The 144,179-nt window shown below is 35.8% G+C and overlaps 1 protein-coding gene across 1 annotated transcript; it reads left to right on the forward strand.

Moving 5' to 3' along the window:
- The first annotated feature begins 20,304 nt into the window (after positions 1–20,304).
- On the forward strand, positions 20,305–91,435 carry LOC131044665 (uncharacterized). The gene is made up of 5 exons (XM_057978035.2): positions 20,305–20,791; positions 68,594–68,746; positions 68,959–69,100; positions 69,191–69,432; positions 90,333–91,435. The coding sequence occupies exons 1-5, from the start codon at positions 20,408–20,410 to the stop codon at positions 90,537–90,539; spliced, it is 1,128 nt and encodes a 375-aa protein (XP_057834018.2). The 5' UTR covers positions 20,305–20,407; the 3' UTR covers positions 90,540–91,435.
- The last annotated feature ends 52,744 nt before the right edge of the window (positions 91,436–144,179 follow it).

Genomic DNA, 144,179 nt, shown 5'->3' on the forward strand with positions numbered 1-144,179 from the left:
ATGAACTTTCATTAATCTAATTAACAATTAATGGGTATGTGCACAAAGATGGTGGTCAGAAAAGTGGACACCACCCAAAAAAAACATGAAAAAACAAGCAGCGCGTACGCGGTTCTAAAATTTGAATTCACCACGTACGCACTTAGGTTTGTTGTTCCCGAACCTAGAGAAGGTAGCGTGTACGCGCTGCTTTTAGGGAAAGTAGTGCGTATGCGCTACCTCTAGGAAAATGAGCGTGTACACGGTACTTATAGGAAAATGAGCGTGTATGCACTAATAATCCCAAGAGAACCACGTATGTGGTGCCTATCAAAAAAAGTTTTTTTAAAAAAACTGGGTCTTATTTTCCCTTGAATAGCGTACTTTTACTTTGTTTTTTTCTTCATTTTCTCTCCTAAACCACAAACGGGGTGCTAGATTTCTCCTCCAGACTATGGATCAAGGTTAATTTTTGTTTATTTTGTCTTTCTTTTCTGTTTGTTCAATTTGTTTTACATTTTAAATTTAATTTCATTAATTTTGATTAGGTTTTTTCATTTTTTGTTTCAAAAACCAGATTCTTCTAATCCACAACAAGAACAACCAAATGCACCTCCTGAAAACCCACAAGATACACCTCCAATTCCTCCTTTTGACTGCACACTCGAAACACAAGAGCAATTAATTAATCAGTTAGGAAAAAATACGTCTAAAATCAATAGACTGATTGTTAAATTGAAAACATCTGAACTTGAGCATCATCAATCCCTTGCCACTAGCCTAGAAACATTAGCTAGTGGTGCCATAGTTGTTTCCACACAAATTACCAAATGGGGAAGCTTTAGGGATAGGTGTTGTCAATTCTATGTCAATGGGCTATCATACGAGGGAGTAAAAAATAAAAATATCAGTAAACAACAAATATGTGCCCTTTTCGTTGATCCCAAAATTGGTCAGTCATTACCTCTTAATGCAAAGAGGTTTCCCATACATTGGTGTACCAATGTGTAGATGAAGAATCTTTTTTGGTAGAGGTGGTGGATGGTCTTTGATGATCCACCTTGTAATAATTATGAGGTGCCATTATATTTTTTGAGAAAAGTATATTGTGAGTTTGTGCTCAATGTGCACCCAAACTATTTTGACATAAGAGAGTTCCATGGTAGAGGTGGTGGCTCTGCCCAAGATAGACCTGGAGCCCATAGGTGATTACCCGTGGAGAGTCGCTGCCCCCTAGCACCCAAACCCAAGGTGCATCAGGTTGTCCTAATAGAGTTGAAAGAGTCAATGGAGCTACAGACTCTTCAGGCGGCCACAACGTTGACTGTTGCCATCATCCAGCATGGGACGTCATTAGCACACCCTATTGTATTAGATGATGAGCCATTAGGTGGCAACAAAGAGTCCATCCAACATATGTGTGTCAGTTGCTCGGGGATATGCTCGGGGATAGATGATGCAGCCGGTGCAGATGGATCCTCATCTCATTTGTGCACGATTTGTGGGAGTAGCTGTCAGGTCCGCACGATTGAGGATTTCGGGCTGATAGATGAGTTTATGGACATGGTGTTTGCCCATGAGCGACAGACACATGTGTGTTGATTTGAATTCATAGCATTTTATTTATCAGTCACTTTAAATTTATAATTACATAAATGAATTTTAATTTATACATCGATTTAAATTGAGACAAATAATATGCATTTGAGGATGCAGCAACGGTATCCCATACTCCTCCCCCAGTTACTATAGCTGCAACTTCGATGCCTGAAGTATAAATTTTGTAACATGTTAAAATAGAATAGTACACTTTGAATTCAAAAAAATACAAGATATACTAACTATCTTTAATGCTTGGTCCAATTTTTGGTTTGTAGGTGTTGACAGGGGACCAAATATCCCAAATTGATGACATCGCACTCTCAGCGATCGATTTTGGCCTACAAGGCTATACGACATCATATTTTGTACAACCCTTTTTATGTATTGTTTTGATGGAATATGCAAGTCATTTCATTTTAGATTTTTAAAATTATTTTTAATTTATTATTTGTACTAATATCTCATGTTAATTTTATTTTTTTAGGGTACCCCCTCTGCCTCTAGGGCTCATCCTAAGAAAAAGAATTCCTCAAAGACACCAAAACGTGGGAAGAAGGTAATTGAACACATTTTTAGTTGTACAATTGTTTGAAAATGTTGAAATCAAGTATTAGTTGGGGTTTGTAGATTGATTAGTGTTTTTTGTCTATTTTACATGTACAACAGCCATTGAGCTATGTGGATTTGTTGAATGCACCTGATTCGCCCGTGGATCAAGAGAGGGCGGAGGTATGTATCTCTACTTTATTTTCTTGATTTCATGATTATATGCACGTGCACATGTGAACTTGTGATATATTACAATCTTATATTTTTTTCATACAGGAAATATCCATACCTATTTCATCAATGGCAAACCCTCCTCCATGCATTGGAGAAGCATCTCAGGATCTGGTACACTTTTGTTTGATATGTAAAATTATTATTTTTAACCTACAATACTTATCATTATATTAATTGTATTTAATCTTTGAATAGGTAATAGCGACAGTTTCTCCATCGATGGTGAGCCATCCTCAGTCCATTGGAGAATCATCTCAGGCATAGGTACGTCATTGTTCTCTATATTATAGCTTTTAAGTGTTTTTGATATATTTTATATTAGTACATTGTATTAATTGTACATTTAATCTACAATAGACCCCTTCGCGGTACGGCCATAACGTGGATCCATTTAAGTATGTCTTCAAGAAAACTCCTAAGAGTGACAAGGAGAGGAGAGCGAAGACATTAGCTCCTAGATCAATCGATGAGGTAATCTACATTTCAATTGCAAAGGAATTATAGTTAAATACATAGTTATGTTGTTAACTGTGAACTATTTTCTACAAAAGAATTCTAACTTGGATTTTGAATTGTGGTTTTGCAGCCATCTACAGAGCTGTGTACTGCATCGAAGAGGCTTGATTTTGATGATCCACCACAAGTTTAGGATCATATAGTGTTAGTTTTGGTCATAGAATGACCAATACATGTAGATATATTCTATATTTTTATTGTATATCGATTTGGACATGGCATATGCCATATTTTTGTAATACTTGTATTGACTTGGCAGACATTCCTTTTTTAATATATATAAATGTCGATATTCGATCCAATAAATGTGTATTGAGTTCATTATTTTGTATTCATTGTATTTTGTGGTTGTCCTTTTATAAATTTAATTGATCATTTGCCTATGTAATCAACAATATGAATATAAACAACAAAAATATATGATATAAAACATTGCAATCGTGGAATATGATTTGATAAAATTTATAAAATGTTGAATTAACCCTACAAAAATCCTTGTATTCAGCTCATTATTGTGTATTCATTGTATTTGGTGGCTTCCCTTTTATAAATTTAAATGAATATTTGCATATGTAATCAACAATATGAATATAAACAACAAAAATCGACAATATGAATATAAACAACAATATGTGTTTGGTGCGAGAGCACCCTCACATTCGCAATGGTCAAATTTTGTTCATCATGTGCACAAACTGACATTGTGAGCACGTCTGAGTGGGCAGGTTTGCGCTAGGCATGCCTCTCTCGTGCATCCCAAAGTGTCGAAACGTCAAGAGTCATACCATACCGATGCAATCTCTCAAGTCCCCTCAGTCCAAAAAATTGTCAAACTTTGATGGGAAGTTTCTTCAAGTCCAAGACACATATAGTCGATCCGTTTGAACCTGTGGGGTTGTTTGAGGCTCTTCTACAATGGTCTATCTCAGTTTTTGATGACTTAGAGCCATTTTCAATTGGTAGCATTTTTTCGCCTGCTACAAAAACCGTCAGTTGCATGCAATGCAAAGTTGCAAGATTGGATAGAATTGATTTGTTTCATCGTGTGCACAAACCAACACCACAAGAACATCTGAGTGGGTAGGTTTATGCTAGGAATGCCCCTCTTGTGCATCCCAAAGCATCGAAAAATCGAGAGTCATACCATACCGGTGCGATCTCTCAAGTGTCGTAAGTCCAAAAAATTATCAAAATTTGACGAGCTGTTTCTTCAAATATAGGACACATATGGTTGATCTATTTGAACCTATGGAGTTGCATGAGGCTCCTCTACAATGGCCTATCTTAGGTTTTGATGACTCTGAGTCATTTTCAATTGGTAGTATTTTTTCACCTGCTGCAAAAACCGTCAGTTGCATACAATGCAAAGTTGCAAGATTGGCTAGAATTGATTTGGTTCATTGTGTGCACAAACCAATGTCACAAGTGCATCTGGGTGGGCATTTTTATGCTAGGCATGCCCCTTTTGTGCATCCCAAAGCATCAGAACGTCGAGAGTCATACCGTACCAGGGCGATCTCTCAAGTGCCATGAGTCCAAAAAATTGTCAAAATTTGATGGACTATTTCTTCAAATCCAAGACACATATGGTCAATCTGTTTAAACATGTGGGGTTGTGTGAGGCTCCTCTAAAATGGGCTATCTCAGTTTTTTACGACTTGGAGCCATTTTCAATTAGTAGCATTTTTTCACCTGCTGCAAAAACCGTTAGTTGCATGCAATGCAAAGTTGCAGGATTGGCTACAATTGATTTGGTTCGTCGTGTGCACAAACCAATGTCATGAGAACATCTAGGTGGGCATTTTTACGCTAGGCATGCCCTTGTCATGCATCCCAAAGCGTAGAAACGTCAAGAGTCATACCATACCGAGGCAATCTCTCTAGTGCCATGAGTCGAAAAAATTATCAAAATTTGACAGACTATTTCAACCAATCCAGGACACATATGGTCGATCTGTTTGAACTCATGGGGTTGCATGAGGCTCCTCTACAATGGCCTATCTCAGTTTTTGACGACTTGGAGCCATTTTCAATTGGTAGCATTTTTTTGCCTGCTACAAAAACCGTCAATTGCATGTAGTGCAAAGTTGCAAGATTGACTAGAATTGATTCGGTTTGTCGTGTACACAAACTGATGTCATGAGCATGTTTGGGTGGGCAGGTTTATGCTAGGAATGTCCCTATCATGCATCCCAAAGTGTCAGAATGTTGAGAGTCATACCATACCAGGGCGATCTCTCAAGTGCCATGAGTCCAAAAAATTGTCAAAATTTGATGGATTGTTTCTTCCAATCCAGGACACATATGGTTGATCCATTTGAACTTGTGGGGTCACGTGAGGCTCCTTTACAATGGCCTATCTCAGTTTTTGACGACTCAGAGCGATTTCAATTGGTAGCATTTTTTTGCCTGCTATAAAAATTGTCAGTTGCATGCAATGCAAAGTTGCAAGATTGGCTAGAATTGATTCGGTTCATCATGTGCACAAACCGACATCAAGAGTGCATCTGGGTGGGAAGGTTTACGTTAGGCATGCCCCTATCGTGCATCCTGAAGTGTCAGAACATCGAGAGTCATACCATACCGGTGCGATCTCTCAAGTGCCCTAAGTCCAAAAAATTGTCAAAATTTGACGGATTGTTTCTTCAAATCCATGACACATATGGTCAATCCGTTTGAACCTGTGCAATCACGTGAGGCTCCTCTAAAATTTCCTATCTCAGCTTTTGATGAATCAAAGCCATTTTCAATTGGTAGCATTTTTTCGCCTACTACAAAAGTCGTCAGTTGCATGCAATGCAAAGTTGCAGGATTGGCTAGAATTGATTTAGTTCATCATGTGCACAAACCAATGTCACAAGCACATCCGAGTGGGCAGTTTTCTAGGCATGCCCCTGTCGTGCATCCCAAAGTGCTGAAACATCGAGTCATGCCCTACCGACGCAATGTAGAATTTTATTTTTTTTGGGCAAGGTGGCAATACCACTTGATATATTTCATTAATAATATATAATTTTTACAATATATTTAAAAACTAATTCAAACTGAGCCCCCAGAGAAAAGAAGCAACAAGAAAAACTTCGGTCATTGCTCGTCAACATGACTATAAAAGAGAAGTCGTGAACAATCCTCTAGCTGGAGCTAGTTTGAAAATGGAGATCAACAAAGGAGCACGCAGACTCATTTACAAATAGGAGCATGCAAGCTCATTTTACAGAATAGGAGCATACAAGCTTATTAAAAAAAAAAGGACATGAAAAAGAAATAACATAGGCTGCCCAGTGAATGAAGAAGAGAGCTCCAAAAAGCAAGAGGACTAAACCAGTATCGAATGATAGATCCATCTTTATGGGATATCTTGAAGGCCTTGCAACAAAGAACTCCTGCAACCAAAATTGACATGCCCCTGCACCAAATACACTTGCAACCAATATATACTACATAACGCAAATAATTTACACGAAACACAAAGGTCCAAAACATGACTGACACCAACAACATGAGATCTGCAGTCCGCCATTAACGACGCAATGTAGAAGTTGCTTCACAACTTTTTTGATAATTTTTTTGACAACAATGACATTTTTTGCTCAAATTGTATCTAGTCTCAATCTATGACCCCTATGACCCGATAATGACTCAAATAATTCTCCATGATTGACCAGGGACACATCACATATACTCAAAACATAGTCACAAAACATTGACACACAAAATAGTCACAAAATATTGTCACATATTATTCAAAATTTTGCCTCTAAATATGATCAAATCAACTCTTGGCTATTTGATTATACAAAAACATGTCTTATAAATCATCTCATGGGCTTTTATACAAAATTTGGCATTACAATATGTGTGATTCAACTCATCACCATTTTAATAAACAAATCATCTGATGGGCTTTTATACAAAATTTGGCATTACAATATGTGCGATTTAGATCGTCGCCATTTTAATATTCAAAATTCGGCATGTACATGTGTACAAATCAGCTCATTGTCATTTAAATATACAAAATGATGCCCCTAAACATGTAAAAAATCAGCTCATGGGCATTTATATATACAAAAAATGAATATAGAACAATTCGCGATGATTTATACAAAATTCTCAAAATCATTCTACTCTGAACCGTAGAATCAATCAAGTGAGCCTTCGAGATCGACTCTAACCCATATTGTGTCAAGTATTGCCTTGTGGTTAGATTCACAAAATTTCCATAAAATCTTGTTATGAGGTCTACCACGATACTTCATCAAATGATATTTGTTGCAACAACAAGGTTAGAGAAATGAAGAATATGTATGTGTGTTTCAAAGTCCTCGAACAACCAAACATCAAAATTCTCGATAGGGTATCTCCGAAGCCATGTTCCTGTCATGACAACAGACCCTATTGGGTACTCAATACCCTCTTTGTCAATGAATGTGGTTGTCAATTTTCTTTTTGGATCAACACAATGACACAAACAGTAATATGTTCCTTCTTCATTGTTCTCTTCTGCAACAACTGCATACACATGACCTGCATTTTATAAAGTGTTAATTAATACCAAAAATAAAGTATGATGTACAACAAAATGAACCAAAAAGAATACTTGCAAAAAAATTAACTCAAAAAATCACCTGAATCCACTAGGTCGGATACATGATCAAAATCCACTGATGTCTCCATCTGGCTCAATTGTAGTGCTTTGGGAATTTGATATGAATCAATGGGAACCAACAGTCTACAAGACCATTTGTCAACCCACTCTTGTGATTCACATTCTTCCCACAAACAATACATGCATGAAGAGAAAAAACATACTATCTGTCTCGTATAAATTACCAGTGAACTTGAATTTGAACTCATAAATGAGTGCATGTCACTCGATCCTGCAACTATACAACAATCTAGATAGTTTTCAATGTTAGATTCAGTGGTCAACCAAAAATATCTATGAACCATTGATGTACCTCGATTACTTGGACCCATCATAGACTTACACCATCGCACAATTGTTTCTACATCTATCAACTCAACACCACCTTCGTACTTCAATTCTTCTCTAGCTAGGGCTCTTTTCACACATGCTCCCGCACCATCGTGCTCTCCCTTACCATGTCCAGCCTCAATGAAATTCAAAAAATGTTGTACACCGCTTGTCATATGAATCCTTGTCAACCAATAAAACATCCTTGCATTCTTGAATTGTGCGGTGCAATTATCTCACCATATTAAGTGTCAGTTGTATCGTATGTTCCTTTCCCTTAAACTATCATAGAAAACTTTAAAGCATCCCTGTACAAACTCCGATGAATGAGTAAGATCATCACTTATGTAGAAGTGATACTCTCTTACAACCTTTCTATCCTCCTCTGTGCTATCATCTGCATGCATGAATGCTATGCATACAAAAATAGAAAATGTGTCCTTACATAACTTGAATGGCTTATCTAACCATCGAGCTCTATGTGTATGTATTATGTACTCATAAACTAGTTTCTCTTGAAACATTTTCATAAATTCAGCTACACATATATCATTTTTCACTAGCTCACATCTCTTCAAATCTTTTCCATCTTTAACTCCATATGTGACTGTCTTGTATTTTTCGAAAGAAACTAGTTTCGTACCAATTTCATGTGTGCTCTCCAAATGTATGCATCTTGGTAAACGTTGCAAACCACCACATATAGCACAAGAACCTTCCAAACAAGGTATCTTATAATAAATGCAACCATCATGTCTATTACATAGCACGCTTGAAATAAATTCTCTTAGCGACTTAGGAGGTGCTTGTATATTACATTCTTGCAAAACATCGTTAGTGTGCAAAGTAGAACAAATATGACAAAAAATATCATAGTGCATGGAAAATTCAATATGCATCCTACAACAACATGTAGTGTGTACATGATTAATCTTAATATAAAAAGGTTTTGTCATTTCAAAAAATCTTTGAGGAAACTTTTGAAGGAATCTTTCAAAAAATTTAGTTTGAGTCATATCCAAATAGTGTTTGGCATGTGGCTCATGATTTTTAGACCCAATTCACCTTCTAACAACATCTCTTTGGTTGGGTGAAACTCTTGTGTTGTCATGCCAAAAAATTTCAATTAATGTTCTCAATGCATCAACAACAACCTTGTCTTTGCGTGGTAGTCTACCAGAGAATGCCCAAAGAGAATTATTGTTAGGTTCCTCTATTTTTTCCCGTATTTTTTCCCGCCTCTTTAATGCTTTACTTAATGTTGTTCTACTAGTGTTTAATGACTTACTTGTTTTTCTTATCAAACGATTTTTTTTATTTTCTTGGTCATTATGGTTGATGTTATGACACACCGAGTAGCATTAGAATATTTAGTACGTGATTTTGAACCAATAGCTTGATATGCATCAAATAGATTTCTCACAATAGTTCTTTCAGTGTTACTTTCAGATGATCTTAGGCCTAGAATTTTCATTGTCTCTCTAAAATTCAATTTTTTAATCATTTGAACAATTAATTGACATCTTGCGATTTGATTTAAGTTTTCAAAATAGTTTTGCCATATTATTTTAACCATCCTCCTACAAGTTCGTTCATTCATTTTATTGGGCATTGGCTTCAATATATTCTCATCAATGTCAATTAGATACTTTGGTTTCCTACAAATGATTCTAGGAGGTGTTAACATCGATGCATTATGTACATTCAATTCATCAAATAGAGAAGGTGTATGTTCATCATTTAATTGATTATTCAATGCGGTATCTTCTTCAATTGCATTAGGTTCATACGGTAAATCAAATGCCTCTTCTTCAATTGCATTAGGTGCATTATGTTCGTTAGGTAAATCGAATTGAGATGTTGAGGATGACATAACTTCTTCTCCCATTGTTCTTATGTCACATAATTTCTTCATACGTTGCCTTTGTTTTTCTTTTTCAACCTCTCGTTGTTCCATCGTTCCTTGCTTGTTCTTTCCCATGGTTGATATCGGTTGTCCTAAATAGAATCATATTACATATATATGTAAACAAAAGTTCATAAACAAACAAATAACCATAAATATGCATCTTATCGCTATTTTTTGGAATCAAACTATTAAACAATCACAATACTATTGACAAAACTAATAAGAACAACAATTTAATTATTTGAAATCATGCAAAAACAAAAAATTCACTTACTTCTATGTATAAAACAGTGATAGAAATGCAAACACAGTTCTAGTGGGGCCTTCAACGACCTCAAAAACTTCTTTTGAGGTCGTTGAGGCTCTTGGGCAACTAAAACTATGTCTATGTACCGCGTACGCGCTACATTAATAACTGCATACACGTTGTTAGTCCATAAAATGTTGGCAAGCCAAACGGTATTTTTTCCCCATTTTGTACTAATAAGTAGCGCGTACGTGCTCCTAATCCTAAAAATGTTATTGCAGGGTAGCGAATAATGGGCTCAGTACCCCGTACGTGCTTACAAGTAATAAATATCGCGTACGTGCTCCTATGCCTTAAAAAAATTATGGTAGGGTAGTGAACTAATAGGTTCAGTACCTCGTACGCGCTATTTGTAGTAGAAAAAATGTGAATGAAAAGGGAGAGAGAGAGAGAGAGAGAGAGAGAGAGAGAGAGAGAGAGAGAGAGAGAGAGAGAGGGGGGGGTAGGGGGAGGGAGAGAGGAGGGGGGGTAGAAGGGAAGGAGGGAGAGAGGGAGAGAAGAAGGAGGGGGGAGGGAGAGGAGAGGGGAGAGGGAGGGAGAGGAAGAGAGAGGGAGAGGGGGGGAGTAGGGGGAGGGAGAGAGGAGGGGGGGTAGAAGGGAAGGAGGGAGAGAGGGAGAGAAGAAGGAGGGGGGAGGGAGAGGAGAGGGGAGAGGGAGGGAGAGGAAGAGAGAGGGAGAGGGAAGGAGGGAGAGGGAGAGGAGAGGAGGGGAGGGAGAGAGAGAGAGAGAGAGAGAGAGAGAGAGAGAGAGAGAGAGAGAGAGAGAGAGAGAGAGAGAGAGAGAGAGAGAGAGAGCTGGACCTATACCAACACCAAATAGCACACCATAAGACCTATAACGATACCAAATAGTGTCATAGAATACCATGTGACCCTTTAGAACATCATATGGTGTTGTTATGGGTCATTGGTGTCCTGAGGGGTCATATGGTGTCCTAAGGGGTCACAGGACACCATATGACCTCTTAGGAAACAATATGACCTCTAATGACACCTAAGGGGTCATATGATGGGCTAATAAAATGATATGTTAAATTTAAAGTTATGAATAGAACATCATACAATAGAACATCAATAGTTTAGTTTTGATATAGCTAAGTTAGACCATTGTCAGCTTAAGAGAGACTCCAAGCGAACAAACAATGAGGCTTCGCTAAAAAGCAAGTGTAAGAGATTGAACTAACCCTAAGAGTATCACCTAAGTTGTAAAACATATGATGCTATTAAATTTGCAAGGTTATAGAACTGATCTCAATTGTGACAATAGGAATTACATAAGAAGAGAAAGAGGGAGGGAGAGAAGAAGAGAAAGAGGGATAGGGTATGGAGGAAGGGAGAAGGGGAGAGAGTGAGAGAGAGAGGGATGGGGTATGGAGGAAGGGAGAAGGGGAGAGAGGGAGAGGGAGGGGGAGAGGGAGAGGGAGAGGGGAGGGAGAGGAAGAGAGATCGAATCCATGACATAATATGACCCTTAGAACATAATATGACCCCTAACAATATCTAAGGGGTCATAGGGTGTCCTAAGAGGTCATATGACACTATATTATCCCTTAGCACACCATAGGACCTATAACAACACCAAATAGTGTCCTAAGGGGTCATAGAACACCATATGGTGTTGTTATGGGTCATTGGTGTCTCGAGGGGTCATATGGCATCCTATGACCCCTTAGGATACCATATAGTATTTTTATGTGTCATATGGTGTCTTAAGGGGTCATATGGTGTCCTAAGGGGTCACAGGACACCATATGACCTCTTAGGAAACAATACGACCTCTAATGACACCTAAGGGGTCATATGGTGGGCTAATAAAATGATATATTAAATTTAAAGTTATGAATATAACATCATACAATAGAACATTAGTAGTTTAGTTTTGATATAGCTAAGTTAGACCATTGTCAGCATAAGAGAGACTCCAAGTGAACAAACAACGAGGCTTCGCTAAAAAGCAAGTGTAAGAGCTTGACCTAACCCAACGAGTACTGCCTAAGTTCTAAAATATATGATGCTATTAAATTTGCAAGGTTATAGGACTGATCTCTATTGTGACTATAGGAATTATAGAAGAAGAGAAAGAGGGATGGGTATGGAGGAAGGGAGAAGGGGAGTGAGAGAGAGAGAGGGATGAGAGAGAAAGAGGAGGGGGGAGGGAGAGGAAGAGAGATCGAATCTCGGACACAATATGACCCCTAACAACATCTTAGGGGTCATAGGGTGTCCTAAGGGGTCATATGACACTATATTATCCCTTAGCACACCATAGGACCTATAACGACACCAAATAGTGTCCTAAGGGGTCATAGAACACCATATGGTGTTGTTATGGGTCATTGGTGTCTCGAGGGGTCATATGGCATCCTATGACCCCTTAGGACACCATATGGTGTCTTAAGGGGTCATATGGTGTCCCAAGGGGTCACAGGACACCATATGACCTCTTAGGAAACAATACAACCTCTAATGACACCTAAGGGGTCATATGGTGGGCTAATGAAATGATATATTAAATTTAAAGTTATGAATAGAACATCATACAATAAAACATTAGTAGTTTAGTTTTGATATAGCTAAGTTAGACCATTGTCAGCATAGGAGAGACTCCAAGAGAACAAACAACGAGGCTTTGCTAAAAAGCAACTGTAAGAGCTTGACCTAACCCTAACATAACTGCCTAAGTTCTAAAACATATGATGCTATTAAATTTACAAGGTTATAGGATTGATCTCGATTGTGACTATAGGAGTTATAGAGGAAGAGAAAGAGGGAGGGAGAGAAGAAGAGAAAGAGGGATGTGGTATGGAGAGAGAGAGAGAGAGAGAGAGAGAGAGAGAGAGAGAGAGAGTGAGAGAGGGTGGGAGAGAATAAGGAGGGGGGAGGGAGAGGAAGAGAGATTGAATGCAGAACACAATATGACCCTTGGAACACAATATGACCCTTAGAACACAATATGACCCATAACAACATCTAAGGGGTCATATGACACTATATTATCCCTTATCACATCATAGGACCTATAACGACACCAAATAGTGTCCTAAGGGGTCATAAAACACCATATGGTGTTGTTATGGGTCATTGGTGTCCCGAGGGGTCATATGGCATCCTATGACCCCTTAGGACATCATATGGTGTTGTTATGGGTCATATGGTGTCTTAAGGGGTCACAAGACACCATATGACCTCTTAGGAAATAATATGACCTCTAATGACACCTAAGGGGTCATATGGTGGGCTAATAAAATGATATATTAAATTTAAAGTTATGAATAGAACATCATACAATAGAACATCAGTAGTTTAGTTTTGATATAGCTAAGTTAGACCATTGTCAGCATAAGAGAGACTCCAAGTGAACAAACAATGAGGCTTTGCTAAAAGGCAAGTGTAAGAGCTTGACCTAACCCTAAGAGTACTGCCTAAGTTCTAAAACATATGATGCTATGGTGCAGGAGCACCTGAATGCTCAAATCCTAGCAGGTATAGCATTTTTGTTGCAATTTAAGCATGTGTGTTTATTTTATGTTTCTAGTAGGTTTAATAGGTTTGTTTTTGTGGTGTAATAAGGTTTGGAACTCATTTGTGTTTAAGAGTTTCCAAGATTTTTGTTTTTTTCTCAGTGGGCCAAAAACTGTCAATTTTGGGTCCAAATGAGCATTTTTGAATTTTTGATGTTGTAAAGCCTTGAAAATCATTGGAGCATGTTTATTTAGTGTTTCTAATGATTTTGAGTCATTGGTTTGAGTGCCAACTCACCGGGAGTCAAAATGCAACTTTTTGAGCAATAAAAGTTGTCAAAAAGTTGTCAAAAAGTGCAAAAAAAAGTGACTTTGGTGGTTTTGGTTAGTTCCAGCCCGTACCTGTCCATACAAGGGCTTTAATAAGTTGGCACATGTTTAAAAACCATGTTCCCATGATTGTATGCATAGTTCATGTTGGAAAAATAAGAGAAATACTTGTTTGTGCTTGTATTTTGTGAGTTTTTAACTAGTTTTCTGCACTTTTGAGAGTACAGTCTGTACCATGGCTCCATGAGTCCATACTACTCCTATTTTTGATTGATGTGATCTCCTTTGATGTTTTAGTAGTGATTGGAACAAGTTTTATTTGAAGTGTTCTTGAGAAAGGCATTGTTTTGTGGTTCCAATGGAAGATCATTCATGGTCCAACTGATTTCTTCAAAGTCTCTTCATCCATGGCTTTGAGGAAATTTGTTGGATCCTCTGTACATATTGTACCATACATCTATTTCCATTTCATAGCAATGCACAAGTGTTTGTAAGCCCATGGCAAGTGTGTGAAGTGAGCAACTTGGCTTGGGTATTCTTAATGTTGTGTGAATGGTACTTTGCTGTTCATAGCACTGTACTTTGATATGTTGAAGAAGAATTAAGTTGGCAAGAGTCTTAATTGCATTTTACCATCCTTGTCTCTCTCATGACTTGGTTGGTTGCAAGAAGCAAAGGTGTAATCAGATTGTAAAAACAGTGTGTCACTGTTTCATGGATAAAACCTCATTGCCAACCTCCCTAATGGATAGTGTGGAATGATGGATTCCTCTTTTATGCATCATGGAAATGTATTTGCAAGTGGTTTCAATGTTAAGATGAAAAGTTACACAATTTGGTTGTAAAGGACCTAAATAAGGATCCTAGAACAGTGTATTCTTTGTCACAGTCATATAATGTTGTCATACTTTGTGGCATCCTTTTGAGTGTTCAAACTTACAAAGCTCTTTGGAGAAGTTATATGCAGTTTTCTATCATGCCATTAACACCCCTTTGCAGGCCAGAGATAGAGTGAAGAAGTAATAAAAACCAAGAAAGACAGTTGTATCAGTTTAATGCAGTCAAAGTGCAGTGTAGGCAGATGAATGAACAACAGTCATAATAAAAATCTTTTCCTATTTGTTTTGTAGGTTGTTCCAACTCATGAAAAGACAATAGTTACATCTATATTTGTTAAACTTTCATTGTATTTGCTTTACCAATGTTGGAAATGTATGCAAAACCTTGAAAAGTTGCTGTGTCAGTCATCTAGACTGATTTTTCTGTGTAAATGCAACAGTATGGTATTTGTTTGACAAAATAACAGTGTGCTCAGATAAGTTTTGAATCTTTGGAGGTGTTTGGCATATGTTAAAGCAAGGTTTGAACATTTAACTTGGGTCTAGCATCATGGAGGAGACCTTCAATTTGCAAACCCTCACCAAAACTCTTAAAAACCCTTGAAAAGTGCCTATTTTGTGGGATAGTCCTCAAACAGTCCATACAGTACTTGCCATAGCAAAAATCCTTGAGTCTTCATCATCAATAGACCACATCTCCAAGGGTTTGTCATGAAGTTTAATAGATTGAGCAGGGTGAACAATTTTCATTAAAAACTAGGGCTAATTCTAGTAGCCTTTTTGGAGCAAATTTGACCATTTCATGAAATCGGTAAGGAAGGAGAAGCAATTGATTGTTTCAAACAATCAAAACTGTTAAGTTAAGACTTGAGACACCCTACTACATGCCCCACAACATTGCATTACGTCATTTGATCAAGATGACCCTTTGAACCTAGAAGTTGCCTTGAGTATTTCAACGCTCCTTGCATCCAACTTGGAAATTTTCATTCTTGAAAGGTGAAGGACAGTCATCACACGTTGCAGACCTGTCTAGATGCTCAATCAATAGATTAATATGATTGAAATCCTTAAAGGTGCAAATAAGATTAGGTAAACCATGGTTCTCCAACAGTTGCCCATTCTTGGAAGAGAGGAGATTCAGCCAGTTGGACAACCAAACTTGTTCATTTTTTGTGACACTCAAGAGGACCTCATTTCAGACTTGAATGCCTTAGCATGGAAGGTAAGGAGGAGTGATGTCCAATACAATAGGGTGCAAGTAGTGTTGAATAGAGAGGAGGAGGTAGGATAAAGGTTTAGAAGAATCCCACTCGTGCCTAGGGATTGATTTGGGAAACACATTGAGAACAAAGCCCACCAACCTCAAAAGGAGATCAACTTCTATTCTACCTCCTCATCATGCTATTAACTTTGCAAGGTTATAGGATTGATCTTGATTGTGACTATAGGAATTACACACTTGATTTCTTTCATGGGTATGTACCATTCCAAGTCGTTTGACAAGTGATGATCATCATATACTACCATTGCCATGCATACAACAAACTTTAATTTCTTTAGGTGACAGGCATAGTGTAACAACATGGGAACTCTTGCATACCCACCACTATCATTCTCCAGGAGATCATCTATGTTACTCTCCCTCTTTGTCTTCCTACTGGTTGTTTCCTTCTGAAAAACATATTGCAGGTACTCTGACTCATCATGTTTCTTTGTTGACACTATTTTCCACATCTGCTCTGCTCATTAAAAACACATTCGAGAAGAATATTACTCCAGGTTTCCTTGTTTGTCACGGTAATGCACTTGCGGTTCAATTTCAAACCCTATTCCTCCTATTCAGTATACACACACAAATCCACCATTCAATTTTCTCAGGAGAGCATACATGATAAAAATCAAAGAGGAAGTTGTAGACAAGAAATGAATTCACTTACTTCTATAGAAGTGCAGACACAGTTGCAATGGGGTATGGAGGGAGGGAGGGGGAGAAGAAGAGAAAGAGGGATGGGGTATGGAGGAAGGGAGAAGGGGAGAGAGCGAGAGAGAGAGGGATGGGGTATGGAGGAAGGGATAAGGGGAGAGAGGGAGGGATGGGGTATGGAGGAAGGAGAGAAGGGGAGAGAGGGAGGGATGGGGTATGGAGGAAGGGAGAGAGAGAGAGAGAGAGAGAGAGAGAGAGAGAGAGAGAGAGAGAGAGAGAGTTGCACCTTGTATGCGTTTGAGAGGGGGAGACAATACACTTATATGTGTATATATATACTTAATATACATACATACATACATACATACATACATACATATATATATATATATATATACACACACACACACACACAATAGCACGTACGTGCTGTTTATAGTAATAAGAGCGCGTACGTGTTGTTTATAGTAAAATGAGTGCGTATGCGCTTCTTACACCATAAGTACCTCGTACGCGCTTTTTAAACCATAAGTACCCCGTACACGCTTTTGACTGTTTAGGCTTGGAAATAGGTCTGGATGACAAAGCTACGGTTTAGAAGTTTGATTTCCCTCCATTTCTCTCATTTTTGATGTGTTTTATTTTATCAACTTGGTTTATCGACTTTGTCATCACCAGGTTTACACTTCATCAAGTGGGTATTTCTAAAATTACCACCATATTTTCATCCATATTTTGAGCTTTCTAACCATATAATTTTTTTTCAATTTGAACAACAATAACATATTATTATTGAATTTCTTTTACTAGTGAGTTCTCACAAACATAGGTGCACCATTTTTTTAATAACTTTTGATATACTTATCCAAATTTAAAAAACTTTATATATTATTGTAGTGCGATTAATTCTTTACAATTAAAAAAAATAAAATTGTATTTTCGATTTGTTTAGTGCAACTTATACTTCGCACACGAACATATACATAATTTTCAGGATGTGCTTGATTGGAAAAATCATAAAAAAAAAATACTCAACACAAACTTACAAAAAAAACCACATCTTCTAGTGCTCACTCTTAACTATCTTCTAGTGCTCACTCTTAACTATCTTTTTGCCAAAGGATTTGTCAAAACACTAAATCTAACTATGACTTTTTTTGATGCGCACATCAGACACTATGTTATGTTTTTTAGAAAAAATCAAGGTCTGTTATTCGTGCGCGAAGGATTTGACCCCCTTAATCTTATCCAATTTTGAAAAAGTTTAGTAGTTTGGAAACTAGATTCAGAGTACTACAATATTTGTTCTTTGATTATCTTCATATCTTGAGTGGATGACTTTCAAATTTTGCCTCCAAGTTCAGGTTCACCTGATTTAAAAAAAAAAAGTGTCCACTTATATCCCCCCTTTTGACCATCATCTTTGTGCACTTACCCTAATGATAGATGATATGATGTAAAACACCTATAATAGAAATGCAAAAACTAGGAATGCAAGGGATCCTTATTGCTCCAAAACGAGGGGTATTTATAAGAATTCCAAAGCCAAAGTTGAGGTGGCAAGAATCAACGATCCAGATTTGATCTGAAGATATCAAGGGTCAAGATTGAGGAAGTTGGGGAAGAGGTTGGAGGAAGGGACACTTGTCATCTCTGTGGTGACAAGTGTCAAGGAGCCTCGCTCATGAGAGGGCAAGTGTCCAAGGCAAGAGACGTGGAAAAAGTCCCATGTGTCTTAAGGGGAGAATATCCAACCCATAAGAGGTTAGGATTAGTTAGACCCTAGGATTAGATAGAATGGGTTAGGTCAGGGGATTGTTAGGTTAGGTGGTTAAAAGTTAGGAGCCATGTGCTCAATTTGAATTTAGAATTTCAAATATTTGAAAAAGATAATTAATCTCAACAAATCATGATTTGATTTGTTTTAACTAGTTATGAGATCAGAAGAATGAATTTAAATGAACGAGAGGAATAATTAATTTAGATTAATTAATCAAAAGGGGATAAGAAATGAACTATATAAATAAATCATGTAGATTTATTTACTAGTAGATGAATAAGGAAATTAATCAAATTTGCTTGTGAATTCGATTAATTGGGAAGGGGGATTAATTAAATAACGACGTTTTTAATTAATTATCTTCAGACCATTTTTAGGTGTATGCAGTGACATATGTCTCACTCGGCCTGTAGCTTGTTTTTCTCCCTTATTGTATAAAGAAATTTGGGAGGAGGCAGGGCTTCCATGTACAGTAAAAGGTCAGGAGTAAGCTAGAGTCCTGTTTTTAGTCTGTAGTCATTTTGCCATTTCAAATAGTGTATAACCAGAATGCATGCAATTCTTAATGTTTTGATTATATTTGTCTCCAACATGTAATTTCATTGTTTTATGAAATAGATGATTAAGGATCCTCTGTTTTGTCCCTACAAGCTCAGGTGTTTATCTTGTTTTTTTGTTTCTCTACAAAGAGATTAAAACGTTTTTAATAAGATAATGAAATGGTGTTGTGCATGTAGGATATGTAAGAATGACTGCAATAGAACTATAATAGGGGGTATTGATGTAATGAATCAATATTGAGAATTCACTGGTTATAGCTTAGTCTATTTGGGTTTAATGTCTATTTGCTGCAACTTGACTTTGCTATCCTGATGAAGGCACTAGTAATGGAGTCCACACCTAGTTGTCATAATCAATTTATTCCATTAGAGTCTCTTTTATTTCCTATTTTTATTTCTTGTTTGTAGGAGTAGGTTTAGTATAAAAAAGCATCCCAAGTGTTGAGTGATAGTTGAAAAGCCATGATTGTAGCCAAAATTGAGTTTCAAACACTTTCCTTAGCACATTCACATTGAGACATCTGCTGTATTTTGTAATATCATGAGTGTTGAAGGTCATAGATAGTTTAGGCATTACTGAGGTATACCCACCTTGGTCTCACAGAGCTAGAAGTGCAGGAGATTTCAGTCTTGTGGTTGAGTCTCGTTCATTGGCCAAATCTAGCTTTGAACCCATTGATGAGAAACTGGCTAAATCTTTAGGGTTTGTGGACTTGTTGATTTGGGAACTAATAGGTACCCAAAGGACTTGAACAATTCAGAACAAGCAGGAAAGGAAGAAGTGGGAGATGGCCCAAATGGTGAGGACTTGGGTGCATTGAATGCACATTTGCTTGGAAAATGGGAGAAAACAAGTGGAAGTAACATGAAGAGACACAACATTTATGGCAGTGTAAGGAAGACTGTGGGGTGGCAATTGAGAGTAAATGCATATAAGTAGGAGATGTGGGTGGCAAAGTTGGAAAGTGCAATGCAGACATGTTCACTGGTTTAGATGGAATGCCAGGGTGGTAGCTGGGGTGGGCTTGATTAGGTCGGTGGACTAGATTGGATAAAATTGGACATTGTGGACCCTGCGCACGAAATGACGTTGCAAATAGACATGTTGACAGGAAAGACTGATATGTCCGAATTATCGACATGGTGGGCCAGCTTGATGATCAAAGAAATAATCTTGACAGTCCACGTGAACGTGCAAAGTTAGGGGTCGCATGTATTGCCTCCCCTCCCCTACCCTTCATTTAAAAAAAAATAAAAAATAAAAAAAAAAGCAAAGAAAAGAAAAGAAAAAGAAAGAAAGACAATAAAAAAGAGGCATGCGTATGCAAAATTCACAATTACACACATATAAAGGAATCAATACCCGTACATCATAAAGTTGTTTGTCGTTGACGAGGGAATCGTATCCAGACTGCGTATCCTGCCATTCAATTCAAAATGTGGAGGAAGTCGGCGTCTTTCGTGATGGAGAATGTCTTAGAACAACGGAAAGACATTCGGAAAGCAGCAGGTATGGAGGGAGAGATGAACAAGTATTATGAGACCCGGGCAGGGCACCACTCCGCCGTCACTTCGGATTGGCTGGCGCAGGCACAGGCGGCGCTTCCACGCGGCAATTCAGAGGAACTCGACAAGGCACCTATCGACGAAACTGCCAAATCCTTTGACGTCATTGCTGAATTCAATCACTGGAGAAAGAAGCCTCATTTGGCGGAGGCGGTGGCTGCCATCATGGCCTTGGCTGCTGTCATCAAGCGCAGCCAGGCCTCAACCATGATGGAGCTCGAAATCGAGCTCAAGAACGCCTCCGACACTCTTAAAGTAAGTTGCCCCATTTCTATTTCTCGCAATTTAATGTGATATTTTAAAAGAGTTTCCTTCAATTCTGCTAAAATAGAGGTGTCGGAAAAATCACCACATTTATGGAGTTAATCTGGATGAATTTTGACGGTAAACTGTGATCTGTTAAGACGATTTATTGTATTTGGTTTGCTTTCTTTCCTTCATCTTGTATTCGGAACGATTTTATTAATCCTTTCATATTCTTTGGAATTCATCTAAAACCCTAAAGTTAAGCATGCGCTAAAAGTGATCCATCCACTCCCCACGAGTCTCTCGCCGTATTTTGATAGGCTATGTTTTCATCCAATCGGTTTACTTTTGACAAAATTTCAAAGCAGTATTCACTATATAGGAAATATGCTATTTTTTAAGCCTAAGTGGTTTACTTTTGACAAAATTTCAAAAGCACTATTCACCAAAAAGGAAAATAATTAACAGGTTAGGTGCTAGTAAGTAAGTTGCTTCTTCCTTTTTGCTCATGTTTAACTCTATCGATCCGTAAAACCTAGCAATTACCAACTATTGATTTCTATCTGTCAACTTCATAAAACACCTTCAGCACTTTGATTTACTATGTAGAGTGGCTAAAATATCAGTATAGCATTTTTAAATCTTCTGTATCAACATAAGGAGAAAATAAACACAATTTGACAGTGCAAACAAACCATCAAAGGGACTGAGACACATGGATTAACCCGGATAAATCATCAAAAGGGAAGAGAACTCCTGAAGATTGAGCTCGTGATCTTCATGTGACTTCTTCCAATCTAATGCATCATAAAAGCGATCTTGTGGTTAGATCTATTCTTGTAATATATGCTTGATGATTTCTAATTAAAGAGATCTATTGTATGAATTATGATTGTAAATGATTCCTAACTTGTTTGCAGGGTCTCAACCCTACTTTGTTTCAATTAAAAATTGTAATCTAGGGCAAAATTTAGGTATTCATAATTTGGGGACATTACATGGATCCCATTAAAGAGATTGTACAAACTTGAGCCCCCCAAACTTATTGACAAGTACCAAAAGTTGTTAGAAGATTTCAAAGCTAGTGTTCCCCTTGATGAGTACTTGGAGGCACTTGGGAACAATTATTTCGACAAAAGGGTTGTATATGAATACATAAAAAAATGGCCAAGAAGGAGATCAAGGAGCAAGATCCAAGAGAATCAAATCACAAGAAGCTGCTAAAACCAAAGAAGAAGAAGAGCCAATATTGTGTGTTGAAGACGTGTCAATAATTGCAAATGATGTCCAAGAAACATCCATCCAATTTTTAGGTATGTAAGTAATTGGTCCATTGTAAAAATGATTTGCAAGGTATGGAAATGATTGGACCACGTGAGGATGTTGTGCAAGATATTAATTATGCTGTTGTGAGGAATGATTTGTCCAAGATTGACCCCGATTAGAAGGAATTGCAAATTTATGAAGAAAACTCCATGATGATACATATCAATTATATGGAAGTTGAATAGGGGACATTTGAACTTTTTCGTTCCAAGATCAATGGGCTTGCTGATAGGTTAGTGTGCAGCCATGTGAAGGAGACTTTTGATTTGCCTCTTGGAGAGATCAACAAGGACATTGCATAACAATGGATGTGCTCAACATGTTGTTATTCCATAACGCTTGAAGTTAAAATGGATATAGTCACCCTGGGGAGCATGATGCTAATTGAAGTGAAAGATATAACCTACAGTTAAGGACACCCAAATCCCTTTACTCAAATACAAAATTGGCATTGCACAAAGGAGTGAGATCTTGGTATTCACAACACTCCCATAATTCATCATGACAGAAGATGCAACATTTTTCTATCATTTTGGATGTCAACAATGGTAATCAAAATTTTGTACTCATTACCAAGGATCTGTCATGTCTTGCCCAAAGTTAGGCTTTATAAATACAAATCGCAACACTTAAAACATGAGCAACTAAAAATAATGAAAGCCAACCAAGATTAAAACATTGATTAGGGTTGACTAGGGGAATAAATAAATAATAGTACTGGCAATAATAAATTAAATGATCGACTCAAGGCATTGATGATAGAGGCTGACTCCCTTGACATGGTCATCCACCTTTGCAAGATTTAATATAAGATAAAATCTAGCTTACCCTAAGTAGTTTGGTGCCCAAGTTAATCGCATATATAAAGGGCAGCATTTGCAACGAAAAAGGGGATTAGTTTTAGGAGCAGTAATTAATTTGAAGGCAGCGATGGTATCTAAATCTGCATCATAAGTATACACAGCAATCGATTTGAAAGTTAACACGTGGCAAAGAGATTAAGGACATATGTTTACATTAGTATTTGTTATTAACAACTATTGAGGAGGTGTGATCACAGCAACAGTTATTAAAAGACAAAGGATAAACCGTCAAGGATCGCCACCTTTGCAAAGAGATATCCATGGGAGGAGATACGCCCTTCCATCCAAGAAGGAGATATATATGTACAACATATTAACCTCCAAATCGGGTTGGGGGGGGGCGCATGGAATGAATAGCAAAAACCCTCATTAGCAGCAATCAGACCTGGTCTGAGCAGAGACATATTAATCTCTTTTGGTGTGCAGAAATAGTTTTTTAACATATTTTTATATCCCTGTCATGTGTATGCAGATATGAATGTATATATTTCTATCAGTTGTATGCAGATATGAATGTCTGAATTTAACATAAATATCTATGCATTTAATAAATGTGATTTTCCGTTTGCAATAATTGATCATGTCATGGAAAGGAAGGGAATGCAAGGAGGGGGAATGGCAAGGGATACCTCATAAGGCACGCCACCTCATGAGAATGGTTAAGGATCACATGAGGCCAAGGGGGATAAGGTCCACCCTTGGGCCTTGGGTCGAGGGTCAATTGAGGGGCACCCTATTGCAAGTCTTCTCTACGAACCCCATATTGATCAATTGTTGACATCAGCTAGAAGGGATGCTCTCTCATATTAGGAGAGAAGGACGACATGATAGAGGGAAATGACATACAAACCCCATTAGGTACACCAACTCATGAGAATGGTTAAGGACCGCATGAGGCCAAGGAGGACAAGGTCTGCCCTTGGGTCTAGGGTAGGGGATATATGGGTCACCTTATCATGCGATGAGGTAAGGGTGAATAAGATGAGGTAAGGTCTGCCCTTGGGTCTAGGGTAGGGGATATATGGGTTACCTTATCATGTCACCCAATTCTACCCTCGCTATGGTTGAACATATAATCATTTAGAATTGTTATGTGCTATAAATATGTATTTCCTTTAGCCCTAGAAATGGAAGTATTCTATGAATTATATCTACGTCATTATCTAACTTGGTTGTAGGTTTCCAAGGCAGACTTACCTCATCTTATTCACAAGTAAAGGTTATACCCTTAACTGTATTATGTTTCTTGTTTGTGAATTTAGGGCAAATTACAAGGTAATCCAGAAAAGGGACATTACAAGTGGTATCAGAGCATGATCCTACCAGCTTGTAGGGTAAAGATAAATCAATGGATGCATTCTAATCAATGAGGAGTCTAACAATACATGTAATTGCGTGTATGCTCTGTGTTTGCATATATCCATGAGTGTATGCTTTGTGTTTGGCATGTCTACTATGTGAATATCTATGATTACTGTAAACATATTCCTATTGTCATGAGATTTCTATTTTTTGGGTGATATAATAACTAGGGCGAACCAGAGGATATGAATTTATTCAGAAAATAACATTGCATTTGAGGTCATAGATGTGTGCCATGCTTCTTATCCTCATATATATGTTCTTGCTTTAATGATAAAAGATATCTATGATATTATGCAAACATTGGGACAACCGAATTGACGCTAATTATATCACAAGAGGGATCTAAAAGATTACAAATCTTCAAGGGTAAGTTAAGGATCCCCGTGTGGAGAAAACTCTGGATAAAATTTACATTGCTTGAGGACAAGCAATTTTCGGAAGGGCTGACTGTCATGTCCCGCCAAAAGGTAGGGCTTCATAAATACAAATCACAGCACTTAAAACATGAGCAAGTAAAAAAAAATGAAAGCTGACCTAGGTTAAAATATTGATCAGGGCCAGCTAGGGGAATAAATAAATAATAATACTAGCAATAATTGATTAAATGAAGGCCAACCCAAGGTAATAATGATAGAGACCGACTCCCTTGGCATGGTCATCCACCTCTGCAAGGTTTAATACAAGATAAAATCTAGCCAACCTTAAGTATTTTGTTACCCAAGTTAATCACATATATAAAGGGCAGCATTTGTAAAGAAAAAGGGGATCAGTTTTAGCAGTAATTAATTTAATGGCAGCAATGGTATTTGAATCTGCATCATAAGTATACTCAGCAATCCATTTGCAAGTTAACATGCAGCAAATAGATCAAAGATATATGTTTACATTAATATTTGTTATTAACAACTATTGAGGACGTGTGATCACAGCAGCAATTATTAAAAGACAGAGAATAAACCATCAAGGGTCGCCGCCTTTACAAAGAGATACCCGTGGGAAGAGACATGCTCTTCCATCCAAGAAGGATATATATATATTGACCTATAAATGAGGGGGGGACATGGAATGAAGAGCAAAATCCCTCATTAACACCGATCAGACCTGATCTGATTAGAGACATATTACTTGTGGTCTGCAGAAATAGTTATTTAACATATTTATATATCCTATCATGTGTATGCAGATATGAATGTATATATTTCTATCAGTTGTATGCATATATGAATTTTTGAATTTAACATAATTATCTGTGCATTTAATAATGTGAATTTTTGTTTGCAATAATTGATCATGTTGTGGGAAAGGCATGGAATGCAAGAAGGGGCAACGGCAAGGTAAACCTCACTAGGTACACCACCTCATGAGAACTGTTAAGGACTGCATGAGGCCAAGGGGGATAAGGTCCGCCCTTGGTCCTAGGGTTGAGGATCAGCTTAGTGGCACCCTATTGCATGCCTTCTCTATGAATCCCATATTAATTAATTGTTGACATGAGCTAGAAGAGATCCTCAATCATAACAATAGAGAAGAATGACATGATAGAGGGAAATGGCATACAACCCCCACTAGGTACACCATTTCATGAGAATGGTTAAGGACCAAATAAGGCCAAGAAGGATAAGGTCTGCACTTGGGCCTAGGGTAGGGGATCTATAAGGCACCTTATCATCTCACTTGATTCTACTCTCATTATGGTTGAACCCCAATATAATCATTTAGAATTATTATGTGCTCTAAATATGTAATTTCCTTTAGCCCTAAAATGGAAGTATTCTATGAATTATATCTACATCATTATCTAACCTGGTTGCAGGTTTCCAAGGCATGCTTATCTCATCTTATTCATGAGTAAAGGTTATACCCCTAACTATATTATGTTCCTTGTCATTGTGAATTTAGGGCAAATTAAAAAGGCAATCCCGAAAAGGGACATTACAGGATATATGTTGAAAACAAAATAAGAGGACTCAGTGATATTTCTGGAAACTCTATTTGGATTAGTTAGAGCATGTGTGAACATCAAAAGTGGACTGAAAAAATACAAAATAATTTAAAAAAGGACATTGCATTTTGTCATGCCCCGATCATGAGTTGGTCGTCCCAACATCTCTAATGGTGTTTTTTTTTGGTCAATAATAATGATAATTTTATTAATAACTCGGGTTTTTGAAATGGCCCAAACCAGGTGGGGCTCTCCAATGATTTCAAATTTTGAGCCCCCACATCATCCAAACCCTTAATAACCCGACAATGCTGCTCAGTCTGAAACCCATCAATCAACCCTATGACATCACACCCCTGAGAGCTAGAACCACCCTCCACCTTTTGTGCAACCCCACTAACAACCTGATTGGAGCTACAATCCAAATGAGCACCACCTTTTGCTGCACCATCCGAGCCACAAGCCATACTTTGCTCAGCATTTGTTGATTATGGAACCTTTTCAATGGTATCTTTAATCAGACCCTCTAATTCCTAGGGGGTTTTCAGAATCATCTCCTCCTTATCCACCATGTAAAGCTGGGGGGTTACCTCTTTCCACCATGATGCTGGTCGCTTCACCCTATGATTAGCACATGAATCAGCATTATCTCCAGTCTTAAAGCATTGTCTACACCTAAAAGGAATCCCTTCATAATTCACATATTGAAGTCAACTACCTTTTGAAGTAGAAATAAAAATCTTCGAAGAGAGATCCTTGGAAGTATCCACCTCAACCAAAACACGAGCAAAAGTAGTATGCGACAAATTGAGAGAGCCTTCATCAGTCATTAAAAACTTACCTAAGGAGTTTTGAACAACTTCACTACAAGAGTCAAACCAAAACTGCAATGGAAGGTTTGGAAGCCTAATCCACAGAGGGGTGCGATCAAAGGATTCCGACTCAAGGTTAAAAGCCAGATGCCAAGCTATCAACATCAACGGATGACTGTCCTCCCAACACCATTGACAACCACCAAAGATTTTGTTCCTATCCTCCACATTTTGAAAAACCACAACGAAGAACCCTCGAGCATGTGGGTAAATCTGCACACAATCATCCACAATGGGTTCCCAGTGATTTGAAATCCATTTATGGAGGTCACCAAGACTTGGCCAAAGTCATCTAAAGCGCCCAATAAGCCCTATCCAGCAAAAACCTTTTCATTATGCTCAATCTCCTTCTCAATCTCCTCTGTCAAATTGACAATAGCCGGCTTGGCTGTAGAAACCATATCTGTAGCAGAGGGGTCCCTATTTGCCATTCCACGAGACAATGACTCACAATGTGGCATCAAATGCAAATCCCTCTGATCCGAACCACCCCTTTTCCTCCCACTTGTTGACTGTCATTCTCTGCAAGGGGTCGAAGCCCCAATCCACGTTGGATGGACACACCACCATCATTTGCACCAAAACCCTTTCAGTTTCAAAAAGACCCAAATCCACCATCCCAATACCGTTTCGGTGCATCAACATTCCAAAATCTGTCATTACCCCCCTTCACTGCGGAAGCTCAGTTGGTAGCACCTCGTCCTGGGAGATTTTCAGCATAAAAATGTCCTCCTGTAGAAACCCTAGTTTACGAAGCCAAATAGAGCAACATCGTAGCAAAAGAATTATCTCTAATGGTGTTTTTTAAACACCAATCCATAAAAAACATTAAATAAATAATAATAAATAAAATATTTAATAATTACATTTCGATTTTTAAGTTTTTGTTGGCGCCTGGGCCAACTTCTATTTTTTTCCTCAATGCCGACTTGTGATTCCTACTAGCATAGATAGGTTTTAATATAGTGTCTGGTTGCTTGAGGAGACATGCTTTGTTTTGATTACGATTTGCAGTTTCAAGCTCAAGTGCTTCTAAGATGAAACCCTAGAGGGCTTGAGTTGGGTAAAAGGTGAATGGTGGAAATCAAGGATTCCAAGAACACATCAGTACTTCTTCCTATTCATGGGCATAATTACATTTTCTTTGTTGTGTCTAGGGGCACTAGCAAAGCAGGGTTGATTTTAGGAGATGTGCCATAAGGAATGAATTAAAGATTTGCATGCCACTAATTGTTAAACTTTGCCTTGAAGGGATCACGTTTTATTTGGTGCAGGAAGACAAGTATTTGAACAACATGTGACATGTTTGAATCGAAGATCTGAGCAAATTTCAAAAACATTACTGTGAACATAGTATCATTGAGATTTTGTACGTTTATCAATAAAAATTATAAATAGTCCGAATTTCAATATTGTTCTTGCAAAATTGTATTAAACATTATTCTACTAAAGAATGCTTTGTACATTCGATAACTATAGCGAGCAGGTGCAAAAATCATTATATTTGTAATTGGATTGAATTGGGTGAATATCTTGTTGCTATTAGTTTTTCTTTGTAATTTGTGTGTGAAATTTTGGAAAGTATTTGGTGGGATTTCAGTGGTATTAAAACTTGGCATCATGTCAACATGTGTATTTGATTCATGAGTTATCATCAAACAAAAGAAGAAAGAAGTTGCCATGGGTGACAGAGAGGAAGACAACTCTCAAGAATTCATTAAAGAAGGCAAAGAGTTTCATACCAACATGAGGGATACCATAGTTGAAATGGTTTAGTAAGTAGAATAGCAATTAGAGTAGATTAAGAGAAGGAAGAATTGTTGGTATGACTTGTAAATGAGATACTCTTTTCATTGAAGTTATGGTGAAATTTGTTATTTCAATAAGCCTCATGGTTCTATTTCTCAATTTATTTTCATGTTGATTAGATCGAATGGAAGAAGTTGTTGAATGTATTTATGTGGAATCCCCCTAATCCATACCACTAGCCTCTTGCTGCTTGTAAGTGTGCCTTGTGTGGTCAATTGGAGTAACATGAGCCTAACCTCAAATCGTCCTACACATTGTTTATGCATTAACTTGAATGGTAATCAATGTTTGGCAGTATTGGTTCGAACATCTTTGAAACGTCCTTAGAAGATTGCATTGAGCTCGTGTCGAATTGTTCAAGTTGATGGTGAGACCTAGCTTGGTAGGATTCCACTTAGTCATTCATCTATCTTCTTGTATTCTAGGACCTAGTATAGGCTCTTTCAAACCCTACATCTTTTGCCCTTTTTTATCTTCCAATTAAGTATATAGGACCTAAGTTCCAACAAATCAAGCATTCAGGCATTCGAATGTAAGTCCCCTTGTGATTCCAGCATAATCACATCAACCAACAAAACTTATCCAGACGTAGTGACCCTACATTCATGAACCTTGGAGTCGCCTCGAATGATCCTTAAGCAAATCTTCAGCATCCGAGAGATTTTGTTCAAGAGAGGATAAGATACTTATGGTATTTTATTTTGTGTTCGCATGTGCGTAAAAAACACATCAACACTACCCAATAGGGAGATTAGATGACAAGACTTAATGATGAATACAATGCCTTCAATGCTGCCATACAAAGAGATATGTCCTTTATAGAATACTATGAGATGAAGATAAGGAACGGGCATAGGAGGAGAAGGTATGAAGAGCAAAAGGACATTCAACATCTTCTGGGAAAAATCACTATTCCTACTTTCGATGTATCTGATAGCTCTTTTGCAAGAGCAATGGTTTTAGAATTAGACACATACTTCTCCTTGAAACCAATATTTGAAGAAGAGGCCATCAAGTTTGCCATCTTACATCTTGAAGGAGTAGCTCACGAATGGTTGTATTATGGCATGATAACCTAAGGGCATGACTCAATCACCACCTTAGAAGACTTCAATCAAAGATTGATAGAAAGGTTTGTTAGATGGGATCCAAAAATTCATTTCAGAGAGTTAGCATAGCTGAAGCAAGAGGGTAAAGTGGAAGACTATGTACCAGAATTTTAGAGGCTTGCGATGATGGTTCAAAATGTGACGGAAAGGAGACTCATAGTCCTTTTTGTAGGAGGCCTAGCTGAACTCAAAGATTTATTAAGGGCGTTTGATTCAAGTTAATTGCAAGAAGCATCAAGAGAGCCTTAAATTTAGAGGATTTTGTGACTAAGGACAGATTCTATTCCAAGAAAGCACCTATTTTGCCAAAGAGACCTTTTCAAAAGAGCATGTCACATCCCAAGGGATTATCCCCTAAGCAAAACCAAGTAGAGATGTCTAAGAATGAACTTTAAATGAAAAAGCTATGTTTCACATGCAGGGATCCATGGCAACCAAGACACAAGTGTTTGGGGAAGGGACAAATACACTATATAGAGGTAGTTTCCAATTAGCATACAGAGGATGGCGAGCATGATTCAGAGATAGTTGTAGACGTGATTGAGCTTGAGGAGGGAGCAAAACCCATTATCACGACTCCATATTGCCATCCTAGGAGATACAAGGAGGAGATTGAAAAAACAATTAAGGAGCTACTAGATGCGGGTCACGAAAAGCCTAGTTTCAGTCCATTTGCTTCATTCGTTGTTTTGGTCAAGAAGAAAGATAGGACGATGAGGATGTGCATTGATTATAGAGCCCTCAACAAAAGGACAATTAAAAATTGCAACCCTATACCCAAGATTGATGAATTACTTGATGAGCTTCACGGTGTAGTGTATTTTTCCAAGACCAATGTGCGGTAGGGGTACCACTAGATAAAGGTTAGAGATAAGGATGCACAAAACAACTTTTAGATGTCACTATGGGCATTAGGTCATGCCTTTTGGATTGATCAATGCACTTGCCACCTTCTAGTCATGCATGAATTAGGCATTCATTCTTCAATTGAGGAAATTTGCATTGGTTTTCTTTGATGGCATTTTGGTTTATAGTAAGATTTGGGAGGTCCATTTGAAGCATCTAGATGAGGTGCTTGACATACTTGAGCAACATTCTTTTTAATCCAATGTCTCCAAAAGTGAGTATGGGCTGACTGAAATTTATATTTGGGGTTCAAGATTAGTGCCCAAGGGGTTAGCGTGGATGTATTGGCCTAGTCCAAGGAATTTGACACACAAGAGATTTTTAAAAGGGTTCTCACAACTTGCAATGCCTTTGACAAATTTGACAATGAAGGGGGCATTCTCTTGGAATCAAAAAATGTAGCAAGCTTTTGATAAACTCAAGGAGGTAATGAGTTCATGTCCTGTTTTGGCCATTCTAAATTTCTCACTTCTTTTTGTTTTAGAATGTGATGCTTTAGGTGAGGGCATTGGGGCAATTTTGATGCAAAATAGACACCCCATAGCATTCGAAAGTAGAAAATTCAAGAAGATGGAGAGGGGTTTTTCCATTTAGGACAAAGAGATGTTGGTTATCATCAGAGTTCCCAGACTCGCCGCGAGTCAGGCGAGTTCGCCGAGTTGGCGAGTCGAGCCAAGCTCGGCGAGTTTTTCTGACTCTGGACTCGGACTCGACGAGTTTTGACCATAACTCGCCGAGTCCGAGCTCCAGGATTCGGCCATGACAAATCAATGTTTTGGCTTGCAAAAAACAAAAAAAACATGAAGTTGTTTGACAACTTAGTCTCTTTGTCAGGATTCATATATGGAATATAACATTTAAGTATAAGTGGCATTTCCTTATGTCTTTTCTCTTTCTTATACTTTAAGTTATATTCCATATATATTGTTAGGATGTTTGAGAGTGGTTTCGGACCTCCATGAGTTATAATGCAAAATCTAGTTTTTGGAGGATCCTTCAAATTTCCAGACTTAGTCAAATTTTAGGCCATTTCAGGATCAGGATGACATTCCAGACTTTTAAGGTGAGTTCACTTTGATCTTGATGTAAGGGACGAGACCTAGGAGGACAGTATGCATTCAACCAAGGTTTGATTTAGCAACTTGAAGCGCGACCGTATAGTACACAAAAACCCTAGGAATGATCTAAATTACCCCTCATCACTCAACTGACCTAACCTCCTTCACTCCACCTTGAGGAGATCCACCTGACTTGATGACCTTTGAGAAACTCAATCCCTTCAATGCAAAGGCTAAGACACTAAAACGACTAACAACAAAACTAAAAGAGCTAACCCTATAGAAAGCAAAAAGTGGGGGTCTTCATTTGCAATGGGGTGATGTGTGAGTACCTCACAACATGGATCTTTCTTAAAATTTTGAAAAAAGGGGGTGAGCTGGGGACATTTTCTACCTGTCCCCACATACCAAAAAATCCCCCCATGGGGCACAAGGTTATTTTTGGCAAGGGACATGTCTCTGAGGAGCATATTTCCAAACCCTTCTGGCCTCTTAATTCCCCCTTCCATCCAACATATATATAGCCTAAAAACTAAGAGGTCCAAGAAAGACCAAGGTCAACTATAGTCCCAAGGTAAAACCTAAGTTCAACAAGTACACTATTTAATGCTACCATACACAAGCACTCCTTACAGTTTCCAAGTGAAGATGTTCATGATGTCTCATGTTGGTGCTCCCAGAATTTCAATTTGGCCAAAGAAAATACCAAACAGAAGCCCCAAACAAGTAGATACTCTACCAGCATGCCTTTCATGGCATAACAAGCTAGCACACATTATAATTGTGCTTTATTCAATAATGGGTGCATGAAAGAAGTTTTAAATCGTTAAAAATCTCTTAATTTCAAGGATTTTTTTATTTTGCCGAGTCATTGCCGAGTCGTTACCGAGTCATAGCCGAGTCACGAGTCGAGTTGGCCTTGTCAAGTCCGAGCCGAGTCCAAGTCTAGGAACTTTGGTTATCATGCATGCACTTGTCAAATTCAGACGATACTTGGTGTGTGGTAAGTATATGGTGAAGACAAACCATAATAGCTTACTTCCTTAATCAAAAAGATTTGAATGATAGACAACAAAAATGGGTAAGCAAATTACAAGCCTATGATTTTGACATTGGGTATGTAAAGGAGGAAAATAATTTAGTGGCTGATGCACTCTCTAGGAAACCTTATTTGTGCACTATAATTGATATATCTGCTGATTGGAAGACTTTCATTATGGTTGAGTACACTAAGTATTCAGTTACTAATGATATTTTGGAAGGAAAGTTACAAGATGATGGGTTCAAGGTGGTTGATGAACTCATGTTTTAAAAGGATCAAGTGTATCTTATACCAGAATCCAAGATTAGGGAAATTTTTTTGAGAGCATGTCATGGCATACCGCTTGCTGGATATCTAGGCTTCTACAAGAGATACAAGCAAGTGAGGGAATGTTTTTCATGGGAAGGTTGGCCTAGAAAAAATTTCAAAATCCAAAATTTATTTAATATCTTATTGATTAATTATGTATAGGTGCAGTGTTGATAAACACTTGTATTTATTAATTGAGAATGCCCTAGTCGACTGTCTTGGATGGGACATGATAGGCAGTCATAGTTTGAAAGGTTTTACAAAACATTGATCTTAATCATCTAGTCAAGTAGGTTTGTTTTCCACGTTCTAAAAAAAAACTAGATATGCATAGAACAATCACCTAAGCAAGGAGGTATCTACTGGCCACTTTGGCCTAAAGGAAGTTGGAAGTTTATCTTTTCTCATCTCATATAGACTCATTCCAGGGTGACTTCTTAATGAGTAGAAAATTGCAACTCAATTGGCAGAAATCGTTTTAGCCAACTTACTGCATTTGTTCCAACTAAAGTACTAATTCACGATGTTGTCACTAATTGGAATTTGTGTCATGCCTGCTCACATTCTAGCCTTGACATGTCATGTTAGGTTCACTCATATGCAATGCAATGGGCATCCTCAACAATTTTTATATAGATGTTTCTTTGCTTGGAAGTTATGTTGTTGAATTTTTTTAATTTCGTAGATTGCATATTTTCATCAAAATCCCAAAATACCATAATATTGCACTTATTTTGGTACAATGACTTAGAATGACACTAAGGGCTGACTATGAAAATTTACATCGAGCTATGGGGTGTAATTGTATCCATCAACACAAAATTGCATTTCTTTCACCATCAAACATTGCTAGGTAAATGATGCCAATAAAATCAGAAGGTAAACCAAGCTAGCATTTGAGTGTGTATAACTTTGGAAATGATTCCAAAGAGAATATTGCAAACGATCATCTTTGATCTTACATTTTGTGCTATAAATTACAACTACATCTTAACTTATCACAAATCAGAGGTTGGTGCAATTGGGGATTGAGCACCCACTTAAGGGTCGTCAATCCTCATAGCCCAAAACACTCAAACACACACACATGCAAAATGTGGAAGCTTAAATGCAAAAATACAGAAACCTTATTACTTCCTGTAGCTCATTATAGTTTGTTTATATAAAAAAGAATCCTACAATAGCATTTCCCGTCACTTGCTTCTCTCACTCACTTATCACAAGGCTTCACAAATAGCCATTTTCTCATTACAATAACCCTTTCAACTACATGTTTTACAACTTATTTTAGTACTCTGTTATACATAGGTACAATTTCTTTCTTAATTTGTTTCTCTTGCAAAATAAATTTATAGGTTGCATGGGGGTTCTTGAAAGGATCATATCAAATAGAGATGCTTGATTCACCTCCAAGTTTTGGACAACTTTATAGTTGGCCGTGGGAACACAATTAAACTTTAGCACAATAGATCGTCTAGAAATAGATGGGTAGATAGAAAGAACAAATCAGATAGTGGAAGATATTTTGCACGTGTTGTATCAATATGGATCAACGATCAAGATGTTAAGAATATCTTCCTCTCGTAGAGTTTGCCTATAATAACTTCTTTTATCCACCTTGGGAATGGTCCCATTTGAAGCACTCTTTGGAAGAAAATACCAAACGTTTTTGAGTTCGGATAATCTAGAGGATAGAATTATAATTGGTTTTGAAATGTCAAAGGATATGGAAAATCAGATTGATAGGATAAGGCAAAGGTTATAGGAGGCATTTGATAGAAAAAAGAGCTATGAGGATAGAAATAGGACATAGAGAGATTTTTTTAGTCAGGGACAACGTTTTTCTTTTAGGTATACCACATTAGAGCTATGATTAATAGAAATCGTTTTATTAATTTGGGATGCAATGACCAAAAAATCTATACCACACGTAATAATCCTCGAGTTGTACCCCAAAATTTCAATATTTTTTAGTTATTATGTATTCATTCATTTGTATGCTTATCTACTTCTATCCATACATGAGAGGCATCTATCCATACATGACATATATTCCTTTATTTATGTTGTGAGATTGCCATCTATCCAAATGGAATAGGCATCTATACATATAGGAGAGGTGCGTTGCATGTGTGGGGAAAATCATATTATTAGGGAACACCCAAGGGTGCAAGGTAAAATTAGAGCAAACCAACCTCAACGGGGACCTCCACAAAGGATTTCTGTTGTAAAAAAATGTTAAAATAGATTCCAGAATGTACCCCTAGAAACAATAGGTATACTTTCAAGGCAACCTATTTCAATAGTAGTAGACACTGTTGAGCACTATCGGAAACTGAGAGGGGGGGGGGTGAATCAGCATTCACAAAATATTATCAATTAAAGTGATTCTATCTTCATCATTCATCCATGTCAATGAGCTGAAAGTAAATAGTAGTAACAACAAAAGCAGCCACACAATAACACTAGATTTTTACATAGAAAACCCAAACTGGGAAAAACTACAGTGAGAATTAAAACCCAAACTGGGAAAAAACACGGTGAGAATTAAACTTGCAATATATAATAATAGTTTTACAGTAGACAAGGCTTCCTGCCAAAAAGAGCTTATTGCTCTGGACTTGCAGGCTGAAAAGAGACTCGCTCAGTTGAAGATCACTTCTTTAGGGCAAGATACAAAATTGATCTTATAAAGCAACATGAACAATAGATTGAACTGTATACAAAAGGCATTTGTAAGAATGCAGATAATAGTTCTTTAAATATGCTCATCTGTCTACTCTATACATCTCCGAACCTCTGCTCTTACTCACTTCGCATCTACCAATCACTTATTTCGCTCTATGTACCCATCTCTTATTCATGCACTCACACCACTTCATCTTCTTTTTTCTCCATATCTAACATAGCCAATCCACTCAATATATACCACTTGGATTAAAAAACAACTAATGCTAGGTCTGCCAAAAGAGTACGTAATGTGTTCATAGAAGTAACCCAAAAATGTATTATCCGGAAGGTAAAAAGGATGTGTATGAAGTTTGAACTCCTTCCAATCAATATCAAAAACATTTTTCACCCAACCACTTGGACCCAAAATGCATAAACTAGTGCAAAAACTTGTTCTGTACGACACAGTGTTTAATCCAAACCAAAAACAAATAAAGCAGTTCATCCAAGAGAACCCTGACATCCGTTACACCAAAATAGTAACATATAATCTCTTGAGACATATCTGAGTACAACTACTTATTCCGGTCCACGATAAGTTTCTTCAGAGCAACCAACAAAAGTACTTCCGGACCAGGTGAAGAACACTAGTCCTCTAGAAACATACTGAAACATGATTTCATATCTTCTCATCAGCACAATGTGAACTTCTAGATAATTTTGAATCATAATGTCAAGAGAACAAACATCCAAACCACCATTTGTACATCAACTGAGCCTATCCAAAAACCGGATCACCAATAACGACCATGGCAATATGAGATCGACAAAGGTTTGACATCAATGACAACAATGACATCCATATGTGTAACAAACACTTGATCATCTAAATGTTTTATTTCTCTGTAACTTGTAAAAAAATGCCATTAAAAGCTAGTCACATGGAATAATCATGGATAGTCTAGTATGGAGATAATGTAGTTAGGGAAGTCATTAATACCATTATTGTATGATGCCTTTAGTCATATGGAATCATTATGGATAGTCTAGTATGGAGATAAGGTAGTTAGAGAAGTCATTAACACCATTATTGCTTCATGCCTATAGGGTATTGAAGTCAAATTGAGGTGTCTACAGGTGTTATGTATATTACAAAATGTAATTGGTAAAACTTGAAATTGTATTTACAATGAGCAAGAATGCTCAATAAATAATGTACAAGGAATTACAAAATAGAAAATTTCTAACAAGAAACTTAGGATAAGATCGAAGATGATCTAAAAATACAATATATTACTTGATTGAGAATTAATAATTAACTTAGGAAAATATTATTTTAATACCCTCCCTTAATGCTCAATCTATCATTTACACCAAGATGCCCCCTGAATTTGATAAACTTATCTGGATTGAGCGACTTGGTGAGAATGTCGGCTGTCTAATCCTCTGTAGGAACAAACACCAACTGAACTGATCCGTCTTCAACAAGTTTTCTGATGAAGTGATAGTGAGTTTCCACGTGCTTGGTTCTTTCATGGAAGACCGGATTTTTGGCAAGTTTGAGAACTCCTTGATTATCATAGAACAAGGGAGTTAGACTTGCTTGAGATATTTGCATATCCGCAAGCATCCGACGAAGCCAAATTGCCTCACAAGCTGCTTTAACTGCTCCTCAATACTCTATTTCTGTCGAGGAGAGAGCCACTGCTGGCTGCTCTTTACTAGTCCATGTGATTGCACTAGATCCCAAACTAAACTGTGAAGACCCTTTGTCCTCTGTGCTGATAGTTTCCAGATTTTTTTGAATGCAGGTTATAGTTTTTGGTTTGTATGTGTTCTGTTTTTTTTGTGTTTTATGAGGGTTTTGACATAACATATGAAATATATATAAACAAATGCTCTATATAAGTGAAAAAATCCATTGCAATCCATTCAACTTGCCAAGGCTACAAGATATAGCAGTATAATTTTGGATTTTCAACCTTTTTAAATCTAAATATCAAAAAAGCAATTATATTGGAATGATTGGAACTTGTTGTTCTGATTCAAACTACTGCGTCAGATTGATTGCACTTCTAATGGCCGTGTTTCATTTCTCTGTGGATGCCGCTGCTTCTAAAATTATTCCAGAATTTTTAATTATCTCCTCAATCAAAATCGCCCAAGCCCTAGATGGTACCGCTGGGTAAGAAGTACGGCTGGGCTGAGAAAGTTTTAAATGGCCTGTAGCAGCTGTAAATGATGATGAATCTTCCTATTTTGAATCTGCAATAAATTCAATACTTTTTCCCTCCAAATGATGATAACTTGAAGAAATACTTTGCAATTTAAGCACAATTTGGACTCTTGATGTGAAGCCCTCCTGTAGACCAAATTCAGAAGATATTTCACTCCCTCAAATGGTCGCACAATGAAGATTATCCATTCTGCAATGGTTGCTTGCACACTGAAAACCTTGACTTTCGCTTGTAGAGAGAAATTCATGAAGACAAAATACCATAATAATGCCTTAGTTCAATTTCCCAAGCAATTTATATGTTCTCCATGAAGGGGGTCAAATTTCTCCTAAAAAGCACAATTTTAACTCATTAAACATCTTTAATGTTGGTATAATAACTTAATTTCACCCCCTTGGCCTAGGCAGCTCACTTAAATAATCAATTGGCCCCTTTTTAATGATGCAAAGGCCCTTTCTTTATGAAATATTAGTAACTTTATAATATAACATTAAATGCTTTATTATAATTAATTATTAATAAAGTATTCACTTTATTAGTAATTAAATAATCATAACTCTCCAAATAATCATTATTTCTCAATTTTATCTGCACCCGAAAGTTAACTGTTTTATCCTTTGTATGTGCAACTGCCTTACTAAAAATAGAAAAGGTCCCTCTCTATGTAATTCTGACATACTATAAATAGTAAGTAATGCATATAGAGTACTGGAGACCTCAAACGAAAGCCAAAACTGCTAACCACTGAACACTGGAGATTATACAAGCCTCAAAAGACCCCCTAACCATCCTCATTAGCCTACAAGGGTTAGAATAATAGGCTAATCATCCAAAAATCAATTTCTACTAAAATGGGGACATTATAGTCCGCCCCTCCTGAAATTGCTTGTCCCCAAGAAATCTCGTCTGCAAATAAACTCCTCCACCTGGATCCCAAGTGAAGACCCATGCAATGTCCCTATTGTCACCAAACAACTCTTGTAATATTGGCACATCAAGCTGATCTTGCTAAATTAACACATCCTCGCCATTGGGTGTCATTGGAGTAAGATTCTCGAGTGGAGGCAACTCATGACACTAATCTTGGTTGCTATCAAACTTGGCACAAGATATGAAGTCATTCAAACTGTCCATCACATGTGTCACTAAACCATGCATCTGAAATAAATCATGTACATGAGGACCAAATGTGAAGCTTTATGCACTCCTCACCATGTACACTGCTGAAAACTCCTTTGTGAGTCCTGTCTGCAATCTCGATGCAGTGCTAGGATTCCAAACACTACGATCAATGCTCACCTCAGGACTGGGGTCGTGAGAGTGATCAACATCGATCTTGATGAATGGATTATCACATGACCAAGTAGCGTCCATCTCAAATAAGGGATTGTTCACAAACTGAACAACACCTCCATGTTGATCCAAATCATACCACTCTGAACCCCTAGAGTCATGAGCAAATGAGAACCCCTCCCGAATGATCTCACGCTCTATCTTCTTGCTTTGCTCTCTATAGAGAGAGATAGAATGCAAACTCCCATCACCAATTCCCCTCAACACAAGTCCCTTTATTCATTTCAAATTTCATTTCCAATTTAGGTACATTGAGGGTAAATATTCCGATGTCTTGGAGCCGTTTCATGCCCAAGACTACATCCGCTGCACCCATATTGACCACATAAAAATCAGCTTGTAGCTCATAATCATTCAATCGTAAGGTGAGATTACCTATCCGTTTGGTGCACGTGAGGGTATATCCATCTGCAACTTTGACTCGAAATCCATTGAAATCCTCTGTCTGTAATTTGCATTTGGCCACAAACCCCTCATCAAAAAAATTACGCATTGCTCCGGAGTCAAGCAAAGCAATGCAATGCTGCCCACTAATCGTTCCTCTGAATCATAAAGTAACCTCATCTTGCTCGTCAACAAATAATGCCATGGGAGATAGATTCCCATTAGGCTTTAACTCTGTTGAAGCTTTTCCACCTTGATCATCCCCTGAAGCAGCTCGCTGATCTAAGATTTCAGCATCTGAATCCTCATAATAAACCCACATTACGCGATTTGCATTGCCCTTAGGCCTCAAAGGGCATTCATACTCTTTGCTGTAAGGCTCCTTGCACTAGAAGCATAGTTTCTTTTTTTTTAACTCCTCTCATGTCTCTTCATCCACCATGGTTGCTGATTTCTTTTTCTTATCAACAAATGGTTGAAGACTCTCCTTGTTGGTGGAAGGAACATCTTTATGTGAGCTCTTGCTTTTTGGGGCTACAAGTTCCATGCTCCTAGCCTTCCTCATGGCTTCTTGCAGTGATGAATGGTCAAAAGCTTTAACCCAACCTCTCAAAGGTTCTAGAAGACCCTCAATGAACAACACAATCAATCTCTGCTCAGAGATATTGGTGACCATGATAGATAATCACTGAAAATCTCCAATGTAGCTCTCTAAGCTCCCAACTTGCTTAAGCTGAGCAAGCTCTCTAAAGTATGATTTCGGATCCTATCAAAACGTTCAACCAACCGATCAATGAACTCCTAGTATGAAGTGACGAGGTTATGCTGTAGGGTGACCATTCCATTATGCCACCAATCATTAGCCACTCCATCAAGATGCAATGTGGCAAATTTGATTGCATCTCCCTCTGTCATAGGCCGCAAATGGAAATATGTGTCCAATTTATGTACACAATACCGAGTTGTGGCCTTCCCACTTCCATTGAACAATGGTAGGGTCAACTTGCTAGTAGCATATTTTAGATCCTTGTTCTGATTTCGTGGCCTCTTGTCTTGCCTGACTTTAGCATGTTCCCTTTTCTGAGTCACGAACCTATCAAAGTTCAAATGTTCCCTTACATCAGGAGGTAATAAGCTCCATTCATCATGCACTGTCATGACTTTCTCCACAAACCAGACATCATCATCCTCCCCTACACCTCCTTCTAGCTCGTCTCTCAAGAAAGTTGGCCTAGTAGGCCACTCAACTGTGTGTGTAGGAGTTCTACGAGCCCTGCGAGTACCAACCACACTCTTGTTATATCCTTGTTCCTAATTCTGCCTCCTAGGATTAGCCAACTGCTGTATGGCTGTTGTGAGCTGCTGCAATGTATCTGCTATAAGCTGCTGCCCATCCTGTAGTCCTCTAATGGTTACCCTCACTTCTGCAACCTCATCACGTGGTAGACTGTTCTCTTTTCTGTCACCCATGGTGTCCTACTGGTTATCAAAATTCTGATTCTTGTTTAATAATGCCCTTCTACATGTATAGTACCTTTGAGAACCAACTTCCCGTGGCTGCATACGAAGCCTTTAACCCACTAGGATAGCAGGATCAAGGCTCTGATACCATTGTGAAGGCCCTTTGTCCTTTGTGCTGATAGTTTTCAGATTTTTTTGAATTGAGGTTATGTTTTTTGTTTTTTATGTATTCTGATTTTTTGGTATTTTATGAGGGTTTTGACATAACATATGAAAGATATATAAACAAATGCTCTATATAACTATAAAAATCAATTGCAATCCATTCACCTTGCCAAGGCTACAAGATATAGTAGTATAACTTTGGATTTTCAACCTTATTAAATCTAAATATCAAAAAAGCAATTATATTGGAATGATTGGAAGTTGTTGTTCTGATTCAAATTGCCGTGTCAGATTGATTGCACTTCTAATGGCTCTGTTTGATTTCTCTATGGATGCTGCTGCCTCTGAAATTATTCCCGAATTTTTAATTATCTCCTCAAGCAAAATCGCCCAAGCCCTAGATGGTATGACTGGGCTGAGAAAGATTTAAGTGGCCTGTAGCAGCTGTAAATGATGATCAAATTGACCAAATCAATTGCAATCTTTGTCCTTCGGACTTTCTAGGAACACCGACGGTGTCTAGACTCTGTTCAGACCATGGCTTGATAATCTGACTTATGACTTTCAAAACTCAGACCATTCAAAACTGACAAAATTGGTGCCGAGAGGTCACAAGGCTCTAACAAAAACCCTAGAAAGCAGGAAACAAGGAGGGTCCCCATTTGCAATGGGGTGATGTGTGAAAAGGTCACAACAGAGCACTTGGCATCTGGAATCCATACATATGCTTTTAAAGAGCCAAAAACTTTCAGATGACTGATCTTGGGTTTGCGACCAGTCCATGCTTCCTTAGGAGTCTTCCCCTTAACAACATGAGTGGGAGATCGATTAAGAAGATAGACTGTAGTAAACATTGCTTTTGCCCAATACTTCTTAGGAACATTTCTGTGTTCCAACATAGACCTAGCCATTTCTGTAATGGTGGGGTTGCGACATTCTACAATGCCGTTTTGTTGAGGAGTGTATGGTGTGGTTAACTGACGTTTTATACCATGTGTATCATAAAAAGTGGAGAAAGCAGTAGAACAAAACTCCTCCCTCCCCATTATCAAACCTAAGAGTAATAATAGAACAACTAGACTCCTTTTCTATTAAGGCCTTAAATTTTTGAAATACAGGAAACGCATCTAATTTCTGTCTAAGAAAGTACACCCACATTTTACAACTATAATCATCAACACAAAGCAAGAAATACCTGCACCCACTAACAGAAGGAGTATCCATTGGACCACATATGTCGGCATGGACCAACTGTAGTACCTTAGAGGCTCTCCATGAGTCACCATCCTTGAATAGTGTTGTGTGCTGCTTCCCAACCTGACAAGCTTCACAAACTCGTTGATTCTAAGTTTGAATTTTAGTTAGGCCATGTACTAAATTTTCTTGAACAAGTTGAGCAAAGTAGTGAATGTTCAGGTGACCATATCGCTGATCCCATAGACTGGTGATAGAGGATGATTTAGCTGCAAAAACATGCTCAAGAGAATCACTCATATCCACAAGTCGGTAGAGACCATGATCGTCAATGCCAATAGCTACAGTAGTGCAAGATGCACGATCAACAATCGAACACTTGTGAGCATTGAATATCACATCAAGCTGAGGAGAATGCCGCATAATTTGGCTCACAAAGAGAAGGTTCAGTTCCATGCCAAGAACGTAGTATACATTGAGGAATATGAGATTACTCCCACCAGACTGTATCTGAATGTTGCCCTTGCTGACAATGGTACTCTCTTCACCTCCTCCAAAAATAACTGAATCAGTATAGGGAGAGAATTTTTTAAATCAATCACGCATGTGAGTGAAATGCCAAGATGCACCAAAATTTATATACCAAGCAAAAGACTTCACATGGTCTGTAGGTCTTTTAGTCATGAAGGCGTAAAAGGCAGACTCTCTCCGCTCTGTGTGCTTAGCAACATTGGCTTTAGGTTGAGACCCTTGCTTCCGTTTTTTGGAAGCTATCTGATTGCGACAATCCTTAATCATATGGCCATATTTGTGACAATAGTTGCATTGAACCTTCTTCTTCGAACCATCCTGAGACTGACTGGAGCCCTTCTGCTAAGATGACTGAGAGAATTGAGCTTTGCCTTTATCCTTGTGAAAGGATTTGGCTGCAAAGGCTTGTTTCTAAGGAGGACGTGTTGATGTGTTTTTTATGCACATGCGAACACATAATAAAATACCATAAGTATCTTATCCTCTCTTGAACAAAATCTCTCGGATGCTAAAGATTAGCTTAAGGTTCATCCAAGAAAGACTCCAAGGTTCCAAATGTAGGATCTCTTTGTGTGGATAAGTTTAGTTGGTTGATGTGATTATGCTGGAATCACAAGGGGACTTACTTTCGAATGCCTGAATGCTTCATTTGCTGGAACTTAGATCATCTGATGTTACAATATGGTGATGCTTTTGATCCTAACCTGGCTGGAGTTTAACAAAATGGTAAAAGATAAGGGTTTGAGAGAGAGAGTCTTTCCTAATCCTATGAATGTAGGAAGGTGAGTGAATGATCAAATGAAATCCTACTGAGCGAGGTCTCACCATCAAATTGAATAATTTGACACAAGCTCAATGCAGTCTTCTAAGGACTTTCAAGGATGTTCGAATCAATACCATCAAACATTAACCACCATTCATGTTAATGCATACATTCAATAACTTCTCGCATTCAATCTAATCAACATGAAAATAAATTGAGAAGTAGAACCATGAGGCTTGTTGAAATAACAAATTTCACCATAACTTCAATGAAAAGAGTATCGCATTTACAAGTCATACAAACAATTCTTCCCTCTCCCAATCTACTCTATTCTAGTTGCTATTCTTCTATTATTCTATTCTACTTACTATTAGCTATTAACTGTTAACCTTTACAAATGAAGAGCTTGAGCCTTTTATAGTGCTCTCAATACAGTTCAAAGACTCAAATCAATTTGAGATCAATGGCCGAGATTTTACAATGAAAACCCTAATTAGGGTTTGTTACAACAAACTAAATTCGGCCAATGAAATAATTACATTAAAAAAATGTGGACCAATAGGAATCAGGAGTAGGTGCCTCGAAGTTTGTGCTATCACTAGTGAGCTTGATTCATTGAACTTGGATGCATTGATGTGGACTTCATTGACTAGAGGAATGGTGATTGGAAAGCCATCTGGGATGCCACTTCACTCTTGCAATTTGTAGGCTTGAGTTGATTCACCATGAAGGAATATCTGTTGATACTCAACATTATCTAGCTTCAGCGATGATGACGATGATCTTTTAACTTTGATTAACTCTTCTGAAACTATTTGCTCTTGAAGTTCTTAGAATGAACTTTTGATGTCATCTTTGCATCTCTCCTTTGAAATTCCTTCTCTTGTGACTTTCTTTCATGTTGTTGATGTTGTAGATCATGTCTTTGCGCAAGTGAATTCTTCTTGTTTGATCCCCTTATTTCTCCTTTATTTCCTGCAAAACAAACAAGCAAGTATCAAATACACTAATATGTAAGCTTAATAAGATCATACAAAGAGAATTCGCCCTTAAAGGCCCCTACATGAAGTTAGCTTATCTCAAACATGAAGTTAAAATTCACTCATGTAGCTTATGTAGATCGCTCTAGTTTATTGATTCATGAAGTACTCTTATTATGAACTTCACTTCATTTTGCTGATTCATGAAGAAGCTTGACGTCTTAAACTCATGAAGTAGCAACTTCGCTCCTATCTCCTAATACATGAAGTATGAACTTTGCTCTTAGTCATGAGTGCATTGAGTAACAACTTCGCTCCTAAATGGTGAAACATGAAGTTGCTTTAATCATTTTCTCCTTCTTGTATCCAACTTCATTGACAAATTGCTTTTCTTAACAAGATCATGAATTTCGCTCTTCTCCTCTTGAAGTTCGCTGTTTGAGAATTCGGCTTTCTACAAAAACTTGCCAACTTGCATTTGCTGATTAAAAATCTGCTAAATGTTGATAAAATTCGATCATAAAAGGAGATGATTTGTTTGTTTTGATGTTTGAATTGATTGTTCTATCTCTCCTTCATAGGCAATCAAGTGAAAGATTTCCTCTCTTAAATCCTAAGGCTGACTTGATTAATCAATAAATTTTAAATGAAAAATGCGTTAGGCTGACTTGCTCTTAAACAGATTTCACTTTATTTTGAGCGCTTTCTCTCTTAAAAACCGAAATGGTCATCTCTTTTCCTCCTTTAAATCTGTGATGTTGTCATATACTAACTCCAAGGTGATAATTCTTTCATTGGAAATCAGTATTGTTGTTTCTCATTTCATCCTCCTTTGATGCATCGCTCTTATCCTTCAACACATGAAGCTTACCATATCACTCTCATGTCTTGATACATGAAGTTGATTACATTGCTCCTAATCTTTAGTGCACGAAGTGAGTATTGCATCGCTCTCATGCTTTGAAACACGAAGTTGGTGAATTGCTCTCGTATCTTAGTGCATGAAGTAGATGAATCTCATCGCTCACTAACTCCAATGCATGAAGTATTTGTATCGCTCTCTTCTCTCAACTCACAAAGCAAAAGCATTGCTCCTCTTTCTTAACTCACGAAGCAAAAGCATCGCTCCTCTTTCTTAACTCACGAAGCAAAAGAATCGCTCCTCTTTCTTAACTCAAGCAAAACCATCGCTCCTCTTCTTCAATGCATGAAGTTAAAACCATCGCTCCTCTTTCTCTATACCTGAAGTGATTTATCTCTCACCTTCTTCCAAACATGAAGTAGTTGTATTTCGCTCTTCTCCTTTGACAACTGAAGTAGATCACCCGCCTTGATACTTGAAGTGAATTATATCACTCATATGCCTTGATACATGAAATAAAGTCATCGCTCAACCTCCTTAATTCGTGAAGTTAAGACATCACTCTTCATCTTTCAAACACGAAATGAAGTCATCGCTCTTCAACCTCAACGCACGAAGTATGTATTTCGCTCAGCTCTTGTGGTGCACGAAGTTAGCATTTTGCTTCCCTCCTCTCAAACATGAAGTGAATGATATTGCTTCTCTCACCTAACTCATGAAGTTAATGCATCGCTCCTCTTACTTAAGGCATGAAGTTGAATTCACCGCTCAACTTCCTTAATGCGTGAAGTATGTATTTCGCTCACATCCTCTTACTCATGAAGCAAGTTCATCGCTCTTATCCTTCGGAGAATGAAGTTAATAAAGTGTTGATCTCTCTTGAAACATGAAGCCAATCGTAAAGTAAACTGATCGCTGATATCTCCTCCGACGAAGTAGACTATATCACTATCTTTGGCACTTTGCCTGATACATAAAGTATATATTTCGCTCAGCTCCCTCAATGCATGAAGTAGATGATATCGCTCCTTACCTTTGAAACCTGAAGTATGTTGATCACTCACATGCCTTAATATATGAAATGAATCTCATTGTGGCATGTGTTGGGATATTAGGATCTAAAGAATGATGATGTGGCTCTTTTCCTTTTTTAAATAAGCTTTTTAATCACCACCTTAGAGTTTGGTGGGGCCCAATAATAGATGGCAAGGAGTCAAAATGCTCTAAGCTTTTAAAAAAAACTTTTTAAAATCTCCACTTCAGATTAAGTGGGGCCCAACATGTGATAAGGCAAGGACAGATGGAGAAAGGTGAGGTGTTGAGGAAAGGCCACGGGTGAAAGGGAAGAAGAGGAGGTTGGGGGAAAGGGAGACATAAGGGGAAGGATGCGGGAGATAGGGGATACGTGGGAGGTATAAGGTAGATTTAGGATGTGGGTGGTATAAGGGGAGAATTAGAAGTGCTTATGTCTTGCTGGGCAAAGGGAGTGTTGAACCTTACTTCATCTCCAAGAAAGATACTTGATTAGATCTTGAGTAACTACAAACAAAAGGTTGATAGCAAAGAGTTGACAACAACCAACTTAAGCTAAGACAACTAACTTAGAAAGCGAAAAAGTGGGGCCCCCATTTGCAATGGGGCGATGTGTGAATACCTCACAACAGGATGAAGTGGCACCGCTACCAAACTGTTGTTTCCAACGATCCTACTGCAAAAGTTTGGTGCATAACTTTGGAAACTTCAGATCAACATTTGTTGAAGTAATGTTCAGAGTTTTTATGAAGTGGTCATAGGATTTTGGCAGATTCTTCAGGGTTATGACTACCATATCCTCTTCCTCCATTTTCTGACCAATAGCTTCGAGCTGATCTCGAGTGTCCTTAATCTTCATGAGATGCTCTTGTAAGGACATGCGTTCATCCATCATGATGGAGAACAATTGGTTCTTCAAGAAGAATGCTCGGCTTTTGTTGGATGTCTCATGCAATTCCTTTAGATGCTTCTAGATTTCTAATGCTGATTTGCTTGAAGGAATCTGAGGCAATTGGTCATCTGTGGCAGAGAGCTTAAGGAGTATGACGGCTTCGCAATTGCAATCATCAAACTTGTCCTAACTTGATCCGGTTGCGGAAGGACGAGATTCTTTTCCCAAAACAAGATCATCGAGGATATGATATTCAAAAATAGTCAGCATGCGTTGCTTCTAGGTGTTATAATTTTTGCCATTAAATCTTTGACTGCCTTCTAACATTAAGTTGGTCATTGACGCCAATGTGCATGCTTCCCAAGACATGGAAAACGAGACAATCTTAAAGGGTGTAAATCTGAAATAGAGGTAGAAGAAGGTACAAACGTCGAAAAAATGAAATACTGCTGGCACAAAACCCAAGGGAAAATTTCCTGTAGACCCAAAATTTTTACGACAACCTAGAAAATTTCTCAAAAGACCCACAAGGAATATGTGATATAAATTTTAGTTCGACCAAAAAATCTAAGGGTTTTGATAAAACCCTAGTCGACTGAACCCTTTGTCACCAAAATTTGTGCAGGAATCAGAAAACAATGCATGGGTTTGTTGAATTTTTTTTGGAGTATTAAGAAATCCTAGCCACCACCAAATCAGAAAATCCCATCACCAAAATCAAACCAAAAAAAAATGACAAAAAATTGCAGAAAATTGTCGCAGAATAGAAGAGCGCGAAATCGTGGAAAGGAGTAGATCGTTTGGCGCCAAAAAAAAACACTAAAAATAAAGCGCATCACAAAAGAAGAAAAGAGCCACCGCTGGGAGAGAAATGCAGGTTGTGCGTGAGTTTGGATGTGAAAATCGTGATTTGCAGGTCACAATAACTAAAAATAGAATAGATAAAGAACCCTCCAATTTGCATCGCGTGCAGAGGACGAAAATATCACACAAAATCGTGAATTTGAGAGTCGCGTGTTGTAGAAGAGTAGAGGAAGGGGCGTTGCAGAAGCGCAAAGGAAGGGGTGTTGCAGAAAATTGCCAACAACAAGTCGCGATTTTAAAAATCACGCAGAAAGAGATTGCCGCTGAAGACAACGAATTTTAGAAAACAATCCGCCTAGAGAAAAACGTTTTTCCAGAATCTTTAAAAATTTCTTTCGAAATTTTAGTGGAAACAAACCGCCCAAAAAAAAAATAAATTCCCACTTTGATACCATATTACAAAATGTAATTGGTAAAACTTGAAATTGTATTTACAATGAGCAAGAACACTCAATAAATAATGTACAAGGAATGACAAACAAGAAACTTAGGATAAGATCAAAGACGATCTAAAAATATAATATATTACATGATTGAGCATTAATAATTAACTTGGGAAAATATTATTTTAATAATGGGTAATCTTTGCTCATAGTCTATATTAATAACTTGCCATTTGTGGTGTGGTATATCATGGGAGTGTAGCACTCTAGCCCGGTTATCATATTTTGCCTCTATGCTTTGACATTCTAAATATTTGGCTACAAAGAGTACTATATCCTTCTTCATTCCTTGCCAAAAATATAACTTTGTAGGCCTGAACATAGTTTGTTTATCCTAGGATGCCTTAAATAAGGAGCATTCGGAGCTTTAGTCAGAATTATAGTTCGAAACTCCCTAGAATCAGGAATATATATTCTATTGTAGTATTGAAGCAACCCATCCTTATCAAAAGTGTATCTTGTAACCTTCGTATCAGTTGGATTAATTTCTAAGGCCATTTTGACTTGCTTATACGAAGGATTGTGTTTTTGCTCCTCCAATACTTTTCCTTGAAAGCAGTTTCAAAGGTTGACATGATCAACAAGGATTTTCTTCTGCTTAAGGTGTCTGTCACTCTGTTTTCCTCGTCCTTAATATATTCTCTCTCAAAGTCATACTCACTTAGAAACTCCAACCATCTTCTTTGCCTTGCATTCAAATGTGGTTGTGTGAAGATATATTTTAGTACTTGATGATCAATTTTTAACTCATAGGGCTTTCTAATAAGAAATGCCTCCACTTTTGAAGAGCAAGCACAATTGTTGCTAATTCCAGATCATAATGTGCATAGTTTATTTCATGCATGTTCAACTTTCGACCCTATCATAGGTTTATATAGAACATAAGCATTCAACCCTGTCATAGGTCTACATCCTATTGATAGTGATGACTTTTATTTATCAAAATAATGGATCTATACCAGTAACAACAAGCTATGGTAGATGGTGATGACAATGGGGACTTGAAGATAATTTGATCCCCTCATGGCCAGAGGTGGTAACCTCATTTCCATTGCAATAATGTTCATGCCATAAGACATTTTATCTACTCGAGTTCGAATTTAGACAGGGTGTAGAAGGTGCATTTCTACCAGATCTCATATTTAGAAACACTACTCAGTTAATCATTATGCATAATGGAAACACAAACTTGGCATGACTCTATTAATTTTATAGATTCTGGGATTTCTACTATACATCAATCATTCCAATTATTCTTCAATGTCCAACAGTGTGCAGCAACCACCATTAAATTTAATCTGTTACATAACTTTGGCTTTGCTGCACATACCTAGGATCACTGATCAGTTGGGTATCATACAGTATATAAGAAGGAAAATACCAGTCAGTTACCACACACAACCTATTCCAAGATACCAGTCAATCTTCTTCCTTTAATCAAACAAGACAATAAAATTGCAGTAGGACAAATAGAAAATGTTGCTGTCCTTTCATTCCTGATAATTAGAAAATTTGAGAGGAAAGACTATTGGTGTTGGAAATAAGCCACACCCAGACTGACGATGGACTAGTCCAAGAGGGGCCAGTAGCTCAGTGGTAGAGCACTCCAGCAGCGTATGGAAGGTCCTAGGTTCGAGTCCTAGCTGGTCCATGTCTGGACATGGTATTAGAGCCAGGTCCAGGCTAGGAGCCCCAAGCACAGGAGAGGTGTGGCTTAAGGGGGGGTGTTGGTGCTGGAAATAAGCCACACCCAGACCGACGATGGACTGGTCCAAGAGGGGCCAGTAGCTCAGTGGTAGAGCACTCCAGCAGCGTATGGAAGGTCCTAGGTTCGAGTCCTAGCTGGTCCACGTCTCAACAAAGACAATCTAAAGATCGTGGCCCCTCCAGCCACCCACTCTCCTGTTGATATAACTTTCTCCTTTAACAGATACTCCATAATCTATCCCCCTGAAAGGATGGATAAGGCTGAGTAACGCATTAGTAAAAGAATTAGTATGATTGTGCAGACTTCTGTGAAATTCTTGATGCCAATTTGCTATACAATCTCACTTCACTGCCTTAACTTGAGTGTTTATGGCTTGACTTAAGGATTTTTAGGTGAGAAAAGTAAATAAATATTTGAACATAATTTTTTCCTGAGACTAAACAAAATGTTATCTACTATTTAAAAATTTGAACATTTTTTTTTCCCGAGAATAAACAAAACATTAGCTACTATTTATTTATTTATTTTAGCATAATGAGAGGGTTGTGACATTGTCAGTCCTTGAAGCCTAAGTCACAAGGTTCGGATTTGAGTTCGAGTTCGGCAAAATAAAATTCGGATGATGTTTGGCAAGGGTAAAAAATTGGGAAAAATATTCGACATTAAATTTGCCCTGTACAAATGTGTTAAATTTAAAAAAAAAATAATTTTTTTTTAATAGGTAAAATAAAATAATATTATAGTAAACAAAATTATTTAATTATATGATAACTTTAATTTAAATATTTGATTTTTAGTATATTTGTTAAATTTAATTTAAGTATGTAAAATTTAATATATAAATAGTTTAAAATCTAAATTGAATATTTTTTAAAATATGGCAATTTAATTTCTTAAATGTTAATATAAAAAATAACAAGTATAAAAATAAGATAAAATAAAATAAAATTTAATTATAGTGAGTGTTAATTTTTCGATAGCTATTTTTAATATAACTAAAATAATACTTGACATTTCTAATGTTAATAAACATATATTATTAAAAATCTATAATACATTATTAACTTTAATAGATGAAAAAAGATTTTAAAAAATAAAACAAATAAAATAATAGATTAATATTAAAGTTTTAAATAGCAATTAAATAAAATAATATTTGACATTGTAGACATATATTATAAAAAATTTAAAATACTCTCATAAAAAATTCATAGATGAAAAAAAAAGCTAAGAAATAAATAAATAAAGAAAACCTATGCTTGACACCATAGATGCATGATCGATTGAAGCGATTGTTGTGAACTTGTGACATCTGGGGGGTGTCATATGCTTGGTATGACGTAAGACTTAAAGCTTAGCGAATGGTGTTCTGCTCTTAGCATTCTTATAAATCATACAGAATGAATTAAAAAACACTGCAATTTTGATCAAAGCTCTTCACACTTTCGAGTTTTCCTCTACTGCAAATTTGTAGTGTTTTATATGAAAAATAAATTGAAAATCTGGAATACACTCTCTGAAAACCCTAAGAAATGTTTTTTGAAAATATATTTTTATAAAAAATATATCCAACTTTTCCTGTTTGAAGTTTGCCGAAACTTGAATTTCATGCTTTAAATTCGGCAAACACTGTAACTAAGCTTGTAGCCTTGAACTCTCAAATAAACACATCCAAAATGCAGGAATTCAAATGCAAAAACACAAAAGTTTATTGCTTCCTGTTGCTCATTATAGTTTTTGAGTTTAAAACATAATGCTCCAACACTTCTTGTAGTCTGCTTTTCTCACTCACTTATAACAAGGGATCACAAATAGCCATGTTCTCATTATGATACCCCCTTGAACTATGGGGTTAACAACTCATTTTAGCACTTTGTTATAGACAGTTACAATCCCTTTCTTCAATTTGTTTATCTTCTTGTGCTAGAGTTTCCCTTTCCCTCTCAAACAAACAAAGATGCATTCCCTGCTCTCTCCAACCAATTCCCTCACATCAGGGAATAATTATTATATCCCGTCTTTCTAATCAGTCCCTTTTTTCTCCTTGAACCCCTCTTTAGAAAATAAAGTACTATTTATATTCTCAGCGAATAGCACATTACAGATCCTCCTGCAAACTCAGGAAGAGAACAACTGCACAACCTTTTGGATGATAACTATTGTCCCCCAGGAAGGATAATCAAATCTTGCCATAAGGAATATTTGTGGTTAATGAATGGTCAGCACAAACTATGGAGTGTTCCCAACAAAGCCATACTGCCAAAGAGATGAATATGGAACAAAGCCTCCTATCAACTGAAGATCAATTGCTATGTTGAGAAATAAGTATTGGCTAGGGAAAGATAGAAGAATGTTCCCAACAAAGCCACAGTGCCAAAGAGTTGAATGATTGTAAGATTGCAAAGGAAGCTCGCCCAAATTTTTTTCACTTTTTCCAACTTTAAAGCAGCAAACAGTCAATTCTGAATACTTGATGAAGACATTAAATTATTCATTGAATGTCATGCCCTCACCGAGAACATTGCATTACAAAACAGATTGCAGCATTAATTACTGAGCACATTGCAAAACAAAATCACAGCATTAGTAAGTAAAACCTAGGCATTGAAATATAATAATCTAAGTTACCGGTTCGGGTTCGGGTTCAGATTTAAAAAAACAAAGAACATTACATTTAAATCTATTAAATGTTAATTTAGAAAATAAATAAAATTAAATTTAAATATGCAAAAAATACAAGAACAAGAACCGAAGTAAATACGCAAAAAATGGATAGAAATGGTAACCCAATTTCTGCCCTGCATTCTGCCCTTGTATAGCTGAAAAATCATGAACATAATACTTAGTTTATTGTGGGCTATCCATTATTATCCAACCGTCTACCTGGTAAACAAGAACCGAAGTAAATATGCAAAAAATTCTCTGAAGAAATCTGTGCTAAAGAACTGATCCCATGGTTGAAGAAATTCTGATAAATAAATTCATGCCAAAGAATGCGTGGCTCATGGTTTTCCCCTCCAAAAAAAATGCAAAAAATTCGCTGAAGAAATCTGCGCTAAAGAACTGATCTTGTGGTTGAAGAAATTCTGCTAATGAAATTTGGGCCAAAGAATGTGTGGCTCATGTCTTCTCGTTCCTACTCCTGTCATACGCTGCAGAAATGTGTGGCTTGTTCCTTCAACTTCTGTCACATGCCACAAATGAAAAGCTCTAGCCGTTAGCAGGCAATTGGACAAGCTACGTGAATCAATGGCAGAAGAAATGCGTGCCCTAGCTTAAAAAACCTGTAAAAAAACCCTAACAGAAATGTTTTGTGCGAAAATATATCCTAATATTTGCCGATGCCAACCTGCAGTAAACCCAGATGTGGACCCATCTCGAATCCAGACCTGCATCCGGGCTGTGGGTGCCGAACCCGGTAACTTTGATAAAAATAATAGTTCTAAGTTTTGGGCAACCAAATATAGAAAAAATTAATTATCAGAAACTGAAAAAGAGGGCCGACCAAGAGGGTATGATTATAGCCGACCCATATGCAAAAAATAAAAGAATTCAATTATTAACAGTTTATAAAAAGGGATGGGCAGACCATTTTAAGGGATTTACGATAGTTAAAAGGGCTATCTAGTCATCATTAGTGCAGCGCTTAGATGGGAAGAGATGCGTCTCTTGCAAGGGTCATGAATTTTAGGGAAAGATCTAACCTTTCCCTCCATTGTTGAAGATATAAAGGGAGGTTATGATCTAGGAAACCTAGGACAAGGATAATTTGCTAAGAGGAATAAAAATAAGCATTCAGATTTAAATAAGGAAATAAACCAATATAAGGCAGAAAGATCAGTAAAGTGAATAGAAAATAGCATCTAATCTGAAATCAGAGATCGAGCCAAAAAAAGGTCTGTCTCTATCTAAGCAGCCTAAAATTATTAAGTTTATGTGCAGGCATTGAAGGAGATCAGTTTTTGGTATAAAGCAGCATTCAAAATACAGAAATCTTTGTGTTCTAATCAGTTTGTGGTATGCAATGTGATGATGTTATTTGTTATATAATCTCTTGTGTATTTTGTTATAGTTATACTGGAAGTGGTTAATCTATCTGGACTCTTATAATTATTGATTTAATCAATTTAGTCTCCTACAAGCGATCATGTAAGGATTAGAGAGGAACCTCAATAGGGAGAGCAGATATGGGTTCCCCTTCCAAGTAGCCCACCCCATGTTGGATGGAGAAGAGTTCCAGTCACTTGGGGCCAAGGGGTGATATATCATGCTCTGGGGCTTAGTTGTGGCGAACGCTCCCCTATTATGGTTGATTATGGGAAGGGAAATTATATATGCTTTTTGTTTTCTAAAATTCAAATAGCCATCACATTATTTATTATAGAACCTTTATTAAACAGATTAAGATAATTATTAATATATATGCACTATATGTTGTTGGACCTCTAACCCTTACGGAAATAATTGCTCTTATGAATGTCTTTTTGAATATTGACTAATATTATTGTAGGCTTAATACCAAACTTTATGATTTGAAAGAAAATTGTTAGTTGGTAAGTTATATTTTAAATGTGCTATTTTTCTTATTTTAATTGCTCTTATGAATGTCTTTTTGAATATTGACTAATATTATTGTAGGCTTAATACCAAACTTTATGATTTGAAAGAAAATTGTTAGTTGGTAAGTTATATTTTAAATGTGCTATTTTTCTTATTTTAATCAAACTTGTGATTTTAGGGCAATATCTAGGAACATCCCAAAAGGAGACATTACATTGAACAACCCTTGATCTTCCAATTGCTTAAACGCAGCTGTATAACATTCAGAAACAACAGATATGTTCCATGTATATGAAACAGAGAATGGTATTAACAGCAACAGTTCCACATATTTGAACAGCAGCAACACGAGATATCTGGAATATGTACACAATCTTGCTTTTGTTCAGACCTGAAATGAGTACCTTAATGATGTCTCTCAGCCTCTGTATTTAGTTCAAATTCCCAGGTATGTCTGAGGGGCCAAGACTATGGGAGTTCCCAACCAGTGACCAACATTAACTCTATCTGATTTCCATGTCTAACAGATAGCTATTAATGTCCCGAAGAAAATACTCCAATCTAGAATCCAACTACTGTGCCTGAAGAGATAAGAATTCACCACTGCACAATGTGTCAGGATATCATGCCAATGGTAGACCAATCTCATGAAGAATCACACGATATGCGAGGAATGACACCAAGACTGAAATCACACCAATGTTTTGATGCCTTATGGATTCAAGAAAGACTTGCACTTGGAAATCTGTAAGGTCGATGCTCAATAGCGATTTCTGTCTCCTCCAACTCACATGGTCTCTTTAGCGACAAAGATAGAACGAAGAATTTCCAAGCAACATTCACACTAGAAGGAAAGAAGGATTCTCCTCCCAAAAGAATATGAATCAACACATACGTGCACAGTAGGAACCAGCTCCCAAGTTGACCTCTTTATACCCAAAATTACTCCTTGCAGTGGTGGAATGGTGCAGGAAGAGCCACGCCCCAATCTCGGAAGCTCATGCTTATGTAGAAGGGCACTCATGCAGATATAGAGTAGTCTCACATCATACCAAATCATCACACCTTAGTCAAACGATGGATTTGACTCAAATATTCATTCAATTTGCTTTAGCGGTTTCCATAATCTAAATGGCCAGGAATTAATTTCCTAGGATTATCAACTCCTTGCATTCTTCATGATTTTTTTTAAAGATGGTGCCAGAAATTAACCATAAATAATTTTTAAATCTCCAATAGTTATGGGAAACTCTAATGTTTTGTCTTCTTCTTCCCATGAGTGATCAAGGCTTGTTCTTCATGCCAATAGCAGATGTCTCGTGCCTATATCAGAAGCAGTTCACCAAAATAATGAGAGCTTATACCAATGGATGCTTTAACCAAGGCTTTGATTAATCTTTTCAATCGACCTATCATAAAGTCAAGCTCAATTCCCCACAAGACCAAGAATATTATGTAACGGCTAAATTCTCCAAGAAGTCATAAATATCAAGTGGAAGATATTAAACAAATAATATCAGCATATAATCTCTAAAATATAATTGTTCCACAATAAATCATTTCCAATAGAATAAGATTATATCTCAAGATATCAATGTGAAATTTGTCAATAAACACTACAACTTCATTATATCTCCTGTTTTGCAAATTTATCTTTGAAAGAGGCTCCATAAAATTTCCAAACTTAGAATGTTGAATTCCAGTTGTGAAATCTGGGTGACTCCACTTGTAACATGCAAGAATTTAAATGAAGCATTTTTTTTTTTCAAAGGTATAACTTGCTCAAACAAATATAAGCATTAACAAATATAGCCGTTAACATGATCATTACAACTTAACATGAAAAGGAAGAGATTTTTTTTTTTTTTTTTTTGAGAACATTTATTGAAAGTAATTGCAATGATCTAAACCAAACGTCATCATAAGATAGGAAAATAAATAACATTGCATTAATTGAAAGAGAGAGGGTTTAGAAAGTACTTTCATCTGATGCTAACATTCTGAACTTCATAACTTTACCAAAATACCAGTGAGAAGGGAAAGTATGATCAAGGCACTTTTCCGCCCAACCATGGACAATCTAGTCCCCCGTGCCATATCCAACTGGATTGGCCCAACCCTTTGTAGGGAGGTAACGAGAAGTGGAACTCAATGTCATCTGAGACTTGGTGTTAGGACCTACATGCATTAGTTGGTCATACACTAAGGGTAACTCCCTACTAGTATGATGGTCTTGACTAGAGGTGTATCTGGTACTAATGGTCAGACGGATGCATGCATTACGCAACACCACCATGGCCAAGGCTTAACACTGCAAGCATGAATTAACGCACTATCAATGATCACACCCTTCTCGGCATGGATTTAAGGTCAAATGGGTTTGACTGAACTCATATAGGAACTACAACCATATTATGTTTAAATTTTCATTTGTTATCAGCTCTAGTACTCTTAAAGTTACTGTTTATTTCTTCTCATTAAAGATTGCAATGATTTGTGATGGTTCAACTAAATCTCTAGCATGGGAAAATAGGGGGCGTAAGAGCCACCAGCTGTACATCTAACTCATAAGTATGAGATTTAAACCATGCCTAACATGACTCTGCTGTCCAGGCATCTTGAGAGTAATCTCTCAATGGTGATTCTATCTGCATTGAAGTACAACGGAGCCCTTCTACCCACTACCTTCCTAGGCTAGGGTATTAGTTTATTTCATACTCCTGAGATGAGAATCTCAATTAGATAGGTTGTCTGTTGATGCTGTTTTGATGTTATATCAGACTTAGACAAATCTGAAAATGCTCATTCAAGAGATAAGAAATCTTCTTATTTCAAGTCTAAGGAAGAGCATCCTTTCTCTACCGAGAGGCATGGTTAAAAATCTTTAACTAGATTACTTTGCTGATTACTAGTTATAAACCATTCTGATATATGCTTACCGTATATGCTAATGTACATCTATAAGTATACACGCACAAATACCTTCACATACACGTTAAGTGTTACCAGTTATAAACCATACAGATATACACTTACAGGTATATGTCAATGTACATATACAAGTATACAAGAGTATCCATATCTTCACATATATGTTAAGTATTACTAGATACTTCGGATTTAGGCTAAATTTACTTATAGCATACGTAACAAACTGCTCTTATTCAAGGGTTTCTGAATAAATTTACCCGAATTTCAAGAAGACTGCTGCTACAGTCTAAGGGTTTTTAATAGTAAGAGTATATTTTACAACCAGGCATAGATATAAAAGCAGAACCAGAAGTTCTATTAAGGAACTTGGATAACTTCAGATTGCCCACAAATTTTTATGAAGGAGACAGGTTTTGTTATTCAGATTTTTATTTCAGTTTAATCGAATTTGAGATTATTCATTTATGAAGTTAAATTCTCATAATGCAATCTTGGGTATGCAAACCCCCTGTTCAGTATGTTATACAACAATATTTCCACAATAGAGGTAACATAATAATAGCATTCACCGAGCTATACTTATTTTATATATATATATATTACATAAGCATGCAGGTATGAGAATCAGTTTATTCACTCATAACCTTCCTAAATTCCAAAAATAGTAAGCAAAACTGGTTAAATACAGAATACTATAGTAGTACGAATTTCATTTTAAATTTGCATAAGGGTTAACCCTCACCCACACTCAAACACTTTCAAACATTCAAACCGCAGATTGAGAATAATCCAGAAATTGAAGACATAATAAAGAACATTCTGCATTTTGTGCTTTCGCTCTATCTATTTTTTTTTTTAACTTAAATAAGAAGAGGAAGAAGAAATAATAAATTCGCAGGGTATAAGCCAGATTAAATTCCCAACGCTGTTCCCTATAGCAAACCTTCAGCTCTCAGACGCCAAACCGAAAATGAAATTTGCAGAGCTTAAAACCCTTATTTTCGCGGATGAAAAAGATAAGAATGCCATCCTCTTTCCCCAAATTTGCTTATGTATTTGGAAACACGTTTTTCCTTCTATATACACCCTAATACCAGGTGGAATTCCAAATCCACTAGGACTCATGCCAAAATCATGCTCCATATAACCACGTTTTTCTCCTTTCAAGCTTCTTGGAGAAGCTTTTCAACTCTCGTTAAAACGCCTGATAAGCAAAAATCTTTAATTCATATCGATTTATGAATATATTAAATTTCATTAATGCCTCCAAATATATATCAAGGCTAGGCAATATTATTGATTAATATACCTTACGTTTTCCACTAAGGCAACTTCCTTTAATTTGATAAAAAATATAATGCAATGTTTGACAATACATTGTTATTAAGTCCCTTCATTTTTTTTAAAGTCACTAATACCTTTAGCGACAAAAGAAGGGTCCCTTATTTATATACTTTTTAAACAACTAATAAGGTTTTTACCTTTTCTTTTATTTTTATTTATTTATTTATTTTTTAAATCATAAGGCTTCTCCCATTCCTTTAATTTATAAGGTTACTTAACCTTTTCAAAAGTTTGTAAAACATATTCATATATTTACATATATGAATATATTTCTAGGTTGCAGGGAAACGTACCCTAGACCTCTGGAGATCCGAACTGGATACTGGTTCGTGTATCCCGTGTGGGAGACGGGAGTGGATGCGTTTCCACTTGCAGGAGATGTGGGCGGGAGTTGGCAGCATGTCTCTTGACGAATCTCGATCGGAAAAAAAAAAAAAAACCTAAAAACTGTTGAAAAAACTTTAAAAGCTTGAAAAACGCAATGTCACGGCAGTGAAAAGGTCGGAGGTCATTTACATTGACCAAACGGATTTGCAGCCGTGCAAACACATTTACATCACGCAAAGTTGATTTACAGCCGCGCGAACATGTTTGCACCATGCACAAAGGCATTTACATTGCTGCGTGAACGATTTGCAGACGAGTTGCGCTTCATAGCCACAGCCAGTACACAGAACAAAGGTTTTTTTCTCGGATTACATTTTGGATTTTTCCATTTTATTTGATTTGAATGTCTGTAATCGCTTGGATTTTTTGAATGTTTGTTTTATAATTTATTTAATGTTTTCAACTTTTAATGTTTTCAACTTTTCATTGTTTTCAACTAATATCTATGGCATTATTATTCTACATTATGTACTTTATGCTTTAAGTTATTTACCTGAGAGGGCAAACACAAATATCGTGAACAGGCACTGTTTCCAAGTGTTGTGGCAGTTGTTGAACTTTTGACTGTGTTCTTGGTCAAAGATGCCATCATGAAAATGGAGGTTGAACGAGGTCAACCTAGTGAAAGCATGAGACAGAAGAATCTGATTCAAAAATCAGAATAGAAGCAGCTGCTGAAAAAACTGAAACCCTAGAGAAGAATTTGCAGAAAATAAAAAAATACTTCCGATTTTTTTTGTAAAAAAACCAGAAAAATATTGACGATTTTTTTTCCAAAAAAAATGTAAAAAATAAGGGGCAGAAACCCTAGGTCGTATGTACAACATAAACGGCGCCTAGAAGACACCAAAATTCTCGACGTCCACAGAATTAGCAGAAATCACTGACTGTATTTAAATTCCAAAGCAAATTCGCTAGCATAAAATTCGATGCATGGAAAATGAGGCACCTAGAAAAATTTGAGACCGATCCAGAAAAGCTCTCGAAAAACCCACCAAGAATCTGAAATCAAAATGCAGATCCGACGGATCAAAAATCGAGGCACAAAAAACGATGCACCCAAAAAAATTTGACGATGACCCAGTTGAGGTCTTGTAAAACCCACCAAGAATTTGCTACCAGAATAAAATTTTGACTTGAACTGAAGGTCAAAACCCTAGTTGAAAATTGTAAAAGCCCTAGGAAAATTTTCAATCTGCAAAAAGAACCTCTAGGTTGTAGGGCCGAAAATCTCCAAAACTCTAAAAAAAAACATGAACTGCTGTCCAACAGAAAGAAATTCACCCACAAACCAGAAACCCTCGAAACCCTCAAAAACCCTTAAAAAAAGCAAAATCGTTTTTTTATTAAAAAACAATTAAAAAAATCTGGAAAATAGTCCAGAAAGAAGGCCATGAATTTTTATTAAAAAATTCGCCAAACTTTAAAGAATCCCATCGACTTGCTTTGATACCATAAAAAATAAATTGAATAAATGATTCAATAATCGGATAATTACTTTGAATGATATACACATGTTTATATAGAGGTTACAAGACGATGATCTATAATTAGAACATAACGTTAAAGTAAAAGATTAAAGAGCTAAACGCTAAATTAAGCGTGAAAGCTAAATAAAGCTTAAAAGCTAATTAACTAAAAAGAAAAAACTAAATGCTAAAAAAAGCTTAAAAGCTAATTAACTAAAAAGCTAAATGCTAAATAAAGCTTAAAAGCTAATTAACTAAAAAGCTAAATGCTAAATAAAGCTTAAAAGCTAATTAACTAAAAAGCTAAATGACCATTAAACAAGGAACTAAATATAGGTGACTAAAATATAATTAAATATTCTAACAAAATCAAAAAAAAAAAACAATGAGAATTTAAGCATTGCAGTGACTGTATTTTTTTTTTAAATGTTAGGTGGAGGAAGACAAGGGTTGTACCCACTATGGATGTATGTTGACCGTGTTCTGGGGCCGAAAGGATCAGGTGGAATAGCCACTATCAAATGCAAACTTTGTGATTTGGGAAAAGGTACCTACACGAGGGTGAAGGCTCATTTCCACTTGCCATGTAATGGTGTTGAAGGTTGTACAAATGAGTGTGAAAGATATGATGCTGTGAGAGAACAAGAAAGGGCTGATGGGAAAGTTGCTATGCGAAACTCTCATGCTTCAACAACAGGGGCAACTACTGCAACTACAGTTATAATATAGAGTTAGAGGTGGATGTGATTTCTAGAGGTGTAGCAACTGAACTGACTCTCAAAAGACCACACATTGGCAGCTCAAACCCCATTGGAAGATTGTTTGATGTGCAAGGTTGAGAAATAGTTGATGCAGCCATTGGACAATTCTTTTATGCAAATGGAATATCATTCAATGTGGCTCGCTCTCCATTCTATGAAGAGATGGTTCATGCTATCACTAATGCACCAACAGGCTATAAACCACCTGGGTATGAGAAGCTTCGCACTACTCTTGTTGATAAAGAAAAAAGTCGATTAGAGGAACAAACTGCACCATTGAAAAGAGTGCGGGCTCAAGAAGGATGTAGTATTGTGATGGATGGGTGGACAGATGCTAGGAATCATCCTCTACTTAATATCATGGTAACATGTAGCAAAGGCCCTTATTTTTTGAAGGCAATAGATTGTTCTGGGCAAGAAAAAATGCAGAATTTCTTCATAACCAACTATGTGACAGCATTGAGGAGGTGGGGCATCACATGTAGTCCAAGTTGTTATCGATGCTGCCCCTGTTTGTAAAGCAGCAGGCATGTTGGTGCAAAAGAGGTACAGGCAAATATTTTGGACACCATGTTGTGTGCATTCAATGCTCTCAAAGATATTGGCAAGTTCCAATGGATTTCAAATCTCATAGAGAAGGGTAGAAAGATACAAATGTTCTTATGTAACCATCACCACACACAAGCCATTTATCGTAAATTTGCCAAGGTGGAACTTCTCAAACCTATTGATACATGTTTTTCTTCTTACTTCATTCTTCTTGACCGCCTTTGTGAAGTGAAAGGAGCTTTGTGTTCCACAGTGGTTAGTGATGCATGGGCAGCTTGGAAGCAATCTACATCAAATATTGTAGTTGAGGTGAGAGCTATGGTCCTTGATGAACATTTTTGGGCTGATGTTAAGTTTGTTGTGGACTTTATTAAGCCCATTTGTGAGATCAGATTTGCAGATTTAGACAAGGCATGCTTGGGAGAGGTTTATGAAGCAATATATTCCATGTGTGAAAGAGTAAAAAAGATAACCGATGCAAAAGATATTTCTCTATATCCTTCGATAGAGGAAAAGTTACATGGAAGGTGGAACAAACTTAACACGCCTCTTCATTATGCTGCCTATGCCCTTAATCCTAAATGGTATGGTACATAAGTGATCAAAAAAAGGGCTCCACATCAAGATAGAGAGGGAATGAACGGATTTTGGGCAGCAGTTAAAAAGATTTATGACCATGGTGAGGATGCTTCGGTTGTGAGGACTCAATGGAATAAGTTTTCATGTGGGTGAGATGATTTTGGTTCCGTTGAAGCTATATATGATATGAAAGTAAAGAAAGACCCTATAGAGTGGTGGTGGAACCATGGAAGTGAAGCCCCTAAATTGCAATCATTTGCAATACGATTGCTCTCAAAACTAGCCAACTCTTCATCTTGTGAGAGAAATTGGAGCACTTATGGGTTCATTCATTCACTATCGAGGAACCGATTATAATCAAAGAAATCAGAGAACCTGGTGTACATTCATAGCTCACTTTGTTTTCTCTCTCGTGTAGATCCTGGATACAATGAGGGTCCTTCGGTAAAATGGGATCAAATTTCACCTGATGGAGAAGTTGCAGCCATTGTGGATGAAGTGGTTGAAGCAGATGGACTAGCTGATTTACCAACCTGAATTCGAGAGTGATGACTATTTGGAGAGCCTAATAGTTGAGGACCTTGATATGGATTATCATGGCGAAGAAGAGTAGATTATAGATATAAAATTTCTGATTTTTGCTTTCAGTTTTTGGTTTGCATGTCAACTTGCTGTTATCAAGCTATTTTCAATATGACAATATGTAATCAGTTTCAAACTATGACACAATGATTGTATGACATTTTGATCCTAAACTTCATAGTTAATGTTAATCTTGTTTTGAAAGTTCAATGTCTTTTTTCAGATTTTCTATAATTTATTAAATTATATTTAAAAAAAAATTCGCGTCTCCAAGTACCTGTCTCCTATTTTGAAATCCCCATACCCATGCTAAACCAAAAAAATAATAAATTCTATTTATTTAATTAAAATCCCTTTTCCCCTTTTGATTAGATTCACATTTAATTAAAAATTCCCATAGTAACCCCACTTGCAAAATCCTACAAATGCAAGTTGCATCCCTTTTGGCTAAAATAAATCATTTTATTTACCAAAAATTCCTATTTTCCCTCACTCACTTCCAAAATCCTACATTTTCCATTATTCTTCTAAATCCCCTTCCAAAAGTCTTCTATTAAATAGAATTTAGTATCCCCATACCCATGCAACCTAGATATATTTACATGATTAAACATGAGCCTCTGTGAGATTTAAAATAATAATTAATTAAAATTTCCTCAAAATAATAATGACGAGTTACCTCAAAACGCAAACAAAACCTAGGGTTATGAACCCTAAAATATCTGCACGGGCCATCTAGGGTTACCTGACATGACAATCAACAAGGTTTGACAAGGTCACTCAAAAGTTTACTTGGCTCAGCTTAGGGTTTCCGACGGCATAGAGTTCTTCTTTTCCTTTACTTCCTGACCTGATGATACTTTCCCTCCCTAGGCGGAGGACGACGATCTCCTGCACACACATGGCCAATTAAATCAGTTAGATCCAAAATCTTGTCATGTTCTGACATTTCATAATTCATTGACAATGGTAAAACATCATGTCACAACATTAACTATCAATTCATCAATTTACCTACTAAAATCCATCAAATCATCATTATAAGCATAGTTGACATTGTAGACACTTAAAAGTTGCACAATCAATTAAGTTAATTTTTTTCATTTCTAATTCCTCCAATTAATTAAATTAAGGTTTAATTAATATCCCTATTCCTCTAATTATCCCATTAATCAAATTAAACATTTGATTCAACCCTATTCTTCTAGCCTAGCCTATTAATTAAACTAAGGTTCAATTAAGTACCCTTAGCCATTTAATTGAATAAATTCTATTTATTTAATTAAAATCCCTTTTCCCCTTTTGATTAGATTCACATTTAATTAAAAATTCCCATAGTAACCCCACTTGCAAAATCCTACAAATGCAAGTTGCATCCCTTTTGGCTAAAATAAATCATTTTATTTACCAAAAATTCCTATTTTCCCTCACCCACTTGCAAAATCCTACATTTTCCATTATTCTTCTAAATCCCCTTCCAGAAGTCTTCTAATCCCTTCCTAATCATGTTTTATCCCTTAATCTTGTGACATCCCTAAATTTAGGGAAGTCATTTCCCTAAAAATGGGGAAAGTCTTCCAAATGTGTGGAAGACTCTACCTTTTTCAACAAGTTAACTTGTTGAGTATTCCAAGTTTGTAAGGCTATGACAAAACCACTAGAGGTTTCCCTCTTTGGTCAAGTAACCTTACAAAAGCCTTCCCAAGGCATTTAATAAACTCAAAATATATTCAATGAGCCTCTCCTGCTCTTTTATAATCCTTTTGAGAAATTCTTCAAATTCACCCTTTCAGCTTCCCCCTCCCTTCATATTCCTCTCCTTTTAATTTTAAACTTGCGAAATAATAAAGTGGTCCATTGACATAAAAGTGGTCATTTAAAACTTAGGATTTAATGACCTTATTAAATAATTAAAATATAATTTTAGTTATTTAATTTTAATTTTAATCATTTAGTCACTAGATCAAAGAGTTAATTGATCAAATGAAAACTTCTAATTGCTGCCACAAAACCACGCCATGCATCCAAAAGTAACCGATGCCACAGGAATAATCCCTGTCTACGTACGAAAGAAAATATCGATCTCATGGAGAAGTTGGATCCTTTGTCACAAGGCCCAAAAAATAAGGTCAGACATTGAAATAGCAGCAAAAATTATGGCCAAAGAAAAGCAGAAAGAATCCATGTTGTCAAAGGAAACCTTGAACAGCAAAAGAAAAGCCTCACACTCTCACACTCTCAGCCAAGAAACCATGCAGCTCAACAAAGAAATGCCCAAAAAAGTAGGCATGATCTCCAAATTAGCTGCCACCTGTTAGTGAAGACTGCAGAAAGCTGTCCATGTCGATTTTGATTGATTTAGCAATAAAGATGAAAAGGATTAAATCAATAGTCATTTCCTCCAAGAGCAGAATGGGTATTATGGTGTATGAATTATTATAAATATAACCTGAATTCATTTATATGGCAATGACAACAATAATCACTAATCTAATTAATACCATATGTGGCTTAACTTTGAATAGCTAAAATAGTCTTTTGTCTAATTCCTGTCTCCACCAAGTGCAAAGGTTAAAAATGTAGACCTCTTGAAGCTAAAATCACACTCTTTCTGTAGTTAGGATAATACATTATCCTGTAGTAGAATAATACACAACCCACCTGTAGATATTTAAGAAACAAATCAAGTGAAACCATCCTTTAGCATCATGAAAATGATTAGAAACAAACCATAAACATTCTGCAGTAGCACAAGACTAATGCCCCTTTGAGATATTGAAACCTTTATGTAGCATCTCACTAGATGACAAAGCTGTAAAGCAACAAAAGCACCAAAACAGAAAACAAAACTAGAAAAAGAAACCTGAAATGTTTTTGGTGATGTGGGATTATCTGTGAGACCGGATGCTTCTACATCAGTCCATCCTAATTTGTGATTAATGGTACATAGAAACAACATGTCTTTCAACACTCTGGGGGATGCTGACCTATGATATGTATCTGCAATTTAAAAAAATCTTTTTATCATGTTTTTGTTTTACATGATCATATTTTTATCATCCTATTCCAGTGAATATGAGAATATTCTAATTTTAAAAGAAATTAGGTATTGCAAAAATCAACTAGTGTTGATCTAAACCATAGTTGAAAAACTCGGACTCGCCACGGACTCGGCAAACCAAAAATTTGGACTCGGACTCGGACTCGTGAAAGACTCGTGAAAGACTCGGCAAGGACTCGGCAAAAAAAAAACCGTAGTTTTACAAAAAAACATAAAGAAATTAATGCATTTAGAGAACATAAGAGCCATAATTGAAACATTACACATGTCACATACTCATAGTTTCAAACTTTCAACTCTAAAATGTATAATACCAAGATTTCTTCAATGCTAATTATGCTTTTATATGGAGCCTAATCAGACTCGGAGGTTAAATTTTCCCTACTTCCATCGGTGCAATTTCCCCCTATATTTTTCGACGGGGGTTTGGGGGCAACGCCCCCAAGTTGGGGTCAAGGGGCATCGCCGAAGGATCCTGAAATTTGACTAAGTATGGAAAATTGAAGAATCCTCCAAAAACTAGAGTTTGCATTATAACTCCTAGAGGTCCGAAACCACTGTCAAACATCCTGACAGTATATATGGAATATAACTTAAAGTCTGGAATGTCATCCTGATCTTCAAATGCCCTAAAATTTGGCTAAGTCTGGAATGTCTTCCTGATCGTGAAATCTGACTAAGTTTGGAAAATTGAAGAATCCTCCAAAAACTAGATTTTGCATTATAACTCCTGGAGGTCCGAAACCACTCTCAAACATCCTGACAGTATATATGGAATATAACTTAAAGTTTAAGTTATACTTAAATGTTATATTCCATATATGAATCCTGACGAAGAGACCAAATTTTTTCACATGTTAAACTCAATTTTAAAGCTTGCATGACATTTTTTCTGGGTCGCACGAGTCCATCTGAAAGACTCGCGAGTCCATGCAAAAGACTCGCGCGAGTCCTTGCAAAAGACTCGCGAGTCTTTCAGATGGACTCGCCAGGACTCGCCTCGCGAGTCCTTGGCGAGTCGACTCGTGGCTCCCATGGACTCGCGAGTCCGTGGCGAGTCCACGAGTTTTAAAACTATGATCTAAACAACCTATTTGAATGGAAGTAATTAACTGTATTTCTTTCTTATGCTATAGCTGTCTTTACTATATATCATTAATTATTTTACAAATTAACTTCTTGTTATCATAGATTCATTAGTTGCTCTTTGGATAGCCATATCTTTCTAAAGATTCAATATTCTTCTTTTTCAGATAGCAGAGGAAAACTCATAGACTTGTATTCTATTCTTTCAAGGAATAAATCTTACCATGCATAAAATGTAAATTAAGGAAGTTTGTTTCTATAATTGGGGGTTTGCAAACCATCTATAAAGAGAAACAAGAAAATGGGTAATTATATATTAATTGTAGATTTCATCTTACATTTTGTTTGCTGTGCGTCACCAGTTGTGGGATGAGACTTCTATTTCATTATCTGCTGGCTGTGACCTTTTTATGCGATATGTTACTCGGACATCTGCTTTGGAGTATGAAGATTTTCATACTGCCAAGTCTCGCCTTATAGAACGTGGAGAAAGGTTTGGAGAAATATCCCTCAAGGTGCAAATCTGTGCTTTCTGTTTCTAAATGTAGTTTTGTACATGCATATTTTGATTAAGATTTCATGTTAGGATTTAGAGTAGCAGAGGTAGTTTTTGTTTATATCACACCTCAGTATTAGAAAGTCATAATACATATCTCTGAAAGAGAGAGTAAAGCTTCTCAAAGTATTATTGCAGCAAATTGAATACTTATCTGTAGCATATTTGCAGGCTCGCAAAACCATTGCAATGCTTGGTCAGGATTTTATAGTTGATGGTAGCAGAATTTTGGTTCATGGTTTCTCCAGAGTAGTCTTGGCATTGTTGAAGATGGCATCATCTAATGGGAAGCACTTTAGTGTTTTTTGCACTGGTTAGTTTTGGTGTATGGTTTGTTTAAGAAGTTTATTCATTATTCATGTGTGGGAGGAAAACATTCAGACGTTTTAGGTTTAATCTGCAGAAGGAAGACCAGACAACACAGGCATAGAGATGACAAAGGAACTTGTTGCAGTGGGTGTTCCTGTTAAACTTATCATTGATTCAGCTGTGGCATATACCATGGAGAAAGTGGATTTGGTACTCTTTGGGGCAGATGGTGTGGTTGAGAGTGGAGGTATCATAAATATGATGGGAACATATCAAACTGCATTGGTAGCTCATAGCATGAATAAACCTGTCTATGTGGCAGCTGAAAGTTACAAGGTATGATCTAGTCAGCCTTTACTTTCAGTGGCATTATGGCTAATAAGAGAATAATAGTTTGAGAAAAGTTCTGGAATGATGATTGTGAATATCTATGGCACCTTTTTTTTCTGGAAGTCAAATAACCATTTTGATAATTGTAATAGATTGATTAAAGCCTTGTAAATTTGTGGGTCTGTTAAGTGTTTTCCATTCTTTTTTTTAAGGATTATACATGTAACAGGTGCTCTTTTGAATACCTGTTCTAGCAGATCCTTTCTTAAATATCTCATAGTGTCACACTGTGTCATACATTACTCAATGAAAAGCATTGATAACCTATAGACTTTTGTCATCATCATATTGCCACGGCACAACCTGTCATTGGTACCCTATATTAAACTAACTGGGTTCCTTGGAAAATTCCCACCATGCTTCACTAGACAAGATGGATTTGGGAGCAGGATAGTATGGGGTTTGGATAGGGCATGGACCTGCTCACTCTAGATGTACCTTGTTCACTGTACCCTGTCTTGTCCCACTCCTGAACCTATATTGAATATTCTATTTGATACTGTGATGGGGTCAGTTTTTGAAACACTTGGTAACTTAGTTTTATACAAATTTCTATATCTTGCTTTAGATTTATTTTGAAAAATAAGAACTAACAAATGTTATTTTTCATATGGTAATTAAAGTTCTTTCAATTTAGTTTTAAAAAAATTGAATTTGATGTATATTTTGATGAATTCCTACAATAATTTTACTACCAATCAATCTCACATGCTCAATGGGAATAATTACGACGTTTGGAGAATTAGATAAAGGCTGAATTCATGGCTAGAAGCCTCTAGGCTATCATGGAGGAAACATTAAGCCTATATCAAGTTTTGAAATGAAATAGTTTATCTAGAAGGGAACTCAGTTGTAGAAGTACAAGGGCAAGGAAAAGTTAAAATCTCTAATACCTTTATCAGAGATGTCTGATTTGCAAGGTTACCCAGGGACGCATCCCTAGACCTAAATCCCCTGTTCCCGTCCTGCAGACATTTTGGGGACATGGGGACAGCCAGGGAACGTCCCCATGACTTTCCCCAAAAAGGGGGTTTCAGCAGGAAACGTCTAAAAAAGGGGATGGTGTTCCCAATTGCCAGGGACATCTCCCCATCCCCAAGATGGTTGTGGATGCCTGTGATGTCCCCTAATTGTCCCAGGGACAGCCAGCTGTCCCCCTTTTCCCAGCACATTTAAAAAAAAATACTTTATATTGTTAATGATTTTTGTGGCTGATACTATTGATCTTGGATCTCTAGCATTCTTCAAATCCACAATACCTCTCCAATTTTGTGTGATAAAAACAAGTTCATTATCCTCAATAGGCTGGTTATGGAATGGTGAGTTTGAATGAGATGTCTTGGGCCAATCTTGCCATCAGAATTTGGAGATAGAAAGCAGCTGTGCCTTTAAACCAAAGATATCCATAGATGATGGCTTAATATTCTCGTGAAGAGTTTCCTCAAGTTGCCGAAGAATATTCCTGAGACTTCCTGTGAATGGTATGTCTTGGATGAATATAGGGTGGATTAGAAGGCAGAGGGGAGTTGACCAAGGGAGTGGCAGAATCTACATTGATTGCAGCAGAGGAAAAAATTTCCAAACGCAGATTTCTTAATAAACTTCTTGCCTAGAAGGGGCAAACAAATGACTGGCAGACCACTTATTTACGGTTTTCTGCCTCCAAAGCAGGGTTTTTTGGAGCTGTTATGAGGGCTAAGGGTATTTTACATTCTTATTGTATTATTTTACCTTAGCAACTAAAAGAAATGTACAGCAACTGCAGATATACTACTGCATAGAACTAGATTAGCAACTTGAATTTCCTCAGGTTACACTCTAGCCAGGTAGTAGTGGAACAGATGCATACAAAGTTGTGGCTATGAAAATGACTCATAGGGTGTTAAAATCTTGGTTCCACCTATAAATTGGTTGCCATCGTGGAGGTAGATAACATATTTTACTAGTACAAGCACTGCAAAAGTTAATAAAATGTCTATGATCAAGAAGCTTTAAGAAAACAAACAATGAACATGGGCACACTTCGGTGAATAAGACAAGGGACTGGTAAAACCATGACTCTCAAGGGCATTAACTAGAGCACTTAAGTGGTTACACTGGATAAACCAATCAATGTGAAATTAGAAAAGCAGCAACAATAATATACGAAGTGCCAAAACTCAAAGAGTTTAGGGTTTTAACAAAAGACAGCAGAAAAACCCTAAGGACCTCCCTAGAAAATTGAAAATTCCAACAGCTCCAACACCCTATTTGAATTTATATTTGTTTTCAAGATTTGAGCTGGTTTCCACAGTGATTGTAGGGATGCCTTAAGAATTGGTGTGGATTAAGATCTTCCATTTAGAGAGTGCCTCTGCTTGACCATCCATGAAAACATCCAAGCCCTACCTCAATCAAAATATTGTGATACAGATCACTAGCCCTGGTTGGGTGTGGGTTATCTTTAAGGTACCATCTGCATTTTGACCTATTTGGTAAAATTGGGTGGATTTCAATCTATTTAAATTTTATTTTCATTCCTTTTAAAACTCCTTGGTTGATACAAGCTTGGCAGAAGGGTCGGTAATTATATTCACTGGATTTCAAATTTTTGGTTGATATGTAATGAACTGTGTTAATGATTTTCAAAAAAACCCTTGAAGGGAATTTCAGCAGGGTTTCAAGGAGTCCTTGTTTATAGCTCCATCACTGGTGGTATATCATTAAGGGCATAGCTATATAACATTTAAATATGGTCACCAGTATATCTGGGTAAAAGGTACTGGGAACACCTGAGTTTTCTACACAATATTTTTTGTAGACAAAATCCTTAACCACATTCATTTTTGGGGAGAAGAAAAGGAACCACATATAGCAATAGAGGAGAAATGAAGACACAAAGAGTTGGGAATATTGAACGACTGAATAGACAATATAGAGAATTCAGCAGATGTTTAATGGGACAAGTCCAAGACTACCTGCCATATAGATTCTTCTCAAGTCTGTCCAATTGGATCTACAAATCCCCAAAATCATGACTGCCTTGTCCCATGAGATTAATGCCCATTTAAGCACTTGACAGACCTTAAGCTGGGTATTAATATTATTAACAAATATCAAAGTGTCTAACCATAAAATTAATAGAATTAACTAAGGTACTAATCATACATTTCTAACCAAAAATGTTTCAGTCATCTAAGATTCCTATCCTAAATTTCTAACCACACATGCTAAAACTGATTCAGCCACCCAAGGTACCCATTTTATATACCTAACCATAACAATTTATTTTTAACTAAATATTAAATAATTGACTCATAAAATATATTGATTTAGAACATGTTATGTCTAATGACCATTTAAGAGCATTCTTGACAGGCCTCAAGCTGGTCTTTATTCTTATCAACTAGGGTACCTATCAAACTGCCTAACTTTAAAATTAATACAATTAACTAAGGTACCTATCCTAAATTTCTAACCATAAGTGATAAAATCATAAAGTTGATTCGATCAACTAAGATACCTGTTGATATGTGTTGTGACACTCGCCAACACAGAATTAAATATCAAGTATTCTATCCTCTCTTGAACAAGGAAACCTCAAAACAATGTGATCAAATAAGGTAATCCCAAGGTTAACAATGCAAACAATGCGACTTTACGATATATAGACTTAGTGAATGATGTGATTTGCTGTTTACACTAAGGGACTTAACGCTTTGCTGGAAATGGAATGTCAAACTAACTTAAACATCAAATAAAAGACAAAAGGATAAGGGTTAGAAAAATCTAATATGAGAAACTAAGGTTAGTGAAGATAATGGATAGTGCTTAGATAAATGGACTCCATAAATCAAGCTTTGTTGCCATGTGGAAACAACTACAAAAAACTGATGCAATCTCCAAAGGCAACGAAAGATTTTCATATTGTAAAACATTCACACAAATATTGAATATTTGGGCAATCCAAAGGAACATCCATGATCGAACTACTGCTAAATTAGTTTCAAACTAACCATACATTGCAATTTGCAATCAACAAACTACAAATGGTATGAATTGGAAATCCATAGAATATCATCGTATTTCTCCATTACAATCAATGAACTTCAATTAAAACTACACAATGTAAAATGTTGAAACAATACACAAAGATGCACCATAACTTCAATGAAAATCATGTATTTATTGCATTATAGTCATGGTAACAATCTCTGTTCTCCTCTTCCTAATACTACTTCAAACAAATGAAAAAAGCGAGCCTTATATAGACTTCCCAATTACAAATGAAGGGCTTAGATTGATTCTCAATCAACGGTCAAGATAATTCTATGAAACCCTAAAGTGGGGTAGTTACAAGTTACAACAACCACCACGTATCCTTTTGAGGAAAAGGACCAATGACAAATAATATAGCCTCAATGGCACAATTTACAAGTAGATGACGACACTTAATTCAATGCATCCACATGTCCACTTGTTGATGAGTCAGGTTTGATGAATCTGGACATGCTGACTTGACAATATTCGATTGGTTGATGATGAGTCGATGCCACCTCATCATGTACATCTCCTCAGCAATATCTCTTGATACTCAACATTTCTAACTTTGATTATCTCTTCTGGAACTATCTTCCTTGCAATTTTCTTGCCCCTGGGCTTCATTACACATTTTTGAAATCCTTTGTTATCTTCTCCTTGGATATCTAGGCATGCATATGATCTTGCCGTAGTCGAGCAATCCTCCACATTTTAATGCTCTTCATGTTGTAATGTCTTGTCCTTGTTGATGTCGTCTTGCATTAATCTTGTCTTATCCTTGTCCATAGTTTACCTTGATCGTCATAGTAATCCTTCTTCATGTTTTAGTGGGCTTGTCCTCTGTAATGCCCCACCAAGAAACCCTAAAGGATACAACTACAAACACTCAAAAAGAGTGCAAAATATATATTTTTAAACAATACAGAACACAAACGTAAAAAATAAACATTACAATAGAAGTTGCACATGCAAAAGACTTAACTCAAACTCCTAAAGGGTTTCCCAATGTGAATTACTTAATTAAACTAATTTTCACTTAAAATCAATCAACCACTTAAGAATTATATTTAACCATTAGGAAATTAGTTACATTAAACAATGATTGTTTTCATACCTTGCATGAGATAACAATAACATTACTATACTTCTTTCATGTTAACACATTCAATTACATTACAACAATGATATAATTAAAGATAGAAATCCTAACATCTAACTCACATCATAATACATTTCTTTTACATTGCAAGGATAACCTAGTATTACTATTGCACTTAATACATCAAGTCTCATAAAATTTTTATAATGATTACATAATATTACAACTACCATGATGACATACATATAACATATGATACAACCGACCACATAAAGGTCCAAGATATACAAATATGATCCAAGAAGAATAAGAAGGATCCAACTGGTACAATGGAATGAAGTGACACCAAGAGATACATCTGGAGCATCTGCAAAGCTAAACTCTCACAAGAAGGCACAAACAAAATACCCAATGGAAAGTGGCACTACCACCCGACCATGTGGCCCAAAGAGGAACCACCCCTCCGTGCTAGGAGATAGTAATAAGGCCCTCAAGCAAGCCACAACAAAGCATCACATGGTATAACATGTACATTAGGTACTCACACAAAGCATAAGCATACAAATATGACTCTCACAAGAGTGCTCCAAGTAACACCAACAAATGATTACACACTAGTGAACACAAGGGAAAAGTGTCATCGCATAGCTAGTATGGGTTATCCTGGCAGGCCTCCATAGGCCCCGACCCCCATCCTGGGTTATCCTGGTAGCCTCTCTCGAAATTCTAACCTCCATCCACGACTCATGCAGACCCAACAAACCTTTTGTGAAGACAAGGTAGTTGGTTTGCCATTCCAGGCCTTCCCATTGCATCCTGAGTCTGCACTAGCACTCAACCATGTGCGGGGCACAATTAATCTTGATTAATGTTTGAAACCCAACCCCAGTTTATCCTGGCTGCCACTTTGGGCCTCAGGCCCCACTTAGAAGCCACTCTTCTTTATGACACTACACAACCTCCAAGGAACTCCAAGGCAAAACACAAAAGCCAACCGACATAGGGAGTTCAAAACAAAATTGAAGAAACAACTTGGTTATACAAACCTTCTACCAAGGTTAAACGGATTGGGGGCATGAAACGAACAACTGGTCTATTCACAAAACAAGACCACCACCAAAATAAAACAAGTACGGCCACAATCAAAACTTAACCAAATCAACTTGCATGATCAACTTACATTCAACAACATGCCAACATCATACGAGAATAACTCTTTCAAATCAACACCAAAACCACCACCCAGAGTAAATACTCAAAGGGTACACTTGCACTCTAAACACATCCATGTTAAGGAATCATAGCGATTACTCAAAATATAATTAAAAGCTAATGTTATCTAATTGCAGCTGTTTCAATAACTGACTCTTTCATGATAAGAAAATCCACAATAGAGAATAACGCATAAAAAGAGTCCAAGTGAACATACACCCAAATAGACGAGCACAATGCTCAATTTTAAAAAACCATACACCCTATAAAACATCTCGTAGACTAAATAAGCCATCGTTCAAAAACAAATATAATTTTTTTCCAATTAAAGCCAATTTGGCTATAAACAAATTCCAATATCTAATTAATGAAAATAATTATTGAATACATTTAAAAACTAAGATCATTATCTAAATCAAAATAAACCTTTTCAATTAAAAATTATATCGACTAAACGTAATTGATGGCTATCAATATAAACTTTATTTTCACAAAATAATTTATGATTATATCCAATCAATCTTAACATTTACTTCATATTGCTAAATTCAAAATACATATTACACACACACACACACACACACACACACACACACACACACACACACACACATATATATATATATATATATACTAAAATTGAAATCTGATAATCCTCTTAACAATCCAAAATTCCACCCAACCTCATATTAAACTTACAATAAACCAATATATATATATATATACATAATTGAACTATCAAAAATATCCCACCAAAATAACATTCTTTTTAAACTGTGAGGACCACAAAATACCTGCGAATCTGCATACGGGGGCAGCATGGTTTTCTCCCATGTTGGGGAGGGGTTTACCCCTGCCCCCCTCATCCCATAGCGTGGTGGAAGGGGTCTTCCCCCCTTCCCGCCCCCCCTACATGACTGTGGTGGTGCCCTCTTCCCACCACGGTGGGTTGAGAATCACCATGGTTGTGGTGCCCTCTCCCCATGTTGTAGGATTTGGGCTCCACGACCCTCCCCCCCCACGAACTTTCATTTTTTTTAACATACATTCTCTCTGTGAAAATTTCAGAGAGGTATTTTTTAATAAATGTTTTTTTTTAAACTCTTTTTTCTTTTTTCTTTTTCTGTGATTACAAACAGAGATATTTTTAAAAAAACAAACAAAGAGTTGTATTAAAACAACAAAATCATCCAATTGAATTGTCTTCTTTGGGTCAATAAAATTTAAAATCTTGCTTTCTATTTGGCTTTTCAAACCACAATTTTTTTTTAAATTTTTACAAGACAAGCTGGAAAAACAGCAACCCCCATTTCCTTTGCTCCTTGAATTGGGCAAATTAAACCCCCCCTTTTCCAAATTCACATAGCACAAACCAAACAGACAGGAAAGATCAACATAAGACATGAAAATCAGATTTCCCATCTTTCTTTCTTCCCAAACAGAGAGAAAACTAGAAACACAACAGCTGACAAACAAACACAAATAAACTAATAGAGGTTTTAGAATTCCAACCTTCCATAGCTTTCTAGGGGAAGAAATTTGAGAAGAGCTCCAATTCTCCTTAAATGCCAGAGCTTTCACGAAAACCCCAATCACCAGCAGAGAGGAAGAATTTCTCCAGAATGGGAAAGATTCCCTCTTTTAAAAAAAATTCCAAATTATAAAGTCATTTTCCTCAAAAATCTATTTTAGGGCATAAATTCATTTTTTTATAAAAATTGAAAATCTCATTTTTAAAAAATTTATATTTTTCATTAAAAATACAATTCGCTCTCACACCAAAGTCAACATGCAATTTAATCCCTTTTTAAAAAAAAATATACAAGGCATAAAAATAAACCCACTATATGATGACTTTTAAACAATAATTTAAATCAATCAACCAAGCATGCTTGCATTATTAATTTAACCATAAAAAGGTACCCATAATAATTTATCCCCATTTAATTTATAAACACAATTCACATAAAACAACACTAGAAGAATAAATTAAGTCACAAAACGCATAACACACAAAACTCAACTTAAACAGAACAGAGACATGACCTGCATACCAACGTTGAAATAGCGGTCTACTTGGCGGTTTGACATGGTAGACAAAAGATTGACGACGCTCACAAACGAGCAAGGCTAGGGATGACATTAGGGCCATAGAACCATCTCCTCCATTTCCATCGGGTTAATTAGGTACACTCAGACCTATGGAGCCAGGTGGAGTCGGTACCTTGTACTTGCAATTTCCTGCATGACCACAAACTTTCTTTCTGAGTGCAACTTGTATAAGAGATGGAGGGTTTTGGGTGTGTGTGTCTATCAACTGATTTAGCACATCTTATATTGGGCGGTGTTGTGCGGTTGATTGCGCAAGTCCAATAGGAGCTTTTTCTCTTAGGAGGGGTGCTGTTTCTGATTGATTGAACAAAACAATAGCTGGATCTTCTCTAGGCGTAGAATCTCTTTCGGACATCATACTCTTGAAAATAAACATTCAAAAAGTTAAATAGAAAAGAAAGAGATAACTGCTCTCTATGAATTATATTAAGTTTAATATCAAAGATAAATTTTGATCAGTAAAAGTAGGATGATCATATACCATCTTTTGGTATGGAGACTTTTGGGTGCGTGTGTCTATCGATTGATTTAGCACATCTTCTATTGGGAGGTCTAGTGTGATTGATTGAGCAAGCAGAATAGGAGCTTTTTCACTTGGGAGGGGTGCTGCCTCTGATTGATTCAACAAAATAATAGCTGGATCTTCTCTCAGAATGGAAGTTTTCTTCGACACCATATTTTGGCAAATAAACATTCAAAAAGTTCAATTAAAAAAAAGAGATAGCAGTTCTCTATGAATTATATTAAGTTTTATAGTTAAAGGAAATTTTTGATGAGTAAAAGTAGGATAATTGTATACCATGGTTTGGTATAGATGAGGTGTAAAATTATTACTGATTATTTGATTGTTGAGGTTGCGTTCTTTCATATATCGTTCCTTCCACTTTACATTCTCAAATGCATTTATGAATGATGCATCTTCTTCTATTGGAAGGTTTGGTGTACTAGATTGAGCAAGTGCAAGAGGAGCTTGTTCTATTGGGATGGGTTCTATTCTCAATTGATCAATCATAAGAGATGGATCTTTTGTCATAGATGAATCTTTGCTAGACACCATACTGTAACAAACAAACATCCAAAATGCCAAATATGAAAAATAAAAATAAAAAGACATGATTAATGCTATCAAATTTTTACAATCCATGCTGAAATTCATTTATTGCTTCTGGATTTGATTGTGTATGTAAATTTTTATCACCAATGTTTCAAATCACACTCCATGATTTATCGTCACGATGATAAGAATTCCAAGGAAATGAAAATAATTGATATTTACATAGTGGCTCTTCTTAAACCATGGTAAATAAATGTTCAAAGATAAATTTTGCAAAATTAAATGGTACAGCTATTTACCATCTTTATGTATGGTTGATGAGCTTGTTCTATTGGGAGGGGTGCCACTCTTGATTGATCAAACACAACAATAGCTGGATCTTCTCTTGGAGTAGAATTTTGGTTGGACACACACACACACACGAAGTCTCTTGCAATTGATTTTGCAAGACAATTATCCCAAATTCACAAGTTATCCTAATAGGGGACATTACAATGCATCAAGAAGTCAATGTTGATGATGTAATATTCCACTTGCATCCATGACATGCAAATTCTCACCCATTTGTTCTTGATGCATCTTTTGTTGAACACTAACAAGGCAAAAGTCATGGTTTGAAGTTTTGCAAATTTTTCTATAAATTTAGAGAAGTAACCTTTCGCTATGCAACTCTTATATTCCATTAGAGCTTCATGCAATATCAACAATTGTGACAATTCATTTGGTTTGTGATTTATCCATAGCCTAGTTGTTTTTTTCTAAATCACCATAATCAAATGGACAATCGTTAAAACTAGTAGTAAAGAAAGAAACAATTTGGCGTGCTTCATCCTTGATTGGACATTCTTGTGTCGTTCACCAACACATCAGGAAGTTGATGTTGACGCAATATTCCTCTTGCATCCATGACATGTAAATTCTCACCCATTTGTTCTTGATGCATCTTTTGTTGAACACTAACAAGGCAAAAGTCATGGTTTGAAGTTTTGCAAATTTGTCTTTAAATTCAGAGAATTTACCTTTCGCTATGCAACTCTTATATTCCATCAGAACTTCATGCAATATCAACAATTGTGGCAATTCATTTGGTCTGTGATTTATCCATAGTCGAGTTTTTTTTCTAAATCTCCATAATCAAAGGGATAATCTTTAAAACTAGTGGTAAAGAAAGAAGCAACTTGGCGTGCTTCGTCCTTGAATGGACGTTCTTGTGTGTTGTTCACCAACGCATCAAGAAGTCGATGTTGATGATGTAATATTCCACTTGCATCCATGATATGCATCTTTTGTTGAACACTACCGGTGTCGAGGAGTGGGGAGGAGGGGTGAATCGATATATGCTAAAACTTAATCAGATTGAACCTTTTACTTAACATTCCTTCCTTTTACCATATGCATGAAAGTAAATAACTGAAACCACAAAAGCAACCACACATGAACACCAAGATTTTGACATGGAAAACCAAAATGAGGAAAAACCACAATGAGAACTATTTCACTATATTATTGTCAAGTTACAATGTTTAGGCCAACGGCCAAGGAGCTCACTGCCTTGAAATGACTTGCAATTAGGGCAAGATACAATAGGGACTTGCAAACACTGAATATCAGCTCTTCAGGGCAAGACACAAAACTTTTGATCACAGTTCACTGTTTAAAACCCCAGAAGTTGTGTTCATTACTGCTCTATTATACTTTCGAACCTCTGTTTTGCTTCACAATTGCTTAGCACAACCCACACTAGTTGACTATATGTTCCCACAATGATTCCATCCTTTGCAACATCAATTAGGTCGGCCTAATTAGATGTAATGTGCAAACACAAAACAGTTGGCCCCAAAACAATCTCCAATGTATTGTGGAAAGAAAAATGAGTTGTGTGAGGCGTCACACCTTCCTATCCATCCTAAAACATCGCCCAAAAATCCGCACACCACTGCATAGACCAAAACATTATAGGTCAGGTGCAAAAGATAAAGCGGTTAAGGTATGCCAATACAATTGACACCAATTATGATGCAGACCACCAATGACACAAGAGGATGCCCAAGATAACATCACCAAATATCCAGAACATCGAACAATCAAGCCACATCAACAAAATACTAGTAGACATAGGAAGGCAATCCATTCCTGTACGCTGACACTGGAACAGTCACACATGACTAAACATCAACTACGGATCCCAAAAATCAACACCAAAGCTTCATAAACTTCATGATGCATCTATATAAACCTTTTGAAGCATCCACAAATAGATTTCACACATCCGCATGATCACAAAGCTAACCCACTACTATCGTATTACACTGCACCACATCTAGACCAAAGAATGCTATCGAGTTACACATCCAGATCAACAAGTTTGACATCAATGACAACAAGAACTCATATTGACAACATCTTTGGCAACAAATTTAGTGCCAATTTGAATTGTTCTTTATGCTTTGCCTCCATTTGACAACTTGCTCCTCATTTTGCATAAACCATGCATCGTTGTGTGGCTCTATAAGCATATCCTTAAAACTAGGGCCTCTTTGATATATTGATCTTCAAATATCTTCAATTGTTCCTCATACAATTTGCATGATTGAAGACTGGTCATCCTCATAAATTTCTTCGTCTGAAAGCGGATTGTTGATTGATACTCCTCTTGGAACAGCTTGCAATTCTTCATTTGAATCTTTCTCTTGTTGCTCAACCGGATGTTCATCAAGGATTGCTTCCTCTTGAGATCATTGGAGTCACTTCCTTCTTCTCTTGTTGGTAAGACATCAAATAATGATGAATCTTGACAACCCTTTGCATCACTTATTCCTTTTGTCATGTTCTCCATTTTTGATTCTTGATTCTATTCATTAGTACCCACGATTTGTAGCTCTAATGTCTTCAAACATTGTTCATCACTTGCCAATATTTTGCTTGCTTAAATATCTTCAATTATTTCCTTGACTTCCACTTCAATACATTCTTCTTTTGACACAATGCTTAAAAGTTGTTTTCTACTATAATACCTTGATCATCAGGCTCAATCATGTTATTCTTTTGTGACTCACTTCTTTCTTTGCCGAATGATGCAACAATACGCTCTTCTATTGGTCTTTTATACTTCTTAGCTTCTAGGCATGCTGTCCAAATTTTGTTCGTAATGCACTCATTTGATGACTTTGGTAATCCAAACTAGCACTTGACTTGGTTGATGGCTTCTTCACACAATGAACATATAAATTCTGAATGGGGTGTGTTATGAATCTTGCACCAACAAGGTAGCAATATGTTTTCCAGGCATAATTCATTATCAAGACTTAACTGGTTCTCAATCCTCCATTTGAATCTTGTGAATGCGTCATACTTTTTGGAACTTTGAAATCATCGGCTTCTTCAAGTATCATTAGTTTGCGTATACCCCAAAAGAAGATCTTTCCTTGGAATGCTAACTCCATTCTTGACAAGAAGGTCAAGCGATGCATTTCATCATTTTCAGTCGTATTGTGGATTGTACATTTTCTTGTTATTGCAAATGGTGTAATTGTGCATTCAAAGCCCACCAAAGCTGACGAATATCAATTTGATGATTATCTTGACAACAAGAAACATGAAACTATTGCCCATCCATTGAGAAATCCCTTCTTTTTCTTTTTTGGATCTTCAACTTTTTGATTTTTTGGGGGATTTCACTTTTTTTTTTTTTTTTTTAACATAAAACAGTTCTTCCATTTTCCAAATTTAGCTTTTGAAAGCTAATATTGGTTCCAGCTTGCAGTAGATTTGAACATGAACATGCCTCTGTCCTTCTTAATTGTGGTAATTCTATTGTCGATCCAGCGTTCATGCGTTCAACCCTCCCTCTAATGCCGATTATGTTGATATGTGTTTTGTGACACTCGCCAACACAGAATAAAATATTGAGCACTCCATCCTCTCTTGAACAAGGAAACTTCAAATGCTAAACAGTGTGATCAAATAAGGCAACCCCAAGGTTTACAATGCAAGCAATGCGACTTTACAATGGATAGACTCAATGAATGATGTGATTTGCTGTTTACACAAAGGGATTTACGCTTTGCTGGAATTGGACTGTCAAGCTAACTTGAACTTAAAATAAAAGACAAAAGGATAAGGGTTAGAAAAATATAATCTAAAAATCTAAGGTCAATGAAGATAATGGATAGTGCTTAGATAAATGGATTGCATAAATCAAGCTTTGCTTCATCATGTGGAAACAACTACACAAAACTAATGCAATCTCTAAAGCTAATGAAGGGTTTTCATATTGTAAAACATTCACTCAAATACTGAATACTGACACAATCCAAATGAACATCCACAATCAAACTATTGCTAAATCAGGTTTAGACTAACCATAAACTGCAATTTGCAATCAACAAACTGCAAATGGTATGAATCCGAATTCCATTGAATATCATCATATTTCTTCATTACAATCAATGAACTTCAACTAAAACTTGAGTTGTAGAAACCATGCAAAATGTTGAAACAATACCAAAGATCCACCATATCTTTACTGAAAATCATGTAATTATTCCAGCATTGTCTTGGCAACAATCTCTGATCGCCTCTTCCTAATACTACTTCTAACAACTTATAACGTAACTATTCTATATAAATGAGAAGAGCAAGCCTTATATAGACTTCCCAATTACAAATGAAGAGCTCAGATTGATTCTAAATCAACTGCCAAGATAATTCTATGAAACCCTAAAGTGGGGTAGTTACAACCACCACCACCTTACATTTAATGTCGACCAATGAGAAAATTATATTGCTTTGAATACATATCCTTTTGAGGAAAAGGACCAATGACAAATAATATAGCCTCAATGGCACAATTTACAAGTAGATGATGACACTTCATTCAATGCATCCACATGTCCACTTTTTGATGAGTCAGGTTCGATGAGTTTGGACATGCTAACTTGTCATTATTTGATTGGTTGATGATGAGTGGATGCCACCTCAGCATGTACATCTCCTTAGCATTATCTCTTGATACTCAACATTTCTAACGTTGTTTAACTCTTCTGGAACTATCTTCTTTGCAATTTCCTTGTCCTTGGGCCTCATTACACATTTTGAAATCCTTTGTTATCTTCTCCTTGGATATCTAGGCATGCATATCATCTTGCCATAGTCGAGCAATCCTCCACGTTGTAATGCTCTTCATGTTGTAATGTCTTGTGCTTGTTGATGTTGTCTTGCATTAACCTTGTCAAGTCCTTGTCCATAGTTCACCTTGATCTTCATAGTAATCGATCTACTTCATGTTTTGGTGAGCTTGTCCTCGATGTTGATCCTCTATGCATTGTTGAGTTCCTTCTTTTGATCTTGTGAAGGTCGTTGTAGAATCTTCCTTGTGATCCTCTTGAATGTCTTGATATCTTTCTCATGTTGCAAAGTCCTTCTCCTTGTTCCACATGCTTCCTTGCATTGTGAAGTCCGTTTCTTTGTTCCATGTGCTTCCGTTGAACTTGAACACCTTGAGCTATTTCTTTTTCATGTGGTTGAATCCTCTTTCACAGTCTTGATTCCTTTCAATCATACCTGAAAAGATAGCAAATACCTTGGATCATGATAATGAATAAAAATCTTATGTTATCTCTAAAACCTTTAAGTGAAATGCAAGAGGATTATGACAATGAAAATTTAACTCCTTGCATTCCTAATTCTTATGGAATCAGTCCTCAGAATGTTTGTGAAACATCAATAATAACTTTAGCAATTCACAGAAATGCTTCATAAAACCCTTCAAAATCTGGAAACAACCCTTAATCTTTATATTTTTATGGATATGATGTCTCAAATCTTGAAACATTGGTGCTTGAAAATTCTGGAAATGATGTTTCAGGTCTGGAAATACATGAGTTCAAGTCTGATTTGCCCTCATATCCGCTGAAATTGATTTGGTTGTCACTAAATTTGCCTTGTGATCTGATTGAATTCGCCTCCTTTAGGACTTGGGCCTGATTTTCGTTGAAAAATTCCCTTCAACTTACCTGCCTCTAGGTCTGGTTTTGCTTCATTCTGATTGAAATTCTCACTTTATCTATGTTCCTTAGGTTTGGCTTCAATGCATAAATTCAGTCATAAACCTGCTATGATGGATCTGCTCCTTGATTTGTTTTGAACGTGTTTTTTGAATTGTAGAAATGAAGCCTTGTTATCCATAAATATATGCACCTCTCATTTGGAGTTACAATTCTTGATGAAGGTCGACCTATGCAAGAATTTTGTTTGCAATTTGTAAAATTCTTCACCCTTATCAGGTTGGCTAGCTTCATTTTGCATGTTGTACCTTAAAATTCCAAATTTCTTTCTTTTATCCAAGCTGGTTGTCCTTGTTTGAATTGCAATTGAATGTTATATATATAAGGTGAGGTGCTCACCTTGGAATTCACACCTCAAGCCTTCATTTCCAATTGAAATTCAACTTATGTCTGCACTTCTAGGTGGGATTGTGCCCCTCATTTGGATTTTAGTTTGGAATTTTAGGTTGTTCTTGTACTCTTGAACAAAATTTTGAGTTCATTCATTCCAAGGCAGAAATTAGGGATGTGTAAGAACTTTGGATCAAAATTTTCCCTTGTGAAACAACTTTAAGGCGGAAATTCCACTTGTGAATTTACAAAACATTCAATGCTCTTGAGAGTGTAAGGAACTTTTAGGGCGGAAAATTTAGGTGTGAAAGAACAACTCATGGGAACTTTGACTTGTGTAAGAACAAATGATCAGAAATTTGAGGTGTTGTTTCACAATCTTAATTTGAAATATGGATTACCTATGTCAACTTTGGAATTCCGTATCTCAACCTTGGAATTTCTGATGTCAATTTGGAAATCTTTTACTTCCGCTTCTTCAGTTTCAACTTTTCTTTGACAACTTTTCCTTTCACAACCCTCAACTCCATTATTGTCAATTGAATTTCCACACGATTTTGCCCTCTATTCTTCATGAATTTTCCATTCTTTCCTTAGAAATATCTCATTCACTCTCTTCAAATTCAGGATTATCTTTCATTTCATTTCTTCATGTTTCCACTTTATGCTAAGTTGCTACCTCACCTTATACTCTTCCTAGGCGAGAATTCCAAGGGTCAATGTGCTCAAGAACTTAAGCGTTGGGCCAAAATTCCATATGTGAAGGAACAACGTACTCATTGCTTGGGCGGGATTCAAGGGTGTGAAAGAACAAGGCACCTAAGTGCTGGGCAGAGATTTGGCCAGTGCAAGAACTCAAGAACCCTATTGCTGGGCAAAAATTATTGCTATGAAAGAACTCAAGGGCCCAATGGTTTGTGCAAAGATTTCAATTTGAAATTCATTGATAAGAACCCTCGCCCAACTTGAAACTCCTCATTTTTCCTTGTCATTTTCTTACATTTTTCATGATTTTAATCCATACCACTTGTGAAGAATGAATTTCTCAAATTTCTGTCATGGCAAGGTCGGAGAATCTGACCTTGACAAGGAATTTTCCTTATCTGGATGTTGGATTTCCATTATTTTTCCTTGACAACTTCTTGTCAACATTGACAACTTTGACAACATTGGACGTTCACTCCTGGACTTCGACCAATGTTTTAATCATACCACTAAAGACAAGACGTTGCACTCTAAGTCATTTCAAGGGTCGCTCAACACTCGCCTTATGTTGGACTGACAAGACATTGCTATCCCCTCTCAAAGGCTAAAAGATTAAAACTATTGCCAAGCTAAAACAAAACTAAGCAAAACCACCTAAACTAGCAAGTGAAAAAGTGGGGGTCCCCATTTGCAATGGGGCGTGTGTGTTTGCAACACAACAATACCTATCCTAAATTTCTACCCATAAATGATATAACTAGTTCAATCAACTAAGGTACCTATCCTAAATATCTAACCATACATGATAAACCTGATTCAATCACCTAAGGTACCCATTTTAAATGCCTAACCATAACAATTATTTTCTAACTAAATATTAAATATTTTTACTCGTAAAAATATATTGATTTAGATTACGTTATGTTACGTTAATTTTAGAACAGCATGATGGTCATTCCTGGTCCTTATTTGTTGTCACTTATTGCTATATATGATAATGCCCTCAGAGGAACTAATAGTCAAAGAGGCTGCAGTGGTCTGAGCTTGGCAAAATTATTGTGCCAAGACAAAAAATATTAAGCAATAGAACAAAATAAAATGATTTCCTCCATTGAACTTTCTATCCATAGAAAATTATATCTTGCTTACCCCCATTCTGTTGCCTATGTTGGCTGTGGGACTTTAGTTTGAAAAATAATTTGTAGACGACCATTTTGCTTTTGTACTCGTCTAAAATTCATACAACATTTCCTTAAAATTTCTCTTTTTACATATCCTCTCTCCATTTGATGTTGAAACAGCCCCACCTCCCTTGTTACCCTCCCTTGAAGAGGCAATAGAATCATAAATAGTAGAATATAAATACTCAAGTTTAAAATACCAGTTGAGTTTCAACTTTCAACTGCACGTGGCAAGGGAGACCTTTTGTTTTGGCTAATGGTAACTTTGGTAAGAGACCCAAGTAAAAAATGCTATGTTACCCTGAGTTTTTGGGATGGGGACGACAGGGGACGATGGGATGAGTTTTTGGGATGACAAATTTTTTGGCCCATTTTGGGGAAGGCCGGGGGACGGCAAAGGGGACGAATATATAAAATATAGGGAAAATTTAAAATATACGGGAAAATTTAAATTTTCATATGAAAAATAGATAAAGCATGTATATATACATTATATTCATATGAAAACATGGATAAAGCAGCTATATGTACATTATAGAACCTTAAAATACCACATTTGTGTTCAAAATTCATTTCAATACTCAATATACATTCATAATTCAGAATTCATTGTCAATACTCAATATGCATTTATAATTGAAAATTCATTGTCAATATGCCAGCACTTGTTGGATTTGCTGAAAATTTGATTGCTTTGCTTAAACAATTATTGCCGAAAATAATTGTTTTTATCGCATGTATCGTATATCCTTCCCTTTTAAATATATGAATATAATATTGTAAGTGATGAAATATTTATATCGTTCCCTTTTTAAGTTTTAAATATATCATATAATCAAACATGAAATATGGCAACGATATTATGAATTATCACATAGTCAAGACTTATGTTAATAATTTAATATCGTTGCCTTTTAAATTTTAAATAATGTTGTTAGATGGAGCTTAATCAAATTTGGAGGTTAAATTTTCCTCACTTTTATTGGCACAATTTTGCCCCCAAATTATTTAACGGGGGTAATTTGGGGGCAGTGCCCCCAAGACAGGGTCAAGGGGTAGTGCAATTTCCCTTTGTATGTTTGTGTTGAAATCAACTCGTATAGTTAGAATAATTTGAGCCATAATGTTATGAATTTGCAAATGATTGCATGATCCAGCAGATAATCTTCATGCTCACCTTAGTAGCCATACAAATTTTAAGAACGTGTTCAGATTCCTGGAATGTTGAAGAGGAATCCCTGCCTGAATTGTTGCCAATATGTGCACTGTTGCCTGATCCAATCTTATTGCTCCCATCTGAAGCATGAGAATTTAGATGGCCTGTGAAGGTTCTAATATAGAATTTTTTGTTGGAGATGGATATGCCACAATGTCACTCCAGGAGCCACCACTTATTTGTAGTTGATTGCACGTGGCTGTGCATATTCTTTGGTGGGGATTGCGATTGTGGCAATAATTTTGCATCAGAGTTTTGGAGCTCTTAAATTTTCTTTTGGTTGCAAGGGGAACTTTTGTTATCAATATAACTGTTTTTATGCACAGAATCAGGAAATATACACATTCAATACCAAAGGTTGTGAAGATAAATCTCTATCCAATAAACCAATCAAAGGATGAGATACAAGACTTGGACAACTACGACATGAATATCTGAAACTAATGCAAATTTGAAAATTAAGTTTCCTTAATATGGAAAACCATGCTTAGATCCTCCTCCTTAATGATGCCAAATAATCAGCCTACATATCATGCTTAATAAACCTATCTTATATGAACTTATAACATCGATAAATAAAGAATATCATCACCATAAGATAAGAGCAACAAGGCACAAATCAGAAACATAAAAACACAACATAACACAGGATTTACATTGAGAAACCCTTGCCGGGAAAAAATCCACCAAGAAGAGAGGTCAAGTATGCATTATCAACAATAAATGTCATTACAATACATTCATTTCCATTATCCTCTTTGCCTCCAACATAGCAGCACCTATGTACCTATGAACAACCTCCTTATGCCTCTCACCTATCCTTCGTTCCTGCAGAATAACTCTACATTTAACTGTTCTTCATAAATTCTACATCCAGAGCTGTATTTATAGAATGACGAGCTCCAAAACCACCAAACAAGGTGTCCAAAGAAGGCTATTTATTCCAAACGATCACAACTCTTGGGTTACCTGCATGGAACTTGAAAGAACACTGGTTTTGGCTCCAATACTTTCCCCTAAACTTGGGCACCCAATTTTGCAAGATAAACATTACATTGAATGTATTAAATGATGGAATACCAAGAGACACCTGTTGCCTCTTCCAAGGGCACTTGGAGAAACCCAAAGGTCACTCATTTCTCCCCTCTAAGTCATTAATTATTTCCATTCTAGGCGTCTGCATGTGGGGAAAATAATATTAAAAAATTGTGTTCACAACCCACCTTTACTGCTGCTAGTGGAACCCATCACCCTTTATGATTGTATTATAGATAATAGTAAAAATAAATATTACAAAATATTTTCCCAATACACCCTAAGTGCCCGAGGACACTTTTCAAGGATGTTGGAGTCATGTCACAAGATTTACTGGGTACATGGCACCTTAACCCTAACATACAAACAAAGATAATTTGCAAATACATAATGAAAGGATAGGGTGCCTCTTATAGACCATCGAATAGCTTATTGAGGGCTAACTTCTCTGACGGTTACAACAATATTCTGGTTATATGCAATGCACTTTGACTTGGAAAAAATTGTGAAGATTACAGATTACTGCAAGAGAACATATGCTTTTGCCTGTCATTTTTGGATGCAGGTTTTCCTCTCTTTTTCTTGATCAAATAACTGCATTTGTGGATTAAATTATGTTGCCAATGATAATGGTTAATCTGTTTTAATATTATTATTAAGTTATGAACTGATCTCATACTTGATGCAAGAACTACATTAGTGTCTCGAGATGAAATTTTTGAATGTGTTCCTGAGGTGATGAGTCGGATGTTGGTTGTCTTTAATGAAAATTTCAAAGTTTCTAATTCTTCATATTGTTGATGTGGTTGAACTGCAGTTTGCACGTCTTTATCCTCTTGATCAAACAGACATGTCCCCTGCTATGCGCTCAATTAATTTTGGAGATTCTGTTCCTCCATCAGTAGAAACGGACTCTTCTGCAAGAGATTATACTCCGCCACAGTATCTTACTCTCTTGTTCACAGACTTGGGTGTGTTGACACCATCTGCAGTCAGTGACGAACTTATTAAGCTCTACTTGTAGGCTGTTTCAACTGATGAAGTATAGAGGATTCAACAATTATGAGGGCATTCAAGTTTTCTCAATATGCCAGGAAATGGAGATGAAGAGGAGCTGAGTGATTTGCATATCCTACATGGTTATTACTACAGGTATCTAAACATGGCATGGTTAGCCCTTTTTTCTTCAATTATAACAAGATTGAGTCTTGGGGGCAGATGATTTAAGAAAGGAGCAATTTGCATATATGGTCATTTCACTACCATTAAACGTAGGATTATCCCCAAGTGAAAGAGTGTTGCATTCGTCACTGAAGTTATAATTTAGTATTTCTTGTAAATTGAAGCAGTCAATCCTGGGGTCTTCTCAATCAATGGCATCTGTAGTCAAAATTTACATCACAAGGAAACCACATGATTGCAGACGCATTGCATGTACTAACGAGTACACTGTGAGATCGATAATCAGAAAAATTGTACTTGTGAAAATTGTCAGCTTTTTATTCATGACTGCTTTAAGGCTTGGGTAACATGTCACACCTTGACGTTGGCTGATTTCTCATTTACTTGCAACAGATTTTTGTTTGGAATGAATCTTAGTGATTATTTCTTTACAAAAAGACAGAAAGCTAAAACAAAGTTTCAATTTATGTAATTATTAAAAGGTATTCCAGTGATTCTTAAGTTTATATGAGGATGAAGTATGGTGTTTTGAGGTCTTCCAGTGATTATTCATAGGTTTTCTGGTGATTAAGTGAGTGTATACAAAGATTGTGCGGAGTCGAAGATGCTTTTCTTGGTTAGGGATCTCTGCTCTGTGGTAGTTAATCGAGGGCTACCTCCATGGAATTGATATTTCTCTGTATCACATGATTCACTTTAGTTGTGATTTTGTTAATGTTGATTTTTCTTTTCAAATTCTTTTTAGGGTGTAAATGCGTGGTATTTTTGGGAAATATCCTTACAGCGGTTTATGTTAGTTAAATGGTTATCACCCAAGTCATATTTGCAGTGGAAAAGAAATTCACCTACAGGGTGGAAATCTTAGATGTGCTTAATTAACTTTTCATTGAACTCCATGTTCAATGTTTAAAATTGTTGGATCTATAATTACATGTGAAGGTAAATATGAAGGTTTAACTTAATACTGAAAATTCCGTCCTTATTGGGTATCGCTCAAGTCATATTTGCAGTGGAAAAGAAATTCATTTACAGGGTGGAAATATTAGATGCGCTTAATTATCATTTCATTGAACTCCATGTTCAATGTTTAAAATTGTTGCATCTACAATTGCATGTCGTAGTAAATGTGAAGGTATAACTTAATATTGAAAATTCCATCCATATTTTATATTCTTCTTTTTTCTCCCTTTCCAAGTCTTGATATGATAGCTAGTGTTTTATGTAGTTAAACAAAGATGGAGTTAAGACCCGACTAATCTAAATTATTTGTAACATTAATAACCAAACATTAACGTACATAAATAATGTTGAAAATTGCAGTATGAGTTGTATCAAGGTGCCTTGATATGAAATATACTCACAAATAACTCAAAAGGTAGGGTTACAATATAATTTTTTAAAGAGGAATATTTCTAAACTATTAGTACCTGTTTGTAATAGGATAATAACATATTTCAATTCAATTGGTTTTTCCTTCTTAACCAATTTTTGAAAGTATACTTAATAATATTTATTATATTTTGAAATCATTTTCTAATGCCCAATTTGAGATTAGGATCTTATACTTCGTATCACATTCTTAAATAGCCACTTAACCCACGCTTTAGCAAATCGGGCCGACCTGAAGCAAAGGAAAAATGATAATAAAATAAAAATAAAATATAATTGCAAAGGAAATGAGCCGACCTGTTGGTGTTTAAATGAAATTAAATCTATTTTGCTTTAGGGTTGACTCCAATAGCGATGTTAGGACATATTATAAGCAGCGCTCCCCTTGGAGATAGGCTAAAAATAAATAAATAACGATTATATTAATTTTGGCTGACCTAATCAAGGGGGAGGTGACCGTTGGAAAGAGGCATGTTGGGGGATATATAAAGTAGTCTTCGGTGGACATTAGAAGGGGAATTCATGGAATATCATTCAAATATCTGAGTTCAATGCAGATATAAAGGCACGATAGACTAAAGCAGCATATCAGAAATTTAAATACTTATATTTTGAATAAACCAAGAAGAATTACATCTGCAGATCAGTTATAAACAATCAGAACAGAGCATCAATGAACAACAATGAGGTCCTCTCCTAAGTACCTTCATGGTCGTGACTCAATGGTCTTGTGAGGCAAAGGGGGCATAAGGAGTGTTGCCCTTGGGCTTAGGAGGGAAGGATTCTTGGGACACCCTACGATAGTCGTGCCAACATCCCTATCATGATTGGCCACGAGATTAAGGAATTTAGATCATAAGAGAAGATAAAGGAAGGACGGTGAGGGGAATGACTACACGAATCCTCACTAGACACGCCACTTCTTGGTGGTGATCGAATAGTCCCACGAGGCTAAGATGGATTAAATATACACTCTTGAGTTTAGGGTAGCGGAACATTCATGCACCCTAACATACTCTTTATCTTAGCTTCCCTATGGTTGAGATCCATCATTAAGTTATTCCTATCTTATAATCAATTTAATGTTCCTCCATCCTAGTAACTAGATCTATGTAACAAAAGATTTGAGAGATTATGTTTTCAATGATTATCTAACATGCTTGTAGGATCTCAAAGTGGATGATCTAAGTTGGCATGTAACCCTATTCCATCTCCTACTTCCTTGGAAATTTAATTTTACGGCAAAACTAGGGCATTTACAAAACTGGATGTTACAAATTTTAAAAATATCTTAGCAAATTTTATTGGTTTGGTCACATTGATTTGATTACTTTGTTTTATAATTTTAAAACATTAGCATTTATTTTTGATCCAATTATGACTTAATTTGAAGTACAATTGAAAGTAGGTTGATATTTTCTTATATAATCATTTTTTGGGGTTGTAACATAATCACTGTCATTGCCCATTTACAACTTCTAATAGAAAGTGTAATATGATATTTTTATAAGTAATTTTTGTTTTTTGAATATCACATGTTCTTAACCAATCTCTTATTTAACCTTTACACCTATAACAACACATGATCTTTTTCTATTTTTTATGTTATCTTAATCTAATCTAGGTACCACTTCCAATATTTCTAGTGGTTATTTTAACCGAATGTTTATGAATCTATGTACAATCATTTTAATTATTCTTTTGATGCTCTACATTATGTGCCAATAAATGTTGTCTTGATGAGTAGATATACATATTACAACCTTCTTATCTTCTTTCTCCTTTCCCTTTTGAATCTTTGACCTTATCTTGCACCAACTTGTCTAACTAACAAAACAAATGACATGTACTTTTTCTCTTGTATATTTCTTTTTCTAATCCTTAATTATCCTCTTGCTTTGGATCTACGATTCTTGTAATGCCTAACCATTCCTAGTTTGATATATATGTTGTGTTGGTACTAAATGTACGATTGTAATGAATTTTAATACAAAATCAAATGTTTCCTTTGTGAAATGAAGAACTAAACCAATTGAAATTATGTTATAAGAATCTAATGTAATAATTATTCATGATTTGGTTTTCTATCCTTGAACTACTCGTATATGAAGTGGTGTTTCACCTCTTGTGATCATTGAAGGACCTACCTTTATGTATTAGTAGCTTACCTAGTCTCTTGTGAGGAGTATATTGGTACTCCGTGTGGTGGGTATGTAAGACCATTGCAATGGATCTACTTTTTCTTCTCTCTTAGAGTTACTTCATTTGGAGGTGGAGTAAGACCATCTCTTTTAATTATTTTAAGAATGTGGTTTTGTTGCATACTTGGATGCTATATTTACTCTATGATTGGCATGAGTGTATACCTTGTCCCTATGTGTCACATGAGTGTCTATTTGGGCTTGTTAAAATCTCCTAGCATAGTGGAACTGGATATTTTGATTCCACATTGTAGGGTGGAACAAAAATCACCATCAAGGACTAGAGGTTCAAGGTTTGTGGAGTGGGTTTTCTCCTTGGACTCTCATTATTGCATTTACTTTATTTACTTAATGTTATTCAAATGTAAAAAGTGTAATTGAGGATATTTGAGTCCTATTATCATGTTGTTGCAATGTTTTTCGGGCCTTCTTATTGGATGGATTGTAAATGTGCTACATAAGTGGTACCATTAATATAAATGTTTTTACTTGTATCTATGTTGTTACCACCCAATTTACATGCTTTCATTTAAATTTTTTTTTTCATGCACTTGGACAAAATAGACATAAGAATCCTTCAATTTGGCTCTAAAATGAACATAATGAGTCTTGGATTCATCTTGGGAGATGTTGTGTACTTGTTATGTCCTTGCACTTGTCCTATACATTCTTTCCAAGGATCTTGTGAAGGTTTTGGGCTAAATTAGACTCTCTTATATTGTGTTATAAGAGTCATTTAGTGTTGTTTCTTATTTCCATTGTATCGATTTTCTTAGGGAAACATATAGGAGCATCAGGAAATTCTTAATGCATCTCCCTACTTTCTCCTTCATGTATCAATGTTATGTGCTTAAGAGATAGAATTCTCCATTTGACCTTGTGTTTTTTTTGTTCTAGGGTTTTATGTTTGTTGAGGGTTGTCTTAGGATAGTTCGAGTTGTTTAGCTTGTCCTAGAGATTCTACCCTTTCTTGAAATTGCTCATTGGTCTATACCCTAGTATCATGTCATGACTACATTGCCCTATTTGGACTACATCACTTGCAGAGGACTCAAGTGCTAGAATGAGACTACAATGTCTGGGTGCCAGTGTCCTTTTTGTGAACTAGTGTCCCATATAGGTGCGATGTCCTGATTGGGTGCTAGTGCCCTCAAACTACTCAATTTTGCAGTGTCATCACCAATAAACCTTTGTTGATAATTTCCTAGGGTGGCCTTGTGTATGAAAGTTGGTCCCTTGGTCTCTAGTGCCTTTACAAGACACTAGTATGTTGATGTGTGTCTCATATTGGGAACTAGGACATCTCCTTGCCTTTGGAAGCACATAACTCCTTGGAAGTGACTTGTCATCCTTGAATTTGGTGGAGAGTTTGTACCTTATAGTTTAGTAACCTATGGTGTAGGATGGACTTTGAGTTATTTTTGAGCTATTATTGAGTGGACTAAGGTGATTGCACTCTCATCCTACTCATCCTCTTGAAAATTAGTAAAGTTGTCATTCTAGTTGAGCAACGTTGTTTCCTAGGTATTCCTTCTTTAGTGTTGATTTTTGAGTATGTTATTAAGTTTTTTTTTATGTGTGTTTGATGTGAATTGGAGGATGATGTTTCCCTTATCCTATCCTTATGTGTTTTTGTGAGAGAACATAATTGTTAGTTAGTACCTAATTGTTGTCAAGGTATTCTCATCTCTTTGGTGTTTATCATGGTGAACTTGTCTAATGATTATGAGTCTTCGGCTAGTGCCTCCTTGCTTATGCAATGTAGAGATTGTTATTGTTGTCATTGCCTCTATGCCAAAGTGTTCCTCATGACACAGCATGTTGTCGAGTAAGTGTGGCATGTTGCATTGTATGTTTTGTGTGGGGTTGTGTTTCAAAAAAAGTTGTTTTGTTAGGTTTTGCCTTGGTGATTCAAATAGGGCATTACATTTGATGTCAAAGCTCATGTTGCAACACTAGAATATTTGGTTGTGGTGTTCTTGATGCGTTTATTCTCAAGTTCTTATTGCAACAAGATAGTTGTAGGACTTCTTGCCTTGTGTGTCTTAGAGTGGAATTCTAGAGGCTTGAGTATACCAACCCATGTCTTATGTTTGTGGAGGAGGCATTCCTTCGAGGCCTTTCCACACTCAATAGGATTAAAGTGACGACTTTGGTTGATATTCTCCTAAGGTTGACATTGACCACTTTCTTGCATCATATTATTGTGTGGGGCATTGTTTTTTTGTGATGAAAATACATTTATATGCCTAATGTGAAAAAGGAGTAGAACTATGGTAGAGATTGTGTTTGTGCCTTATTATGTTTGAAATGATATTTCCCCTCTCCTTGTACATCAATTTGAGGTGTTTCATGTAAATAATTGTGCCTTGGTCTCCATTTAGTGTTGGTAGTTATACTTGTGTGGTAAATGGAAATGCTTGCTCAAGGGTGCATTGTGTCTTGGATTTATTTGAGTGCATTTTCTATATGAGTTGATCGTGTATGTATGATGAGTAAGATTTATAAGTACCACAATTTCATTCTTAACTTTTAATTCATGTGTGAAATTAAGTAGAGTATCAAATTGCATTAAGTAAAATCCAAAGATAAGTGAAATCATACGAGTATCAATGGTAGTAATCATAATTAGAAAATGAATGTCAGCGAAGCTTAAAATTGTTGTATTGTAATTGGAGATTTATATACAATGAAATGTGTATTTTGTCTAGTTAGCAAACCTCACAGTGTTAATTCCCAAAACTAGGCATCTCTCTCACTGCATAGTATGTAGAATGACATGTGCATTGTAGGAACATTATGTTGGTGAGGCTTAGAGACCCCAATTACATTATTTATTCTAGAGATTTATATAAATTTTAAATTATGGTGTTCTAATCAGGTATTCATAATGTTAAACACATGAGTAAGTGAATATATTGTATGTTGAATGTTTTGCTTACAATGCTATTCAACTATTGAATGTCTTTTATGTGAGTTTTGCATTTGAATGTCCTTGTTTGAGTAAAGGATTATTTATAATTATGTATGACTCTTGATAGAAGTAGAATTCTTTGCACGATCATAGAAAACTTTGTGTAAAGATTTAATTCCCCTAACTAAACCCTTTTTATGTGTCTTTGTTTAATATTTTTCTTGGTTGGATGAGTAAATGTTTGATGTAATCATGCTAGAATGTTGGGTTGAGACAAGACATAAGTCCCCCAACTAGGCTCTTTTGATATGTGCCATGGGTAAGTAAATTTATTTGTTAAGTAGAATTATTATATCTTAATTGAATTTTATTGCAAGTGAATAATTTTTTTGTACTTAATTAAATGCTATTTCAATACTCATATAAGAGGATAAACAAGGCATGTGTTATTTGGATGTACTGTTGTAAGGTGTGTGCCCTTGGGTTTGTGACATGGCTTAACTGCCTCATGTGGATTCTATGTCTAGTGGTTGTATCTGACATTAACAGGTCGATCTTTTGGTGTAATAACAATCACACTTGTAACAAGTGGTATCAGAGCTTGGTCACAGGTTCAAACCCCTCACTTGCTCTAGGGGGGATTGTTGCAATGTGTGCGCCCTTGGTCTCCTTGTGCTATGCAGTGCAATGCTTGGGTTTGTGACATGACTCAACCGCCTCCTATGGATTCTATAAGTCTAGTGGTTGTATTGGGTATTAACAAGTCAATCTTTTGGTGCAACGACAACTGCACTTGTAACATGTACCACCTTGTAATGAGAATGGAATATGATGATCTAGCATGATTTGGATGTATTGAAAGGTTTTGATAGTTAAACTATGGTTAATTCTCATTGTCAACTTGAGAAAAGAGATTCAAATGAATGTTTGGGAGAAAGTTATTAAAAGTTTTCATATTATTTTTGCATAGTCACATGTGAGAAATGACTAGCTATACAAAGAAATGATTTGGAAAGAAATTGGAATTGTACTCCCTCGTGGATGTGAGTGTTGAAGAAACCACAAGATTAGAGTTCGGTGGCTTGAATCAGTCTGAACATCAAAATATTTAACTCTTGATCTATTAAACTTCAAACCACAATTAACTTATTACTACAATTATGAAACATGAAATCACAAAACACAACAATCATGTGAACACTAGATTTACGTGGAAAACCATAAACAGGGAAAATAATGATGAGAATCGAACTCACAATATGAATAATTGATTACAATTTTTAGGCTCAAGGCCAAGGAGCTCACTACCCTTGAATGGACTTGCATGACTAAGGCACACAACCTTAGGGCAAGATACAAAGGGCTGCATAAACTGCCAAATGGAACACACCTTTTGACAGGTGCAAAAGATCAATAAATTGAAATGAACAAGATCTCCTAATCATGAAATTATCGTTGAACCATTGTGCGTCGAGCGACTAGTATCGTGACAAATACATCTTCACATGCTGGAGGAATGCAAATCATTTTTTTTTGTAGTATATTAAAAAATCTTTCCTGCATATTGAAACTTCCACTATACCATCCTTCTAAATACACCTCAAATTTGCTCAATATCACTACTAGACCACATAAAAACATCAAGACATTCTCTTCTAGACCATATGTAACATCCAAACTATGCATAGTGACATCAATGATAATACCAGATAGGTTGACATCAATGACAACACAAAACAACAACTCAAGTTTCCAACGTTCTCTGCCTTTGTCATTGATGACAATACCTGTACTACCAACAACAAAGAACACTGAACTCAAAATTAATCTCCCCTCCTTTGTCATCAAGGACAAAGCGTGAAACAAATCTCAAAAAAATCTCTCTACCTCTTCTAGATCAAACACTGATTATTGCAGCACTCAATGCTCCCTTGGGAGCAACCACCACATTAATAAAGGAGAAAAGAGTGAGCTTTAGAACTCCACTTGGATAGATGGAACACTTAAATGCATCTAGTTTAAAGGAGGAGGGGCAATAACCCCCAACTTCTATTGGATACTAAAGGGCATCGTTCACCAAAGCCTTAGTAAAGATATTTGCAATCTATTCCTTAGCGGGTGTTAGATAGTTCAAATAACTGAAAGACAAATGAGAGGGGGGGGGGGTGTGAATCAGTTGTCACAAATTATCGGAACCTTAAGAAATTTAAACTTTAATACCGAAACCCGAAGATCAATACCGAAATGCATAAACCAAATACCGAAATAGCAGATAAACCAATTAAGCATAAACAATAATCAGAGAATAAATACCATCCACATGACACCAAGATTTATAGGTGGAAAACTCGGTAAAGGGAAAAACCACTGTAGAAAGCCTACCCACAGTCAGATAATACTTCTGTAATAAGTGTGAAATACAATTAAGGGGCTCACACTTGCAAGAAGGCCAACAACCTAGAGCGCATTGCTCATCACAAAAGGAGTCTCATTGACTACATAAGTGTCCAGACTACAATCCATAAGAATGAATGAACTATAAAGATAACATCTCCCATGTCTGAGTATAGTTTCAGTTAAGCTTAATATTGGAGGACTAAATCCTCTTACATAAAACCAACTTGATCACCAATGATCAACCAAATCTTATATCTGAATGATTATTACATTATTCGCACATACACATACTCACCTTTGATCTACAATGAGATCTTACATCATATATATACAAACCCTCGACCATAAACAATAAGGTTGGGCACCAAACAATAATACAATTACATAATTACAAAAAATGACAGCCTTAGACCAAACAAATAGTATCCAACCCATAAGACATCCCAGAAACACATCGAGAGGTCCAATCCACACGTTACATTAAGCCGGTCCATAACCTAGATACACCGGGACATAGTATAGGTCCACACACTAAAGAAATGATCTCAATCCATCAAGTCTCAAATATGATCACCATTAGCATCCTAAAACTCTACCAAAATCCATACCAACACCACTTATGCATATCATCAAGGATCTTCATCAAAGCTCTACCGGTGAAACCCTCACCGAAACCACAAAACAAGCTTCCAATCAAACAGGATAGCATTCTATCACCAGATCAAAACCAGTTGACTGAACATGAATCTAAGTAGCACGAATAAGTCAATTCCATAACCCAAACATATCGGAGGATACCAGATCATATCGGATCCAACCCAACTAGAAACCACACAACCTAACAGGACCAGAAGGGTGCTGGTAAAGCATCCAAAACAACTAGTGTTGATATCAATGATAAAACAACAATGCAACACATAATCAATTCCTCCAAATGACCAACAATCTCCCCCTTTGGCTTTGATGACAACACTAGATTTGAAAAAAATCCAAGTGCCAAAAAATGCCAAACAAGTCTCCCCCAATGGAAGACAACCAACAATCTCCCACATAAAGATATAGCAATGAAGTTTTGAAACAAAGACCAAACTCCCCCTGTGAATGATATCTTTGTAAAGTTCTTTAATACACATATATCTCTCCCCCTAATGTATACAAATCCTTAAGTTTTTCACATAAATATCTCTCCCCATTTGACATTAATGCCATAAATCTAACAAAAATATCAAAGAAAAAATAAAAACCACTGAACCACAATGCTAACTACTCCCCACTGAGTAGTAGGATCCCCAAATCAATGCCAAAATGAATGATATCCCTGATAATGCATACCAGACTAATGCCAAATAACATCAATTAGTTTTTTGCCAGAGGGATAGAAACCCCTAATTTGCCTCTAAGGTACTCGAATGATTCTTTAGGCAAAGGTTTAGTGAAAATATATGTAATATGCTCTTTAGTGTTCACATAAACTAGTCTAACTTTATTTTCTTCCACCTTCTCCTTCAAAACGTTATACTTGATAGATATGTGCTTTGTCTTAGAGTGAAATACTAGATTCTTTGATATGACAATAGCAGTAGAGTTATCACAGTGAATAACTACCGGTTCAGTGAAATGCACTTTAATATCCTTCAACATTTGCTTCATCCATAAGACTTGTGTACAATTAGTAGCAACATCAACATACTCAGCTTCAACAATAGATAAAAAAGTACATGATTGTTTCTTGCTGATCCATGAAACCAACTTCTTTCCAAGAAAGAAAGCTCCACCAGAAGTACTCTTTTGGTCATCAACATCTCCAGCCCAATTTGCATATGTATATGCACATAAAGTAAAGTCATCATCCTTAGGGTACCACAAACCATATTCAGATGTACCTTGCAAGTATCTAAAAATTCTTTTCATCGCACTCTCATGATTTTCTCTAGGATCACTTTGAAATCTAGATGCAATACAAATAACATTCATTATGTCAGGCCTAGTTTGAGTCAAATATAGTAGACCTCCAATCATAGATTTGTATCTTGTAGGATTTATCGGTGCATAAACATCTTTCTTTGTGAATTTATCACTTCTAACCATAGGAGTACTTACTAGTTTAGAATCTACCATACCAAATTTCTTCAACAATTTCCTAGCATATTTAGTTTGAAAGATGAAATTATCTTTATCAGTCCGAGTAATCTGCAAACCTAAGGAAAAATTCATTTCCCCAATCATAGACATTTCACATTCTTTCTCCATATTATTAGAAAATTCCATGCATAACTTATCCTCACCTCAAAAAATGATGTCATCAACAAATACTTCAATAATAAATATATCATCATTAGTGAATTTTTAATATAGATTACTGTCAGCATTACCTTTAGTGAAACCAAGCTTCAAAAGATGTTTATCTAACCTTGCATAGCAAGCTCTAGGTGCATGTTTCAATCCATATAAAACTTTCCTTAACTTGTAAACCATGCTTTTATCACTTGATAGTGAAAAACCATCAAGTTGCTCAATATAAACTTCCTCACCAAGATACCCATTCAAAAATGCACACTTAACATCCATATGATAAACCTTGTAGTTCTTATGGGCAACATAGGCAAGAAATAATCTTACAGCTTCAATCCTAGCTACAAGTGCAAAATTTTCTCCATAATCAATTCCTTCCTTCTAAGAATATCCTTTACAAACCAATCTAGCCTTATTCCTTACCACTTGACCATCTTCATTCAATTTATTCCTAAAAACCCATTTAGTTCCAATAACATTCTTATTTTTAGGCCGAGGAACTAAAGTCCATGTGTTGTTCTTCTCTATCCAATCTAATTATTCTTCCATAGCTTTCATCCAACATTCATCTTTACATGATTCAATTATTGATACCGGTTCAACTTGAGAAATTAAACATACCTTATTAGTTTCCAATCTCCTTCTTGTCACCACTCCGTTTTTCTTATCCCCAATAATATGATCTTCTGAATGATTCAATCTCACATACCTAGGAGTCTTCTGACTCTCTGTTCCTCTTCTCGGTTCTTTAGTTACTGTTGAATTTTCTGATACTGTTGGAGTAACTAGTTCTAAAGAAACCTATAACACTGAGAGGGGGGGGGGGGTTGAATCAGTGTTATATTGGAATGATAATTTTTAGCCTTATTAAAACATGCATACACCAGCTGGTAAACTGATACATATAGAACTGAAAGAAGTAAAGCAATGAATATGCCAATCACATAAATGAGAACCATAACACAAATTTATACGTGGAAAACCTCAAAGAGGAAAAACCACGGTGGGATTTATGACCCACAATATCAATCCACTAGCCATATGAAGAGATATTACAAAATATGAGGGGCCTGCACTTGCAGGAAGGTTTATAGCCTAGAGCACACCGCTCAATCACAAAAGGAGTCTCACTGACTACATAAAATTCTAGACTACAATCCAGATAAGTGTGAACTGCTAAGATAGCATCTTCTATGCTAGCATACAGTTCCGGTTTAAGCTCTGTCTGTTCTGGTCTGAATCCCTGAACACTCTACCGAAATAGCCCTTACATAAATTTCCTCACATACACGATCTCTCTAATATATTTCACATCTCCTATATTATCTATTTCCAATTATATATTCACATGATGATTTACCTTGTAATAAAATGATCTATCAAATTGTTCTATATACCCTATACAAATTTACATGCCTTGTGTTGGCTTATAAAGATATTTACAATATCAAATTACATGTCGACCAGATAAAATAAATGCATAAACATTAAAATCAAATTTCAATGCCGAATCCAAGATATGTTGGCCTCTAATACCAATAATCTTTACTAAATCATGTCCGCCTACATTTCCGATGACCAAAGAAATTTCTCTATCCTGCTGGTGCTAGTGCTAGTGAAGTATTTGTGAATTGCCTGCCAGTACACCATAGAATCAAAACATGAAGCCAAAACACAATACCATGTTGCCATCAATGATAAAATAGTGAAACCAACCAATAGAGTGTCAATTGCCAACAATCTCCGCCTTTGTCATTGATGGCAACACTCATGTGAAAAATGGTCAAGATTTCATTTGTTGGTTTCATCCTGCCCTGCTCCCCTTGAACTGAATATGCAATATACTCCATATTTCCAAAAATCCACGGCTTCAAAACTCCCCCTAATATATGCAACTCTTTTTTATTTTTCACATCTATACTACTCCCCCTTTGACTTCAATGCCAAAAAAAAAAAAAAATGTCAAAGAATAAGAACTGTACAATGAATATCCCCAAAAATGTATTACCAGAGCTTAACAAATTTCAAAATTTCTGGATAAGCCTTCTCCAGTAACTCCAGATAAGTATCCCATCCGGTTTCGAATGTGCTGAAAATAGATACAAGTTCACTCAATAAAAGTGCAAAAGATTCTTTTTCATTTACCTTCGCCGGTGTGGGATTTCCCACCATATCCATGCATTCTTTCTTGTGTAGACAGAGTGAATCCAACTGGGGACTCACCAAGCCTCTTAGACTTCTGGCTCTTCTAATTATTTTGTTTCTTTCCTTTTCAAGAGAAAAAATTTGGTTCTTCAAAATCAAAATTTGACCATCAATTGATGTAGTCAATGAAATTAATCCGTCAAAAGAGTTAGCAATACTTGCAATTTTCTCCTGAATCTCTTTTATATTTTTATCTATATTTGCAGTAAGCATTTCAGTGTTACAACATGCCCTAGATATATTTGTACATTGTTTCAAAGAATTTTCTATTAGGATCAGCTTCTCCTCAATCTTTTTCTTCTCTGTTTCAATTATCTGATTAAATGTAGCTCTCTTAGCCTGAGTAAACCTTTCTAGTGCTTGCCGGTTTGAGATTTCCTGTAAGGATTGAAAGTCCTTTGATATATGCTCAATGATTATCTTAAGCTTGCTGGATGGGCTTGCTTCATTTTAAAGGACCAGTCTGTGTAAAACGATGATTGGTTGATCTATAATCCCTTTATCTGTGGATCCCTCCTTCATCAATTTTTGTGCTGCCATCATCATTAGTTCACTGGAACTCATTTGGGTGATGTTTTTCTTTTCTACTTGTGAGGTGTCAATTGACAATAATGATGGATCAACAATCTGTTCTCTGTCGGATTCCCATGCCTTCTCTTTTGAAGATTTATCCTTTATAACCTCTTCACTTGCACTAGTGGCTTCGTCACTTGGTGTAGTCTGTGTAACTGCCGGTTCCTCTATACGACTAATAACCTCAACCTGTACTCTCTATATTGACTGGTATCTCGTTATTTTTCTGTACATCTGTATTTATCGGGGGCTCAATTTCTACGATCTTAATATTTTTCAAAATTGTGGGTGAAGTACCCATAATCCCCTTTCCTTTTCCTTCAACTAGGGTATCTACAATATCTGTCTTGGTTTCCGGTGAAGTAAAGAATCCTATGCTCTCTTAAATAAATTTAACACATGCTTTTTGGGTATCCTTTATTATTTCATTTACTCTTCCTAGCATCAGGCTAGTTATCGTATGCTTACTATTGAAAATTTTTCTGTCTGCCACCTCAAGTGTCTTTTCTATTTCATCAAGAGAAATAGTAACACAGATAGATAACAACACTTGAATTTTAATGCATTTATCCTTTTGCATAGATGACACTCTTCTCGCATCTAACATGTTATACAATTCAACATGTATTTGATTTTCTATTTCTATTAAGGCTTTCTTATAAACATCCAAGTATAATAGGACTGCTTCCTCTACCTCTCTTTGTTCATCCTCCTTTAAGTGATCATAGTAAAATTGAACATTCATCAACATGCCATCTTTAGTGATTTCATCTACTAATTCTGCACAAGTTTTAGGTAGAACCTTACCAGAATCAATGTCATCATTTTGCTTCCTCTTTGCAGTACCAAATGTAGGTGTAGCTTTAGGTTCTTTCTTTCGTACCAGTAGCTTGATTGTGACCTTCCTAACCAGTTGCTTCTTAGTTTCTACCTTTGTTTCTTCTGGTTTATTCCTAACAACCCTCTTTAATGCCAATGGTGTGTCATCTTCAGATTCAGATTCTACAATAACAAGCTCAATATGAACTACAAGATCCTTCCTCTTTCTGCCTTTCTCTGGAACAACATCAATTAGTGCTTGAGTATCCTTTGAGACATTCTCCACAAATTTGCTTTCTTTTCCTTCCCATTTCTCTCTTTTCTTCTGGTTGAACTCTGTTTCAACCTCTTGAGTTTTTTTCCATGTAGTACCACATGGCTTCTCTGCCTCATCTATTGGTACATCAATCAACATTTTTGCATAGGCATCAAGAATTTGTGCATCCACCTCATAACCCATTTATTCAATCCAAATCTTTCGGGGCTTAACTGCTTCCATGAGTGTCTCACCCTTCTTTACCATAAAGCATATGTCGTTAGAATAGCTTTCTACAATATTCTCAGGTACCCTTACCCTAGACCTCATAGATTTTTGGAATTCTTTAAAATACCCCCATACCTTATCATCTCTCTGTCTTCCTAGAGCAGCAATTGACTATTTCAATTGTCTCCCTACCGGGATGTCAAAAGCCCATTCCCTCTTATGAGAAACGAGTGTATCATTCAGGAAATATAACATTAGACAAACTATCAAGTTGCCGTACCAGAATGTACCCTTCTTTTCACCCTTAGTATTCCCTAGATTTATCAACAACTCATCAAGCATCCAACCACATAGATCTAATTTTGTATTCTCTCTCATCATTTTGTATGCAGCCAAAATGCATGAAATGGAAACAGAATTCAGTCGGTTTGACTGAGTTACCTTATATCCGATGACCATGCTACCAAGTTTGATGTTTGTGTTGGTGATAGTGCTCACTTTCATGGATCTTTTGTCAAATGTTGCATTGGTGATTTTTCTCACGAAATCATTTGAAACCTTCTTATTTGGATGTTTCGCAACTGATGGTAAACCAATGATTGCCTGGATGGCTTCCTTGGTGATTTTGTGAGGTCTGTTTAGCCATATAAATTCCCCATGTAATCTTCTCAAAACGTATCTAATTATCTCATCCTCAAATTCTGGAATATCCAGAATGTCAGTAAACCCTAGGTCTTCAATATGTTTGAATGTCAGTTTGATCTTCCCAGATTCTCTCATCAACTCACTCATATACATGCCCTTAATTTCTAAAGTTCCCAAGTCCTCGATGTGATAGTGAATATATGCCCTAACATCCTCTACATAGACAACTCCCTCCAGAACTCGAGAAAAATCTCCAACCGAATCTTCCAGGATAGCCACATGTGGATACCACTTGAAAATTGGCCTGGGGCGGTCCTTGACCTCTACTACAATTGGGTTTGCAACAAATACAGGAATAGATGATGATCTCGCTTCCATTTTTAAAGACAAATACCTTTTGATCACTTTCGATAAAACCTTCAACAAATTCTTCCAGATGCTGGTGAGATCGCTCAAGAAGAAATCTGATTGCTCTGAATTGACTTGATCATACTTAGTCACTCTTAATCGCTCTGAAATTTCTCTGAATGCAAGGTGATTAAAAATGAAGTGTATTCGACCTTTTAACCTTCGAGAAAAACCCTAATCTTCCATTGACATAAATGACTGCCGGTGAAAGATACCAGATCTTGCTCAAAACATATCCATGCCGGATAATCATCTCCAATATTTGGAACATCTTCTAGAACCTCTTCCTGGGGCATATGCAACATCTTCATGAGTTTTGCCTACCCCTAAGGCATCTACCTCAGTTACCAGATGAGCTACCTGTCGGTGTAGGAGCAACCTCTTCTTCCTGATAAGTAACTTGGATATTCCCATCTGATGATTGTTCTTCAGTCTTCCTAACCCATCTCTGAGTATGATCTTGTTGGATTTCACTAACCTTCTCTTTTCCTTTCTCATTTGATCCTCCATTACTAACCAGTGGATTTATGCTTCTACATAATTTAGCAATATGTCTAACCTTATTACATGCATAACATGTAACATTGTTCTTTTTAATTGATTTGCTAAAACTGGTGAAATTTCTTGACCTGCACTGATTAGCCATATGTCCAAATTTTCCAGAAGCATAGCATTTAACATTCATTCTAAAATCTTCTATTTTATGACCAAACTTATTGCATTTAGAACATTTACAGGGACTAGAATTAGGGTTCTAATTTGCTCTTTTTCTATATTGCCTAGCCATGTGACCAAATCTATTGCAAACAAAACATCTACTGTTGAATTTAAAAGCACTGAATTGCCTTACCAGTTCCTTATGGTTTTGATCTTCATTAGCAGTATCGAAACTCTGTCCTTGCTCAAATCCAAGTCCACTAGAATCTCCAATCTGCCTAAGTCTCTTCAATAACTCATCTAGCTATGCTGAGCAAATTTTGAATTTTTCCTTATACTCACTTGCAGAAGTTAGATCTTCTCTCAGAATTATCATTCATCTTTCAAGCTCTTGCTCATTATTCTGGGATTGTATCAAATCAATTCTTAATAGATCATTCTCATGAACCAACCTACCACATTCTTCAAATTTTTTCTTCAAGGATACAACAATATTTTTTTCCTTCTTTCTGTCCTCAATCTCCTTAGGCATTCTCATAGTTATAACTTGAATTTCACTTTTCATAACAATGTTCTTCTGACTCAATTTCTAACATTGTTCTTTAAGTGCATCTTTCTCTTCATCATCATGACTTTGTAGAAGTTCCTTCCTCCTAGCTTGAACTGATGATAGCCTCTCTTGTAGGACAAGAATGAATTCCTTAGAAGAATTCAATTCATCTTATAGCTTTAAGTTCTTCAACCTTTCAACATCATAATCTTCAAGTGCCATCTCAAGTTGTTTCTCCAAAGACATATCAATGGATTCCGGTTTCGGGATCTTCCTCAAGCTGTTAAACTTTTTTTGAGGTACAATGCTCTGATACCAATTGTTGGAAACCAATAACACTAAGAGGGGGGGGGGTGAGTTAGTGTTAACCAGAATGATAATTTTTAGTCTTATTAAAACATGCATACACCAACCGGTAAACCAATACATATAGAACTGAAAGAAGTAAAACAATGAATAAGTCAATCACATAAATGAGAACCATAACACACAGATTTATACGTGGAAAACCTGAAAGAGGAAAAATCACGGTGGGATTTGTGATCCACAATATCAATCCACTGGCCATATGAAGAGATATTACAAAATATGAGGGGCCTCGACTTGCAAGAAGGGTTACAGCCTAGAGCACACTGCTCAATCACAAAAGGAGTCTCACCGACTACATAAAATTCCAGTTTAATCTTTGTCTGTTTTGGTCTAAATCCCCAAACCCTTTACTAGAATAGCCCTTACATAAATTTCCTCAGATACATGGTCTCTCTTATATATTTTGTATCTCCTATATTCTCTCCTTCCAATTATATATTCGCATGATGATTTATCTTCTAATAAAATGATCTATCAAACTGTTCTATATACTGTATACAAATTTACATGCCTTGTGTCGGCTTACAAAGATATTTACAATATCAAATTACATGTCGGCCAGATAACATAAATGCATAAACAGTAAAATCAATTGCTGATTCCGAATCCAAGATATGTCAGCCTCCAATATCGATACCCTTTACTAAATAATGTCAACTTGTATTGCTGATGACCAAAGAAATTCTTCTGTCCTGTCGGTGCTGGTGAAGTATCTGTGAAGTGCCTGCCGGTACACCATAGAATCAAAACATGAAGCAGGAACACAATACCATGTTTCCATCAATGACAACATAGTGAAACCAACCAATAGAGTGTTAATTGCCAACATGTTCAACATCCTGTTCTGGTAAAAGTGCTACCGGTTTCAATATAATCATTTCCATTTCTGATTCTTGCTCATAAACTCTGATTTGACCTTTATTTAGCTTATCCACCTTGACATTATCATTCTCCACAATTCTCTGCAATCTCTTGTTATAACATCTATATGCCTTGCTTTCATTAGAATAACCAAGAAAAATTCCTTCATCACATCTAGGATCAAATTTCCAATGATATCATCTCTCCCGATATAAAATTTACTACCAAAGATTCTAAAATACTTAACTATAGGTGTATTGCAAAACCATAATTCATAAGGTGTCTTACCGGTTTCTCCTTTGATATGAACTATGTTGAATGTATAAACCATTGTGCTCACTTCTTCTCTCCAGTAGATATGAGGTAGAATAGCTTCCATCATCATTATTCTAGTAGCATCCAAGATAGTTATGTTCTTCCTTTCCACAACTCCATTCTGTTGAGGTGTCTGAGGAGCAGAAAATTATCTTCTTATACAATGCTTCTCACAAAAGTTAGTAAACTCACTGGATGTGAATTCTCCACCATGATATAAACTCAAACATTTAATCTTTAATCCTGTCTCTATCTCAACTTTAGATTTAAATATTTTAAACTTTTCAAAAGCCTCAAATTTCTCCCTTAGAAAAGTTACCCCCATCATTCTAGAATATCATCAATGATTAGCATAAAATATCTCACCTTGAAAACTTTTAACTCTAGCAGGGCCACATAAATCAGTATGAATAAGATCAAGAACATCATTATATTTATCTTGTATACTCTTAAAATAGGTTATGACCTGTTTTCCCATTTGACATTCCCTACATACCGAATGATAGGGCTTCACAATCTTAGGTATATCTCCAATTGCCTTAGTTGAATTGATCTTAACAATGCAATCAAAATTCACATGACATAGCCTTTAATGTCATAGCCAACTCTCATCAATTTGTGCAATCAAACATGTCTTCTCACCAAAATTCAAATGAAATATATTACCTTTTGTCTATGTACTAGTTGCAATCTCCAAACAAGATCTATTAAAGATTTTCCATTTTCCATCCTTGAACTATAATTGAAATCCCTTATCCACTAATTGTCCTACACTCAAAAGATTATGTTTCAAATATTTAACAAAATAAACATTATTAGTACTGTTCTTACCATCCAATGATATAGTTCCTTTTCCCTTGATCATACATTCATTGTCATCTCCAAATCTAACCAGACCGCTATCAAATTCTTGCAAAGATAGAAAATTCCCTTTATCTCTAGTCATATGATGTGAACATCCACTGCCAATTACCTATCCATCCTTATCTTCAATTTTAGAAGCAATTGCCTTCTCTTCAGATACATTATCTTCCAATGCTGGAACATCTTCCTTGACAGCCAGGAACACCCATTCCTTTCCATTGCCGGAACCACTAGCAGAGTCTTCTGTCGGTTCATCATCAGAATCTGTCACACCTTCCTCATCCTCTATGTAGCATCATTTGTCTTTGTTTTTCTTGTACTTATGCTTGTTCTGATATCCAGGGTTAGGTTTAAAAGATCTTTTATCTCTTTCTTCAAATCTTAAATTCCTTTTAGGACATTTAGATGCAAAATGACCAATCTTATTACATGCAAAACATTTAAAAGGTGATTTTCCTTCATAGTTACATCCTATCGGTCCTTTAGGTACTCTTCTAGAAAATAGGGCTTCAAGTTGCTCAAATTCTTCATCTTCTCTCTTCATATCATCCAATTCCTTTGCATATAAAGCTCTCCAATCTTTCTTGTCGGTTGATGATGCAGATGCATGAAAAGTAGGTTCAGACTTCACAGATCCAGAAGGTCCAAATTCTTCAAGATCAAAAGAAGATAATTTCCCAACCAAGGTATCTCTATTGACATAAGTATTAGCCATTGTTCTTAATTCATTAATAGAAACAACCTTCACCTTGTAAACCGGTGGTAAAGCTCTCAAAACTTTAGAAACAATTTCATCTTCACTCAGAGTTCCACCACAACATTGAATTCCCATAACAATCTCATTTACCCTTTCCATGAATGCAGTAATCCTTTCATCTTCTTCCATATTCAGGTTTTCATATCTCAACCGGTAACCATCAAGTTTAGAAATATTCATAGTAGGGTCACCTTCATTAAGAGTCTCCAACTTATCCCATATAGCCTTTGCATTTGTTTTGTCAGTTAATCCCATAATTTGCTGATAAGAAAGTACACACAAGAGGTCTTCTCTTGCTCTACAATCATTCTCAAGCTCCTTATCCAAGTTTTTTGGAGGAGGATTTCCAGATGCCGGATTATAAGGTGTAACACCATTCTGTTGGATCTCCCAAATTTGCTTACCAAGACATCTCACATGAATCTCCATCCGAATCTTCCATAATGTGTAATTTGTTCCATCAAGCCTAGTAATATCTTTCCGTAAGATAGCTCCAGATGAACTAGATGAACTTGAACTGTTATTTGCCATAGGATCTTCCTCAAGTGGTTAATCTTTCTATACATAGGACCAAAGCTTTGATACCAATTGTTATACAATTCAAATAACACAAGACAACTGAGAGGGGAGGGGGGGGGGGTGCGAATCAATTGTCATAGATTACTAGAACCTTAAGAAATTTAAAGTTTAATACCGAAACCCAAAAGATCAATACCAAAGTGCATAAACCAAATACCGAAATAGAAGATAAACCAATTAAGCATAAACAATAATCAGAGAATAAATACCATCCACATGACACCAAGATTTATATGTGGAAAACTAGATAAAGGGAAAAACCACGGTGGGAAGCCTACCCACAGTCAGATAATACTTTTGCAATAAGTATGTGAATTAGAATTAAAGGGTCCGCACTTGCAGGAAGGCCAACAACCTAGAATGCACTGCTCATCACAAAAGGAGTCTCATTGACTACATAAATGTCCAGACTACAATTCAGAAGAATGAACAAACTGTAAAGATAGCATCTCTTATGCTTGAGTATAGTTCCAGTTAAGCTCAATATCGGAGGAATAAATATTGTTACATAAACCCAATTCGATCACCAATGATTGATCAAATCCTCTATCTGAATGATTATTACATTATTTGCACGTACACATCCTCACATCCGATCTACGATGAGATCTTACATCATATATATACAAACCCTCACACATAAACAATAAGGTCGGCCACCAGACAATAATACAATTACATAATTACAAAAAATGTTGGCCTTATAGAAAACAAATAGTATCCAACCCATAAGACATCCCAAAAACACATCGAGAGGTCCAATCCACATGTTACATTAAGCGAGTCTATAACCTAGATACACTAGGACCCAACATAGGTCCACATGCTACAGAAATGATCTCAATTCGTCAAGTCTTGAACATGATCACCATCAGTATTTTGAAACTCCACCAGAAGCCATGCCAATACCACTTATGCATATCATCAAGGATCTTCATCAAAGCTCTACCATTGAAACCCTCATCGGAACCACAAACCAAGCTTCCAATCAAACATAATAGTATCCGATCACCAGATTAAAAACAACTGACTGAACATGAATGTAAGTAGCATGAATAAGCCAATTCCATAACCCAAACATACCAGAGGATACCAGATCATATTAGATCCAATCCAACTAGAAACCACACAACCTACCGGGACTAGAAGGGTGCCAGTAAAGCATCCAAGACAACTAGTGTTGACATCAATGACAAAACATAAGTGCAACGCATAATCAATTCCTCCAAATGGCCAATAGTGGGTACATACTCCAATCTAACTTCCTTCTTTGTGAAGTTCTCTCTTAAGAAATTATACTAGATTAAAATGTGTTTAGTCCTTGAATGCATCACTAGATTCTTTGAAATGTTAATTGCATTTGTATTATCATACATAATAGGAATTGCCTCATCACACTTTACCTTGATATCTCTAAGAGTTCGCTTCATCCACATTACCTGAGTACAACAAGATGCTATCACAATGTATTTTACCCTTTTAGTAGATAATTACACCGAATCTTACTTATTACTCAACCAAGAGATCAATCTATCTCCTAATAAAATTGCACTAGCACTTCTGTTGTCATCAACACATTTTACCTAATACATATCTGTATATGCTTTCAAAGTGAAATCATCATCCTTCTTATACCATAATGCATAATCTAGAGTCTCTTTCAAATATCAAAATATCCTTTTCACTGTTTGATCATGGGATTTCTTAGGATTAGCTTGATATCTGGCAACCAAATAGACAACCTACATAATATCTAGGCTTGAAGTATTCAAATACAACAATCCTCCAATCATAGTTTTATATTACTTTTTTTTATCAACATCCAGATATCCTACAACCAGTAGCCATAGGGGTTGCAAATGGTTTAGAATTATCCATTCCAAATTTCTTCAACATCTCCTTGATATACTTGGTTTGAGAAATAAAAATACCTTTTTATCATTGAGTAACTTCAAGACCAAGGAAAAATGACAACTCAAATATCATATATATCTCAAATTAATTTTGCATCTCTTCTACAAACTTCCTACACACATTATCATCCCCTTCAAATATGATATCATCAACATACACAAAAAAAAAATCAATAGTTTATCACCTTCAATTTTGAAATAAAGATTGCTATCTGTAATTCCTTTTCTAAAATTCTGCTACAACAAATACCTATCAAACCTTGCATACGAAGTTCAGGGAGTTTGTTTGAGTCCATAAAGAACCTTCTTGAGTCTGCAAACCATATCTAGATCTTTTGAAAACTTGAATTCATCTGGTTGTTCAAAGAATACTTCTTACAATTCTCCATTCAAGAATGCTGACTTGACATACATCTGATATACCTTAGAGTTCTTGTAAGCAACAAATGCAAGAAACATCCTTACAGTTTCCATTCTTGCAACTAGAGCAAATGTCTCCTAAAATATATGCCTTCAACTTGTGAATAGCCTTTACACACTAATTTGGCCTTGTTCCTTGTGAATTTTCCATCTTCGTTTAGCTTGTTATAGAACACCCTCTTAGTTCCTATCACATTCTTATCCACTAGTCTAGGTACTAGTTACCATCTATGATTATTGTCTATTTGAATCAGCTCCTCTTCCATTTCCTTTATCAAAATTTCATCCCTATTAGCTTTCACATAGGTCTTTGGTTCCATCTGAGATAAGAAACCGTAATTTGCTTGTTCCCTAGCTCCTACAAGTCTTCTTCTTGTCTGAACACCTTTATTCTTGTCTCTAATGATTTGTTCCTCTGAGTGATTCTTCCACACATACTTTGTTGGCATCTTAGGAGTCTGTGCAGGTTCTTTTTCTTCCACACTTGTCTCTTCTTTTTATTCTAGAGCTTCCTTCTCTTTTGAAACAACTAGAGTAACCTCTATTTCTATCTTAGATTTAGGTATAGTCTCAGTTTGATTTTATTGCTCACTAACTTTGACATTTGCACTCTACACAATCTTGTTTAACCATAATTCTTTATTGTTGGTGAGAGGAATTTTAATGTTTGATGTGTGGTGCATTATCATTTCGACCTTTGTGACATCTAGGAGTAAGTCAATTTCTAGAGGGGGAGGATGTAATGACCACACATTCTTAGCCTAAGATATATGATCTAGTGGTGCTAAATGTATCATTGAGTTGCTAGATGATCAAACTTTGATTCTATTATGGATGGATTTAGTATAGTGATATTTTGTGAAATGTGTTTGTGTTACAAGATTTCCTAAACTATTATTATGCTACCATTCATAGTCACACACATTAATATTTCCACTGTAATTAAATGCTATCATGATTTGTATCGTTGAAATGTAATAAAATTATGGTTATGATATTAAACCCAATAGAGTGATTACTTGATGCTTCAGCTATTGATATGTACATATTGAGTAGGTATGCTTAATGTGTGTGTTAAGTGGTTATAGATACATAGTATGAACTCATTTGTCTCCATAGGTTTGGGCATACTCAGGTAGTGGGAATATGAAGTGTCACATTGGCTGTAATTATTTACCTTACCCATCATACTTGATACGAGTAGGATACACTATTTTTTCATTAGTGTAGACCTAAATTGTCTTTTGTATGATTTTGAAAGACCCAACCCTATGTGCATGTCCTATATATGTGTGTTTTAATATTTGGTTTGATTCATATTTTTTGTAAATTAAATATGAAATATCTTTTTATGGATTTAAATGAATTGTTTGGTTTGGGTGAAAATAACGTAAGTAAATTTAGGTTATTTTATTTTTGAAAGGATCTTGGGCCACAAATTCTTATTAGGGTTAATTTATTCATGAATATTAAGTGTTTTCATATTGTTATTTTATAGATTCAAATCATGGATTTAATTGTTGTTTATCAATTGACACATATATTTTAAATGCTTATATTCATTTTGGAGAATATTAGGGTATTTATAATCAATGAAAAAATAAAGGAAATGAATTATTTTATTTATTTTTAATTTCAAAAAGTGAGAATTGGAAAAGGATTAATAGGAAAAGGGAAATGTTTTAATTTTTCATAATTTTCTTGAAAATTGAGAAGGAAAAAACCTTCTCCTTGGAGAATTTTTGTTTTTGCGACTGTGGGAGAAAATGGAGAGTAAATATGATGGGTTTTGAAGCAATGATTAAGAATTGGCAGGTGATAATTTGTGTGCATGAATTTGAGCACCCTTGAGGTGTGTTTGAAGCTTTCTCCATTTCAAATTTTGTCAAAATTTGAGGCAAGTTTATCCTTTTTTCTTTGTTGTTCATTATTTCTTAATTTGAATGATTGTAATATAGTTAAGGGAAGGTTAGGACCTCCCAATTCCTTTCATTTTTTTGTAATTTTTCAATGTGTACAATTTATTATGTGAAAATTTTAAGAAATTTCCCCCAATCATTGTTATAATATCCCACTTTTTAAAAATTGATTGATACATGAATTTTATTGCTTAGAATGGGTGTTGGGAATTTTTAGAGACAAAATGTATCTTTATATTTTTGAAATTAAGAAAAAATCAAAATTTGAAGCTTTTCTTCATGGATTTTTTTTTTGGAAAATGTATGGTTTCCCATTGAAAATGATTTAGAAAATTTTAAACTATGAGTGATTGTTAATGAATTTTAATGTGAGAACAAAAGTATCCTTTAGGAATTGTTGAATCAAACCAATTAAAATTTTGTTGTAAAATTTGACGTGAAATATATTGTTGCATTGATTTCCATGCCATTTTCTAGTTTGGAAATGTGATGTAAGTTAGACTTGTGTGAATATTATCATTATTGTCATTGATGTCAAACCAATTATCCGGTTTGGTCTAGATGATTTATGTAGATGATATATATGTAAGGTGTAGATGATCTACTAGAGTCACTTTCAGAAGATCCTTATCTCCAAAATCCTGAGTTATGCTTATCTTTGGCCCCGATATCAATTGTGTGTTCCAGTATCAGTTATCTTAGTTATGTTAGTTGTATCTTTCACATTTTGTGGATTGATATTTGTGGTACGTGTGACAATCATATTTTGGAGTTTGGAGTTGCTATGCTTGGATTTTTGTGTTTATGGGTCATCATCTATGGGTTCAGATGACCCCTGTTCTATTTCGGTAATTAAGGTATATGCATTAGTAAATAAATTGTGTAAAGGAAGAGTGTAGAGATCTTGTGCATGCCTACTCAGTTATCATGTTAAGGATTTATTGGATAACATGCTGATTTGAGTAGCATATTACTTGTGCTTGGTTGACATTTTATCATGGTGTGTAAGTCTTTTAGTGTATATATATATATATATATATATATATATATATATATATATATATATATATATATATATATCTTTGTGTGTGTGTGTGTGTCTGCACACATACGCGTGGATATGTGTGGAGATATAGGAGTGTGAGGCAACATAGAAGGGTGCAGTGTATATGTAAGGAAAGGACAAGTGCAAGTTGTGGATAATGAAGCAGTTGGAGAAGAATTAGAGTGCGGATAGTATTGTAGTAATCCCTTACCATATATGTTGCAAGTGTGTGTGGTCAGTGATATAGAGATCTTTAACCAGATATATTGTAAGTTTTGTGTGTTGATATTTGAGCTTAACTTGGAACTGATTTCATGCATTTGGAGATGCAACTTTCCGCAATTCATTTTTATCTTTTGCAGTGAGAATTTTGGTAGTGACCATTTTTTTTAATTGGTAGTGAGCTATCCAGTAATGAGCCACCTATTTTTTAAGTAGATATATTATCTTGAGAGTTAACAGTCTCCATGGTTTTTCCCATTTGGGTTTTCCACGTATAAAATTTGGTGTTCCATTTGTGGCCATGTTTTGATGTTTATTCCACATTTTCTATTTAAGGTTTGATGTGCTTAATTGATATATCAGTAAAGGATTTAAAAGTTGTGAGAATTTTTTTAGTATATGTGAGAATACTGATTCACCCCCCCTCTCAGTATTTTGGTCCCTTCAACCAATTCAATTATTGGTATTAGAGACTTGGTCCCTTGCTTGAAAGATTAATGAATTGAGGGAGATCCTTGTTGGTTGAATCATGACACCGTTGAGTATAATCGAAGAATTTCAATTGGATGAGGGATTGCAAACAACTCTTGAAGATCTAGAATGTATTGAATATGAGAATGAGGAGGTAAAAGAAAATGTGAAAGTAGAAAATGAATGTGTGTAGAAGCTAAGAGAGAAAATCCATACTTTCACGTTGAGGCATAAGGAAGTTAACAATCAATTGAAGTAGGCGAATGAGACTGTTAAAGATTTGATGTAAAAGATTGAGGAGAAGAATAAGACAAAAGAAATCTTGAAAGAATAAATCAAGTTGAATACTGAAGAATGTGAGAAGCTAGAGCAAGAAGTGAAGAAGTTGAAAGTAGAGAATAAGGTTCTTGATAGTAGTAAGCTCTTGGAAGAATTTATCAACATGCAAAAAGCTCATTTGGACAAGATTGGACTTAGATTCTAGGCCAATTAATATCGAAATCTGAATGACAAAGACAAAAGCAAAGAGGTTAATACTGAGAAGAAATTAGAAGATACAAGCAAGACCCAACATCATAGTACTAATACAAGGCCACAGGTTCATCAACCTAATGCACAAAGGTACCCATCACTTAATGGTTATTATTTTCAATGCAATAAATTTGGTCATAAGGTTGCCAATTGTAAAAGTATTTAGTGTTATAATTGCAAGAAATTTGGTCATAAAGAAAATTTCTATCACAATCATAATACGATGGAGCAAATAAGGTAAATAATAATTTTCATGGATATTGTTATACATGTAATGACTATGGTCATAAAGCTAATTAGTGTAGATCTGGATCCATTCCGGTAAATTCTGTAAAGAAGAACATCAATTGTTACAAATGCAAGCAACCTAGACATTATGCTAAATAGTGCAAAAATGGAAATACAGAGAAATGTGCTGAGAAGAATGTAATGAAGGATAATGAATCAAAGAAAAAGGAAATCTTGGTTTAGAAAAAGAAAGAGCTGGATAATGGAAGCAATCTTGGTGTACCAAAATCTGGTACATGCATCTCTTCCTTCAGTATCTAAGCATATTGCTTCATCTCAAGAGGAGTTTTTGAAGAATTTTTTTTGGCATCCTTGTCTGAGTGGATCATGTTGTTGATCCAACATGACTGAGTTAAAGAGGCTATCCAACTAATTAGAGGTTTGTGCTAACATCATCGACAAGATCATCAATCCTATTGTGAGGTATGTTTCTTATGGTATTTCCTACAAGATATACTTCAGAAATAGGGAAGGTGCAACTTCAGCTATTGCAGTTTACTTGGCACATATGCTTGTCATGGAAGATAAGATGTTCGACTTGTGTGAATTGCTGAGGGAATTATTGTTAGAAAATATTAAGATGTCAAAAGAGTAGAATTATCCCTTCTAGTTTGGATCATTACTTGTTTTCTTATCTATGTATTGTTTGAGATTCCTTCTAAGAAAACAAAATATTATATGGGAGTCAGGTTTTTTGGTTGTGAATTTTTTTAAAGATATTTTAATAGTTTTGATAAGAGAGAGGAGGCATGCAATGTATATGTTAAATCTTTCATGGACATCAATTTAGTATCCCTTTCTACCGGTCCTGCTAAAGGAGGTTCTTCCTTTGCCAAAAAGGAAAAGGAGAGAAACTATACCTATGAGTGTCCCAAAATACAAGAAGAGCAAGAAGGACTAGAAAGAAAAGGCGTTGTAATAATTGATGATCTAGAATCTCCTGTACCGAAAGGAGAGTTGGCTATTTTAGAGCAGAATGTTAAAGAAATGGATGATGAATCAAATTTGCTAGAGATTGTTGGTAGTGTTAATGGATTAAGGAAAATTCATAAGATGTGGCTGACATCTATTGAGGCAGACGGAATTGAATTTTTTTTGATAAACCATTTGATCCAGAACAATATTAGTATTGAAGATGTGAGTAATGTGCTTCTAGAGTCCCTGTGTGAAATCATTAAGGAGAAGTTATCTAAGCAATCTGTTGATGTTGAGGCTTTAGCAGATAAACGCATTGATATGAAAAACTTGTTGAGTACATTGATGCATCGAAAGCCCTATCCATAAGCTTTGATGAGATGTAAGACTATATCCGTAGTGCTAGTAGAATCAACAAGTATTGTCTTTCATGGTTGTCAACTGTTGTAAAGCATAAATCACAGATTGATGCTATTGAGGATGAATTGAGTTCATTGGGAAGGTATTTTGATTTTTTGAGTGACAGAGAGGGAGAGTAGAGGAAAATAATAAATTCTCTTCAAGCTGAGTTATTATTTTTGCAAAGTCAGAAAGAAGATTTTGTGAGCATGTTTTGGAGAGTAAAGGAAATTTTTGAAGTAAAATTGGAGCACTTTTCAACATTACTTGATAATGCAATTGAATATCAATCTTCTTCGAACAGTATTCCCCGTGCTATTGATTTGCTGGTAGAATGTAAGAGTCTATCAGTTAGCATAAAATTAGCTATGAATTCTTGAGAGGTTCTTATTTTGGAACTGAAAGAGAAGTATTGGCTAATTTTTCTGAAGAAGAGTAGTTGAGTATTACATGAGTTGGTATGCAAATTTTGACATTCCTTTTTGTAGTTGAAAGTGTTCACTCGATTTTCTTTCTTTTCTTTCTTCATCAACGATGTCTTTTGTCCTTGATGTCAAAGGGGGAGAAAGGTATATGAAAAAGGTTCATGGAAATTGGAGAAAGGTTTTTGAAGTAAGGAGATATATGAGATAGGTGGAGTTACAAGAAGATATGTCTCTTTATGTTTCTATTTTGAGATGTTTTACCACAATTAAAAAGGGGTATATTGTTAGACTTGTGTGAATATTGTCATTGTTTTCATTGATGTCAAACCAGTTATCCGGTTTGGTCTGGATGATATATATGTGCAGATGACGTATGTAGTTTTGGTATTGCTAGGATATGATGCAATAAGGTGTAGATGATCTAGTAGAATCACTTCTAGAAGATCCTTATCTTTGGAATCCTAAGTTATTCTTCTCTTTGGCCCTAGTATTAGTTGTGTGTTCCTGTATCAACTATCTTAGTTATGTTAGTTGTATCTTTCATGTTTTGTGGATTGATATTTGTGGTATGTGTGACATTCATATTTTGGAGTTTGGAGTTGCTATGCTTGGAGTTTTGTGTTTATGGGCCAACATCTATGGGTTTGGATGACCCCTATTCCATTCTGGTAATTAATGTATATGCATTGGTAAATGGATCATGTAAAGGAAGCGTGTAGAGATCTCACGAAGGCTGACTTGGTTATCATGTTAAGGTTTTATTGGATAGTATGTTGATCCAAGTAGCATATAACTTGTGCTTGGCCGATATATTATCCCGATGTGTAAGCCTTTTGGTACATATATATGTGTGTGCATAGTATGTGTGAAGATATAGGAGTGTGAGGCAACATAAATGGGTGTAGTGTATGTGTAAGGTAAGGACAAGTGTGAGTTGTGGATAGTGAAGCAGTTGAAGAAGAATCCAAATGTGGATAGTATTGTAGTAATCCCTTACCGGATCTATTGTAGGTGTGTGTGGTTAGTGATACAAAGATATTTTACCAGATCTTATTTAAGTTTTATGTATTGAGATCTGAGCTTAACCTGGAATTAAATTCATGCATTTGGAGATGCAACTTTCTTCAGTTCATTTTTTATCTTTTGCAGAGAGCATTCTGGTAGTGAGCCATTAATGTAAATTGGAAGTAAACCATTGAATAGTGAGTCACCCATTTTTTAAACACCATATAACGAGTTATATTATCTTGAGAGTTAACACTCTCTGCAGTTTTTCCCATTTGGTTTTTCTATGTATGAAATACGGTGTTCCATTTGTGGCTGTGTTTTGATGTTTATTTTGCATTTTCTATTTCATGATTGATGTGCTTAATTGATATATTAGTAAAATATTCAAAAGTTGTGAGAAAGTTCTTAGTATCTATGAGGATACTGATTCACCCCCTCTCTATTCCAGTCCCTTCAACCAATCCAACAATGTATTCATGATTTGGTTTTCCTTACTTTAACTCCTCATGTATGAAGTAGTTTTTCACCTCTTGTGGTCATTGAGTGGCTATCTTTATGTATTTATAGTTTACCTATTCTCTTGCGAGGGGTATAGTGGTACTTTGCATAATGGGTACACAAGACCATTGTACTAGCTCTACTTTTTCTTCTCTCCATAACTTAATTCATTTGAATGTGGATTGAGACCTTACCTTTTACTTGTTTGTAGGAATCTAATTTTAACACATAATTAGATGTTATGTTTGCTTCAAGATTGGTGTGAGTGTATATCTTCTCCCATGTGTTTTGTGTGTATGTGTGTTTGGGCCTTGTGACATCTCCTAGCATGGTGTGAGTGGATATTTTGATTCCACATGGTAAGGTGGAATGGAAACCACCATTGGGTATTGGAGGTTTGAGGTTTGCAGATTGAGTTGGATCCTTGGAATCTCTCCTTGCATTCACTTTATGTAATTCATTCATTCAAATGTTAAAAGTGCAATTGATGATATTTGAGTCCTTTTATCATGTAATTGTACTTTTTATTGGACCTCCTTATTCGATGAATTGTAAATCCTCCACATGTAGGATTAGATAGGAGAATCCTCAATACCCCCAAGAATTCATGCTAGAACAAAATAGCTTCCACAAGAGAGAATGGAAAGATAACTTTCATTAATAATTCATAGATTGAATAATGGTTGAATATGAAAAAAGTGCTTGTATGGTTCCATAGAGCTCCTCAATACCTTTCCAACACCACTAGAATCATCAAAATCAAATAATCTAAAAAAAAGTTCCAAGATCAGGAACAAAAATGAAGATCTAAATTCAATAGATTAAAAATGATATAAAATAGAACCAAAAATAAAACCTACTCCACTACAAAGTACATTGAGCCAATTTTAATGATATATCATTTCCAAAAAATGAACTTCATTATGCAAAAGTTATTACAATTTTCCCTTTGGGAGTATAGATGCATAAAAAGAATTGAATTTATGGGGTAGGGGCAGCCCTTGATCATCCGTATGACCACCCATGTTGTTGTTGATAGTCCGAAATACTGAGGAAAGGTGGGGGGGGGTGAATCGGTATTCCCTTATACAATTAAAACTAAAATTTTGAAACTTATCTTATTATCAATTAACATTAGCTCAAAAGAAATGCATTCAATATAATTCAAATGCAAGAGATATACAACCATAAGAGAGACACCAAATTTTTATACGTGGAAAACCCAAATGGGAAAAACTACGAAGAGGGTTAATTCTCAAGATAATATAAATAGTTATATGAGATTACAAGGCTCACTACCCGAAATACAACAACTTATTGCCGAAAGGCGCACTGCCTAGAGATAGAGAAAAAAATGAGATAATAAAGTTTCATCTACATATGTATAGGTTTAGTTCCAGATAAGCTCAAATATCTAAACAACTACTTGTAGAAAATCCAGTCAAGAATCTCTACAACTCTATTATAATTCGCTTGCACCAATCCACTATCGCATCAATTCAAGCTTTCTTCTTCAACACACAAACACACTCAACAACCACAATAGACCGACACTCTTACTCACACACACTAATACTCATGGTCATACATTCTACTAAGAAAACCATAACACACACACACACATATATATACATACCTATAGGTATATGCACCAAGTCGGTCTCAAGAACACTTCCCCCAAGAATAATTCTCCATTCATCTTCTACATGATTTATTAAACAAATCTTCTAACAGTCACATCACATGTTACATTCACCGGATAAAAAAAACAAAAGACAAGAAAACAATTCAAGGTCGGCGAGACCCAAAATGATCGTGTCCTTGAACTTCTGCAAGGACATTTCCAAAGCACAAGAACCCGATCCATCTTGACATTAATAATTAAGGTCATGAACAACATATTACTAAAGGATCATTACCAAAAACCAAAATATAGAGGAATGCAGAGAATTGCAAACATTGTCAAACATCATCAATGCTGAATACACTTCCGAAGCACCAAAAACAATTGCCACAACCAAATCCAAAACTTGGTCGACATGGAAACATATCCACATACTGTCAACATAGATTTTTGGAGAAACATCCTTACGAAAAACCCATCTACACCAACTGTAACACATCTACAACAATTGCAACATATCTGCAACAACTCTAACAAAAGCTTCTTGACATAACAACAAGGTTCTTCATCTTCATGCATACATAACTATCTTCCACTATTCTTCAATACCTTCATACATACATACCATTACTTTGTAATGCTAACTTACTATATCCAGATCAATTTGTATCACTGGGTTTGACATCAATGACAACCAAACATATATTTCTAATAGTTGTGAGATGGATAAAAATCCTATAACAAGTGGCAGTGGTGCCATTGGGATGGGTGATACCAATAGTGGAGGTCAGGTTGTAGGCCATAGGCCACGCTACCTTGGGATATAAGCCTTTAGTATACCACATGACCATGAGGGGTATCACAATGTATAATGCATTAAATTTAAACCATGCAATATACCAAATCATAAAACTTGACTACCCATAGATCAACAAAAATACAATGAAATTTATAGAAAAACATGTGAAATGTACCAAATATTGATGATCCTACCAAGGTACCAGATATCATAGACCATGTATGTGGGTAATGTTCTGACCAACTCAATGCAAGAACCAAAATTATTTAATAATAAAATATATGATTTGTACCATACATAGGATGGATACAAGGTATCATTTTTTGACAAATACTTGAAATATAGCCAATTTGATCGATGGGAAATAGTATGGTGCCATAGAAGATGATGACATAGGTGAACCACGAATATACTGAAATACAAAGTATTTTACATAGAAGGGATGATTTTTTCTTGTCAATTACACATGATTGTATGATCAAGTATGGGTCCATATGACTATCATCAATGGTAAAAAGTATTTGATTCCCTCTTAGAAAAGTCTTAGATTTCAATAATTTGGTAGCCAAATCTAAGGTTTTTGGGCCTCATTCCAACAATGACAATGTCAAAATTGAGCCAAAGTGCCTTGGAATTTTAACTACCCCAAAAATATGCTATTGAAATGCTAACTTCAAACCCTCATAAATCTTGTAAATGATAATAAAATTTGACAAAAAAACCTAATCTTGTCTTTCTCTAATGCCTTATATTCAACCATGAGGATAATGAAATCCCAAAATATACCCAACAAGATCTTCAAGCCATATGACCATTCTTAAATTTGGGAAGATGTCAACAATACTAGTGTTTTGATGCCATGTAGGAGTAGCTAGGTGACTCCTCAACACACCCATAATCCATGCTAGATCAAAATAGCATCCTCAAGAGAGAATGACAAGATAGCTTGCATAATTATGCATTGATTGAATAATGGTTGAATATGAAATGTATAATGAAAGGACTTGCTTATTGTATACACATAAAAATGGCTATGAGCAATTAAATAAATATTTTATATTTATTAATAATTCTTCATCTATTAAATAGTTAATTTGAAACTATTAATTTATTTAATTCATTTTCATGTCTTTCTATTAATTAATATTTTATTAATTAATTCATCTATCCTATTCCTCTAAATTAATTAAATATCTAATTTTTAATTATCTCCTCCAAACAATTAAATATCCAATATTTAATAGTTATTCTCCTATCTTATAGTCTCAAATATTAAATGATTTTTTAAATTATTTAATCTTTCTTATCCAACTCACCTTCCATCTCCACTTCATCTTCCCTTTGCCAACTCACCAAACATGTGGCTAAGGAAATTAATATTTCTTAAATATTAGTTCATCATTTATCTCCAACTTCCAAACTTAATGAATATTGTGTACGTACACACATTTTATAAACATCTCCTATATTCTCTCCAACACCCCTACATCTTGGGAAGGATTTGAGTCCACTTGTCTTATCATGCCTAAATATTCTCCAACCATCCCTAGATTCTCTTAGTTAGAAACCCAGTCAAGGTGAGATGAGTGACACTTGTCTTCTGCTCCCCCCTTTCTCTCAACCTTCACCTTTGCTCATAGCCATCCAAATCTGTAGATCTAATCATGAATGTTGATCTGAGGCACATCATCTAATCCTCTCAAGGTCTATAAAATTAAGAGTTTCAGTTGAGAGAGAGTTAGTCTTCAAATCAATCATATGCATCCGTGAGTTTTTGAAGCAAATAGCAAATATCATTTAGCATAATCATTTTTGCATAATCATGTAGTATTTGCATATCATAGCATCAGTTAACTACAAGTTATCAGTCCATTCTTCATATGCCATCTTGGAAGCCATCAATGCATTGTTTGAGAGAACACCATCTACAACCAAGAACAGTGGAGTTAGGACACAATGAGACATAAACCATGAAGGTAAAAATATTAGTATTTTATTTCATATCTACTTCATGTAGTTTCATTGGTTGAATTTAGATTCCCTATAGCATTTCCATTTGTATTTGTGAAACTAACATGTTGCAGGTAGCATTCTGAGGATGAAATTCAAGTCGACACATTTTGGCGCCCACCGTGGGGCTCATGGATCTCGCATATACCTTTAAAAATCTCGCAAAAAGTAAAATTAACGCATTTGTAATGCAGATTCACCCATGTGTGAATTCTGACAACGCTTTTGTTCCACAAGTTAGCACATTTGCATCCTAGGTTAGCATATTTGTGTTCTAGGTTAGCGCATTTGCACCATAGGGTAGCACTTTTGTCTTAAAGTCTGCACATTCTCATTACTGGTTTGCACATTTGTGTCCTAGGTTAGCACATTTATCAAAGAAATAATGCTTTTGTATCCATAGAGTAACGCTTTTGCAGTCTAGGTTAGCGCTTTTGACCTACAGGTTAGCACTTTTGAGCAAGAAGATAGTGCATATGTTAGATTAGTGCTTTTGTTTACAAACTAACACAAATTCCTTGCATGTCTGAATGTCCAAGAAATCAGATTTTTTAGACTACTAACATGCATGTGCAGGATGATGTTTAAGGCAAATTTTATGCATTTTCTCATCTAGTTAATTAAAAGTCTTATTTTGGGAAGTAACATATCATATTTTGTTCATTTAGTCTAACTAAGATGGCAAATTGACAACATGCAACTTGCATTTTTAGTATTTTCTCTAAAATAGTTGCACATAGACTTCTAAAAAGGCTAAAATAAATACCATGCTTGTTGGAGCAACATCTCCAAATAGGACTTAGCCAACAATTACTTTGAAAAGGATTAAAAAGAACACTTATATTCTATGTCTTGACAGTGGTAGGTATATGCTCTCCCCTTAATTGGGTGACCAAAAAGCCAAACCCACTCTTTTATGTTTTCTTTACTTTCAAGCAATTAAATCCTTTAGAGGGCCTACCTTCCCGAGCTGCCTTGAGGGGGCCAGTGAGAGGGGAATGACCTAAAGTGGAAATGAGCTAATATTGAGTCCTTCCAATCCACTATATATAAATCGTGTTTGTGATGAAAGTCCCAAACAACATGTACTAATAAGTTCATATCAACACTATGTTTCCCCATAAACCCTATGGAGCGTAACCTCTATAGGCTGGGATCCTTCTATATTTGCAGAGCTGGAAGTGCCACATGTATGGTCACATGACCAGAAGCCTTTACTAAAAACCACTTGTACTAGTTACCAAAATCCTTCTAGTTGTTGGCGCAGGAGGTCGGACCTTTGAAGCAGCTCACATACATATGATTCTTAGTAGAGATATAAAGTTTTCCATGGGGAGTTTTCATGGAAACTAGTGCATGGTTGCCCTGAAGAAGTGAGTGCCGAGGGTGGAGCTAGTGGGGTCAAGCATCTAAATATCCACTTTGAATAGCGTAGCCTCAGGGGAAACCCCACGTGAGATTCAACAACTATTGTCTTAGCCTGCCATAGGAATTGTACTTGCTTGTGCATTTTTTTTATTAAACATTGTGTCTTCTATGTTTGTAACATGTTCCAAATGGTCAAAAATTGAAGAAAATTATCATCTACAAGTGAGCAAAAATCCAACAAATTGCTGAAAAAGTTTGATCAAAAGTGTAATACAAAAAGATTTCCAACACTTGAAACACCAGATCAAAACCAAAGTGTCAAAACGTTAGTATCAAAATTATTCTTGAAGTAAGTTTGTGTCTATACCATCACATATTGTCAAAACTAGCTCAAACAACTAGGTCACTAATCCTACAAGTTATTCCCAAAAAGTTCTATAAACATCAACATTCAACAAGCTATTGATTCAAACATCTTAAGTGCAAAAATCAAAATCCTTGTCAAGTCTCTTATCAGGATAATCAAATCCTCTATCACGGAGCTTGATCAATCTATACTAGGTTCCTAATCTTGGATATATCTTTCCTATTTTGAACCTAGGATATATCAAAAACCAAAATTGCACCAACATTGGAATCAAACAAACTTGTAAATTGTCAAATGCTTATATGAATTTTAAGTATCACCTTAAGAAAAGAAAACCTAGTTATAAAGCTACTCAGAAAAGAATAAGATTCTTGTATATCAATCGCAAGATCTTATTAAAACATAGGACATTCCTACACCGTTTTTGTCACTACCTACGAGGTTGTGGTACATAATTTGATGGTGAAATTTTGCAAAGACATGCTTTTCAACAAAGAGATGCTTTATCCTAACGAACAAACAATAGTGGTAAAATCAACAAGGCATATCTTCCTAAACCAATAATCACCTATTGACTTTGTCCTTTGGAAATTTCAATAACTTTGAAATAATCACGTGCCAGTTTGGACTATAGCCCAACACGAACAACTTAGAAAACAACAACAAATGGAGGAAGAAGATACTAATGTATTCCAAACTTTTAGATTTACCACTGTTGATGAAGAAGCAGTCAATAGAACCATTAGAGACCTTGAGCAAGATTTGAAATATGATAGGCTAATGGAAAAATTGTTGGCAAAGAAAAAAGAAAAATATCTCTTGATGTTGGCAAAATCTGGAGCTAAACTACCACAAGACTTTAACATAGAAAGCTTGAAACAAGATGCGGAGGCAAGTTACACCCAAAACACAGATGAACCAAATAACGAAGATGTGAACAAAGAAAGCAATGAAGAAACAAGGAAAGAAAGGGATGACAAAAGAAAAGAGTGTAGTGATAAGAGAGCTCATGAAGAAACAAGGAAAAACTATGTGGATAATCCATCGTCAAACCTTACTCAACAAATACAAACTCTACAATAACAGATACAAGACATGCAAAATGGGACAAGCTCCAAGAAGTATTCATTAGAAGATATATGCCCATATCCTTTTGATAAAAATCTGAATATGATACCATTTCTGCAACATTGCGAGATTCCTAAATATGACAAATACGATGGAAGATCTGATTCTCAAGATAACATTAGGGAGTTTTATACTATGAGCATGGAATTTTATCATGATGAAACTTACCTTATGCGTCTTTTTCCTAGGAGTCTAAATGGACAATCAATGGAGTGGTTTTCAATATTACCATCTGGAATCAAATCTTTTGAAGAACTTGTGAATAGGTTTATTTCAAAATACTCCTATAATATAAGGAATTAAATAACAATGCTGGATCTCTGCAATGTTAAACAAAAGAATGGTGAATCCTTTATGATCTTCTTGCAATGATGGAAACACATGTTTAATAGGTATCCCCAAGATGTTTTTGATGAAGAAAAAATGGACATATTCATTGATAATCTTATCAGTGAAATGAGTTATCGACTAAGGATGCAATGCCCTCCCTCTTTTTCCAATGATCAAAAATGGTTTTAAAATAGAGAACGCAATGGTAAAGAAAGGAGAACTAAAACTTTAAAATAATTCATACAACAACAACAACAACAACAATGACAACAACAACAACGACAACAACAACAACAATAATGACAAACCCAAGTTCTGGTCAAAGAATATGAATGATAGCAATGAAGGGAATGACAATAATAGCACTGCAAAACAACAACAACCAATTTTTAATCTTTCAAGTCAAATCCCAAGCAATAACAATCCAGAAAACAATAAAGCCAAGTCCTTTTTCTCCATTCCTCGGAGGAAATTTACAAACATTGGAGAATCTTGGAATCAGCTCTAAAAACTCTGCTTGCCAACAAATTGATTATTTTTCCAGAAGCAAGAAGTTATGAACCACCAATCAAGCCAAATTGGTGGAATGACAATCATTTTTGCAATTATCATCAGAATAAAGGACTAACAAATGATTTTCAGAGATTGAAATACCTTATCCAAGATCTAATTGATAATGGAACCATTACAGTGGATAGCCATAAGACAAACGAATAACACTTGGCTTTCAAAACTCCACTTTTGAATTATGACAAAGGTGAATCGTCCCAATTAAAAGATGACAAAGGAAAAGATAAAGTGAATTACATTTATACATATGATGATGTGGTAAATGTGATCATTGTTAACAAAAATCCATCTTCAGAGCCAATCAATGTTATCACGAGAAGCAAAGCAAAATTTACCTTTCCAGGTATAGCAAAAGACCCAACACCCAATTCACAACAATACAATTTAGTAGAGAAATTACAAAGAATACTTGCTCAAATATCAATTTTGGAACTTCTCAAGGTTTCACCTATGCATAAGGAAATTTTAGAGAAAAATTTAGTGGAAACAATAGTTTCAAAATATTTGGATATAGATCAGTTCCAAAACATGGTAGGACACCTTGTAGCTCCTCATTGCTTATCATTTTTTGAAAATGATGACGCATCCTTACAACATCCTCAGAATGCTCCCTTACATGTTGAAATCTCCATTAATAAAACTTGTATTAAATGTGTACTCATAGATGGAGGAGCTAGCTTAAATATTTGTGCATTAAGTTTGATAAAAGATTTGGGATATTCAGAAAATGCAGTAGACCTGAAAAAGAAAATAACCATCAAAGCTTATGATGAAAAAGAACGTTCTTCTAAAGGAACTGTTGTACTACCAATTAGAATAGGACCTGTGGAAAAGGATACATTGTATCAAGTTTTAGATTTGAACCTCTCTTACAACATTCTTCTAGGAAGACCATGGATTCACAAGATGCAAGCAGTTCCTTTTACATATCATCAATGTGTGAAATTTCCTCATGAAGGAAAAGAGATCACTATAATTGTAGATTCCAGTCAATATTGCAATAATTTGAAACCTGCACAAGATATAAGAGTTCCACATAACAAAGAATTAGTATATCCTACCAAAGAAATTCAAACAAAGTTATGGGAAACTTTTGAAGAAAAGCTCAAGTTAAATGATGAAGGAATGGGAAAGTATTCTTTGAATAATTTTCCACTTTCCCCTAAGTCATATGGTAAGCCTACAAATATTCAATCAAAGCCATCAGAAAGATCAAAACATTTGTTAGTGTTGGAACTCTTGCAGAAGAAAATGAAGGCAAAGACATTCTTGGTTGGTTGTACAAGGATGAAGACAAAACTATAGCAACAACAACAGAAGTCAATATTCCCATAAAACAATATGGCAAAGGATATGAAATCATGCAAAAGATGGGATATGGAGGGAAAGGACCAATTGGTAAGCAACATCAAGGTATTTGAGAACCTATTTGTCCGCACTCACAATCCATAGAAGATAAATATGGGTTGGGATATTTAAAATCCAATCAAATCAACATAATCATCAACAACAAAAGTGGAGAAAGAAATCAGTTTCTAAAGAAGAAAATTGGCAAGAGAAGCTACATCAAGCGGTCGAAACAGTAACCAACAAACAAAAGAAGCAAGAACATGAAAAGAAAGAAGAGAAGATTGCCATCAAAGGTGAAGAAAAATCTTGTCAAGAAGTTTTGAAAATAAAAACACATGCAAAATCTGAACAAGATATTCCAGAAGCAGTAAAAATAGAGATGACAGAAATCAGAGAACTTTTTGTACCATACGACATTCCAGTATGGTATAGTGGAGTAATCTTAGATCAAGATTCAAAGACAGATTCCAATGAGTATGAATGGGGTCCAGATGTCTTATCTACTACATCAAGTAAAGAACACAATGAAGACCAAGAAGCTATCACAAAAGAAGACTTGTCTATTGCAAAACAAAAGATGAAATTAGAAAGAAGGCAAGAAAAACTCAGAATTCAGAGAAAAGAGGCGTATACAAAAAGAAAAGGGAATGTCAAAGACAAATAAGTAATGCCACAAGAAGCACAAACAAAGATCAGATATGGCTGAACCGTAGAATAATTAAGAGATAGTCAAGTTGGATTGACTATTAGTCCAGAAGAAGTTGAGTTTGAAAGGAGACAAAATCTAGCAAAAGAATCCTCTTTATCACATACACAAGTATGTCAACTCCAAAATGCAAATGAGGTCAATCAAGAAAGAACTTGCAGTATTAAAGATGTGTGTATTGATATAATCCATTCATTTAAGGGACAAACATCATTTGAAGAACCACTTGAGTGTGAACTACAAAATGCTAATATTGATTTTGTTAAGACTAATTCGGAAACGCTTGAGAAAGACAATCCTCAAAAACATTTAATCTATGACAATACCTATTCTATGCCAAATTATGATCATTATGTCATGAACATTGAAACACCTAATGATGACAATGATTTTGATTTACCCCTTCTTCATCTTGAACTAATTGATTGGGATAATTTAGACAACCCCAAACTGAATGTCTTTTCCAATGATCATGACTTAGCCGTGTACCTTAACATTGTCGAACCCATCCATCCTAAGATATCTTCCATTGTAGAATCAAGTGATGTTTCTTGTAGTTAGGAAAATGCCAAACTTTCCAATCGCAAAAGAGAAATAAAACAAGGAAAGAAACCTATTGTTGAAAACCATTTCATGGCAACATTAGATCAATCAAAAGAGAAAACAAAGGACGTATCTGATGGTGAAAACCTCCTCGAGGCGCCAGAAGATGGAAAGTTTGACATTCTTCCTACATATTTTTAAGAGAGATCTGCTATCTTGATAGAACCAACAGAAGCAGTAAACATTGATACATCAAAGGATCCTAAAATACTTCATTTTTCTGCCTCATTATCAGAAAAAGAGAGAAATGAATACATGGAATTCTTTAAGAAAAGGAAAATAAATTTTGCTTGGTCCTATACAGATATGCCAGGACTTAATCCAGATCTTATCATGCATCATCTTAATGTGAATTCAAATGCAAAACCCATTAAGCAGAAGCTAGGAAAGATGCATACACACATTTCTCGTAAAAACCGAGCTGAAGAAACTATTAGAAGTGGGTTTTATAAGACCAGTTGCTTATCCAAAATGGGTTTCAAGTATTTTACCAATATCAAAGCTAGAAAAAAGCATAAGGGTCTGTACAGATTTCAGAGATCTAAATAAAGCATGTCCAAAAGATGATTTCCCGCTACCAAACATTGATATCATAGTGGACTTATCAACAGGACATGAGATGTTTTCATTAATGGATGGCTTATCGGGATATAATCAAATAAGAATCGCACTTGAAGATCAAGAGAAGACATATTTTACATGTGCATGGGGAACATATTGCTAGAATGTTATGCCATTTGGGCTTAAGAATGCAGGAGTGACTTATCAAAGGGCTATGATGACAATTTTCCATGATATGATGCATACATTTATGGAAGATTATGTCGATGACATACTTGCAAAATATCACACAAGAAAAGAACATTTGAACATTTTAAGCAAGATTTTTGACAACCTGGAAAGATATCAATTGAGACTAAATCCAAAGAAATGTGCATTTGGGGTAACCTCTGGAAAGCTCCTTGGGTACATTATATCAGCTCGTTGCATTGAAGTAGATCCTGAAAAAGTCAAAGCTATCATGGAGATGGAGTCACCTAAGAACATAAGTCAATTGTGATCTTTACAAGGAAGGTTGCAATCAATTAAGAGATTTGTTTCTCAGTTGGCCGATAGATGCCTTCCATTTACCCATCTTCTACATAAAAATGTTCCATTCAAATGGGATCTAAAATGTGAAGAAACCTTTTTACAAATAAAAGAATATCTTATGCATCCTTCCTCCAGTACTGATATCACCAACCAAAGGGAAACCATTGTTACTCTATGTCTCAGCAACAAGTGTATCATTAGGCACTCTCCTAGCTCAACATGACGATGAAGGAAAATAAAGATCAATTTATTATATCAGCAGAACACTTGTTGGCTATGAATTAAATTATTCCCCAATCAAAAAGATATGTCTAGCGGTTGTATTTGCAACTCAGAAGCTACGACATTATATGTTGATTCATTCTATAAAACTAATAGCAAAGATAGATCCTCTCAAATATTTGTTGAGAAAGTCAACATTGACAGGGAGACTAGCCAAATGGGTTATGATACTGAGTGAACTTGATATAGAGTATGTTGATCGGAAAGCTATCAAGGGACAAGTCATCGTAGATCAATTGGCTAATGCACCTTTACAAAATGACATGCCTTTGCACATCAAAATTCCTGATGTAGACATCTTGATAGAAAGTACAAACTTTTGGGAATTGTACTTTGATGGTTCTTATACACAATATGGATCAGGCACAGGAAACTTTTTCATCACACCTCAAGGACACACAATTCCAAAATCATATAGACTATGGTTTCCATGCACCAATAATACTGCAGAGTATGAAGCATTGGCTATAGGGCTTAAAATGGGCATTGAATGGAATGTCAAAGAACTCCATGTCTATGGTAATTCACAACTTTTCATCAACCAAATAAATGATGAATATCAAACAAAGGATGATAAGCTTATGCCATACAAACAACTAGTGGAGGAGTTTAAATGACACTTTCAAGAAATATCATTCACCCAGATTCCAAGAAATGAGAATAAAGTGGCAGATGCAATGGATACAATAGCATCTCTCTTGCAAAATAAGGAGAATCAACAAAGCTGCGAATTTCTCATGGAAGATATCTTAACCCCTACCATTCAACCCCATCATACCTATCGAATTTTCCATATATCAGGAACTAGTCAATCCTTATACGGTCAAACTTATCAATATTTGAAAGATCATATCCTTCCTCTTGAATTATCTCGTAATCAGAGAAAATTTTATTCGTCGGTCCTCTCGATATACTATTATTTCTGATATCCTATATAGGCATGGTCTAGATGGTACTTTGTTTAGATGTCTTGAAAAAGATGAATTTGAGAGAGTTCTTAATGATAGTCATGCAGGTATTTGTGGGACACACTCAAGTGGTTTAACATTGGCCAAGAAACTTCTTCATATGGGTTACTTTTGGCCTACTATGGAAAGAGATTCATTCACATATGATAGAAATGCAAACAATGTTAGATCCATGGAAATCTCATTCATGCACCAACACAATAGTTATATCCTATGATAGGATCATGGCCATTTTCACAACGGGGCCTTGATTTAGTAGGAAAGATCAATCCCTCATCTTCTAATGAACATAAGTTTATTCTGATTACTATTGAATATTTTACTAAGTGGATTGAAGAAGTTCCTTTAACAATAGTGACAAGAAAACAAATATCATCATTCATTTTGAATTATATAATCTGCTGCTATGGAGTTCCTATGACCATTATCACTGATAATGGAAGACCATTCAAAAATCAAGATGTGAAAGAGCTATGTGAACAGTTTCATATCCAACATAGGTTCTCTACTCCATATTATCCACAAGGTAATGGTCAAGCTGAGGCATCAAACAAAACTATCTTGAAAATCTTGAAGAAAATAGTCAATGAAGCTGGAAAAGACTGGCACATTCAGCTAAATCCTGCTCTTTGGGCATATCAAACTAGTATCCGCACTCTAACAGGGGAAACTCCATATTATTTGGTCTATGGATCAGAAGCCATATTACCTATAGAAGTAGAGATACCTTCTCGATGAGTATCCTTGCAAGGTTTTATACCAAAAGAAGAACAATGAGTCTCTCGACTCCAGGAACTAGAACTGATTTAGGAACGTCGCCAGCATGCAACATAACATTTGAAAGTATACCAACAAAGAATGGCAAGAAGCTATAACCACAGAGTCAAGCCATGTATTTTCCAAATTGGAGATATAGTTCTAAGAGAAAATCCAAGAAATCAACAAGACTGGTAAAAGAAGGGAAAATTTGAGCCAAATTGGCTAGGACCCTTTGTCATAGTAGCAACATATGGATCAGGAGAATACAAGTTATCTACCCCTAAAGGTGATTGGTTTTATGAACCTATCAATTCTATCCATCTCAAGAAATTCTATGCTTGAGATATAAAGTCCTGAAAAAAATAAACAAAAAGCATATAAGTCCTGAAAAAATCAATAAAAGCATATAAAATCCAAAAAAATGCAATAAATTTAGATGGTGAAAACTTGGTAAACATGCACTATCTAAGAAGTAGGTTCCTCCATCTATGAGATCGCTTTGTGCACCTATTCACTCCATCCTATTGCATCTATCACTTCCATCTATCTTACCTTATCCATTCCATCTTCCATCTTTTGTATCCATTACTCTGAATCATTTAGCAAGAAATATGCAGCTTACCAACAATTATCAATCTTTGACATATTTGTCGTAGTCACTGTCTTAGATTTTATCAAAACCAATCATATCTACATTTGTATCCCGCCATGGTTTGGATCTTGATCAATTCATACATCCATAATAAATTTTTGTTTCCACTAGGGGCAAAATCCTGATTCCTTTTGCTAAGGTGATCTTTTGAATCTTTGAAAATCCAAAACATTAAGAAAACTTAGAAAAACCAAAAACAACTAGGATTTTGAAACAAATAACGAGAAACAAGCAACAAAAATCAAGGAATTTCATAACAACTAAATCATGAAACTTAGGAAATGAAGAATCAATCAGCAAGTAATAAAGGATTATCAAAAGATCATTCATCAAGATGATTATATCAGTTAATGACCATAAGAACATGTGAATGACATGCAAGATTTAGTGTTTATATCTTGATTTTATTGCTAATCATGTACTCTATGCAACTCAAGGATGTCCATGACTAGAGAAGCTATGATGGGGCATGATTATTTTCTTTGATTGTTGTCTGTGGTTTATCTCTTACTACAGTATGAACTTGTCTCAGGATATGATCAACAAAAGATCAAGGAGGATGTTCCAAGTCATGCATGAAAGGAGACAATCCTTGTATGTTCTGCAAGCAATACTCAGGTCAACTTGATCCATTATATCAAGTTTCTTGTATTAACTTTCTATATCAAAATCCATGTAAGGAATACTCAGGTCATCTTGAATCATTATGTCAAGTTGCTTGTATTTTCTTAAAACATTTTAAAGCTCAATGATGAAATCAAGCACTGTTACAAGATAACATATGAAGAATGGCAAGTATAATTTTTAGTTAGATCATTTCATTGGATCATTATTCGTTTGCATTATAAGCATTCATTTGTCAGTGCATCATCCATTCATTTCATTGGTAATGTCCGTGCATCATCCATCCATGGCTCACAATCAAGATACCATCTCCAAGTAATGCTATCCAATGAATTCAACACCCACTGCCAATACTCCATCTTACCCAACTTATGCTGAGTAAGGATACCTGCATACAAATACACATATGGCTGTCTCTCTCCACAAAATCTGTGATGGATAGGCCGAGTAACAACAATGTGCTCCCAACACCAGATCTACAATAAAGTGCATCCTATAGACAAACTCACACTCTCATCATACACCACCTGATGAAGATCATGATATAAATGAGCCAACATACAAACACCCCAAGCATATCGAGTATGATGCTGCATCATACTTAGGAGAATCTCACCCCATCCAACAGAAAAACCTCATGATCACCTATCAAGACAAATAAATCCTCCAATCAAACCAGCAAGAATCAGAGGAAGAGCCTCGTAATACATCACCATATCCTCCCATCGAATCTCTCCTCTACCAATGCTATCATCAGCAAACACGGCTCTACAAGCCTCTGTCCCAACCCGATCTTGAAAATCATATTGCACTAGCTCGCCAGTCATTGGGATGTGCAGAATCCTATAGACATCCTCGAGCGTCACACTAATCTCACCGGTGGGCAAGTGGAAAGTGTTATGCTCATTGTGCCATCTCTCGGCTAACGCCATCAACAATCCTCTATTATGCGTAATCTCAAGCATATACAACAAATGGCGTAAACCACATGCATCTATATGTGTAACCTCTACCTGTGTCAGCTCTGACACTAAATGACACACTACCAGTAATTTCTCCCAACACTGGAGAACATCAAGTTTCTCCTATTTATCAAGAGAAATCAATCAATCATCAAATCATTATCTATCTATCAAATCAAACTGAAGCAATCTATGCTATCTATCTATCAAATCAAATTGAAGCAAATTAAGCTATCAAATCATTTTAAAACCTATCAATCATGGTTTTTATCAATCATTGAGTTCAATCAAAACTCTGCTAAGCTATTGCATCAGAAACTAAATCAGTTTCTTAGAGCTACTCTATCAATCAACTCAATCCAGCAATCAAATCAATCCAATCTATCAATCAAATCTATTGATCAAGCGATCAATCAACAAACTATCAATCTATCAATCACGCAATCAATCAAGCTATCTATCCAACAACATCACATAATCACTCAATCAAGTCCTTATTTCATCATTAATGTGCATTAAACACGTTAAATCTACTCATCACAATGATTTTTAGCTTTTGCAATTATCAAAAAAATCAATTTTGAGCATTTGCACTATTCTATCGAGCATTTGCGCTAAATCTACATGCAAATGCACTAAAATGATGCATTTGCGCTATCTTTTCATGCAAATGTGCTAAACCTAATTGCATATGAGCTAAAACAAAATGTAAAAGCGCTAACCTAATGCCGAAAAATCACAAAAAATTTAAAAAATTCAAAAACGTGCCTAAAAACATTTGCATGAAAACTTGAAAACAAAGCTCGGGATAAGATACATACCGGATACCCATACTCGGGAGGTCGCTGATATCATTGAACATGCTCAAAATGATGATTCTCTACAGGAATCACCATTTCACCACCTCAGCAAGAATATTTTCTTCACAAGCTGACAAGGATAACAATGAAATTAAAATTAGCCTTGGTTAATTTTATATTTACTATTTGAAGAGTAATTAATGCTATTCAATGGGGCAATTTAATTTGTTTTTTTACAAGTGAATTTAATTGACTAAATTTTTTATCAATTATCATGAGATCAATTGTTTAAACCAAATTTTTCAACAATTTCACGATTAATCTCCTGAGGGGGCACATAATCAAGATTTTCAATCTCCATCAGGCACATTATTGAGACTTGATTTAATCTTTGAAACAATGTTGTCTCGACATCATTTCAAAGAGGGGCAAAATGTATACACATAAAAATGACTATGAGCAATTAAATAAATATTTTATATTTATTTAATAATTATTCTTCTATTAAATAGTTAATTTGAAAAGATTAATTTATTTAATTCATTTTCATGTCTTTCTATTAATTAATATTTTATTAATTAATTCATCTATCCTATTCCTCTAAATTAATTAAATATCTAATATTTAATTATTCCTCTAACTAAATTAATTAAATATCTAATATTTAATTATCCCCTCCAAACAATTAAATATCCAACATTTAATAGTTATTCTCCTATCCTATAGTCTCAAATATTAAATAATTTTTTTAAAATTATTTAATCTTTCTTATCCAACTCACCTTCCATCTCCACTTCATCTTCCCTTTGCCAACTCATCAAACACGTGGCAAAGGAAATTAATATTTCTTAAATATTAATTCGTCATTTATCTTCAACTTTCGAACTTAATGAATATTGTGTACGTACACATTTTTCATAAACATCTCTTATATTCTCTCCAATGCCCCTACATCTTAGGAAGGACTTGAGTCCACTTGTCCTATCATGCCTAAATCTTCTCCAACCATCCCTAGATTCTCTCAATCAGCAACCCAGTCAAGGTGAGATGAGTGACACTTGTCTTCTCCTTCCCCCTTTCTCTGAACCTCCACCTTTGCTCACAACCATCCAAATCTACAGATCTGATTATGACCGTTGATCTGAGCCACATCATCTAATCCTTTCAAGGTCTATAAAATTAAGAGCTTCAGTTGAGAGAGAGTTAGTCTTCAAATCAATCATATGCATTTGTGAGTTTTTGAAACAAATAACAAATAGCAAATAGAAAATAGCAAATAGCAAATAGAAAATATCATTTAGCATAATCATTTTAGCACAATCATGTAGTATTTGCATATCATAGTATCAGTTAACTACAAGTTATCAGTCCATTCTTCGTATGCCATCTTGGAATCCATCAGTGCATTGTCTGAGAGCACACCATCTGCAACCAAGAAAAGTGGAGTTAGGACACAATGAGACATAAACCATGAAGGTAAAAATATTAGTATTTTATTTCATATGTACTTCATGTAGTTTTATTGGTTGAATTTGGATTTCCTGTAGCATTTCCATTTGTATGTGTTGTGAAACTAACATGTTGCAGGTAGCATTCTAAGGATAAAATTCAAGTTGACACACTTATATAATCAAGTTATGATGGGGTATGACAATTACCCTTGTTAAAAATATTGAATGCATAATGAAAATATTAAACATATTGTCAAATCATATTTGTCTTTGGATCTTGTTCAACATAACTTTCTTCATAGTTCCACTTTGTCACTTATATGTTATTAGATTGTGGCATCATTATCTTTCATGGAGAAGGAGACATATGTTGGCAACAAAAATGAAGGAAAACAAAGAGAGGGGGGGGGGGTGAATAAGTTTTCACCGGATCTACAAACTTAACTGCAAATACAAATCTGATAAGCTACAACAAAACCAAAGATAAGAAAATTGATATCACAACACAAAACACTAAGATTTTGATGTGGAAAACTTGGTTAAGGGAAAAACCGTGGCGAGAACCTACCCACAATAAGATGATACTCTACAGTAGTATGTGAAAACAATTACAATGGGGAATGCACCAACATTCATGTACACTACCTAGAGATCACAACTCAAGATACAATAACTCAGAAGGCTACAACCATCAAGGAAGTCACACTAACTTACAAAAAGATTCAAAATACAATACAAAAGGAATGAATTGCAATAATAGAATCTACTGATGCCTGATGACAGTTCTTGTTAAGTACATTTGTCAGCTCTACACCAATATCTACTCAATATACCACACTGAAAGATGAATCCCTTTGTTCGCACATACACCATTCTATAATAATGCAAACACAACCTCAATATCCAAATTATATGACTTTATCACCTATTTATACAATTCATCAACCTTGACAACAAGGTCGACTAAACCCTCAACACCTAATTACAAAATTACATTACACGATATAAAGATCAACCACTAGAGTAATATAATGGTATACATGATATAACATGGACCTAAAGCAAATCTTCAAATACGCAACACTACCGAAAATCACACCAATATCAACCACAACATGCTACACCAATAGGAATACCACATAACACAAAGAATATCACCGGTTAAACAAAATCACCAAAAACTTGCACAATGATCAATGCGGATCATCAAAACAAATAGGAGACAATTAGGAAACACCAACAAGCATGTTAGAATCATCAACAATAGCACCAAAAATCATGCCAAGATCAATCGCAACATGCTACACCACCAGGAATATCGCATGACACGAAGAACATCACCGGTTCAGTAAAATCACCAAAAACTTAGACAACAATCAATACAGATCATAAAAAAAAAAAGGAAATAATTAGGAAACACCAACACACATGTTAGAATCATTAGCAATAGTTGCACCGACACCACTTATCAAATCTTCATCAATCAACGTTTGAAACTCAAGAACACTTAAACAACAACAACTACCAAAAAGAAAGATAACTTAGGGAGCACAAAATTGCGAACCATTTGGATTTAAGATACATGCGAACATCCAAAAAAATCTCCCAAAATCGTAGCTCAAGATCTAATCACATCAGAATATACTAGAGGAAATATCAAATTCTGCAAAGCACTCATCAGAAAAAAACAACTATAAGCCGGATCATATGATATCATCAATTAAGATTATTGGATCATTGAAACTAATACACAAAGATGTAATAACACTATAAATAATCCATACACCAAACCATGATCCCAATAAACTAATCTGCAATCACCAGAGCAATAAATCATAGGAATATGTTGACATCAATGACAACAACATATCCTAGCAACAACAATGGCCAACTATGCAAAATGGTGGAAGCAGGAGCGGAAGCCCAAATTTCAAATTCTCAGCAAGGCGGGAACCCTTGTTCCAATGGTGAGATTGGCTAGATCAATGGCGTAGGTCCTATTGGTGATAAGGACAAGCCCCCAGACTTTCCAGTCACTATTGTTGACTCACAGTCTGATGGTACTCTGTTTGTGATGACAGCGGGTTCATCTGGGCATCTGGGGGAAGGGTCCAATAGGGGGCCCATTCCACGAGATGACCCTGTGAATAGCGGGAGGGAGGGAAAAACATGGTCTTCCCTTTTTGGAACTAGACCAACAAGTAAATCCTCCCTTCCTCCTATTAAGAACATTTCTAACCCTTCTGGTGGTAAGTTTGCTATCTCCATCCCTGACCAGGTTTTGGACCATAATATCAATAGTATGTCGAACTCCTTGGTAGGGAAATTTATGGGTTCGTGCCCTAACATTGAAGTTGTCAGGGCATTTTTTAAATGAAAATGGGCCCTTAAAGGAAATGTTGAAGTTTTGGCACTACCCAAAGGTCTTCCATCTTTTTCCTTTTCATGTGAAGAAGATAAGATTAAGATCTTGTGCGGGAGCCCCTGGATGGTAGGAAAGACAGCTCTGGTTCTTAGAAAATGGCACTCAAAACTAAACATGAATGATTCTCTTCTGGCCCATGTTCCAGTTTGGATACAGCTTCCAGGACTGCCTCTTGAATATTGGGCAGAAAGTATCTTCTCTGGAATAGCAAGTTCTTTTGGCGAGCTGCTCTCTATAGACCTAGTCACAGCTTCAAAAAGAAGATTAACCCATGTAAGGTTCTATGTTGGAGTAGCCCCTGAGGTAGATATGCCAGAACAAATTGACCTAGTTTCAAAACTGGGAACCTGGAAACAACATATCGAATATGAAACTATTCCTTTCACTTGTTTCCACTATAAAAAAGTAGGTCATTGGGCAAACTCTTGCCCAAACAAGCAAAAGGCGGAGCCCAAGCAGCTTAAACCTTAGATTGAAAGTCAGAAGATGTCAGAGAAATGGGTGTGGCAAGTTAAAAATATAGAAAATAAGGAAGAAAGTTCCAATCACTTTTTTCCTTTGGGGGAATAGAAGGAAGCCTCAAACTCTATCTTCAGTCCCACAATATAGGAAGCAGAGAGAAATGAAACAACCAAAGCCAGTCCCATAAGAACAACTCAAAAAAAGGAAATGAAAGATCAGAATGATCCTCCAAATGAGATAGCTGAAGTGGTTGATGACACGTATGAAAGCAAGGCAGTGGAAGCAAGAGATTACCAACCTGAGGAAGGAGAGATCCCTGAACCCCAAGTTGAAAGGACTGACTCGTCTCTAGCCATACCTAGTTATGAAATTCAAGAAGGCCAAAAATGTGCTATTTTGGGTATGAATCTTTTGGATTTGGATCAGAATTCAAGAACAGTAAACAATGTTTCATCTGACTCTAGAACTCCTAAATGGGGTAACGAAGAAGAAATTTCCAAAATATAGGAACAAGAAAGCAACAACTCCCTCGACATCTCTAATAAGGAAATCTAGCAGAATAGCTCAAGTTGATGTGGGATACATATCCTCTTCCCCAGGATGGCCCTCTAACCACAAAGTAAGAGATAAGGAGGCCAGCAAGAACATAGCAGATGGAACTCAAAAAATTCTCAAGGAGCTGGGAATTGGTAAGTAGCTATGAAGATAATCTCTTGGAACATAAGGGGACTAAACAATCCCCATAAACATGATATTATTAGGAATATGATAAGAGATAGTAATCTTGATATTTTTTTAATTCAAGAAACCAAAATGA

Source organism: Cryptomeria japonica, chromosome 2 (assembly GCF_030272615.1).
Source record: "Cryptomeria japonica chromosome 2, Sugi_1.0, whole genome shotgun sequence".
Taxonomy (NCBI): domain Eukaryota; kingdom Viridiplantae; phylum Streptophyta; class Pinopsida; order Cupressales; family Cupressaceae; genus Cryptomeria; species Cryptomeria japonica.

Coding starts and splice junctions, on each gene's coding strand:
- LOC131044665 (XM_057978035.2), top strand. CDS start 20,408: ATGTGGAGGAAGTCGGCGTCTTTCGTGATGGAGAATGTCTTAGAACAA. Junction 20,792..68,593: donor ACGCCTCCGACACTCTTAAA/GTAAGTTGCCCC, acceptor GTGCGTCACCAG/TTGTGGGATGAGACTTCTAT. Junction 68,747..68,958: donor TTGGAGAAATATCCCTCAAG/GTGCAAATCTGT, acceptor GCATATTTGCAG/GCTCGCAAAACCATTGCAAT.